Source organism: Gallinula chloropus, assembly GCF_964237585.1.
Source record: "Gallinula chloropus genome assembly, chromosome: 1".
Classification (NCBI taxonomy): domain Eukaryota; kingdom Metazoa; phylum Chordata; class Aves; order Gruiformes; family Rallidae; genus Gallinula; species Gallinula chloropus.
In genome coordinates, this window is record NC_140085.1 from 120556719 (window position 1) to 120700897 (window position 144179).

The 144179-nt window shown below is 43.6% G+C and overlaps 1 protein-coding gene across 1 annotated transcript; it reads left to right on the top strand.

Moving 5' to 3' along the window:
* Window positions 1-19567: 19567 nt before the first annotated feature.
* Window positions 19568-82595, top strand: EFHC2 (EF-hand domain containing 2; the record flags this gene model as incomplete). The annotated part of the gene is made up of 15 exons (XM_084280018.1): window positions 19568-19609; window positions 28451-28639; window positions 32842-32992; window positions 40717-40940; window positions 43322-43573; window positions 45130-45240; window positions 45566-45704; window positions 54265-54430; window positions 55419-55561; window positions 60629-60825; window positions 65696-65829; window positions 70988-71185; window positions 71779-71871; window positions 79960-80065; window positions 82490-82595. The coding sequence occupies 15 exons, from the start codon at window positions 19568-19570 to the stop codon at window positions 82583-82585; spliced, it is 2241 nt and encodes a 746-aa protein (XP_084136144.1). The 3' UTR covers window positions 82586-82595.
* Window positions 82596-144179: the final 61584 nt, after the last annotated feature.

Sequence of the window (144179 nt, forward strand, 5' to 3'; positions counted from 1 at the left end):
TGTTTCTTAATAGGGACTCCTACACTGTTTTAAAAATAGTAAACTGGAGCAAGGTGAGTATCACAAAGCCTGATGTGGAAAGGTACGCTGATAGAAAATAAGGAATAGAATATGTGATGAAGGCTGATGTCACCAATCAAAGAGGAAGAGGAGGGGAAAAACCCAACCAACCTACCCCACAAAATAACAGAAGATGCAAAGGGAAAAGGGAGCACTGAGAGAGATGGAGTGGAAAGTTGGTGACAGATGAGGTTGATAAGGCAAAGGGCCTAAAGGAATTCCGCGCCCCAGTAATCACAGAGGCAGCAGAAGGCAGTATCCCAGGAACTGGGATTTGTTTTCTTGGGGGAAGGGAGGAAAATGTCAGAAAGGTTTTACTCTCGCACTGGAGTGGATAACAAAGCAATTAGTGCTATTAAAAGTTCTCAGAGCACCCAGGCTGGAGGGATAAATCACATCCCAGGATTGCAAAGGGAGAGGGAGATGGTGGAAAGCTCTTGCGGAGCAGTTGTGTGAACGCACCGGAGAGGGAAATACTGAGGACTGGGGAGTGTTTAATGGAGCTTTGGCATCTGCAGGTCTGTAAGCTTGACTTGGCTTCTGCAGGAGAGAGTCTGGGTGCCAGTGAGTTGTGGCTGTGTTTTTGGAAGGGGCAATATGAAGGGGTCATTAAAAATACGTCTGTTTTATATACATGCTGTGGGAGAAAGTATGTATAATACAAGTGGTTTGGAGTCTGCTGCACAAAAGATTTATGCAGATAATCTCCATTAATAGGATTTCTCAGTGCAAATCCTTTCTTGTCAATAGGAAAAGAGTTCTTGGCAATGTTATGCTCATGATTTACCTTTCCAAAGGATTTCTGATATTTCTACAGTTTCAAGTGTTGTTTTTCCCTACATTAATATACATTATAGAGGAGGTAACTGCTAACCTTTCACAAAGCTCTATAAATATATGAACTACACAGTTTATCATCCACGGGTTGAATAAGAAGGGAGAAGAATACGAATTCTCCCCGTGCCGTGTCTCCACACACCTTCCCTCGTCTGGTCTCCACACCTTTTCATTGCTTGATCTATTTTAGATAGGAACGTGACTCCTTTAGAAAATAGTCTATCTGCTGCCAATAAAAACAAAAATGGAGAAACCAGGCAGACTTCTCCATTTGGTACTGCAGCTTGGTTAAAGCCTGGGTTGACCAGGAGAGCAAGGTCCTGTCACCTGCATTCATCCCCAGGGACCAGGATGATGGGGGCACCAGGACAGCATCAGAAGGGGGGCCCATGGGTGGGCATCAGGATAAGTGAGGCGTGTGGCTAAGCAGAGCTAGACCATAGCTCATATGAGGGGTGGGATGAGGGTCCCCAACAGGCAGTAGCTCCCCAAAGAGGCTGCCCGCAGCTCCATCTCCCACATCTCTCTTCCCAGTGCTGGCTCTGGGGTCAGGTGGGGGCTGCCCTCAGGGGCCTGACCATCAGCCTGCATCTCCAAAGATGAAGAGGAGCTGAAGGAATGAGACCGGGTAGGAAGAAGGTCACTAGCCCTGGAGAGTGTTTCATTTGCCTTCTCCCAGAGCTGCATGTTGTACCTTCCTTGGGAAGCACCAGGAGGATCTCTGCTTGAGGGCAAAAAAAGGAGATAAGGAAAGGGTCTGGAAAAGTTTGAACCTCTGAAGGGGAGCAGCCTCTGCAGAGAGCCATTGAATACACCTGTCTGTCTCCAGGAGGACGCATCTGCCAGAAGATGCCAGCTGAAGGATGACAAAGATGCTCTGCAGAGTGTTTCCACAGTGCCCAGCAACAGCAGCACTGTTCTGCCTGGGCTGGCTGAGCAGAACCAGTGAAGCAAGAGCTGTGGGAACAACACTCTGTGTGAGAATAATCATGGAAAAGTGAGAGGAGTGTTTAGGGACACGAAGGTACCACCCTTTGGGTCCTCCTCACCTACAGTAACCACCCTGACCAGTACACTTAGGTAGCACCTGCCATGAAAGGATTCTCATCCAGGGCTTGTGCAGGCTCAAATCTTAAACAGATGCCCACGGGGCACAGTCATCACTGCAGGGTGGCTGACAGACCCTCATTAGATATCTGCACTTCCCGTGTGGTTCAGGCACATGCTGGGGGCCAGGAGACCTCATGGGACCATTGAGCAGCTGCACTGCAGAGGCGAAACTGCTGCCAAGACCAACCTTGCCAGGATGCCTGGAGGCATGTCTGCCCAGGGCTGGGACCTTGGGCAGTCCCTGTGTCCTGCTCCCATCTGAGGTGGAGCTCCCCTCCTCCTCAGCTCCCTATGGACGCCAGCTCATCCTCCCATACAGCTTGTGCTCTTCCTGGCAGATGCTGTGTGGGTTTGGATGTCCAAGCTCATCTTTGGCTGAATTGAAATAAAGGCAAAGATGAGTTCAAGGCCAGGTTGGATGGGGCCCTGGGCAGCCTTGTGTAGGTCCAGGCCTGGAGGTTGGCGGCCCTGCCTGTGGCAGGGGGGTTGGAGCTCTATGATCTTTGGGGTCCCTTCCAACCCATGTCATTCTATGATTCTGTGAGTTCAGCTGGAATTAGTCTGCTGTGAGACGGAAAATCTGGTAGTGACCCAGCGGGTGCGTGTGCTGAGGCAGGGGCCGTGTCCTCAGGTTTTGTGCTTTGGTCCAGCAAGCATGATGCACGTGTGTCCTTGCTTCACCTCAAGGTGTCCACATGAATACCTGCTTTTCCACACTGCACCGCTCAGACAGGACACAGCCACACAGCCAGAGCCCTGGTGCTGCTGCTGCAGCATCTCTCCAGGTGTGGAACAGATCCCCTGGGGATGGGAGGGAATTCTAGGGCTGAAAGCAGGCTCACAGGCCTTGACTACAAGGGGTGATGTGCATTTCAAAAAGCCGGTTATGCCCGTGAAGTGAGAGGTGACACCAACGGTGGGGCCCAACCATCCCCTCTTTTCTGACCAGCCCCCACACAGCCTCACTTTTTAATGCTTTTTTAATTATTTTTTTTGTTTTTAAAAGCTCTGATACCTTTCCCTGCAGGTGTTTTCCCTCTTGAATTCTTGAGTTCTACAATAAGCCTGTCTCAGCATTATGAGCTCTGGCTGTAACTTTACCTCTCTTATCTACGTGCTCCCTTTAGAATCACAGAATCATAGAATGGCCTGGGTTGGAAGGGACCCCAAGGATCATAGAGCTCCAACCCCCCTGCCACAGGCAGGGACACCAACCTCCAGGCCTGGATCTACACGAGGTTGCCCAGGGCCCCATCCAACCTGGCCTTGAACACCTCCAGGGTCGGGGCATCCACCACCTCTCTGGGCAGCCTGTTCCAGCACCTCACCACTCTCTCTGTAAAGAACTTCCCCCTAATATCTAATCTAAACCTTCCTTCCTTTAGCTTTAGTCCATTCCCCCTTGTCCTGCCATTATCTACCGTTTTAAAAAGTTGATTCCCTTCCAGTTTGTAAGCTCCCTTCAGGTACTGGAAGGCTGCAATGAGGTCCCCCCCACAGCCTTCTCTTCTCCAGGCTGAACAGCCTTTCTCGTGGCTCTGTCTCAGCAGCCTGACCGAAGGTCCTGCAGCTGCACCTTACCAGCATTGGCCTGGTGTCCCCCATGCACAGGCAGCTGAGCTCCCAGGGGGACGTTGCAGAGACAGGGAGGTACAACCCAGTGCTGTCCCTGGGTATTTCAGGAAAGGCAACCAAGCCTGCCCAACCGTGCTTTACTCCTGAGGTGACGGAACATACGGGCATTGCTTCGATTCCTATTGACTTGGGGGTGACAAAGCAGTGACCACTGTGGTTACCCATCACTGCTACTCCTCTTTACCACCATGTCACACCACCGAGGAGGTACGTAGCATGCGGAACTGCTGTCTTCTGAGTGAAACGTGAGCCGGGGTATTCCCACAAATGGCTAAAAGCGGCGCCCTTTCTGTGCAATAGGCATTATTCTCAACCTGGGCTTTGAGCTCCTTCCAGCCTGCTCAGCGCCAGGAGACACGCAGTCTTGTTTGCTCCCTGCTTCTTCCTCAAACTGATCCCCTTCAAGATAACGAGCAGTGATGGACTTGATCTCCCCGGCTCCATAACCTAAACTGGAATGGTAGCCTGAGACACCCACAGGTTTTGCTTTGCTTCCCAAAAGGCTGTCAGCGCTTCTCACGGATGAATGGCAGGAGCGCCAACTGATTCTGGATTTCAGACAGGTTTCCTGTTCCTTGGAGAACAGGTTTCATTTCTCAGAAAAGGGAAATTGAAGAGTCTCTTCCTGAAGGAAGGAAGGGATGTGGACACACGCAGCCCAAGGGTCCCACCAGGAGCCAAAGGTGCGCAGCTGAAGTGGCAGCATCAGTCCTGCGTGGCTGAGAAAACGCTCCCGAGTGATTTCTAAAATCAGTGTATTTTTATTTTATTTTTTTTATTTTTATTATTATCTGCACTGCTTTTCTTAATCTCCAGCTGTGGAAGAAGTGGGAAGTCTATTGTGTTGCTGGCTGGATTACCTAATAAAGGTTTTCTTGGCTCAGCAGCTAGTCACTCAGGCCACTGCAAGTTCAATAGGGATCAGGGGCATCAGTCAGTTGAATTCTCCAAACATTTTTGTTGGAACAAAATTGCCAGCCTTTCTTTCACTGGACGGATTTACAGATTACACATGACACTGATAAATAAGAGTATCAGTTTAATGTCTGACAGGTCACCTCTCAGAGGACTAAAACCTGCGTTTGCAGAGGGATAGAGATGGTTATCAAATGATCGTTCCTGTCTCTTTCTTTTATGAAAACTGCCTATTTTGTGGCCAAGTGGTACAAAAGCAAAAATAATTTGGAAGAGTTATCTTGAGGCCAAAACCAAGTTCTCGGAAAATCTGTTTCCCAGTCTTCCAGTATGTATAAGGTTGTTATAAAGAGGATTATGATCAACTGCTCATCATGTCCGTCAGAATAGGGACAAAAAGAAATCAGCTTAAACTGAAGTAAAGAAGATTTAGGCTAGGCAATAAAGAAAACTTCCTAATGACGGCAGTCGTGCAGCACTGGAGGACATAACCTGGGGATGCTTTGTTCAGCCTTTCAAAGGGAACACTACAGAAGGATCCAGCACTGATGGCTCAGAATTGCTCATCCCTGTCTCAGTGCATGAGGTGGCAAGGGTTGGGAGGGTGTCTCTCCCATCTGCAAATTTCTGTGACTTTGGGATGTGCTAATCTAACGCAGCGAGAGGCTTCTCGGGTAGCTCAGTGCTGCTGAGAGATTCATAGAGGCACAATTTTGCCCTCTTAAGCATCCTAAAATTTCACCTGATGGACTTCTTTGGTAAAAAGTGCCATCCTTGAGTTCATGCAATTATCTGCCCCAGATCCTGTAGATCTGGGTGCCACTTCACCTCTGGTGGGGCAACACAGCAGGCAGGACTCGGGTGCCTGAAGCAGGGGGTCCAGTGTCCTTGGGACACCTCAGGATATCCAAGCCATCCATACGGGGTTTTGCATTACCACTGCTGGCTGATAGATGATTGGGAGCTGTAGGGTGTTTCACATGGGATGGGGGTCCCTCTGCTCACAACCCTGAGAGATCCAGCTTGTCTCTACAGCTGGGAGTCTCACCCTCACCTTTAAACAGCTCCTGTTTGAAAACGTGGAACCAGCTCTCAGCCTGCCTTCTTCCCAAGTGCAAAACTGCTGAGCCTGAAATGTTGGTTTGTTCTTTGGTTGGGTTTTCTTAAAAGGTCTTGGGTTGTTTTTCCAAATACCATCCTAGTTACTCAAACCTCCTGTAAATAATCTGCAGCAAAATAGAGCAAATGTTGTACCCCGATGAGTGTCTCGTGTGAGAAACAAGTCATGGCCAGAATCAACATGCTACACATCAAATGATGCCCCTTCCCTTCCCCAGGACCTTCAGTTGATATGATGTAATTGGAAAGGAACATACTTTCTGTATGTTTTTCTTTCTCTTGCTGGCAGCTTGGCCTAGCAAAAAATCTTCATGCATAAAACTACCAGTGCCACCACAGCAATCTTCACCGAGACTGAACAAGCACTGAAAATGCAGAAAATTGCGGTCAGTGGTAGCACAGGACAAAATGTGACCTGCTTTTCTTGATAATGGGCTGACTTCATGCTACGTGCAACTTGTCACTTGATGTGCAGGCTGTGAAGCTGTGATTAGACAACCGCCCCTCACCTTCACATTCTCACCTAAGAGAGAAACTTGACCAAAAAAAAAGGAAAATGTGATTGCAAAGCTATATAAATTATCAGAGGGATCCCAGGTTCTGTTAGTTCCTGATTTTATTTAGAATGGTATTTTTTTAACTGCCTAATTTCAGTTTGATGGGTCCCTTTGAGAATTAAGCAGGTCATGCAGCTAAACTAAGCAAGTGCTTGTCTTCTTTACGAACTGCTTCTGAGTCATGTTTGTACTCAAAGGGAAGTGTCACGCATTAATTGAGTCTCACTGGTTTAATTTCCTATTGACAAGTGAATAGTTCTGGTTCTTAAAATATTATGCAACAGAAAAAAGAAACCCTCTCAATAATACCCTGGTGACAGCCTTCCCAGGTACATGTTTTGTTTTTTTCCTTTCCAGATCTGCACAAACTGCAAATGCAGTTGGATATTGCATCATTGTGTTTCAGTGGATGTGATTATGGTTCATTGTATTAATCTGATTATACTGAAATTTGGTTCTTATTTACAGCTAAATTAACTTTGCTTATTTAATCCAGCTGCGTGTCTCACAATAAAATCGCTCTCCATTTCAGGAAATCTGGTTTGGCTCCAAAGCACAATTCACAACAACTGCTCATCTGCCGGGTGAGGTATCTGGAAGAAAAGCGGTGTGGATGCAGTTTAAGGGTCAGCTGTCCCAGTTGTTTGCAGATGCAGAAGAGATCACAGGCCTCTCCATCGCTCCACAGGGAACAGGAAAGTGGGAGTGCTTACTTTCCAGCTTATAAAGATGACAGAGCAATCAGCCTCTCCTCTCACTGGTTTTTAGATGATGCTAGGGTGGAGGAATCATAGAATGGCACGGGTTGGAAGGGACTCCAAGGATCATAGAGCTTCAACCCCCCTGCCACAGGCAGGGCCACCAACCTCCAGGCCTGGATCTACACAAGGCTGCCCAGGGCCCCATCCAACCTGGCCTTGAACAGCTCCAGGGACGGGGCATCCACTGCCTCTCTGGGCAGCCTGTTGAGGAGTCCTGATGGAGGAGGAGGGGAGTTAAAGGGGGATTGTGGCTGGGATCTCCTATGAATAGTTGTTGACCCACCACTCTAGCTGGGTAGCACAAACCATGCCAGGACCCTCGAGTGTCACTTACATACTTGCTTCTTTTTGGGGGACTCACAGCACAGGAAATTATGATCAGAGGGCTGTAGCACCTCTCCTATGGAGACCAAATATGTGAAAGCGGAAAAAACATATCAGGCTAAATTTAAGCTTTATAACTTCAGTATCTTTGGTAAAACACACAAATGTGCTTCTCTTTCTGTGTTATGTGCCACATTGTGGGGCACATTTTGCAGGTCATCTGTGGAGGTAAGCTCCTTATGTCACAGAGTTGTGCTATTGAGTATATAGTGGAACTGCTTTTGCAAAAATAACAGAACTGATTATTGGCAGAAATGCCTTTGTTTAGGGATATGACTCATTTACTTCACAGTAGCAATGAGAGTCTTGATGCCATTTAGGAATACATAACATTAATAGCAAATCGACTGTTTTTTCACAGCTAGTTTTCCTTGACCAGCAGATCATCAAAACTGAATCCATACCTAAGATACTGCACATTTATGAAGTGTTTTGCTTCGCAGAGAACACATATTTGAATTTGCTGATCTGTATGAATTGTGTTCTTTTAAATTACACAAAATTGTCCTGTATCTGGGCTGATCATTGTAGCTCTGGAGGTCCCTTCCAACCCCTACAATTCTGTGAGTTTGTATAGGTCTTAGAATGATGGCCTCTCTCCCCTCTTCGTCATACCAGATAGGCATGTAGTGATAGTACACTACAGAGACTGCATCCTCGCTCAGAAAAATAGTCCTTCTAGTCCAGAACCTATACTGCCTTCTAGATGAGATGGGGTCCTCCAAATAACCCTCTATATACCCATCATTAAAGCCTATACTGCTGTGCAGAGGGATTATGATCACAAATACATAAGAAGCTTTAATCCTGGCACCTCCTATCTTCGTAACTGAAATGTTTCTTCAGTCTTATTTTTAGACCCTGTATGAATATTAATGCGCCAAGGAGTTGTATAACACGACGAGCGGTGTTCGCAGTGCCTCTTTGTGATCTGTAAACATTTGAAGGTGACACAAAGTTATTTAGGTTTGGGTGAGCCAATGGAGAGAAAAGAATTCCCAGAAGTTCTGTCCAGCCTGAGCATGTGGGCAGCAGGATGATAAAGCTGTGGGTGCTCATTAATGCGTCCCACTGATGGAGCAGCCTGGAGCACTCTGCACGGGGCTTGGTCCCAAGTCACAGGCCACAAAGTCAGGAAAAGACTGGGACATCCACCTGGACTCTGGGTGTAAATCAGTAAATCACAAACCAGATGTCAGGGTCCACAAGGAACAGGATGGAAAATACACACATTATTAAAACAATACAGTGCCATTAAGGCTTAGTGATTCACCTGGAAGACTGCATTTGGTTCCAGTCAGCCTAATGCTCTCCACAGACCTACTCAGAAGAGCTAATTTAGCTTAAGGAGCTTACTCTCCCTAAGATCCCTCTGCAGACAAGACTGAGCTTTGGGCCCTCTCCGAGGAGGCTTTTCAAGCCTCGGAGTAGGTTACTGTTCTCCACCATCCTTAAGAATAACCTGTTTTTCTCTATTAAAATGGATGCAAATGTCAGCCCTTTCCCTATCAAGGCACACAGAAAAGTAAGGCAGCATTAATGAAGATTGTTAGGGAAGTTTGGGAAAAAAAAAAATCAAATTAAGATTGAAGAAGCTGATTTACATAGGAAGCAATCAGAACACGAATTCTCACATTCTCCCTTCTTCCACCAACGAGCAGTTTGTTCCCTGGTTACCCACTCACACAGCTTCTGCATTTCTCCCTGAGGCGTCTGGCCCAGCTACCCCTGGAGACAAAACATCCCACCCACTGGATCCCTTCAGCCATTTCCCAGTGAGTATACAGCTGCTGGTGGCGCAGAAGGAAAAGAGGCCAGAGGGACAGGCCTGGACGTGCCCCTCAGAGCAAACCGTGACCTGGATTGGCCTCGAGTGAAAGGCCCTCGCCTTTCTAGTGGGGTTCCTACCAGGTCGTTACTGCAGATAGACATTCACATGTGGGTGAAAAACAGCGCTGAAAGAGACTCCACAAACTCATTTATAAATCCCGGGGTGCATCAGCTGTGCCTAAGCCATACCTTACAGCAGTCTATATCTAACCTGTTGTTACAAGCACTGGAAGATGAGGACGTTCTGCTCAGTGGGGGCATGACAGTCTTCTTTGCCATCGTCACCACTACATAATTCTGTTGTCTGGAAACTTCTGGATTGCTCTTTGTCTTGTTTTATCCACTATGGCCATTTTAACACAGATGAAGGTACCCCAGAGAGGTATTTTGAACACTGGACTTTCTTACACGCAGCATCTTTCCCTGCATTTAGTGCTCGCCTTAACGGCATCGGCCCGAGCATCCAGGGTGCAGAAGCACAGCGAGATGCTGTCAGTACTGTGAAGGTTGGCTCCCTCTTTCCCACAAGGCTTTTTTGGGTCTCCTCCTTAGCCTCACCTTTCCCTGCCATTCGGCTCAGAAGCACAGGGCGCTCAAAGCGAAGCAGCAAATGGCCCCACCAGCCTCCAAGTGCTCCCTGCATCCTTCTCTCCTTACCATAAGTCCTTATATTCTGAAAAAAAGAAAAGAAAAGAAGGAAAGAAAGAAAAGGCCACAACTGCTCCCAGCTGCAAGAGCGCTACAAGAGCACGCCCACCACTCACGTGGCTCTCTCCCAGCTCCTTTCAGCTTGGGTGCTCCCTGCATTTTACAGCCATTGCAGGCCCTGCAGGCTTCAGCCCAGGCAGTCACACCAGCCCTGGCAGCAGCAACCAGAGGGGAATCTCACATTTTGCCTCTGTTTCAAAGTCCCCTCCGAGTGTATCTGTGGTAGGCACACGTGCACGTGCACGCACCCCTGTGTGTGGCCCATGCGGTTTCTCTCATACCTACGATGCCAGTTTGTCATAAAAGGAAATTTGGTGGGTTTGGAAAAAGGCAAATTATATCCAGCTGCATCTCATTTCCAAAATTCATGGAGTTATAAAGCGACTGATTATTTGTTTTAGTCTTTCCTCAGGAGTTACAGGGATGGTGACTATTTCCAGTTCCCCAGCTCCACAATTCTCTGCCCCTCCTTTTAAGGGAAGCACTACGCTTGTCCTCTTCTAGTCTTCTTCAAAAAAGTCCCAAAGCTCTCTGAGCTTCTCAGCATCATCTGCCAATTTTCCTGCCTGTAGAGTAATTATTTCCTTGGTTTCCTTTTTTGTTACTATAAAAATATACCCTTAAAATACCTTATTAGTATAAGCAAAGAATAGAAGTATTTTATTTTGTGCCATAGGCTTACTGATTTTGTCTCCGTATGCTCACGCTGAGGTGTTTTTTTTTTAACATTCATTTTTAGATATTTGACCTAGTTTCTATGTTCTGCACACTCCCTTCTTGTACTTGATATCATTGAAGAGCTTGTGATTTCACAGATATCTCTTTCTGCATTTTCTATCCTTTCTACACACTGGGATATTTTATGATTCTGCTCCTACTGCCTTTTATTTATTTTTAATTTATTTATTTCTTTAAATGAACCATTAACTCTGTCTGGAGCTCTTTTCTTCCACAGATTTAATTCCCAGCAGAATTTACCTGCTAATATCCTCTGTTTTCATTAACATCTGCTGTCTTCAAGTCCTGTGCCCTCAGTTCATTCCTTGAGGCTTACAGAACCTGTAAGTATCTCACCAACTTTGTCCTCACCCTTCACACTTGTTGGCTGTCCCTCTCCCGTGGCAGCAGCAGGCTCAGGATTGCCACCTGGGAAGCTGCTTTCTGTACTGCCGAATGACAAAATGCCAGTGACACACTCGCTGAGCAGGCTATGCCCTAGTTTATCATGTTCTTCCTAACTGGTGGAGTAGTTTAAGATATCCCCCCACCCCCCAAACCAATAAGCCCTGTGTTTTGGGTTTTTTTTAATGATTCTGCTAGCTGCTCACAGAAGAGCATCATCTACCCCCTTTCTTAGGGAGGAAAAAGGACAACCATAATGGATATGGGTTTTGTACTGTATTATTTCCTGCTGCTATTTAGAGATCAGATCCACTCCACACTTCTTGCCTGGGAAGCAATGAACGCATCTGCTTTTCCCTCGCCAGTTCACATTTCTCCAGTTCAGTGCTTTCCACTTCTTCCTCGTGAACGCAGCCTCGTGTAGACTCTGTGGAGCATCCTAACAGGAGGGGAGGGCAGAGCTCAGGCAGTTGCTGAACCTTCCCCGCTTGTGAGATGTGACAGTCGCACAGAGAAGCATCTCTTTACAGGCAAGACCTCTAAAGATTACTTCACCTTCCCAGAAAGTCATGTAAATTAAGCAGTAAGAGTTTGCCCAACCCAGCAGCCATGATTTGCCTATCAGGAATGCTTTGTTCCCCACTGCTTTAATAGGCAGCTTTTCTTCTTCAACATAAACAGTTTAAAATTTGGTGCTGAGACCACGCTGGATCACTAAGCTTAGTCTGATTTGATCTTGTCATCGTCATTATGAGCCGGCCCTACAGTCTGAAACAGAAACATCACAGCCAAATTAAATACCAATAAAAATACGTGCAAATACAAAGATTAACTCATTCCAACTTGACTTTTCACTGCACAGTCCTGTCCTCCTCATCCACATGAAAATTATTCAGCCGCAAAAGGCCCTTGAGCATTACATGACATTTACAGCATCTCCGAGTGTTTCTTGTTTATTTCTCATAAATTTCCTTTGGTAATAACTTAGTCACTCAGCAACACTCTACAGTACACACATACATTACATGATTATCTCATATTTTATACAACACATGTTAAAGTAATTAATTTTCCCAGGCAAATGTCATGCCATTTAGTTCATTGTTAGGAGCCAAATATTTGTGCAACCATTTGTTACAAATATATGCATAACCAGAGAACACTTCAGCTCTGTGGTATTTATTAAGTGTAATTTAAAGGGACACTGTCGAGGCTGTTCCAGGCTCAACTTTCACATTAGTTTTTGTTCCACTTGAAATTCCCTCAAGGATTCAACCTCAACTCATTTATTCGTTAACTACCCTTGCTGCAGCATTTAGCACACAAAAATAAGTACGGTGTCACTGTGGTGTGGAACGTGCCAGCGACCAGCTAATGTCATGCCCTGACATGATGGAAAGGTTTCATCTCTCATTTAAACCTTCTTTATCCTTTTCATTGACCAAGATCTGGACTTTAAGGGAGAACCACAGCAAAGAAGAATAGTCACTTCCTTCATAGAAAGAACTGAGTGTAATCAGAAGTTCAACCAAACTTCAAGTTAAGATATTTCTTTCTGTGCTAACACGTTACCTCCAAACAAACAGACAGAACCCCACCAGGACGGAGGCTCTAATTCCAACAGATGGGAGACGGGTTAGCCATACAGCCTCAGGACCAGTTGTCTTAAAAAATACATTTAAGGGCATGAAAATATCTCTGACAGATAGTGAGGCCTGCTTCTCCCATCTTCTAAATTAGGCCTTACCCATACTGCTTACACACCGATACCTAAGGAACCCGCTTTGGCAGGGGGGTGGGACTTGATGATCTCTGGAGTTCCCCTCCAACCCCTAAAATCCTGTGAAAGCCCTTCAAAGCATGTGTAGAGAATGGAAGAGCAGCAGCGGAGCTGTGCAGTAAGAAGCTGCTGCAAAGCTTGACAGGCTGGGCCAGACGGCTCCACTCAAGCTAATGCCCCAATAAATCCTATTCCCCACAGACCGCCTATTCTTCAGCACCTCAGATCCAGAGGTTTGGGAAGGGGGACCCAACACTCTTCTTACTTATTTGGCCCTTCTATGAGAAAAGCAGCAGCGAAGAAAAGAAGCAGAACCAAAAGTGGTACCAGTGTAAATAAGAAGGGGTAGGAGGAAGCGCAAACCCAAGAAAGCAGAGAGAGGAGGGAGAAACATTGGGAAGGTGCAGCAGAGTGAAAGCAGGGATGAGAGTGACTGGAAGAGCCCAGCACCTTGGTGAGACTTCTTTTAAGTTCTTGTGAACAGTGACTTTTATTCAAGGAAGATGCACTCAGACTGGAACAGGCAGAGAGAAAAGCAGACGCGGGTGTTCAAAAGAAAGATGAGCTATCACGTAGAAGGAGTGCCAAAAAGTCTGGTTCACTATGCTTGGCAAAAAGCTGAAAGGGGATGCGATCACTATCTGCCATTACATAAGGAGCAGGCAGGGAATGGCAAGAAAGTGACACATTATTCGAAGGACAATGCCAAAACAAGGATGAAAAGGATACGTTTCCCATGAATGCCTCTAGGCTGAAAGTTAGAACACAGCCCCGATCAGCAAAGGGATTAAGTTTGGGGTAAACCTCAACTCCTAACTTAGTCATAATTGACTGATTTCAGTCAGTTTCGAGAAGCTGGTATCGACCAAGACTTTTGATCCATACCGATGACCTCACTGTCATTAAGACAGAGCATGACTAATTAAAGAAGCAATTTCTGGTGCGGTGCCTGCAATTGCCAATGTCTTGGTTTCTGCAATGGAGGGGATTACTGACACTCCCGTTCTGCTATTAGTCTGGCAGACTTCACCAGTTTTGAGACCACTGCTGGGAAACCCAAAATGTACTTGCTGCTTTGATATCTTGCATCGCCTTAATTTTTTCTATGGATGATGCGCTATCATATTTGAAGCAGAATGGATGAGTTCTCAAAGCAGCTTTGATCTGTCCTAGATCCTCAAAGCAGCCTGCAAGGATAGCTTGAAAGCTTTTTTATTTAAAATAAGTGGCATTTCCTCCCTTCTCATTTTAATTGAAATAGATGCCGAATGCAGGGCAAATTGTGTTGTGAGCTTGATTGCGGAAAGCAAGGGTACTTCTAAACCAGCCTTGATCAATAGCAGTTTCTGGCAATTGACTGGAATCTATCTATCTATTTATTGTCATGGGAATTTAAAAAAATTGTTGGGGTTTTGTTTTGTTTTGTTTTTTTGTTGTTTTATCCATCAGCTGAAAAGATGAAGCTGGAAAATGGAGGATGAGAGGAGAGGGAAGCGAGGGAGGAATTGATCAGTCATGCAGCCTCAACCGATGGCATATCCTCGAGGCAACTTGCAAGACTTGGAGAAATGCCGGCAGAATTTTCCTAGGCAGAAGGAAGCAGACTGGTAAGTCTGGCTGAACAGAGACAGGGCTGGGGTTTTGGAGTGTCTTGCCGTGCCTCGTTGACTGGATGGGAGAGCTTTGACAATGGGCATGAAGATTCAGGCTGCAGGCAAGTTACACCACTGATGGAAAGGAAGAAAGATGTGTACTGACACTTTCTGCTGAGCAAAACCCCTTGCTTTGGTCATCAGGGCAGCATGACAGCAAAGAGAGGGAAGTCAGGATGTGTTTGTGTGGGATGTCCCACTCACATCCCAAACAGGTCGGGAGTAAAGGAAGGAAAACCAAATACAGTCAGGAGGGAAACAGCTGCCTCCCTTCTTTACTGTGGCCATGAGCACGACCCCACTGTTCTGCAGTGTCTGACACTCTGACACTGCCATTAGGTGTCTGGATGCTGCAACTGAGGTGATAGCGGTATCTCCCTGGCTTTTATGGGGCTGCGTGAGGGTGGCTGCCCAAGGGGGGGCTGCCTTTTTTTGGCTGCTCCTCTTAGAGAGTTGCCATGCTTCCCTGTCACAGGAGCTTCGTGTTCCCAGGTGGGACTTGTCTTTGCTCTGAAATAGATGTTACCTGGAGGGAGGAATGCACGCTTTACTCTTGGTGCAGGTGACGGTGTAGCTTGGAGGCCTCAACTGCATTTTGGGGAATGGCTATGCTGCTGCCAAGTGCTGTATTTGTGCTTTCCTCTGGCCCCTTTATTAGGTGAGTTACTTTTTGAGTTCTCCCTACTCTTCCCAACAACCACTGCACGATGTATTAAATGCATGTCTAAGGTTTAATTGCAAAAAAAAATCTGCATTTTGCTTCTGAATTACATTAGAGGCTTTTCTGTCAGGTTCGTTTTACTAGTGTGCCTGCATCTCAAATCAGCCCTTGTAAAGGAGGGTGAAGAGGAACTGAACAGCTACTGCAGATCTCACTGAATATATGCAGCGGGGAGCAGCTCAAAGGTGTCTACCAGGCCCAGAATATTTCTTTTTCGGGTACTTTCAGAAGTGTAGGGGACTTAGGAAAGCAACCCCTCATATTCTCCCCAACTTCAATGGCAGGGAAGTCAGGCTGGTAGCAAACACTGCTGAAACGCTCACACCTCATGTAAAAGAGCTGGGTATCAGATGAGTAGGAACTTCAAAACACGTTAAAACAGGCAGGGCAAAGCGAAACACCCACTGAGCCCGTTCTGTGAGACAGCAAACTTATTCCATCAAATTTCCAGAGGCTGATGAATTTGTGAGATGGTGCAATGGGGTGGGGGCAGAAGGGGAGGAAAACCAGCCACCTGCGTGGCCTCTAGCACACAGGGCGGTGGCACCAACAGGGGGTACTACAGCTCCCACCCTTCTCCCTGCCCAACAGCTGGCTTCCCCAGAGGGAACGGCAGATCTGAGAGAGGTGACTCATGTGCACACGTGCCATATTCGGACATGCTGAATTGGAGCAATTAGCTGTGGAAAGGTCATTCCCGCTAAGGAAACCTTCCAGTGTGACCAGGCTGTAGGAGGACACTTTTCTGTCCTCCTACACCCCACAGCATCACCAGGAGAAGAAGGTTATGGGCCACGAGCTGTGGAAATTCACAGTTAATAACTTGCCTTCTTGGGGCAGTGGGCAGCCACAGCGATAACGTGCCAAGTGCCCATGAAGTACATGGCCAGAACAGACCTGCAGCTGCAAAAATGCCCAGTGTTCCCTGTGTGGGTTCCCTGGAGCACTCCATAGCTGCAGCCAAAAATGACAGTCTGAGCATTTTCTGGCCACTGAAGAAGTATCTTCATATGCTACATATCCATTGACCAGTGAAAACAAAAGGAACGATGTACTAAAAGACATGTGGAAACGTAAGGAATTGATATTCCTAAAGGATCTTCATCAGTGGGATCAGTTGATCCACACTGCACCACCATGAACAGCCACATCAGGATTTGCTCTTTCTCCCTGCCATGCGAGCTACAGGTTGAGCTCTGGCTCCTCACATGAATGTATGTGCAATTCACTCCTCTAATCTTATCACCTATATGATTTTTTAGTACCTAATTAAGTGTATGTCAGAGTTTAGTTATGTTCAGGTCTTACTGTGCTTGTGTGATGATCTGCACAGGGCAGTAATTCCCTTCAAACTAGGCAGCCTGGCAACAATCTAAGTTTGGATAGCCCGGTATTTTGACAGCCTGTAAAACCAGTCCCAGAAAGAGGACGAAGTAGCTTGTATGATGGAAGCAGAGACATGTTTTTAGAGTGAAGTGATACTAAACCATGCTGCTTTAGGTCGAACTTTCCTGGTCTCCTTTCCAAACTTTGCTATTCTAAACTGACACAACTTGGTCTTCCACTCAGACAAATGGTCTAACAAGAGCCTGGAGTCAACAGCATTTGGTCAGAATGAAAAACAGTGTTTTCTTTAAAATCAAGCCTTTTCTGGAAAGTTTTGGGTTGTTCAGGCAATTACAATTTGAATACCCTTACTGATTTCAAGTTTGCTGGTAAAGCCAAACCCAGTAAAAAGGGACTAGAATCTTCTTTTACAAGAGAATAATGTTTTCCATGTTTTCCCAGCTTTAGTTTCCATCCCGCTTTCTTCCTCCTTTGAACTGTACAACTAATGCACTTGCTTACATTCACCACTATTATCTGTAGAGCACCGTCAGAATACACAGTCAATTTACTACTGCCAACTGCTTGCCTTTGTTGTCATTAACAATCTTCATTTGATAAAAAGCTTTTATCAAAAATGGTTTTCCTATAGTACTTTTATTTTTCCCAGAAAAGGCATTAAAATTAATTTGTTTTCACTCGGTCTGTATTCGTGAGTGAATACAGCAAGGAACAAAAAAGATAAACATGTGAGAGAAACCCCAAAGAGAGGGTAATGTAGGAAGAAAGAATTATGTTCTAAGGGGATGCTCCTTTGGTTTTTTTTTTTTTCCACTTTTGAAGGGACTAAATGATTGAACAGTGGTAGAAAACATCACATTGTGACCGTGCCTTTGGCATAGAAGGAAGATGCTCCACTTCTGCACAGCTCCCTGTGGCTTCTTTACTGGGTGAGGCAAAAGGTAATTCTACACAGAAAGACTTGACCTGAAGGTCAGGGATGATTCATGGGATTTTCTGGAAATGCACTGGACTCTTTACTGATGCTGTGCACTTCACTAACCTGCCTAAAGAAATGCTGCTGTTCCCCTTGTATGTTTTCAACATACGGTGTGACCGTACTGCCTGAAGCCTTGGAGGAACAGATTATTATTGATGTCAGGAGAGTATTAAGGCATTTCAGCTGCCTCACTAGGTAATGAACCACAAGAACTAAACAGGAGATACCAATTCTGGAGGAAAACATGAAGTGAAAAGAGACACTAATTCTTCATTTTTATGTGTTTGACAACGGTTACTAACCCAAATGAGAAGTTGTGCTGTTGGGTGCAAGGGGCCTATGGGGAATCTGTGTGAAGCGGCCGCTATGCTGGCTCAGTAATTTCAGCGTTGCACGCCCAGCAACGAGCCTTTCAGAATTTCCACAGCCTGTCTTCCTTCCCTCCTTCCTTCCTTGAGGCCTCCCTCTCTTCCCCCATTTCAAACTTTTGGCAAAAAAAAAAAAAGGCTTTTCACTGCAGTGACAGCTTTGGAAATGAGAACATCTTGGCCAAACAGCACTCCTGATGGTGCGCGCTGCGCAAGGGCTCCTTGGGAGCCGTACGGGGAGCACCTCCCAGGCTCATTCCCACTGAACACATCCCCCGAGCTGTTGCAGAAGCCTCTGTTTCAGGGAGGGGAGATGTTATGGGAATTTCATGGGCTTGTGCATCACAGAGGATGAAACGGGGCAGGGGAGATCCACTCCACCGATGAGAATAAGGACATTTAGCAGTGCAGCTTCCCCGAGACGGCGCGATGGTTGATCAGAATTGAAATGTTTGGATGTTGCTTATTTTATCCATAAACTTTTTTAAAATATTTTGTTCCTGTAAGAAAACAGTTCCAATTAAAGAATATATTCAGGAACAGCTTTATGTAAAATGGAGGAACATAAAGTAGCACGGTTGCTGTTCTCTGGAATAGGCTTTGGAGGCGATCAGGAATGCATCCTCCCTTATTAACAAGGAAAATGTTACTTCCATTAAAGAAAGAAACAACCCTCTTCCCCCCACCCCAAGCCATCCGTGAGAAACTCTCGGTGTATTCTCTGTTTGGTATTTAAATTCGAGGGTAATACCACCCACTGCAAGAAACGAACGCGATTTAAATGACGGTTCCTTTCATTTTCAATTAAAATGCGTTTTTAAATGTTTGCCTTCCCGAGACGAAATGCAAATGCAGGTGCGGTAACGCAGCACTGGGAAACCCGAGAGTGGAAACCCACTGACCTACTTCCACCACCCCCCTAGACCAACACGCAACCCCCCCCCAATCCCATAACCCCCCCAAAAAAACAACCAAAGATGTAAAATCACCATCCCACGACCCCCTCCCCAACCCCCCTTCCCCGAGCCCGCCTCGGCCCCGAAGCGAAACGTGCTGCGTGGAAGCCGCAAAGGGAAAAGCCACGAGAAATTAATCGGCGCAGGAAATGGCCGATGAGGTGGGGTGGGGTCTGCCCCGCCCCTCCCCCCTCCTCCCTCCCCCCCCCCCCCCCGCGGAGCCGTGCGGGGCGGCTGCGGGGCGCAGCCCTGCGCGGGCAGAGGTTACCGCGCCCGGGCCGGCGGGAGGCAGGGCTGGGCGGCACACACGGAGCTTCGGCTCCGACCCAAACGCTGAGATTTGCGGAGGAGCCGACAAGGAACTCGGGAGAATTAAAACCAAACAGACTCGGTGTTTACTTCTCCTTCGGCCCCCAAGGCCGCGAACCCCGACCCGCGTCCGGGCCCGTCCCCCCTCCCGCCACACCTCCCGCACCCCGCGGGGCTGGGGCTCCTCAGGGCCAAGCCCAGGGCCAGGCGCCGCCCGGGCGAGCCGCAGCGGCGGGGGAACAGGCGGCGAGGCCGCACGGAGCGGGGAGGCGCGGGGCCGCCCCTCCCTCCCGGCCTGTACGCCGCAGGGTTCCGCGCGGCTCCGCCGCTCTTCGCCCCGCCCCCGCGACGTCACCGCCCGGTCTCCCGGCAACGACGCCCCCAGCGCCGTGGGGCTCTGTGCAGACCGGGGCAGTTATGGAGCTGCCGCTCCTGCCCGGGGTCTCCCGCGACCGGAACGTGAGTGACAGCGAAGGGGTCGCCCCTCCTCCTCCTTCTCGTCTCCCCTGCCCCGGTGCCGCAGCTGCCGCGGGAGCGGCGCCGGCGTCGGTTGGCCCGACCGCCCCCTTCAGGCCAGGCCGGGGTCGGCGCGGCCGCCGCAAGGCAGCGCTCCGCCGGCCTGAGCGGGGGCCGAGGCGGAGTGAGACGCGCTTTGGCTGTCGGCGGGGCCGGCCGGAAGGGGTGAGGCGCGGGTGCTCCCTGCGGAGTCGCCCCCGGGGGTGGCGAGTAAGCGCCGGTGGCACGGCAAGGCCAGGCCGCCCCCCCCCACACACCCACATCCGGCAGGTGGAAAGCGAGGTGCGGTTAGGTGCGCACACCTCCTCCGGTTTCACCTCGGGAGAGGGGACGCTTGGCAGCTGGGCTGGGCCTGAGGGGTCTGGAAGCTGCCGTGGGACAGCGTGAGCTGCCGTCGCATCTCTTAACAAAGCCAAATGGGGAGAGGCAGGTGCCCCGCAAGTAAAGCAGAGCCTTTGCAGAGGTGGTGGGGTAGCGCCAAGGAGGCTAACGTGGGTTTCCAGAGTTGCCAGTGCCTCTGACTGCCGATGGCAGCCTGTGAACCCATAAGATGGTATTTTTATTGTGTGCTACCGTAGTGAGCAAAAGAGAAGGCCGCCGTCGCTTCCAACTTGCTCTTCAAGGGTAGCAAGGCATTTGCTAAATACGGTCCGTACTGTGAAATGGTGCAGGGGGTAAGGGAGGAGCAGGGCATGGCACTGTGGCTGGTGCCTTCAGGAAGCAGGTGAAACAGTGTAAACATTCTTAATAATAAGTAGCTGGTGGGAATCTGGCACTTTCACACTGCGAACACGTTGTGGCTGTTAGAGCCCTTGTTTTTGCTGCCTGATTGCTGGGGTGCTTTGCGGGCCCCTGAGTCTGGCCCACCCCAGGAGAGAGAGTGTAGAAGGTGATAACTGCATCTCTGCACACCCTGGAGATGCACTTGTAGTTCCCAACGGGCATTCATCTACTCTTCCATCTCTGGTATGCTTCTCTTGTTTTGAGCAGCCTCAGGAGCTTGCACTAAACCAAGGGGTCTCTTGATATACCTACTTCCCTTGCCTTTAAAGAATGTCGCACACCACAGGCTGAAGTACATATAGTGTGTACATTGTTATGAGAACTAAATGCATGGAAACCAAGTCACAGTTGTGAAAAGGCAGCATTGTAAACACACGGTTACACCATTGTAAACCCATGGTTATACCATTGTTAGGGCTTCAGATTGCTCTTCTTGTACAGTCCATGAGATTGAGGAGTTAATACTGATAACTCAGCCTTCTTGGAAAGCATTTCTGATCTCTGCATAGTTGTTGGCTATTAGATTTAATTTTTATTTTCATATATTTCCACAAACTAGAGGCCAAGGAGAGCATATTTAAATGGAAAAAACCCAAAGTGTCACTGCTGTAGGCAGATTGAAAAGGAAGGAAGGATTTTCACTTGTTAGTACTCTGCGCATCAGTGCCTCTTATTGCTCAGAAACAACAGGAACGAAGCATCCCCTGAAGAAAGATGAGCAAGGCACAGAGGATTGCTGTTCCTGCCAGCCCTTGGTTTGTAATTACGGGTATTAATTCCCCTCTTATCACTAATGCTGCAATCTTCTCTGCCCCCAGTGCTTCCTCTGGCCTCATATATAGGCCCATGAAAGGCAGTGGAAGAGGAGTACGTATGCGTTTTGCCTACCTTGGATGTGTCCTGAAAACCAGAGCTTTAAGGTAGTTAGGGGCACGGAGTCTAACTTCAGGGCAGCAGGGACTGTGTCAGCAAATGGGACGTAAGGAATCTTTACACAGCACTTAAGTGCCTGGAACTAAGAGCCACTGGCTCGTAGTGTTACCCCTCTGTTATGATTATTACTACTTCTACCAGGAACACTCACTTCCTCTCCAGCCAGGTGCAGAGACACTTCATCTCCACCCAGGAGCACAGGCAGTGAGGCCCAGCAGCTCGCAGCCACCCACAGGGTTGCCAGCTCTGTGAAGGGCAGCGGCTGCTGGCTGGATTCTACTGTTTTACCCCTCACTTGTAACGAACTGGTGCCTGATTTAGCAGCTTCCCTGTCAGCAAGGTTGATGCTGCAGTCCTGAGTAGCTGGGACAAAATCTTGCTGACTGGGCATCACAGCTAGTGAGACTGGAGGGAAACACAGGGAGGTGACAGGCACTTGTGAAGCTGCTGGAGTGTTTTGTATGGTAACATAAGGTAATGTTTCCTTTGTGCCAAATGAAGAGCAGAGATGAAAGGGACAGGTGTAGCAGGAGCAGTGCCATGTTTGATGTTTGGTTGCATGAGTGGCAGCTAGCAGAAGGCGTCAGGAGCATAAAATATTTACTGTCAACAAAGACAGTAAAAGGAGCCAGCCCTATTTTAAAAAATATTTTTAAAATCAAAATTACAGTAGTCTGCGTACAAACATCAAATAAAACTCCTTCAGCTCCTTTAAAACTCCTGTTCCTTGAACACAAATCCAAAGATAAGCTGCTCCCCAGCAGTGCCAGTCAAGTTCACATGTGGGTGATCAAGAGTTCAAATGATAGAGCAGGCTGGTATTTTGAGCAGATTAGCCCATCTCCTGCCCACTTGCAAGGGCCCCATCTTTCAGGAGGGTGGTGGTGGGGGAGGTGGGGGTGGAAATAGGAGGCTGCCTCATGGGCAGAAGTCACCCCTTTCCCTTTTGCAGAGGCTGGAGAGGCCAGAGTCTGTGCTGGGAGTGCTGCTGCCCCTCAGCAAGGCTGGTGCTCCTCTGTCCTGACAGCCTTAGAGAAGTGCCCTTGTCTGGTGGCAGTGGCAGGTACTCACACACCCTTTGCCACCCTGTTGCATCGAAGAGTTTACTCATTTCTTTATTTTCACAAACAGTAACTCATGGGTTACCTGTTGGAAAATTTTGCTACCTGTTGCACACCTTTGAAAAGAGTAAATCCTCATTTATTTTCTTTTGCTCCTGGCACTGATGCCAAAGTTGAAGACCTGAGGGGAGACCTGGGTACTGCAGCTTCTGTCTGCAGGGCCCAACTGATGATTGAAGTGGTGAGAGTTTCAGCTTTGTCTGCTCAACTTATATGAGTGTCACCTATTTTTCAAGGCAGAAAATCATGGCTCTTGATTACCATACTTAATTCTGCATGTGGTGGAAATGTAGCATATAATAAGTTTACCCTGTTACTGCAGGAAAAAGTTTGGGCATTCAGAGTCTGGACTGTGTTAGGGATGACACTGGTTGCAGTGCAACAGCGTCATTACTTCCTTTGTTGCTGTAACTGCTTTACCTCCCATCCTCCAAGGCAACCGTCCCTTCTGATAACAGATTGATGTCATTACCTTAGGTCAGCAGCTCCTGGAGAGGACAACATATTCATATGGGTCAGACACACCAGGTACTAGCTGACTGGTGTATTTTCTTGCCTGAGGTTCGAAATCCCCCTCAGAGAGAGAATTCTGCCCAACAATTCTACATGGTGTTTCTCAGAGAATTGGACAATGAGTTCATAGCTCTCAGGGGTGAAATACATCCTTGAGAATATCAGTTTCTGTTGCAAACTTCAGTGGTGCAACAGAAATTCCACATGTTCCTTTATTGCAGGAGCTTGGAATTGCCCTCAGCTGTGCTACTGTTGCTTTCTCTGTGTTTCCTGCTTGAGTATTTTCTGCTGCTCTGTAATCATTGGTGCCAAAATGGGACATTAATTTTTCTTGACAGAGCAATTACAACCTCTTTATAAGTAAGCCTGCCTGCTGTGCCTTCTACTTTCCTTGTCCTTCTTTCCTGAGCCCTTTATACTACCTCCCTGCCCCACTCCCCCAGATCTCTCTCTCTTCACAGCCCCCAAACAGAAATCTTCCTGTAGCTGCCAATCAGGGTTGCATTTTGGACTCTTCTCTTTATAACCATTTGTTGTCTTCTCTCAGGCTGTACCAGCTCAGGCAATTAAGAGCAAGCTAATAGAATCCCGGAATGGTTTGGGTTGGAAGGGACCTTTAAAGGTCATCCAGGTTCAACTAGGTCAGGTTGCTCAGACCCCTGTCCAACCTGACCTTGAATATTTCCAGGGATGGGGCACCTACAGTCCCTCTGGACAGCTTGTTCCAGTGTCTCACCACCCTCACTGTAAAAAAAATTTCTTATATCTGGTCTGAATCTACCCTCTTTTAGTTTAAAACTGTTACCCCTTGTTCTGTTGTGAAAGACCCTGATAAAATATCTTTCCCCATCTTTCTTATAAACCCCCCTTAGGTATGAGAAGGATGCAGTAAGGTGTCCCCAGAGCCTTCTCCTCTCCAGGCTGAATGAGCCCAACTCTCTCAGCCTGTCTTTGTAGGAGAGGTGCTCCAGCCCCCTGATCATCTTTGTGATCCTCCTCTGGACTCGATCCAACAGGTCCATGCCTTTCTTGTGCTGATCCAGGTTGTTGCTGTCAATGCACCTTATTCTGGGATGTGTTAGAGGGGCACCACACTTTCTGGGGACAATGTCTAAGGTAATCCTCTTTTTACCATACCGCTTTACCTCTGGACACACTGAAACCTCTGCAGCAAGCTGGGGAGGAAAAAAGATTTGAAAATCACTAGCTGAAACCTGGCTTTTCACTAAGCAGTGAGAGCTAACTTTGTGAGAGATGCTACTTACAAGCATTGTGGGAACTTCTGCTGTTTGTCTCATCTCAGGAGGTGACCTGTGCTTTCTACAGGGCAGGAGGTCACATGAATTTGGCCGGCACAGCATTCAGCATTTCCATTTATTTCTGTTGCTTAGCTGAAGCAACCAGCAGCCTGCACAGGCAGCCTAGAATCGTTCAGAATCGCCACAATCCATTCTGAAATGGGATTTGAGCAGGACCTCCACAGTGTGGCTGCTGTTCTCGAGGTGGGAATTACAAATGGATACAGGGAAGAGAAACAGGCTGCTACCAACAGCTTCTACCATAAGTCCCCGTGGGACTTGGTTAAAAGCATGTATCTCCTGAGACAGTGTGTGTCACAGGGTTCCCTCATCACTCCAGCTGCTGTGGTGAGAGATTTCCAGTTGTGTTTGGTTTGGCTGAAACGTGCAGCTCCCTGATGAGTTTGCTGTGACTGCACCAGAGTATTAATGGAGAGAGCACAAGGCAGTTCCCCAGGGGCTGCGGTGGCTGAGTGTGCAAAGCCAGTAGCTGCAGTCAGAGAATCCTGACCTTTGCATTAGTCACTATTGAATGTATCCTCAATATTTATTTCAGGCTCATTGCACAGAAAAAGGCCAGCTTTGTTCAGCAGATCTACAGCCTGCTCAGTTTAGCTGCATTAGCACAGCAGACACAGTAAAGCTCTTTCCCTGCACTCTCACCGATTCCTTTTAGAAGTCATTTAATATTATTGGGGAGGTAACATGATGTTCCATCACTATTTTGGGCTGGATGTGGTCTGAGCTCATCAGCTGAAGTTTTCCAAATGTCTTTTTCTCTTTTGTGAACTCCAATTACAATTACACTTTTTCTTAAACTTTCTCTTTATTTCATTTGTTTATTTGCTGCTGTTCTGTTTTTTTTTAAGAAAGAACTGTGCAGACCTTTAGAGGAGATTATTTGCATATGGGTTTGGGTGTTTTTCGTGGAGAAGGACCTTGTAAGTAATTCTATGATTAGGAATCTAAAGGAGTTTTTCTGTTGAACCCTAAAAAGTCCCAAGAATGCCACAAAAGATTCTTAACAGCATTGCAGCTATTGGGCTGTGTATTTTTCATATCAAATTGTGAACAGTGTTTCGATTTCACCCCTAAATTTTGGAAAATTTCCAGCAGGAACAAACCTGGATTACTTTGATAAACACTTTACCACACCATAGCTGGCCAAAACCCAGAAGCAGATGAACAACAAATGCTTCAAGAAGAAGCTTTGAGGACATGAAAAGCTTTCCTTTGCTCAGGAAAACTGCCACCCTTGCTGTGCTTTGATAACTCTGCCTCTCTCCCTAACTTGTGCTTTGGTAATAGGGGGAAAATAATTAAATACTTGCTGTGCTACAAAGTGGATCTGTTCTATAGCACCTTCAGTAAAAATCAGATGTTTCTGCCTAGAAATTTCCCTTTTAAAACTCAGCTTGACTGCAGTTATTCCACATTTGAACTGATAAATGCAGAAAGCCGCCTCGCATTCTGACTTCTCTCTTTTATCAGCTTACTGATGAACCACATCATTAAAAAGGGAAAGATAAGACAGGGCAGCTCAGTAGTGCCAGAAGGAGAGGGAGAAAACCTTCCCAAGTGCAGATGTCTTATAAAGTGGGTGCCAGACCCCATCAGTGCTTGCCTGTTCCAGAGTCCTGTACGAGGAGGGCACCTGCATTCGCTTCTTCAGGGAAGGGTGGGATGACCACATGAAGATCTGCTCCCAACACCTAAATATCTGTGCTTACCCTGTGCATTAAAGCACGAAATTTTACATCACAGCTCCAAAAAGTGTGCTGATATGAAGTATTTTATTTTGGGCATTATTCCTGCAAATGTGCAGCTCTTTAAAAGTTTTGTTCAATTCCTGGCTTGACCAATGCTGTGTGGAGGAGGGGCCATGGGCTAGCTAGCTGCCACACAGATACTGCTTTTGGTTGATTTTCTCTTTTATTCAGTGACTTTGGGGTATGGTTTAGCATAGGACAGGAACGGTTGGACTTGATGATCTTAAAGGTCTTTTCCAACCTTGTGATTCTGTGATTCTGTGACCCTTGCTTGTGAGTTGTAAACATATGGTTCAGGAGTACTTCTTAATTTTTGTTTGTGTTATCCTTTATATTATGATACTTGCCATGTGCCCTTTTATTCACATCTTTTAAACATCTTTGGGGAAGTGCTTCCGTACTCCCAGTTGTTACTGTCCCCAGTTATCCCAAAATGGTGCTGGATAGCCCAGCTGTTGTTAACCTAAGCAAGGTATGGCCACTGGTTAACAGTATTAAAAAGAATGGTTTTATAAAAGAGAGCAATTTATTTATAAAAATAGCAATTTATTATTTTTCATACCATTGTCCTTGCAAAAGGACACAAGTGGTACTCAAAAGGATTTCAAGCAAAGATTAAGCTAAGGTAGGGATTGAGCTGTTCCTGTCAAGGGCAGCTCTCTGTCCTGTGTCATTGGATTTAGGGCACCGCGAGGCAGGTGAACAGTTCAGACTGTAATTTTCAGCGTGCAGTAGTTTGTATTTATGAGCACTGAATATTATGAACTATGAGGTTAGTTAGCTGCCTTTCAAATTCCTCACTCTCCTTCATATTGCCAGAATGGAATAGCTACTTGGTTATTCTTTCAGGTTTTGCTGCTTTACTCTCTCACTAGTTCCCAGAACTGCTGTGTCAAGTGTGTTATATTATCTTGGAGCACTTGAATGTTGCTGTGATGAAAAAGAATGATTTGGTTTTTTGTCTTGGTTTTTTTGGCTATTTTTTGTTTCCTGATAGTAACCTAGAGTTGTCTACACCTTTTGGGGAACACTGGTTTAAATATATATGTGATAACTAGCATTGCTGGGTCCACCAGATGAAAGGCAATTTTGTCCCTCTGCTACTTTACCAATAGACTTGCTCCAGTGCCACTATGAAAATTTTGCTGCCCACCCTTTTCCTCTACCCAGGGCCTTTTCTGTGCTCATCCGTAACATCAGTTCCTTCAGCCTCATCTTCTCTCATGTCCACCCAGTCCCAGGCTGCGGGAGGGTAGGGCTGTGGTACTCTCTGTCTCTCCTTCTTAGTTGTGCCGGGGTGCAATTACCAAGCAGCCCTTCCCTGCCTGCCCAGACACAATGTTTCGAGGATTTGAGAGGGCGAGGAAGGGAGGAATAGCAGAGCAAGAGCGAGAGGAGCTAATGAGTCAGAACTGATGCTCATGGGAGGAAGGGTTGGTGGAGCTTTCTGTCGGCTTTTCCTATTTCCCTGTCTTCTCGTCTGAGACCGATGTCTGGGGTCATTAGGGGTTTGCTGCCCCAGCACTGCTCACACCGACTGCCTCTATGCAAGGGAACCGGCCAGCGAGGCAGGCAGCTCATTAGGAGGGACATTTTCACAGGCAGGACTGATATTCATGTGAGGCCAGAGGCTTTTCTGCATCGCTTCAAGACTGGCTCCAGCTCCAGCCAAGAAACGGGAGTAGGCAAGATGGGTTTCTTTGCAGTTGGTTGTGCTTATTTTTTTAAGCACTCCATCCTTAATTGCCTGAAAAATTGGTAATAATATAAAGAAATCACTACAGAGACCTTTTTTTTTTTTTTTGGAATAAACCCAGATGGAATGAATATTCTGTCTTGATTCAGACCCAGCCTCCCAAAATTCAACTGTATTCACCAGTCCGGGGCTGTTTATTTCGCACTCGGGGATGCAAGCGCAAATAAGATCTTCGACATATGTAATGAGAGCAGGTTGTTCTCTGGGTACTCTTGAACTATTTCCATTTGTCCTTTGGAGATCTGTGGAAAAGGCTTTTCCCCTCTACCTTTTGCAACAGTTCTTGTGGGTACTTGCTTCTTTCTACCACATGCCTTAATCCTTGATGCAGGGAAGGAGAGGGGGAAAACGATGGGTATCATCTTGTCTCTCATCTGGGGGTAAATTGCTGGAATATTTTTCCATTTTGGAAAAGACTGGCAGATTGACCACTGAAATAATGTCATTTCACTTTCAGCATTCCAGTTGTTACAGGTTTTTAGAGTCTGTATCAAAAGTAATTATAAACTTTTCCATGATTAATCCCCCTTGCCTAGACAGCTAACTCTTACAGATTTAAGAACAAACACGGGGATTTTATTTTTTCTCTTTTTCTTCCAATCTTTTGACAGATAGGGAAAGAAAATTTCCACAAGTCACAGCACTGGGGCTACTGCAATAATGTTGCTATGCTGGTTGGAGAAGATAAACCTGGAATAGGAGGTGAACCATTACCTGGTCAGAAGCTGAAACCTAAATACAGTGTGTTTCCTGAAGAGATGGGAAATGGGGCTCCTGCTTGGGTAGCGTTTGACAAACAGGTATGCAGAAATCTGTATGCTTTTTATGAATAGCTCCAATATGACAAAGATGGTATGAAGATGAAATTCGGTCAGTCAAATACTTCAGAGGATCATTTCGTGCATGCAAAAAAAAAGCTCCTAGATAGACAAAAAGAGTGGTAACATCTATTTTTCCATCATATCGGTATACCAGACAATGAGTATAAAGATATGTCATGCTGTACAGCAACACAGAAAAATACTTCTGTACTAGGGTACATCTCTTATGGAACATAATGAAAATAAGGGAGTGGTTATTGTATTTTTTTAAGTGAAAATGGTGACAATACAGGAATTTTTTGTCAACCTGGTAAGAATGAATGTAAGGTAGGCCTCAGTCCAGGAGAAGATGTGGGTGGGTACTCAGAAACCATTAGCCATAGTTGAGTGCTTTAGGCTCAGAATTCACTTACGCCATCATGTTTGCTTTCTCAAAGTCTTGTTGACTTTAGTGTGATCTGTTCATGTGTAATATAGGTAGACTGTGTACACTATAGACACAGGAATTTAAAATTAATATTTATTTTTATTTTGTAAGAGTGTAGTGACACCTTTAAAGCTAGAGGGTTATCCAATAGCTGTAATCCATGATGATAGGAATTCTGTAGCACACTGTCATTACTTTCTATGTTTAAATTTACATTAAATTCTACTTAACGATGTTTTATTTCTAAAGCAAAAAGCCTACAATTGGAGAAGAAAAATGATTCAGAAAAAGAAATCATTCAGCAGATCGCAGAAATGTTGCATGACTAAATGATTATGGTATTTAAATGTTGGGAAGAATGGCTAATCTCATAATTTTTGCTCTAAAAGAAAAGCCATGCAGGTAATTACAGTGCAATTAGGCATTCGTCTCTTTGGCAGACCAGAACTACTACAAGAAAATGTAAGGCTTGAACAGGTACACGTGACTTGGGTTAGCATCAGAAGTCCTTAGGACTACTCACATAGCTTTTAGCAACGTGCTCGAGTAGAAATTGGTCTAATGAGCCAAAGCGTTAATGCTTCAGCCAGTCCTGCACTTGCTTTACCTGCACCCCTGTTTGAGGGAGGAGGTGTGCATTGGTTCAAGCCTGGGGCTGCGCCTAAGAGAGCAGCACTTGGACCCGAGTTTATGCCACAAAGGGGTTAGGCGGGACTCAGGGAGGGGAGGAAGGGGGGCGACCTGCTACTGCACGTGGCTGTTGAGACGAACTAGCTGGCCTCTCTACTTCCCTTCTGTAATCAATGTGTTCCTCCACAGGGCAATCCAGGGCCGGAGTTTACAGGTTGAGAATGGGCCTCTGGAGGGCCCCCGTGGTTGTTAATCGCAGGCAGTTAAAAGGGTACTACCCAACTAATTTAGCTTCCCCAGTTAAGAGCCTGGAATGCAGCTCCAGTGCTGGCCGTTTATGAGTCAGCAAAACTGAGCGAAATGGAAAAAGGTTTCTGTAGGTGTTTATCTTTAAAAAGATAAACGTGGTCTGCTTTCTCACCATTCTCTTTGGTTTCTAACTTTCAGCAGTACTGAATCAGCATGGGGGAAGGACAGGGATAAAACCTCACTATTAAGTGGGTTAAGAAAGACTTTTTGCAGTTTCATATGCCTAATAGGAAGCAGGTGTAATTTGATTTCTTCTGTGATTAAGTACACACACGAGGCTGACTGGGCTTGAAACAATGTTTATAATTTGACTAGCACAGGTTCCAGGGAAACCTTGTGCCAGCTTTACAAAATGCCACAGAGTTTCTTCAGTGTTTGTTGCATGTAGTTTTTGTATGTAACATTTAATTTTTTTTAAGAGTGGGATGGAAACTGTGCTCACTGCAATGTACTACAGATCAGACCTGAGTTAGGAAGTGTAACATTTCAAGTACTTTTAAAATTAACTTAGCTTTAAAATGAAAAGTCATCTTTTTTGTTCCTTCCCCACCTCACCCTTCCACAATCATCTGTTTTAATCTGAAAAGTTGTATATGTTTCATACACTAGTGTGTTGATAAGAGTATAAAGAGAATAAAGTTTAAGTGCAAAGGAACTTGCACAAACTCCTTGAATGGAGTAAAGCAGGACAGAGGCGTATGTTCAGTGACAGAAATAAGTACAGTGTATTTAGGACCTGATTGTGCTTGGAGATCTATGCAAAAAGACAGTTTCACCTGGTGGGACTAGCAGAATAGAGAGAAGAAGGTAGAGCACCTAAGAAAGTTTCCAATGGTTGCATGGCTTAGCAGCAGCTGGGCAAAGAATGAAGTTCAGGCCCTTGTCAGCTGAACCCCAGGATGTTTAGACTGGTATATAGTGGTTCCACTTTTAAGTCTCCTGGAGTATTCAAGAGGTTTACACAGGGCTCCTGGTCCTTCCAGAATAGTAGCTGGATGCCAGGAAGGATAACTTGGTCATCAAAAATAACATTATACACCAAGGTTTAGACAAATGGAAGGAAGAAGAGATGTTAAAGGATAATAGGGTTGTTGTATGTCAGATGTTTTAACCAGTGTTTCTGTGTTTGATACGTGAAAGAGTAAAATCCACAGTTAAAAATTGCATGTGGCCAGAATGAATTTTGACCTATTTTGTTTGTGGGTTGTTCAGAAGCTTGCATGTTGTACTGCTTAAACAAACCAAAACTGGTAGTGTCAAGATATTTTTGTGTGAAGATTTAATGCCGTCAGGTTTAACAGGTAACAATTATGTCATTTGATTAGAATTCAAGTTTTATTTCTCTAATGGTGGCAGGTCACAGCGCAGGAGACAGGAGGCCAAATATGTATGTGTCATATTGTTTGATGCATGCTGAAAAACAGTGAGATCTTAGCCTTTGAAATACTCTGTGGAAACAGAGTTTTTCTCATCTTGCAGTTACGCTGCCTGAGAGAAGGAAGAGTGGCCCACTGAGCAGTTTGGCTAGGATATAGGACGGCTGTTCTTGTGTGTTCCTGAGCAAGCCGCTAGCTCTGTCTCCTCAGATGTAGAAAAAGGGGTTGTGCTTGTCTGTCAGGGTGTTTTAAAATCTCTGTCATTAGTATTTGTGTAAGTACTTTGAAGGTTCTCAAGGAAACGTGCTGAAGGAACATACTGTTAACCCGTTGGTTCAGTGAGGATCTTGGCTAGCTCACTTGATTTCAAGCATTTTCAAGCCATAGTCTGCCAGATGCTCATTGAAACACAGGGAACAGCTAAGCTGTACTTTTTCCAAAGCATCAGTTTTTCTATCAGTCAAAAATAAGGGCAATTGAATATTACATAGAATAATTACAAAAATATGAAGTATGGAATAGCACTGGTTTGACCCAAATCTGTTGGGGCAACAAGATGGAAACCTTTTTTTAATTATTGCCTCCTTGCACATACTTATCACAGCAAGCTTCCTGGTAGAACCTATATTATTAAGTAGATACTTCTTGCACAATTCCCTTAAAATTAGCTCTTGGTGATTAAACCCCACAAATGCTACCAAGAAGTGCAAATTTGTGTATTGCCTTGGTGAGGAATCTCCAGACATAAAGGCCACTGTCTTAGACCACTGAGCACCTCACCTCCAAGGGCTTTTTTTCTTGCATTATTGCTACTGCAGGAGACCATGAAGTGTATTTGGTATACTCTCAGAGATGTCCCTCTGATTTCTCAGAGATTTCTTACTGACTTGCAGAACCAGCTAAGTTTTGAAATGCCAGTGTTGCATAGCTCTAAATGACTCCTGAAAAACCTTCTTCCTTTCTGGCAGTCTTCAGTACCATTCATTAGACAGCTTGTTGGATCTGCCTAAAAAGAACTCTCCTTTCCACTTACTGCGATGGTAAAGCCGTTACTGTCATAATGTACTTTATTTTCCAGCAATTCATTGAAAAGAAGTCTAAAATTTGCTTCAGGACCTAGGTAGCTCATTGTGCTATCAAAAGTGCTTTGTTCAGAAGATTTTCCAAGCAGCCTGCTGGTAGTTTCGTATTTGATTTATTTCTTTCCTTTAGAATTCCATCTCTGCTTAGATGTTGTGATAATAAAAAATGCCGAGCAAAGAATTTTAAATTTATGTGATTTAATGTGGATTTCTATTCTTACATTTCTGAGAAATAAATCTACCTCCTGAAACCCATACATTTAGTTACTTGTAATATATACAAGTTTATTTTATTGACATATTTTGCAAAAGCATTGAAGAATTTGCTGCTTTATATATATTTATTGTTTTTAATAGGTATTGTCTTTTGATGCCTATTTTGAGGAAGAAGTGCCTGACAAAAATCAAGAGTTATATAGAGTCAGACATTGTAAAATATACTTCTACCTTGAAGATGATACAATTCAAGTGATTGAACCCGAGGTGAAAAACAGTGGCATAACTCAAGGTACCTATTTTTAATAGCACTCTTTTTTTTTTCCTTTTTTTTTCTCTCTTTTTTTCTCTTTTATGTCTTTCTTCAGTACAGTCTCGGTCCATCCTAACGGATACATAACGTGACTTCTTATAGATAAAATGGGCTGTGAGCATCTATAATTGCCTTTTCTTGTTACGGATCATAATGTGAACTTTTTTGCTGTCTTAGTTTCTGAAGATGAAGGTTTTGTAAGGCAGAATCCCCTCTGCACTCACGTGTACAGTTTTGCTCTAATATAGCTGTTTGAAACCATATGATAGTGGGTCTGTTGTCAGTGTCATGTCACTTCTGCAAAACCAGTTTGTGTTCTAGATCTCCATTCCTGAGCCTGGTTCCTCCAGTCTTGGCACTGTCAGTAAGCTCTCTAGCTGGAGTTCGTTAACCACTGCGGTACCTCTGCTGTTGTTGGAGGAAAGCACCTTCTGTGCCTCTGGCTGTTGGTTATAATTGAAATACCCTTAGCACAGTAATTTTTCCTTGACACTCCTAAGTTAAGAAGCTGCCTCGCACCAGTGTCACATCACTGAACCTGGGCCAGCCTGAGGACTCTGGCAGGAGGGTTTGCTGAGCTGATTTACTGGAGTATTAATGGACTTGGTTTACATTAAGAAAATGTGATCTGGCGGTCAACATCCTGTTGCAGGAGGGGAGCACAGCTGCTGCTTTTTGGTGTTTATGGGTCACTGCCAGAACGAAAAGAGTTTTCAAGGGATGTAGTCCAGATAAGCAGAAAGTCTTGGGATGAGTATCTTGGGATGACTGCGCCTCCACATCCCCAGAGGTATTTTGTACATTCTGGTGGATCTTAGCACAGCAGTTAAAAAAAAAAAAAGCTAACCATTTAACTACTGTATTTTTTTCCATGATGAGCAAATGTTATTAATGTCTCTGTTTACAAAGTAGGGGTAATATTTAAAGGTGTTAAGTGCATCCTTACTGTTAAACCTGGGATAAAATAACCTGGGAATCTTTTCTTAAACCAGTACATCAGGCCCTGCTCTCTCTCTGGAGTAGTACTTGCCATAAATCTTGTTGGGTCTTCAGCAGAAACTGATTTTGAATTCACAGGAGCCTCATCCTACTCCTACCTGGGCAAGTGCATTTTCAAGAACCATGTTTGTGGGATCTCTTCTGGGAACTTAGAAGTTACCCTCTCCCTGCACTCATGTGTGTGAGGCAAATCATCAGATTTAGGTTTTCCTTGACTTGTGTGGGATGTGGGAGTGGTTGTTTCTGGATTTTGTGGCTTAGAAGAGAGGACAAAGGAAGTACAGTTAACCTGTAAGGCAGAGGCGATATCTTTAAGAGAGAAGGTTGAAGCCATGTTTATTAGAGCAGGATAAATTAAATTCAAAGCTGATTCCTTTGAATCTAGCCATAGGAAGAGTAATTTTCATTGTCTTCGTAGTATGGATTGTGCAGGCTTCCCCTTCAGGCCTAATGTTCCTGGCAGTCCAGTCATGATCCTGTGGTGACAGGAAGGCTACAATTTCCCCTTATTTCCTTGGTAGTAACTTATGTTAATGGTTGTTGGAGTCATGTTTGAGACTGGATCTTGATGTAACTGAATAGTGTTAAAGAGCAACAAGAATTCTCTCAGTCTTCCATGCCCTCATATTTTGAGGGCCTCTATGGCTTTGTACGAGTACTTAATGTGGGATAAATGAGTATACACTATGTGTTAAAAAGAAATGGTCTGGTGTCTTGAAAGTGCATTGAATTTATTTGCTGCTGGTACCTGGGGTGGTAAGGAAGTTCTGTATATTAATTATGTTTAGGAAGAGATACTGTAGATTGAAGGGCCCAAGGACTATTTGGGACGTGTTTAGGCTTCACAGTTGGTTAGGTCTATACTGGGCCCATATCTGGGGCCTATACTTTATCACAAACATCTACATAAATATTCTTATTATCCTGTGTTGTAAAGGAAAAAAGGTGGTGGAGATGCCTATGGGATGACTCTCTACCCACATGCACTTGGGCATTAACCTCATCCTCCGTAACTGCAGAACAACCACAAACTTGTTACGAGGATACTAAATAGTTGCTGTTGAATACATGCAAAGGAAGTGTTTCTTAAAAAGAAAACCCAGACCATTAGCTGCTAGTCATATTCCATGGCCAATTAAACATTGGCCGGTTGCCATTTTATTATAATTTTATATATATATATCTCCTACATTATTCAAATTCTCTGTCCTGACTGGGAATTTGTAATCCAGAGAACAACATAAGCACAACTGTCTATGTTGTGAAGCTGGTAAACTGAAGCACAAAGGAATTAAAATCTTGCATGTGATCATGCATCCTTTTGTTAGAAGATGAGGAACTGAAGTGACTGAACTGAACTGAAGTTCAGGATCTTAACCATCATGCTGTCTTCTGCATGTCTGCTGAAATACAACATTTCAGTTAATTAAAATGCCAGGCGTTTATAGAGGAGAGTTCAACTGTGGGACAGCTTGGGTTGTTGAAAGGCAAACTGTGAGGACGTGGGCATAGAAAGAAGTGTGGGAACATCAGGAGCAGGATAGGCTCAGCCTGTGTGGACAATCAGAGAGTTGCAGTGGCAGGAAAGGGGTTGTGTAAAGGAGGAACAGCAAAAAACAGTGATGGAAAAAGAGGAGTTGAAGGCAGAAGGTCATGGGAACCTTAACTTGGATGTTTACCCTGATGGAAAAGATATAAAGGAGGTGGCTGAAATGGTGGTTCTCAGGAGTCTTCTTGAAAAGTAGATATAGCAGTGGTGGGGTAGATCAAAGGCAGATGGTGGGGTAGATCAAAGGTACATCTTAGTTTGGCTGGTTAATTAACGCCTGGAGGCCATAGGATTACCAGTGCTTGTGCCATAAGCCACAACTGAGAGCTTGACGGTCTGAATGGATGTCCTTGGGCATGGTGGGATCAGAGAAATGAAGTAGTTTCCCACTGTATTCTCTACTGTGGGCACTACTTGTGGCTTTGGAGGAAAAAAAAAAAACTTGGAGAGTTTTATGGACTGCAGGGAGATTTGGTGAAGGAACAGTGTCAAAGAAGTTAGAAGAGTTTCTAACTTGGATTGTAATTTTACAAAATTAAAACAAATTGTCTATGTAAAAAGAAAAAAAAGAATTGCCAGAAAATGTTCTTTTACCATTGATCAAAATTTTTGGAGTGACGCAGTGAATGATCTGTGGGAAATGTATTTCAGTGACTTTAAAATAGTGCATGATAGAACTGGTTGCTGTACTCCTGCTGTACCTGAATTTGACAGATAAGTTTGCTACCAAATACTGGAGATTTAAGCTTCATTTGTGTCCTGGTTTTGGAAACTGCCTTGCTGTAGTTTGAACTTTCAAAAATCTATGTAAACAGGGAAATTCAAGGCAAAACACAAAGGAATGCAGAGGCCAACCTGAGCTTGAGAAACCAGTATCAAAGCAAAAAATACCAGGACAATCACAGTGCACAAAGACTAACTAAACATAAGGGAGGACAGAGTGAAGAGAAAGACAGTAAACACAGCCACATAACAAACTCCACTGTGTTCTTCCAGGGCCAGAATGCTAATTATTCTTCCCATATAAAAAGAGATTCTCCCATAGAGAGTCAGGCTAGATATGGCAGTGCAAGTGTTTTGTAGATCTAATTCCCAGTTAACAGGACTGTGGCTGGCTGATACTGTCTTATCAAAAGGTCATTTATGTCCCATGGGGTTGAGTGTAGCTTCCAGTGCAATTGAGGCCCTGCAAGCCAGAGCAGAGTGGAGGAGCTGGCTGGTTTCCCCAAGGTCAGCCAGCTGAAAAAGAGAGTGGAGCTGCCTGCTGGCTGGGTTCCCAAGGCCGGCTGGCTGAAGAGGAAAGTACAAGCAGGAAAGTGAAGTTGCAGTCAGATCCTCCAATATAACAGATTATCTCAGAGTGTAAGACCTCCCTCGAGGCTTTGAAATGATTGTGGTTTTGCTATACTTAATGGTGGCCAAATTATGACCTTGTTATGTTCTGAGATGGGTGAATAAGTGAATGTAAGAAGCCTCCTTGTTTATTGAGGTGAACTCTCTGTGTTGCAGGGACAGCAGTGGTTGCTTCTCCTCTGTTCTGTGCAATCAGTCAAAGAGTATACAAACTCCAGGTATTGCCTATTGCTCTCCTCTCTCTAATGCACTCTTGAGTTGTGCTGAGGAGTCAGAAAACTGTGCTGAGGAAATCTTTGAAATTTTATGTAGTAGCAGTGGCCAAATCATTTGCTTCCCACCTCCATGAGCTGCCTCCATAGCCAAAAAGCGTTCACTACTATTAAGGACTCCTTAAGTTGCTGCTGTAGTTTCCAAATAATCAGAAGCCATGAAAGAAAAGAAGATATGCTACAAATTACAGTGGGGCAACTTGATGCCACCACCATTGGTAGAGAAGAACAGTACCCCAACTCCCATTACAAGAGCATAGTAGAGGAGACCTTTAGGAGACCAGGTGCTAAAAAAAGATAATACCTGGTGGTACAGTAGGATAGCCTGCTCAATAAACTTACAAAAGACAGCAGAAAATCAAGAATAGCCATCCACCCCGAGCAACCTCAGTGTTGCACATGCCCAGTTCCTCCTTTAACAACTTGTAAGAAATTTCTAGAAGTAGAAATGTAAGTATATTTCAGAAGAAAGGACAATTTAAAAAATTGCTGCGACCTAACATCAGTTGATCAGGTTTTATTAAATTTAAAAATCGATATAAAATGTATCCTCTGCATGTGTTGATCAGGCACACTGATACCTAATAAAAGCAGATATTATCTTTACATGGCATTTTCCATTAGGAAAGAAATTCTTATCCCTCAGAACAAAATAGGCATGTGTATACTTTGGAAAGGGATATGAAAAGCTAGCTGATGGCTTATTCACCAGTTCTGAGGTGAATATACCCTCAGTAAACAGCATGTATTAGAAAATTTTCAACCATTGTGTTTTCACTAAGATGGTGATTCGACAGGATTTACATTGACTGTTCTGATTTAGCACATTATCTGTTGATTTTTGTAGGAGTGACCCAAGGATTAGTCAAAATCAGGTAACATTTTAAAGTATGTGGTTTTGTTAATGATAGCATGATGCAGTTTTAAGCCATGTCCAAACGTGCTAATTCCTGTATTTTCTAACGAATATTTCCACAAGGATACGTCTTTAATATATGCATAAGTACATTTAAGAAGACAAAGGTTTAAATTTATTTGACAGTCACAGGTCAGTAAGTAGAATGTCAGATTTGGTACATGTGAAACATCAGGATGCAAATGCGTCTTAAATAATTATTTTAATGGGAACGTAAAGTAAATCTGCTTTGCTGCTTTATTCCCCTGAAAAATTAAGGGTATGTTTTCATTGTAGGAGTTAGAATTTAACAAACAACTCTGATAATGTAGTAATGGAAAGTATTTCATACAGATTAGTCCCTGGGGAAATAAAGCAAACAATAAAGAATTTGCATGGACTAACTCAGAAATAAGGCTCTTCAAACACCAAACAAAACCACACAGTGATATCTTTCTCCCTCCTCCTCTGCCTCTCTTCATCCCCTCTCTCCCCAGGCCCCCCTCCACCCCCGCCTACCCCCAAAACAAAATAGCAGTGCTGGAAAATCATCAAACAGGACTCAGTGGGAAACACTACCAGATGCACAGCTGAAGGGCACTGGGAAGTGATCCAGTTCTGTAGCGAGAGATAATGATATAGACCTTTTAGATAATTGTGTCTAATAAACTATCATTGTAGTAGTAGGTTAGTACTGGAACTATTTTTAGTCTTGGATTTTTTTGTGTGTTTACTGTAGTTGTCTTAAAGTTGAACCTTTTATGATTACTGTAATTTTAAAGTGTTGGGAACCTATGGTGGTATGGAATTATTATAATAGTATGTGATGGTGGTTCCTGTCTGGTCTTAGCCAGTAGGCATCCGCATTACAAAGTTGGTGTTACAGAGGTATCTGGGCTGACAAGCACAGCAAAGAGCTTGAGGTTGAAGACTGGACCCTCCTTTTATTCTCTGCAGAGTATTTTCACGCAACTATGTTGAGGTATTAATGTGGTGAAACTTTCCCTGTTGTCCTTTTTATTCTGTCATAGTGTTGAAAAAAGGACTTTAGTCCCAGCTATGCTGATCAGCTGTTCTTTGTGAACTCTAACTTCACTTGGAATAAATCATGGCTTGTCATACCTGCAGCTGCACACCTTTCTTTAATCTATGTGTTATACACTTGTTTAATCTAATGATGCTGTAACTTATAAGTTGCTTCCTAATTACTTGTAGTATCACAAAACCATTGAGGTTGGGAGGAATATCTTAATATTGTCTAGTTCACCTCCCCAGCTCCAAACAGGATCAGCTAGAGCCAGATACCCAGGGCCATCTCTAGTTGCCTTCTAAATATTATCAAGAATGGAAACTTCACAAGCTTTTTGGGCAGCCTGTTCCAGTGTTAGATCACCCTCCCAGTAAAAAAGTATTTTCTTGTGTTCAGATGGAATTTTCTACTTTTTCATTTGTGGTCATTGCTCATGTCCTGTCAGTGGGCACAACGGAGGAGAGCCTGGCTCCATCTTCTTCATTCCCTCCCATCAGATATTTACAAACATTGATAAGTTTCCTCCCTGAGACATCTCTGTTCACGGCTGAGCAGGCCCAGCTCTCTCAGCCTTTCCTCACAGCAGAGATGCTCCAGTCTCTTCATCCTTGGCAGTGAGTCCTTTTGAAGCATTTCTCAATTCATCAGTGTGTTTGTGAGTTTTCAGCTGATCCACCAATAGCAGATTCCTTCTCTTTTAACGTGGTATATGTAAACACAGTGCTCTAAGGATAATGGTACTTGTGTTCAAAGAAAATGATCAATATGAAAATTTAAGTGTGTACTTAATTTAACAAAGTTAAAGAATCTCTTTTTTCTTCTCCTCTCCCCTCTCCACTTTCTTGTTCTTTTGGATAGTGTTCCTGTTAGACTATGGGTTGAGTTTCTGGGTCTGTATTTTTGAGGTGGATTCTTTACTGCAGCCCAGCAATCAGGCCATCTCACTGCTGTCATCTCTACTTTCAGGGTGCTCCTTAAGGAAGGTCAGTTGAATGTGCCTGCCTCCATGCTTGACAGGTCACACTTTTTTCCTTGCTAGGGCAGGTTTTTTCTCTAACCTTAGTTACATATGGCCTTCCCAGAGATACACAGGGCACTGCAGAACATACAGAGAAATCTGGTCCCTCCCATGCACCCCCACCAAATGCTTTTTGCACAAGTTTTTGTGTGGGTTATTGTTCTCTTTAAAAGAAAAAGTAATGATACTGATGAGTACTGGAGACTGCTGTTGCTTTTCAGAAAAAATGAAAGACACATCTCTCCTTAATGATGCCAGTGTCTTTGCTATCCTCTTTAAAAAAAATCTAACCTGTTACTTTTGCACCAACAAATGTGATTTTTTTCCAGTGGTTTCCTGTTTTCTCCAGAAGGGGGTCATTTTCTGTATTATAACTTGAGGTTCTAGTGGATGATCAGTGTAAAATATCAGTAAAAAGGACCCTCTCACTCAATAGTTCTTTTGCTGAATGAAGGATAGTTTTGTTTGTCCCACGTGGCTCCATCTGTTTTGGTTGTATTAGCATAGAAAATTAGCAAGTCTGTGAAGTGATCCTTAGAGCAAAGGACAGTTAGTCACTCTGTGAATTTGTTCTTACTCTTTCACAGGAACTATTGTACGACGGCATCGGATTCCACTCCCACCACCTCATGAAGATCAGTTCTATACTATAGATCATTTCAATATCAACATAGAAATAATCCTGTATGGCCGAAGATACAAGATTATAGACTGTGACCCCTTTACAAGGTATTTCCTGAGGAAGATGGGCGTTAGGTTAAACAGTCCTGCAGATCCGCCGGATGACCCGTACACCACAGAGCGGCAAAAGGTCAGAGGAGGCAGCAACAGTGAAAGCTTGATTTTTATACAAGTGCCACTCTTATTAGAAGTATGTATTGTATAAAATGTGTTCCTAATAGCAATAGAAAGTGTGCAGATGTAGCTATTTCAACATGACGAGTTGCAAGAGAAAACGTGCTTTTAGAAATTCAGTTACATGGCTCATTGTACTAACATAGTGAAGTCCCAAATGTAGCTGATTTTTTCCTGATGTGTTCATACACCCTTTGAAACAGAACAAAATTAACTGGTAAAAATTCTATTTTAAATAAAAAAGAAAAAAAAGGACATACTATATGTTCTACTTATTATTTTTCTTAAACTAATGATAATAAATACTTTAAAATTGTTTAAATTAATATCTAATTGGAATTGTGGCTCAAGCACATCCATGGTTTCCTGCAGGCTTGCTCACTTGGTCTATTCATGTCATCTTTCATCTCTGCCCCGTGTGTTACTAACAGCTCTTTGCATGAGTAAAGAAAATTCTGCTGCCACAAAGAACCCAGCACTCTGCAGTTTTGAGACTTGTGAGATTTTATTTGAATGCAGTTCCCTCTTTTATGAGTACATGGGAACACACACACCACTCCTCCAAAAAAATCTTACTTGCAGTTCTTAGATGCCACATGGATTCCTCTCTGCAGGATTTGGGGTCCTTTCCATGGGAATGGGAGTGGGAGTGATGTTTTCTGTAGGGGATAACAAGTTTCTTTCCCTTCTGTTTATTAATATGAGTGCAGATGGCACTGCATTTTTCTCCTGACCTGACTGTTAGGACTGTTGGCCCACAATATGCAGCCTGTTGTGACAGATCCAGCCACATACTCTGAAAGCAACAAATACTACTCTTGCATTCAATTTAATTCTCCTATTGAGAAAACTGCTGCAGCTCTCAGCAGCAAAAATGGAAGGTAATTATGACTGAGATGTGCAGAACCATATCCATGTCTTTGAGGCACTCTCAGGCTGATGTCTTGGTTTCATTTCATTCATGTTTTCAGGATTTTTGCAGTCCCCCAGTGAAAAGTGGTATTTGTAATAGGTCTCCTTTTTCTGCATAGTGGTGACTCGAGCCGGCCATGGGTTGCTTTTCCCTTACTCAGGCCTTGTAGGTAACAAATGTATATTAACACATGCTGAGTTGTCTTGATATTGGCAGACTGTCAGCATTACATATGGTACTTCATAATATTATATTTACTTTTTTTTTTGGTAAAAACATGCAAGTATTATACTCCCCAAGGGAGTGGTCACAGCACCGAGCTTGGCTGAGTTCAAGAAGCGTCTGGATGATGCCCTCAATCACATGCTCTGAGTTGGCTGGCCCTGTGTGGAGCCAGGAGTTGGACTCAATGAGCCTTACGGGTACCTTCCAACTCTGGATATCCCGTGATTAGGCATATGTTTACCTAAAGAGAATGGAGAGGAAAAAAAGAGGTTTGAGAAATAAACCATTTAAAGACCAAAAATTACTGTAATAACAGTTCTGAAATTACTGAAATAACAGTTCAGGTTACATTGTCTCATTGATGTCTGCCACCATTCTTCTTTGGAAAGCAATAGATTAGGACTGTCTTGGCCCTTTAACCCACTTTGGACATGATGGATTTTGACTTCATGCTCATGACCCAGTTCAGGTCACCATTTATATATGTGACTGTAACTGACAGTATGTAAATGCAGTCCTCAGATTGCATCATCATCCGGGGATCCAATTTAATGCAGTATTACTGGGTTTTCAGCAGCCATGACTGTGGATAGCATCCTGTCATAGATCATATCGGATGGAATGGATCTTTAGCTGGAGATTTGATATTCCTTTTCAAACCTATAGGTGTATATTGAGAGAACATATGTACCCAGTGCCTGCCAACTGTATGAAATGAATCAAAAGTTAATTAACTATGTTTTGTAGCTAAAAGGAAAAAAAGAAAACACCAAAGGGAAAAGGAAGAATTAATTCTTTGTAGCACATCATTTATAAGAATAATTTTAAAGGAAGTAAATCAGGAAGGGTGATGCTATTTGGAGTTGTAGACATACGATTACCATGGGCAATTTCTTGAAAATGTGAGCTGTACTATAAATAATTTAACGATTTTCTAAGCTGCAGGACCTCATTGGAAGAAAAACAAGGATCAAAACCAATACAAAACCTTTTTCATTTATTTTCTCAGGGCACAGCAACCCTGTAAATAGTTCTCTGGAAATGGCATAAAAAGTGTTTCATGAATTGTAATTGTGTGGTGTTACTTGAAAATCCTAAAAACACATTCTAAGATTAGATGCTACCCTGCAGTTAGGTATCCTGATTTTAAGAGCAACTAATCAAAAAGGTGTTTCTCTTAATTTCTCCTTTATCTGCAGGTTCTGGATAGTATGAAGCCGTTGCGCCCTTATGAGCGCCTCGACACTTCGAAGCAGTTTTTTGAGCTCGATGGACAGGTTTTGCGTTTCTTCGGTGTGTGGAACGACCCAGAATCCGTGTTCCATGAGCCACGAGAGCTTGTGCTGCGCTATTACCTGTCCGATGATACTATTGACATAAAAGAAATTATACCAGTAAACTCGGGCCGGGATGCAATTCCACTTTTCCTCAGAAGAGAGAAGCTTCCAAAGGTGAGGAATGAAAATTTCAGCTTATTTCAAATTCTTCCACTAATTGAGAAATATTAAATGCCTTGTTCCGAAAATCATGTATTAGGATCTTAATGTTATGTAGAAAGTGTTATCAGAGTATTAATCATAATGGCATGATTTAGGTTTTGCACACATTCACATAATAAATTAGTAAGTGCTGGAAAAAAATAAGTTTAGGCTTGTCATACTTAAATTAAAAGGAGAAAGAAGTTAGGCAGAAAGATATCCTGTGATTTCCTTTCTCCCTTATTATTTTATTGAGGTAAATGTATTAACAAAGCTCTGCAGTAATGGAAGTCCAGAACATAAATTAGTATTGATAGATAAACTAATATGTAACAGAGGTGAAATCAAATTTGATCAATATGACTTTTATTTTGAACCCTTCGAAAAGTCCAGTTTTATTGTTCTGTAACACTACTACTTTGTAGCAAGTTTGAGTGATTTCTTAAAATATAGTTTCTAGGTTTGGGACCGTATGCAAAGCTACTTAAAATTCATAGAAATCCACCAATAAGCTTTGTCAGGCATTAATCAGGTGCTTATTTGAGAAGGCTTCTCTCAGAGAAACCTTCAAGGGGGTTGAGTCCTCTGTAGCCTATTATGATTATAAAATTAATAGCTGAATACACTTCTGTACCACTCCAGACAGATTCTGATGACAGAAGTAATGGTCAACCCACAGATGGAGTAAAACACTGGGGAATCTGTTCTCTCCTTTCCTTCTCATATTGGCAATCTTTGTGATGCCATAAAGATTTCATAGTAAAAACCTAACAGCAAAATATTGCACTTTTCTAACTTTGTGCATCTTGTGTTCTGAGATGCTGATTTAGCAGTGGCTCTGTGCACTTTGAAGTGCATATTGCAGTTTTAAGGATTGGCGTCTTCCTCTGAGTTCAGTGGAAATTTTGAGGAAGACAGCAGAGGAGATCAGTCAAAAGTTCGGCTGTCAGGGAAGGTGGTATGACAAAATAACCCACTTTGGTTACTCTGCATCATCAGTTTGTTCATAGTTTAAAAAAATGTAATGTGCTTGCATATTATGTTTGATATTACTGGGAGAAATTGCTATTGCAATTTCAAAACTTAAAATAGAAACAGTTTTGCCCGTGGAATCATGCTGACTTGAATCCCCTGTATTAATGCAGTATCTGGCACAGTAAGACCAACCCTGGGTGGTTCTTCTGCATGTCTCTGTAATTATTACAAATGAAAACAATAGCCTCTAGAGCAGATGTTGACAAGGATATGTTACTTTGGATGAGCTAACCTTTGCTTTCTGTTTGCTTCCAAGAAAAAGGAGACTTTATTCCTGGCTTCTGAATGCTTCTTCTGGCGTACAAACTGGCTTTTGACATATACGCTGGCTTTTAGGTTCCGTTGTGTAACCTTACCTTAGAATTTACTAAAAATTTTCCCAAGAAATAAAACATGTAGCAGTCAGCCTGTAAAAAACCTGCTAGTTCTAAGGTAACTGAGTTATCTTTCTTCAGTTAAATGCATTTCTGAAGGGTTGGTTTCTTTTCTTCCAGAATGCTCCCACTGGGATGTATCAGCCGGGCACAATCACCAGCCGCACGGTTCTCAACGTGTTGGGAAAGTTAGTTGGAAACAAAGGCCACTACATTCTGGACAATCGTAAGGTCAGATGTTACTGAATGCATCCAGCTGTTGAGTGTCTCTATAGTAGGTTTTGTAATTTCTGTGTTATCTTCTACAACAAAACCAGGTATTGATAAAATTGTGTTGCCACTGGAGAACAGCTCAAATGAAAACTACTAAGATTTACTGTACGTAAATTCTGCATTTGTGAATGTGAGGTAGCTTAGCATGGGGTGCAAAATACATGCAAATGGACTCTGAAGGCTGTATTTTAAATCACACACAGTAAAATACCTAGATTTTAAGAAAAGTTCTGGGATTCTGAGATTTATAGAGCTGCTGTGTGAATGTTCCCTCTTTTATTAGACAGGAGCAGTGCATCAGGAATTTTACAAAGACGGTGACCTGAAAATAGGGGCAGAAATTAATGTTTGGGGAAGGAAGATAACACTCTGTGATTGTGATGAATTCACTAAAGAATATTACAGGACAAAGTATGGAATTGGTAAGTAATGATAATTATCCTTTCCTTGTGAGCCTTTTTATACTTCTGAGTTTGACAGAGCTGTCTTTGAATTTTATTACTGACAAAACGTGTTCATTAAAACCTTTAGCAACAGCAATCTGTTGTAGGCTGTTAGCAGCAAAGCAGTAATTTTGCAGGTGATCCAGAAGGGCTTTCTTATACGTTACTCCCTTGAAAATTATTACGCAACGTACCTGTTCTGTTCTTAACTACCTCTATTTTAAAGCTAGGATGACAAAATAGTCACGTGGATAGACTGCCAAATCTTCCTCTCTCCTTCCCCCTCCCATTCCAATAGCCGTGTTTGCAGTCAGAAAATTATAAAGAGCATGTAGTGAGTGGGCAAGTAGAATGAGCTCAATTATTCCCCATTATACTATGCTTCATTTTATACGGATGTCAGAATCCTCACATAATAAGATTTCCTGACACAACATTAGTAGTCTATCACATTATTGGTTTTTACAATGCAGTTTCACATATTCTGGACCATTAGAGTATGTATCCTGTGAAGTTTCAGCACTGAATTCTAGAAACATTTAGCAACTGTGTCCATAATGGAAAAGCATTTTGGAAATGTATAACAATAGGGGCTTTCGTTTATCTGCCTCTGAATTCCCTCAGTCAGACTTGCTAATGGTTCTATTATGGACATCTTCCTGCAAAAACAGCTCAGTTAATTTCTGGCAGTTTATTCATTCAGTAAATACAGCTCAGTGTCTGGCTGTTCAGAGGTGGTTAGAAGAATCCTGCTATGGCCTTTCTCTGCCATTATGAAACCAAATACCCGGGTAAACTATTTCTTTCGGCTCGACTTGTGACCAGATAGAGTGTAGTGTTTGGATCAAAGCTTGTCTGTTGTATTGGGGGAATTAAATGACGTAGCACTGTCATTGCAACACTAAATTTCTTAATTGGCAAAACACGTCTCATTAGGAAGATTTTTTTTTTAATAATAGCTTGGCATGTCTGTACCAAAATAAATCTTTTCTTATACTAGCCAGTGTGTGGGGAAGCCGCATTCGGTAACCATAGTATTAGCTACAATAATTGTGAGTCTAATTCCAGGGATGCAAAACAGGGGGTTCTTCCCTGAGAATTTTTTCAGCCAAGAATGCTGCCGCTATTTGGCAGCAGTATCCTCTGTCTGAGCAAAATATCCTGGAACAGTGAATGGGGATTTCTTACTCACGGCAGGCAATAAATGAAATGCAGCTGACCATCCTCTATCAACCACGCAGTGCAACCAAGTGTTACAAAAACACAAAGACTCTTCCCCTCACGTAGTGCTGGCTCAGTAATTACTGGTTATGTCTCTGGCTGTTAAAGTTAGGTGGTTTGCAAGTTAGGAGAAGTCAGAAGTTGCTGATGTGCAGAATTCTAGAAAATTGGGACCACAGGTGATCTAGTTCATTCCCACTGTTCTGAGACAGGATAGTGTGTATATATATATGTGTGTGTGGGTTGTCACTGACTGATGTTTGTATAGCTTTTTATCAGCGTCCTTCAGTAGGGGAGAATTCTTTGCCTCCTGAGGTATCTTGTCCTAACATCCTAGTTAGAAATGCTGCTTAATAGCTACTCTGAAACTGGTTTGTTTGAACTGAGAGAGTAACTTTTTTGTCTTTCCTTTGTTGGACAATGAGAACTGCTCAGTATCTGCTTTTTATAACAACCTTGTACATATTTTAACACTATTCCAATACACCATCTTATCGCCCTACCCACCTCCCAGGCCATCTGCTGTTAAGGGAAACATTTCAGTCTTTTCCCATGCTCTATTTTTCCATATCTGTGATAATTTTCCTGTTTTCTTCTCAGTGCTCTCTCCAGTTTCTCTGCCTCCTTAACACAGAGCACACAAAGATATGCTCTGGCTGAGACCTTTGGGAAACCAGAAAGTGTTTTGCACATACCTTTAAGAACACATGATGGCAGACACTCTGGCTAACACGAAAAAACATCCATCTTGATGCAGCCTGTCTTGTTCACAGAAAATACACACCTCCTTAGAGCTGAGAGATTCTCACAATTTGTTGTGACATTCCTTCCTGCTTTCCCCTTAGGGACTGAAAAAATGTAGGTATGACTTCTCAACTAGAAGGGACTAGGAGTAGAATCAGTGTAGATTTTGGCTTAGACACAGGTTTTGAGAGAGAAAGGGTGAGGGTTCACCTTTTATTCTTAGTGAGTTACAAATTTTCTTTGTGTCTGGTGGATGCATAAGGTACTCTCAGTGGGCTCAGTCCCACAAAGTGCCCGGCATTCTGCTCCCATCCAATTAAGTGCTGAAACGTGCTTAATTGCAGTTTGAGTCCAGGGAGACCATTTACTTGAGTAAGAGTAAGCAAGTGGATAAATTAGTTCTTACATCCAGGCACAGTGCTCAGCACCTCACGGCATCAATCCAGCTGTTTGTTACTGTGTTTTCACATTACTCGCCCTCAATTTATGCTCTTCTGCCAAAGCCCTTAAAGAGGCCGACATTTGTTTTTGACTGCAGTCTCAGCACAAGTGGCTTGCTGGTGGAATTTGCCCTGTAGGAGAATTAAGGGCATTTTAGATTTCTCTTGAAGTGCATGATTATGATATCTGATATATTTCCAATGCTGGTGTTGCCTGTTTTACTCTTTATACTGTTTGTGAAAACCAAAGGAGAGCTTTTCCATGAGTAAACAATAGCTAATGCTATTAGCTTTCAATAGAAAGCTAATGACATTACTGTAATCTAACAGTGCTATGAATGCAAGAGTAAATGCCTTAATGTGTGATATTATCTGTCCACACTTGCTAATGCAGCCTTGGAGGAGGAAAAAAATACTCTTGAGCCATGTAGGTGTTGTGGTCACCCAGCTGAAACATGAAATACACTGATGTGCAGTGGCGGCAGGGGGGAGCTGATACTTGTTCTTCTTACTAAACACAGTATCTCAGCACAGAGATGAGTATGAAGTGTGGAGCTGAGTATAAAGTGTTCTCTTTTAAATAGCAGACTGTTCCTGAAGGAACAAATGCAGTAAAATCTGGTTTCCCATTGTTTTTTACTCAATGTCCCGGCACCTCCCAAGCCTGCCTGCTACGCCTTTTCGCAGTACCCTGCAATCTCTCTCCTGTCCTCTCCTCGCCCTCCCACCCCCTCATTTCTCAGGCTCCCTCTCTGACCTGCTGCCCGGGCAGAGCAGCGTGCGGGGTGATGGGCTGGCCAGTACATGTGTGCTTTTGGCCAGGCAGCTGCTGCTGGATAACAGCTGACTCCTGCCTTTTCCCTCAGTGGGGGCATTAAAGCCTGCTGCCAATTTTCACTACTCGTCGGAGATCAGAGTCTCTCTGGCGTCTAACCGCTCCACTACATGTGGTGGAGACTCAGTAGCAGCCTCTAAATATACTTTGTGCACTTACAGTTGCCTTTTTTTTCCTCAGGTAACTGGAATAATCAAGAAGTTAAGTCACTGTAAAAGGAATTTTTCTTTGAATTGAAATAAACACTGCTGTGGTTTAGCTGCATAAATGGTTCTGTGAGCACTAGATTTCTGTAATCCTTCATGTAAAAGGTGTGAAGGTGGTGGTTTTGCCTTCTTATTTTACTTCTTGCCTAAATTGCAAAACAGACTCTCACAAAAAACAGGTCTCAGCTGTTTGTTCTACGTCTTCTCTTATGTATAGAGAACACCACGTTAACAATGTCATCCCTCCAGGTTATCGTCACCTCTTAAACTGTCCAAAGCTAGTGGGATTTCTCACTCCTGTTCTTGCCTGTGATGCTGAGAGGTGTCTGTCCTTCCTCTGACCATAGAATTTCATGCCTACCCGCTGTATACTGATATTCAGTATGGCTATCACTCAAATCCAAAATATGTAGCACTTGACTCTTCCTTGAAATAGGGTTTTATCTGACATGAGGGTTTTCCCATAGTTCTTCAGCTGAGGGCAGAAGGTAATTTTACAATGTATGCCAAAATCTTACAGTGGATATTGAAACTGAAAGCAGACAAGCTCATTCAAGCTGGTTTAATGCTGCTTCTGTGGCAACAAATTCTTCCTGAGGAATTCAGTTTTTCTTACTAAGAAGGCTACTCTATCTTCAAACTGTTTATATGCTGAAGATGCAGCTGGAGGTGTTTTGTGTCACCTGTTCCCAGTGCTTGTTCAAATCTCACTCAGCTTTTGATGTTGTGAGAAAAACTTAGCAGTATGTGATACATGTTTGATAGACTGGGTGAAATAAAGCCCCTAGTGCCAGCCTATCTCCCGCTGGGCATCAGTTGAGACAATAACAAGGGGTGAAACTGTCCAAGGGGAAAATATCTGAGCTGTTCTTTCTGGAAGTAGAAATTTGTAATGCTGGATTTCATTTTACCCTCTCCCCACGGTAAATTCACACTGAAAATGTTACAGCCTGGAAGAAAAGAGCATTGATTTCTTTTCCAGACTGGACAGAGGTAATTTTCTTAAGAAACAAGGCTAACCTTGGAAGGAGTATGTTTTCTGGGGAAATGCAACTTGTCCGTATGATTCTACTACCCTAATGGCGTGTGGCAGAGCAGAGACGAAATGATTTCTGAGCTTGGGTATGGCTGTTAGTCTACTGCACCGAGGGGTCTGTTCAGAAGTTGTAGAAATGAGTTTTTAACTAATTTGGCAAAGTGTATTTCTCCATGGCAATTTCTTTCTGAATTTCCTCGTTCACAGGAGAGAATCTGAATTCATAATCCTGTAAAATCCTGGAAACTGTAGGTGGCACGAGGTGGCTGGACTCCTGCATTGCTCTCTTCAGTGTATCTCAATGAAGTGAGGTCATTTGATGTGGGGGAAAGGATGGGAACCAAAGCACTGAGCTTCTCATCAAATTTTGTTTACCCCAAGCTTGGGTTATGAGGGATTTAGTGTGCTCTCTGGGGCTAACACAATATTCCTCTTACTTTGGAGCTTCCTTTTAGCTTTTAAACCTAACCTTCATCCCTATGTGCTGAGGTGCACACGAAGGGACGTGCTTTAGGATCTCTTAATCAGGGCCTGGCGGGTGAGTGTCAGTGAGCAGACGCTGCGGCACTGCGTGTAAGCCCTCGAGCTTGTCCTCCGCGCCCGGCGGCCCAGCGGAACCCCCGGCTCCCCCAACCTCCTGCCGGGCAGCGCGTTGCTTGCGGGCCGCGCAAAAAGAAGGAAGCTTGTTTCTGCTAAAATACGCGGTTACGAGCCACCGGCTTTTGCGGGAGAGAAACATTAGCGCAGATTAACTCCACAGTAACAATTAGCGTTGGGGTTTACAAACCGCCCGCAACGAGAAGCGCCCGGGTTCGGGCCTGAGCGCCGGGCGGGCGGGCGGCGAGCGAGCGGGGCCGGCCCTGCCGCGGGGGCACCAGGTGGCGCTGTGGGAGCGCGGGAACCGCCCGCTCCCCGCGGCGGGAGCGGCGCGCGGCTCCTTCAGTCACACCTGGGAGGGACGGGTGGTGTCTCTCTCTGTGTGTTGGGGGGAGAGGGGTCGTTCTGTCTCCACAAGGCCCCGGTTTGCACGCTCCCCCTTCCCTGCAAGAAGAATTGCACCCGTCAGTTGCATAGCACGGGACACCGAAAATGTCTGGAGAGGCATTTTTATCGCGGGTGGTACCGAGGATGCAGTATTTTTGGCTGCACTTGCTCTCTCATCCTGAAGATTGCTTGGGAAGTTCTAATCAGCCTTATTTTGGGTGCAGGCTTGGCTTTTTATTTCTGAATCACAGGAAAGGCACAGGTAGTTTTTACGGAGGACAATGCTGGTGTGGTTTTACAGGCCCCTCCCGTGCCTGATTCAGGCAGAGGTGTTAGTTCTGTAAGTCAGACCATATTCTTTTAAGAGGTAAAGGCCAAGGCACACTTCATTGTTTCTTTAAGTTAAAGAAAAACTTGGACATCTGAATGCCTTCTATATTTTTCCACTTCATACTGCTGTTAGGAGAGTCCAATTTCGAGAGAATATGTTGCCTTGATCTTTGCATATAACCATGTTTAAAACATTTTAATCACAAAACAATTCAGAAAATGTTCCAAGTGACAGCAGTTTTGTCATTTCCCTCTATCTGCACTGAAACCTGTGGTACGAGTCTAGGTTATTCATCTCTCCTTGGTTCTGGGTAGAAGAGTTGAGTTTTAAAGAAAAAAGACCTTTATTTCATGGAGTCCACTTCTATACACTGGACATTTAACCAGTTTGCCTCATGTGTTTGTCTTTCATTTCCTAGCCTAGTGCATTGGGTTGAGTCTGGAGGCCAGGTACCCACCAAAACTGCCCTATCACTTCCCTCTTTAACTGGAAAGGAGAGAGAAAATACAACAAAAGGCTCGTGGGTGAGAGACACTCACTAATTACAATCACAGGCAAAACAGTCTTGACTTAGAAAAATTAATTTAATACCAAGGAAAACAGAGTAGTGTAATGAGATATAAAATAAGATCTTTAAACAGCTCTCCCTACCCCTCCATTCTTCCTCGGCTGAAGGTCCTGCCAGGAGACTGCTCCAGCGCAGGCTTCCCATGGGGTCACAGTATCCTTTGGGTGCATCCACCTGCTCCAGCATGGGGTCCTTCATGGGCTGCAGGGGAGTATCTGCTCCTTCTTCACTGATACTGGTGTCTGCAGAGCTGCCCCTCTCACATCTCTCACTCCTCTCTGGCTGTAAAAAATGCTCATGGTTTTGGGTTTTTCCCCCCCCTTTCTTAACTATGCTATCCCAGAGGCGCTAGCACCACTGCTGATGGACTCAGCCTTGGCCAGCTGCAGGTCCATCTATGAGCAATCTGGCATTGGCTGTTGGACATAGGGGAAGCTTCTAGCAACTTATTGCAGAAGGCTTCCCTGTAGCCACCCACCTCTAAAACCTTGCCATGCAAACCCAGTACACCAAGCCAGCTCTCCATTCTTCAGGGCAGCATTTCCAGCCCACCCAGATGCAGAGGTGATGTGGCATCATGCAGGCAGTGCTGCACCAGTTGAACTGCAGTTCGCTCTGACCTTATTGCACCTGTATCAGTGTGGGAGGGGCCTTGCAGGTTGGTGGGGAGAAGCAAACTGGACTTGGGACCACAGCAAAGAGGGCTAGCCATAGCCTGTCCAAAAATCAAGGACAGTGACTATCCCCCTCTGCTCAGCACTTGTTAGACTTCATTGAGGTACTGTGTCCCCTTTCAGATCTGCCAGGGGAGGAGAGACATGGGAAGGCCAGTGCAAGTTCAGGGGAGGCCCCAGGATGGTAATGGCTGAGGAGTGCTTTGGGGAGCAGGCCTTGCTCAGCCTAGGAAGTGGTCCAAGTGCCTGCATGCACCCCACCAACCCTCAGGGAGGTTGATGAGACCAAGCAGCCTGATTCTTCACAGGGATACACAGTGGGAGGACACACAAGGGGAAACAAGAGGCTGAGTTGAATATCAGGAAAAACTTTCCTCCCTGTGGCAGGCTGCTAGGGCAGGCTTTGCAGTGTCCATCCTGGGAGGTGTCAAGCCCCAGCTGGACACAGCCCTGGGCAGCCTGGTCTGGCCTGGGGATCACCCTATCCTGAGCAGCAGACCATGCTAGAGACCTTCTGAGGTCCTGACCAACCTGAATTATCCCTTGTTCCTGTGATTAATGTCTTCATTTGCCTTGCGCATGCGTGTTGACTTTCTCCCATATACAAGTTGCTCTTTTCTTCTCACCTTTTCCATTTTCCATTGGCCTTACTTAACTAGCAGACTGTATTACTCTGTTAAAGTTTTATGTGAAACCCAGTGGCAGCTGGAGGCTGTGCTTCAGCAAAAGAGCAGTGCGGGGAAGCAACAAGGGCCCAAAGGGTACAGCAAGATTTTCACCAAGAGAGCAGTAAGGAGGGACCATAGGGCAGCAGAGCTTTTGGGAGCAACCCCTATGGCACGTTAGCACAGGTCCCTGAACAGACATGTCTCTGCTGAGTCCAGGGAGCTCCTGCTGTATAGCTGGGAGAGTCAGGACCATCGAGCGCTGCAATGAAAGACAGGAGGCTGGGGAAAATGGGTAAAAACAAGCTTCTGAAACTCTGGATAAAGTGAGATATGGACTGAAGCTATTGGCTTCAATGTACCACATTCCTCTCATATATGTATGATTTAAATAATGAATAAAATTGTATTTATTTTTGTGTTTATTTTCCTCTAGCGAAAAACAGAGGGCAGGAAACTCATAAGCCAAGTATTTACTTAATCATGTTGTCTCAAAGGATAAAACTGAAAAATTAATTTAGAATTGTTATTTTATTATTTTATCCCATTTTGAAACTATATTTGTCTTTCCCTTTGCCTGTGTATCTTAATGATATTTGTCAAATATTTTAAGATTATAGATGAAATCCTGAAATGTCTAAAGAAACAATAAATTCACTGCTGGCTTCTATGGAGTCTTTTTCTAGCATGTAACAGTAGGAGGGATCCTGGCTTGACTTTAATCACTGCTCTGTTACAGAAATAGGCTAATAAGTATTCATATTGAAAGTTTAAATCCTTAGTAAAATGCCTTCATCAGAACAGTAATAAGTAAGTCTTGCTGTCTTTGTTGTAGAGGATTTCACCCCAGTTCAATATAAGGCTCCACCACCTCCAAAACCAGAAAAAATATTTCCTCCTTATAATGGATTTGGTTCTGAAGAGGATTCTCTGTGCTCTTGTATGGGTCTGCTTCTCAAGCCTCCCCAGAAAGATTTCAAGAAATTCATGGAGAAAGACAGGTATTTCAGTGAAAAATAATTTCAACGTTTTTAAAGTGTGTCTTTTTGTGAAGGAGATAAATGTTAAGTAGGGATGTAACTTTCTTGGGCAAAATATGCAGCGCATCAGACTTTTAGGAGACAGGTGCATGAGGACTGGTTTAGTAACATGGTGCTCCATTTTTCTCCACACTCAGCAAAATTTCTCTTTTGAGAAGGCAAATATTCTGACCCTCCCTTCTCCTACCACCTTCCCTTCTGCTGTTTTCAATGAGAGTTTGATGGAAGTCAAAATTAGCCCAGAATTGTATATGCTTCAACAGTCCAACACTGATTTGTTCTTCTGTTTGACTTTCTGGCATTCACTTTCTTTTGGTCTACTGAATTTCATGCAATTAAAGCATTAACCCTTCATTTTTCCATGATGAAATGGTCTGTCTGCCAGTGGTTACTGAAGTGCAAGGGGAAAGCAAATCTACATGCTAGAGATTCACCTGCAGAACCTCCATAAAAGAAGAAAGCTATTAGAAAAAGACTTGGGAATGTGTTGGTAGTGGTACTGAAAATAAGTCACTTAACAAATACCCAACTGTAAGATCATTTGTTGGATTTGATTTTGTGGGCATAATCCTAATATGTATTACTATTCAGAATTTGATTTGAAAATATACATACCTAAATGTGGTTTTCCTTTATAAATTTTCTGGAAAGAAACTTGGAGCTTGATTTGCAGCTGAATTTGAATGCAAATTCATTCCAGACCTGTGGCAGAGAAGTAATTTTCCCCTGAAAATTATTCCTTTCTATCTGGCTGACTCTAGCTGGTTCTGTTAATTTAAGCTGAAAATGGTTTTTGACAAAGTAAGGAATCTTATGCTATTTCCCTTCCTGGTCCAGGAATAACACAATTAATGTATGTTACAAAACTCAGGAGAATGCATCTTTCACTGATGAAAACTTGTCTCATGCTTTGTTTTTTATTTTCTTACCTCTTCTTTTGCTTTTTTAGAAGTGGCATGGAAAGTAACATACTGAGCTTTGTTGCAAAACTCATCTCAGATAATCCTGTTGACAAGGACCGGAAATTCATTATTTCCTACTTCCTGAGTGATGACACCATCTCAGTTTTTGAACATGCAGAACGAAACACAGGTGAGATGTAGTAAAGTCTTGCAGTCAGTCCCAGTTGCCTTGCTCATTTGATTAGAGTTTACAGTAAACATTTTGGCCAGACTCAGCACTAGCAGAAGCAGGGATGTGGGTTTTCAAATGCGGTGGGAATTACATCAGCAGGTCTACTGCATTATCTTGCATAGCTTTATGTCATAGCAATTTATAATCTTCATCACTCAGGATAACACTGCTCATTGCATGACAGTACTTCACCATATCCTTTGGGAACTGGAAGTTTAATGCACTAGGATTTTTATTACATTTTAATTTACAAATCTGGCCTTTAAACATTTGCTTTTGTTGTGGATAAAATAACAGGAACTGTATTGTAACTGATGATAAATAGGGACAGGAAATGTCAGGCACCAAGAGCGAAGGAGTAAAACCTTTGCTTTGCAAGGCTGTGTTATGGTGTTACAATGGCTGTGTAGCATCCGTTGTGTAGAAGCAGCTCATGAAAGCAGAACAGCTGTGGTATTTTTTCACGTACTTCTTCACGTGGTGCTGAGTGTATGAAGAGTGAAGATGGCCCTGTGCTAGTGCCTGCATGTGTGTGTTGGTGTGTAATACCGAACTGGATTTCAAGAGCCAGCCCACCAGTGTTTGTGACGAATGATTTGTTACTTCTCAGTCGCTTGATCAGATTTATCCTATTGCTGGAGTGTGGTCCCCCAGTGCTGTGACCTTTTCACTACTGTTGTCTATTGTAGGTTGCCTCCAACTGAGGATAAGAAAGGTTTTGTGATTTTCAAGCATCTTCTTATTTCCTTGGTGTGCCTTGCATATGGGTGGAAGGACACAACAGTGGGAAGGATGTCAAGGAGCAATTCTGTAACTCAGAGAGATAGGGAAACCTTGGCTAAGCATGTCCCTGGGGAAGAAATTAAAGCATTTCTGTGAAGGCCACAAAACATCTGCATCAACAGTTTCAGAACAGTTAACATCCAGAAATGCTCTGGCACCTCACAACATGTGCAGTCAAAAGACTGACTCTTAAAAGCCTCTGTCAGCCCCTGATAAAACCATCGAGAGGAAAAATAATGGGAAAATCACATTCTCTCAAAGCCAGGGGAAAAGAGCCCTAGCAGGTTTCCATGGTGGCCAAGTTAGGCTCTTGTGGAACCTCTTGACCACCTCTTTTGATACTGTGTGAATTGCCCTATGTCAGGCTCTTGGCACAGAGCACCTTAGTGTGGCATTTCAGGTATGCCCAGCAACGGTGACCAGTAATAACGATGTGCCCAGTACTAACCTGTTTGGTACCCCCAGCTCACTGTCTGGAGCAAACACCATCCTAGCGAGGAGTGTTCACTCCCCTCTGATTCAGGCTCTGGTGCCAGCAGTTGAGTTTCTGAGGTCCAGTTACTCAGCTTACAGTTAAGGACTAAGAGTTCTTGCAACCTTAGACTTAAGCCTTTACTGAAAATAGCTTCTGATGTCAATCCTTCTCAGAGCTATGATGAATACCACATCTATAAAAAACAAAGGTGTGCTGAATACCTGTATCATTTTGTATTCCCAGAGAACTCTTTCTGTGCCAGCGGTGCTACTAAGTCATTTTCAGTGCCCTGCACATGAATAGGTTTTTGGGAAGGTCTGAGCCTTTTCAATGCAAAGACCTTCTAATGGCATCTCTGCTTGTATCCAACTACAGAACAAATGCCCCAGCTAAAATACAAGCAGCTCCTTGAGAAAAGGTTTGAAAATGTGTAGCCTGCCAAGGTCCATGAGCATTCCCTTTTAGCCTTGCTCCACTGCAACATCAAGATTTAGCACCTCTTATGGCAGCAGTGTCCTGTCATTGTTGTTTTAGTAGTTTCCTGCCATTCAGTGGCCTAGAATTTATGCAACTTCTTTTATGACAGCTAAAAATATGTACACTGATGTGTATAATTATTATGTAATGCTACTGTGAGGCTCAAGAGCAACTCAATTCTCCACTAGCGAATGATGTGTTTGGCATTCTGTATGTCTGGAGACATGAAGGATGCTAAGGGTGCAGCCACAGAGTTGTGTTAAATAAGTCTGGGGAGCAGTTTGAATCTTGGACCTGAAATGTAAGTATTGCCTGCTTGGTCATTCCTGGTTCTCCTTTGCACCATTCCAAGTAGACAAGGCCCCAGAGGGCCTGGAGACCCTCCTGAAGGACGCTGAACTCCAGGAAACTCCCCTTTAAGGCATTAAAGACAAGGCCAAACCAGGTTTGGCTTGCTCCACTCTTATCATTCATCTAGCACTATCCCACTCAAAATTTTTTTCACACTCAAACATTCAGGTCCTTCTGTCACAACCAGAGGCTGTGGTATGTGCCCCCAGTTTTATGCTGTAAAACACTGCTCTGTTGGACTGCAGCACAGCCCTCGCATGCCTTCAAACAGTTGGAGCACACAAAAATAATAGCTGTGCTTTAAGACCCCAGATGTATCACATATCACCAGAGCAGAGCCAGAGCCACACACTGTGCAGTGCAGATGTGGTCAGTTGGTCAAGCTCCCAACAGCATAGGTGCCAGGCCAGTGATTGCTCCCTGTCTTCCTTTTACTTGGGAATGAGAATATATTCTGGGGTTGCAGCCGGGAGCCCACGGAACAGCACTAGTCAAACAAAATGTAAAGCAACAAGTGGGCAAGCTTGCACACCAGCAATAACAAAGGCTTTAAGATGTGTATGAAAGGCACGTAAAAATCCATCTGTAAATGGATTTTTAACTTTCCTGGGATGTTAAAGTGGATGGAGTAGCTGAGTTCCAGATGTAGTAGAAAGGTGAAGAATGTGGCTAAGAATTGGCCATTGGAGAGTTTAGTGAGAACAGCCTTGAAGAGACAGGATAAGAAGTAGGGATGGGAAGGTGGGGGGAGAAGAGGGAGGTGAGGTAGATTTGGAAAGAGGCCTGGGGCTAGAGGAGGTGGTTTGTTCCCTCTTTCCTTCTTTTCTTTCTCCTACTCTTCTCTCTTTCACTTTCCCTCATTTCAGTCATAACTGAAGGAAAGATGAACATGTTTCTTCAAGGTTGAGAATGAGAAGGCTTTGCAGAGGTCAGTTACAAGCAGCTAGAAAAAAAGGAGTAAGGCACGCAGAATGGGAATGAGAGGGACCTTTGCTTGTGAGAAGTGGATGGGGTGAGGGAAGAGTAAGGTTGAGCACATCTTAGAGAGGGGATGAGTTAAACCAGTAAATGGGTTCCAAAATAACAACTTGACAATCCCTTTTGTTCACAAGTTCACAGAGTTATTTTTGCCTTTTTATTTGTATTAATTGATACATCTTAGCAAGTAAAAATCCAAATCTCAGATCTGAGAGATACAAATCTCAGTCCTAAGATGGAAGTAATTGCTCTCACTTTTCTCAGTCCAGCAACCTGAAGGTTGCTGAGAAGTACTTAACACTAACAGTAACACTGTGAAACTGTATTTGAAATGCACAGGGCTGGACATCTTGAAGCACTTGTTGAGATGGGGGTCAAAGCATGAGAACTTTGGCTCCCCATGTAGAAGATCAGAACTTTTTTACTCAGTGTAAGACCAAGCCAACAGCTGTACAAACACCTGCAAAGTCTGATCTGATACTAATGGAAATGAGTCTTTGGTTATGGTGTTTATTTTGTGCTTTGAGCCTGGCTCTTGTAGATTTCCATCAAAATTTCTCATCAGGTTTCAGTGTAAAATCTGAGCTAATGAGATACTTTTGGTTGTTTTTCTTTATACCACATGAAATGTACTAACTCCTAGCATTTAAAAAACGATCCTGGGCCAGAGATATTAAGGGAAGTTTCTAATCCAAGTGCACAATTGCAGGGAAGTACAGAGACAAGAATGAAATTCCAATCTTAGAGAGACTAGTTCTGTTTAAATGTTACAAACAGTTGCCAGCATTATATAACCTAAAATTTTCATATTTGTTTTAATAGCTAGGTGAAAAAGAATGCCTTAAGATCAGAGTTACTTTAGTGATTTGACCTGACCATTATCATTGTGTATTTCTTGTCTTTTCCTTTTATGGTGCTAGTAAAGCAATTAAGACAGACATCTGATCCAAGCTCTGGATTAACAAGCAGTTTGAGTTTCACATTTCACTTATGATTTTGACTATAAAGGGCATTTTATTACACTGTTCATCAGTCTTTTATTGGACTTCCATCACTACCTAATATGTAAGACATCATTAAATGTTTCTAGAGTATGCTTTCTGCCTTTTAGCTCAGGAGCTCATGTACAAATGGGAAACGAAACCCAGGCACTCCAGAGTTGTTGTAGGGCATATACCCTGATGAAACTAAACACGTGGCAGAATGTTTTCTAGAAAGCTTAGTACATGCAAGGTAGGCTTGTGGTGCACCAGAAGATATTACTGGAGAGCAAACTGTTCCTTTTGGTATGTTACATACCCTTAAGTACTGTGTGCAGTTTCCAGGGGCACAAATAAAATCATTATAATGTGCAGAGAAATAATGTGACATACCCAGCTTGTAGAGGAAATTACAGACTGCAATTAAATGGCACTGGCAGAACAGTGTATGGAAGGCAGTGTCATGTCACTCCTACTTTTTTTTTAACATTCAAAAGCCCTTAAGAACAAGTTAGAATTACAGTGCATCGGAATTCGTGCTCTTCATAGGATTGTGCTATCCTAAGTCTTGCTTTTTTTTCTTTTCTCCTTTTTTTTCCTGCTTTAACAGTTCAAGGATAATTGCCTGCATCTTGCGTTTCTCAAGGGTCAGTCCCAAGGCTGGCAGCCGGGTTATGGGAACGATTTGAAGAGGCACATTTCTGTCCCATTTTAAAGAAAAGAAAAAAAGGGAAGGTGTTTGGCAGGCATTCAAATGAGACATGTCACAGAATATGCACAATGTAACTGTTGCTGTGGTCACTGGCAGAGACAGTTCTTTTAGAGAGGGAGAGTATTTACCAGACAAGAAGCTCAAGGATGAAATCTATTTAATTACAAAACAGCTGTTTTGGGGTGTCTTTTGGGTTTCCTTTTTCTACTTTTTTTTTTCTTTTCTCTAAGTGAACCCACAATTAATTATTTACAATTCTATTCTCATAGGGATACTTGGTGGGAAGTTCTTGGGAAGAGGTCGCATTAAGAAGCCCGGGCAGGAGCTCTTTAAGAGTGAACCATCTGAATACTTCCAGGCACAGAATCTGTTTGTTGGAGCCAGACTTTGTTTCCATGGTCACAACTTTCTTTTGGTGGATGCTGATGAGTACACGTTCAACTACATGGAGAAGCATGCAAATGAGGTGAAGCAGACTCTTGTTATTTTCTATTATCTTTAAGGACTGTATCTTATCTGTATATTTTTCAGAATTATTTATACCTAGTCTGTTCACCCAAAGCTCACAGCCCAGTGCTATTTTTCTGGCAATGGATTTAGAACATGCTATCTAGGGAGTGCATGAAAGTCTGGTCACTCTTTACTGTCCATTTTCCTGTTACTTTATCAGCACCAACTCTTACCGTATTAGGGGTTTCTAGAAGGTATATCCCAGCTTATTCATTCTTGAGACTGGTTATGGACCTCTTGGCCCTGAATTGATCTAACCCTTGTTGAACGTACAGACACTGTCTACTTCCACAGCATTCTGTGGCAACAAGTGGAAAAGTTCATTCCCTGCTATATAAAACATTATATGACAATAGAAGCAAGTATCTTGTATTTGTTTTAAACCAACTTTGCACTAGTTTCACTACCACTTCTAGTGTTCTGGGGCTTGGTGAAGACCCTCATTCACTTTATGCACTGCCTTCGTCTTGTAAATCTCACACATTCTTCCCTCTCAGCCTAATCCTATCCAGTTGAGTCTCATCCTTTTTACTCTTTCCTTGCAAGGCAACCGTGAGATGTGGAGGCTGGAACAGTGCACGGTACTCAGGATGTAGGCACATCCAATTTAGGGTCTTACTGATGAGGATGTTTCATTCCCTGATTTCACTTTTTGGGTTTGTATCTATTTATCTGCCAAAATATATGGTTAGAGGGCTGGAGCACCTCCCCTAGGAAGAGAGGCTGAAGGAGCTTGTTCAGCCTGGAGAAGAGAAGGCTGTGGGGGGACCTCATTGCAGCCTTCCAGTACCTGAAGGGAGCATACAAACAGGAGGGGAATCAACTTTATAAAAGGACAGGCAATGGCAGGACAAAGGGGAACGGATTAAAGCTAAAGGAAGGAAGGTTTAAATTAGCTACTAGGGGGAAGTTCTTTACAGAGAGAGTGGTGAGGTGCTGGAACAGGCTGCCCAGAGAGGTGGTGGCTGCCCCGTCCCTGGAAGTGTTCAAGGCCAGGTTGGAGTGGGCTCTGGGCAACCTTGTGTAGATCCAGGCCTGGAGGTTGGTGGCCCTGCCTGTGGCAGGGGGGGTGGAACTATATGGCCCTTGGGGTCCCTTCCAACCCAGACCATTCTATGATTCTAAGATTAGACATTCATATCCCCATCAGTAATTCAAGCTTGTAGTTTGTACTGTTTCAGTGTCTTTTGGTGTTTCCTTCAGAGCGGAGAGCAACAATAAACAGCTGGGGTGCTTCTGCTGTGTGCTACTAGTCGTAACACAAACGGCTGGTAAAGAAACCCGCATTTGCCAAAGCCAGAAACATACCCAGCAGGAGGAGATTGATTGTCCCATAGCAATTGTTGCAGAGGTCAAAAAAGATAGGATACAGAGATGGAGAACCACAGAATAGTCACAGAGCATTTTGTGGGATTTTATGTTGGTTTGGTAAGGAATGCATTTTACTGGCTTTTGGGGTTTTTTTACAATAAAGTCTGTGCTGCAATACTTGAGTAAATGTGCCCTGGTGGACTTGGAAACTCCTGTTCTGTGCAGCTTTAAGCCAGGCCCTCTGAGACGTGTTGTGAGAAGGCATCAGCTCTGCAGCCAGGGCAGTTCTGCACCCCGGTCCCCCTTCTGGATTGCTTGTCACAGGGTGCTCTTGTACGTCAGCCTGTGGACAAGGCTGTGCTGTGAGGGCCCTGGGGGGAGCATGTATGTTTTGTGGTTCATGGTGGGGTGGCAGCATGAATCATGCCTTTGGGAGCCCTTCCCCAGAGCTACCCTTTTGCCTTGACTTCTAAGGAGTACCCTAAGGAAAATAACAGCAAGGGGCTATCAAGGTACAATATACTGTCCTCTCCCCTTTTGTCCAGAACTGTTGTGGCTGGAGAAGGGAGAAAGAAGGTTCCCTGTCTGCTGGCTCACCCAAGTGAGGGAACCTGCGGGACTCCCAAGACGCCAGCAGCCCCGGTGCAGCCTTGGGGACTGTGAGTCTCGACGCCGCGGTGCTGCTGAGGCAGCGGCAGATGCAACCTGACCCTGCGCTGCCTCTGGGCCGCACGTGCTGTTCTCACTCAGATGCAAATAGCAGAACGGTGTGATTTCTGTGTCCATTAACGTGGAGTTAGCACCACCTGCCTTCCCCGGGAATAATGAGGAAGGTCTGCAAAATGCTTGTTGGTGTAAAAACGCTACGACTGCTAAATGCTTTAAGCAGTAAAATGCAAACCTATATACATTATGGTTTTCTTAGTGCTGGACTGTTTCTGCTCCTGGTAGAATAAAACCCAAAGCTGTTCTCCAAAATGCAGAGCACATCATTAGATTGTGAATGTTCTTTGGAATCGCTGTTTGTGTTGATTATCTTGGATCGAGCAGATGAGTTCTTAGTTTTACAGACCGAATGACTGTGTACTATCAAAATAAAATCTGCAAAATGGGAAGAAACGACACTAGAAATATTTCAGTAAAGTGAATTTTGAAATGTTCTTTGTGGAGTTAAGATTTCAAAACAGCTGGTAGAAGAAAAGGTTTGTTCTCCCAATGATGGATGTTTTATTCACATCCTTTCAATAGAGCTCCAGAAGTAAGGACACCTCTCATTTGCCTCAGTTCATCAGGGAATTACATACTCAAATTACTAGAACTTCAGCAATCATTAAAGAAGAGCAGAGATAGAAGATGGTTTAAAGAAGGGAAAACAATTTTAAGATGACTACTTGTCAGTTGTTTCTAAAATAAGAACATAAATAATTTTTCTTCTGAATAGACAGAGGTTTCCTTTCAGCAGAACACATTGGTATGGTTTTTGATAATTGGTGAAAGAAATGGAATATTTTTCTTCTGGAAAATGCTATTTGGACCACATTTCTATAGGCATATATTAATTTAGATGAAATTTTGATTTGGTAATCACAGTGCAGGTTAGATTTTCTTATTGTTGAAACATTTGCTTGACACCATATGATATATTTGGAAAGTTTTAATTTTCTGTTTCAAAATTGTATGTATTATATTGGTTTTGAGTTATGGGGAGAGAAAAATGATTGGCTTGTAATTTTAATTGCCACCTGTACTGAAAGTAACTTTAAGGATCTAATTCTCAAAACTTTTCAACACCGTTAGCTTCTTTTTACCATTTGAGGAGAAAAATATATTTAGGATGAGAAAAATTGCTTGCAAAGCAGCACAGTCCAGGACAATATTGTCCAGGCTTGAGGAGGACTCTTTCAAGCAAGGCATCACTAAGCCTCCTTGGAAATGAATTTGTCATCTCTGAAACAGTCTCAATGTTCAACCTTCATAGTCTTCTGCAGCACAAACATGGAGGTTGATTTTACTTCCATTGAATACAACGTAATAAACTCTGGCTTAGGCAAGACAATCAAGCCAAACTAGATAGTGACTAGAGCATGTCAGCAGTTACGTGAGAAGCAGGGAAAGCAGTTAGCTATTGCCATGCTGCTCAGAGACTCGATGTCTATGTAGGTGTTTGGAATATGTGGTTAGAAAAGAAGATGTAAAAAATAACTGTTTTGATAATGTATAGAAGGCAGGTTTTTAAATAGACGGAACACTTTGTCCATCTTTAAATAGTCTGCTGATTGATTGCTCCTGCCCAGTCTTTCTCAGTCTCTGTTCCTTGCTTTTTCAAACAAGCTGTGTGTTTATGACACAGTAACAGCTTGGGGAGAGGACTGAGAAAGTTGCTGTCTCTAAAACATTTTGGTTGCTGGTCCAGCTGCTCCACACCACTGCCTTGTGTAGTGCTGCATGCCAGGGTTGCACCTGGACCAGTTTTGGCATATGCAGCAACAGTTTTCTCTAAACCTGTGCATGTTACCTGCAACCACTGATGTATTTATTAAACTTGGATCCTGTTATACTGGTCTGTCAGTGTCATAGGGACTTTAAGTACCCTTTTTTATTCCTTTGGACTGATACAATGCTGTAGACAAACTTCAGCATCATTTAGAATGAGGCCCAATCTTTCTTGTTATTAGGTCCTTAATACCAGTCACACCAAATTTCAAATACCTGCTAATTAAAATAACATTGCTTACTGGAAGAAATGGGAGAAAATGATGTTCAGATAAGATAGGTAGAGCACGACAGATGTAAAGGCATATCAGATACTCAACCCCTATTTAATGACTAAACACGTAGATGTTTTATGTTAAAAATGGGTTTTGCAAATATTTAGTAGAGCTGTAGCACAACAACCGGAATGAAGGGAGGAAGCTTAAGTGCTCTAGTTCTGTTTATGTAAATTTACTTTTATTTTAATGGCCTATATTTAGAAGAAATAAACATTCTTCTAACATGACAGGAAAAATTGGTTCCTAACAAATTTCCAGCCTAATTCTGAGTACGTAGAACATCATACTCAGTATAATATGAATGAGAGTATCTGCTGAACAGTTCATCTGAGACAATGGTGAAAAGATTTAGCTTTAACATGGTGACTTTTATTATTTGAGAACTGAGATGCACCAACATAAAGTGAGGAACAAGCTCTTAGTGCTGTGCTTCAAATGTTTCTGCTCCTGCTTTAACAATTCAATGTTTGAAGCAAAAGTGGATGTTCTTCCATGTAGCTGGAATAAACTATCTGAGAGTGCATGATGATGGGTTTTGTTTAACTTTTTATGTTCTCAGCAGGCAGCATTTTTTTTTCAGTAGCAAGCTTCCCTCCAGACTTTACATGGTGCTGATTTATGCATTCAAAATGGATAAGCTAATAATACTTAGCAGTTCAGCATTGCCCTGCATCTCGACAACTCTTTGCTGGTGCGTGCACAGTGCCTTTCTCTCTCATCTATGTCTTGCTGTTCTTTGTTAAGTTCCCCGTGGCTGATGTTGGTGCCATCCTCCAGAGGCTGAGAGAGAGAGCTGAGCCTCGCTCACGAGAAATCAGACAGGTGTTCGCAGCCACAGACCCTGAGCACACCAAGCTGATTGACTACGACCGTTTCAGGTAAGACAGTGGATTTTGGTTTTTAACATTTAATGAAGGCACATTCCCCCCAAATACAGAGATCATGGCAGTTCCTCAGCCCTTTCTGCAGGTGCTGGCTGACAAATGGCATGTATTTGTTTTGCATTTACTCGTAGACGGTGTGTGAGAAGGAAAGTGAATCCATGCCCCACAAAAAAAAAAGATAAATGTGATAGTTTCAAGTAAGCTGAAAAGCACAACTAAAATCTGTCTGCTTTTTATGGAGCACAGGGTGTTGTGGAGAAGAATGAATCAGCAGTAATGTATGCACTGAAAGATAAAGAAAAGGCTATCCCAAGAGTCAAACAAATTAGTTAGTAGTTTTGAAATCCAGCAAGAAATGTTTGAGTTGCCTCCTGAAAGTAGTGTTACTTGAGTTTTGAATCACTGATAAAGAAGAGAGGCTTCATTGAACCAAGGTGTATTGATATCATAGGAGGCGATGCTAAGCATCTTTAGAAAAGAACTGTAAAGGAGTAGTGAGAGCCATAATTCCTGCTTAGATAGCAACTTCAGCGTTGATAGAGGGAGCAAAAATCTGGATTGTGGCAATGCTCCAGATATGGCAATAGGCAGCTGTATAGATACGTGAAAGAGGAAATCATGCTCAAATGCTGGCTGATTTTATCCCACGGCCAGAATACTTGAGCATATGAACTGTGTTGGGTACTGGTAAAGGTAATGATGTGTAACAGAGGAGGAGATTTTTACCTGGAAGCATTTGGTTTTCTCACTGGTAATGTGTATTTAGGAACTGTCATAATAACTAAAACATTTAAGTAGATGCATATTGTGTGGAATGTCATCCCTATAGGAATGTTTATCAAGGCAGAAATTAATTCTGAAATATCTCAGAATAGATATAGGTCAGCAAAAGGTTCTTCCAGCAATTCAAAGTGAAAGTAGTGAGAAAAGAAAACAAGCTGGTATTCAGAAATGAAAAATAAGGGAGTAAAAGGTAGAGAGGCCACAGGTTTTTTGCAGCTTTTGATCAAAAATAATTCTAGACTGGGATACTTGACTCAAAAGATTTGACTCAAGATTTTGGATTCTTATTTTCATCAAGAAGGAAAATGTTATTACTAGGGGAATAAGGAGAGAAAATTGAGTTAATGTATGTCTGGAGAAACTTTATAGTACTTGAAAAAGGGTTTTAATTTATATGCACAAGAACTGTTTAAAATAAAATTATTGTGGTTTTAATTCAAATTGTGAAATAATCATCTGCAAAAATTTATGTTGTCTTACATGGACTAGGAGCAGGTAGAAGTTTCAGACCATTTTCATGATGAAACTGATGGAGCACACTTCTCAGAGGAATGATTGTGCTTTGCACCACCAGGGAAAAATTTTTATTTTATCAAGGAGAGACTCAGTTGAGTGTAAATCTGATCACAGTCGCATTCTGTGCAGCTCTGAACAGCCCGGCCGTTCAATTCAGGGTAGTTTCAATTCAGGGTAGTGCTCTCCCGCGGCGTTGTCCTGGTTTTTGCACTTGTAATTCATGGAATCGCAGATTGGTTTGGTTTGGAAGGGATCTCAAGCCCCCGCTGGTTCCAAGCCCCCTTCCATGAGCAGGAACACCCTTCACTAGACGAGGTTGCCCAAAGCCCCATTCAACCTGACCTTAAACACTTGCAGGGAGGGGGCAGCCACAGCTTCTCTGTACATCTTGTTCCAGTACCTCACCACCCTCACAGTAAATAATTCTGTGCAGCTCTGAACAGCCCGGCCGGTCGAATCGCGGCAGTGCTCTTCTGTGGCATGGAGTGCGCCATGTCTAGTTACGTGGTATTGAGGCACTTGGTTCCAGCAACAAAAATGCAGTGGCCCTCTCCACGAGCGGGAGAGGAAGCAAGGGAACCATCCCAATACATGTCTCCTTGGCCTCAGTGCTCACTGGGGCCAGTCTGAGCACCTACTAATGCCCTACATCCCTCCTGCAGCCAGACCGCTGCGGGGCTAAAGAGAAGCTTTCATACTGCCTCTCAGGAACATTTAGCGTCTCTGCTTTATAGTGATAGCAGATTTTGTTTCTGTTCTTTCACATTATGTCCAGTAACCTAAAGCCTCTCTTCTTTTTATTATCTGTGCATCTTATTTATAAGGAAAAACATTTTTAATGACAAAGATGAGACACTTCTTTGCATCTCTGAAGCCAAAGATATTTTCTGGTGAACAGAATATATGTTTTTCTTTCAGTTTTGTATATTCTTGTCTCCATTGCTGTAAATTTTTAATCTGTCATGGCATTTCATCATTATAACTAACTAAAATTTATTATTTTTAGTACAGGCAATTATCTGTGTGACAGCTTCAACCAGCATGATAATCCTCTTATCTTAAATACAGCTAAAGCTTTACCGTGTTCTGAATTTGGCTGTTCGGATTTCTTCCTTTCTACCTATTTAGTTTTATATGAGCTGCATTTAAAAGTACACCTAGGAGTCCGATGTAGTGAAACAGAATTGTAATTGCCTGTTTTACTTTAACTACTTTCAGAAACCAAATCTACAGCACACCATCCAGGAAAGAAATACATGGTATACTCAGTAGCTGTCCCCTAAGCTCATTAAAACTACTGAAAGCTTTGTTAAAGAAGAGAAGGGAAAAAACCCACCCTAAAACTTAGATGTCTGTGCATCACATGTTCCTATCCTGACTGCTTTTTCTCATAAACTACTGGCAAGACAGTTCACTGTTAGATACAAAGAACCATGTGGGTTTAACCAAGATGCCTATCTTCAATTCAGCTTGAGAAACAGCTACTTTAAGCAGTTAATTATTATTTCTTCTTTCTCTACCAATTTCAGATTGTAATCTGTCCTTTTCTTCTAGAACAAAAAAAAGTAAGCTAAAGGATAACTAAACTGGGGGAACAATTGTTGAAGCTTGTTTCTTTTTGTCTGGAAGAGTTTAGATGAAATTCTGTTTGCAAATCTTGGGTGTCACTAGCCATCACTAGAATATTCCTTAATTGTCAAATGAGACAATAGTTTTATCTGGGGGTTTTTGGTGCCTTAATTGTCACTGACTGGCTTGAGAAAATACAAGACTTTTAAAATCTGGTCACTGGAAAAGTTTGTGCCATGTGTGGAAATTGAGTCTGTGGAAATACTCGGATGGGTGATGTTATCTACGTACTTTCAGCTTTGACAGCCCAAGCATTTAGAGTGCCAGGTTTCTCAGGCAGGATTGTCCTCTTTTCCATGTTCACAGTAGTAGTATTGCAGGCTCCAGGAAAGAGGCTCTAGTTTTGACTGGATCTCACAATGCTGTTACAATATAAATAATAATATTAAGTAAGTTGAATAATAATAATACTGACAAGATAATGCCAATATTGATAGATGGACCCAGTTTTGGCCATTGAGTTTGCATAATCTCAAATGAGGTCAACAACTTGTCTTCTCCTTCTAGTTGTCTCCTGCTGCCGCAAATAAAGGATCTTGCTGATTTATTTAATATGAAAAATGCATCAGTTTAATCAAAGTAGACACTGCAGTGTTCAGCATCTTTTTTTGAATACTGCAATGGTACTCTGTGAAGAGATAATCTTCATTTAAACAGGACTGCACAGGCCTCTGAGAGCAAGCACATAAAAAATTAGGTGTGTTGATAAGACTTTGCAGTTGGGAATGGTACTAAGTTACTGTGCTTTCAGTTGACACCTGGACATTAAGAGGCCCATTATCAGATTCATTCAAGAATGTAACTATTTTCAAGCCACCAGTATGAGCCCTGCATCAGAACTTTGTACATCTCTAGAAATGTATTCTATTTGTTTTCAAAGATCAGTATATAATCACAGTGATGCATTACCCTCAAGGGTACCACAAGGTACATCTCTGTTTGCATCAGCAGTTACAGTGAAGTTTGGTCTTAGTGAGGTTTATCAAGCAGTGTAAAAGCTCAGGTTACATACATTTCAGACCAGTTTTTCTCCATGAGAGCAGGAAATCTCCTAGGTTTCCTTGCATACCTCCCTACTAGTTCTCTTCCTCCCTTATGTTGTGCCAACATCCAGGACATACAAAGAACTGTGTAATCATTGAAGGCAGCAAAACCCCTACTACAAAGACTATATTGGCTTTAAAATTACTCCTTCTTCTCCCCTCCACCAGCAATATAAAGCAGAGGGAGATTGTACTGAACTCTAATTAAAGTCCTGTTTCTTACGCTCCAAAGCCCATGTCCATTTGCTGATATGCTACAAGCACCTTCAGGAGCTTACCCAAAAATCACTCCAGCTCTGTCACCAGCAACAAATTCTTGACAAGAATGACTGGTCATTTCATGCCAGCACTGGCCCATCAGATGTATCTCAGGAACATTTCTTATTCCTGGGATTGGGCTGATTTGTCTGAACATCACAGGCAGTCTTGGGAGAGCGGATCAGACTCCTTCCTACATGGGATCTGACTCTGCTGACAGTGTCCAAGCATAAACTGGTATTGCTACTGTCTCCTGTCTCCCATTCTTGCCAGGAGGGCTTGTGATTACAAGCTGTGTCTAATTTCACTCTTGACCAAGTTTTATTTTCTTTCCCCCAGCTTTCCTCCAAAAGCAACCCAACAGGGCCAGGTTTCACAATGCTTTGTGAAGTGTTTCTTGACACTTGTTTAAAACTTTATTCTCTGTTGGGATCTTCTGGCCCACTTCTCCTCTGCCATTTCTAATTCTCTATGCAGCTGTTGCTGTGCATGCTTTTTGTTTACAGATAATCATGTGCTGCAGAGTACAAAATATAATTAGGAATAAACCAGGGTAATACCTTGTTAATTCAGTATCTTGTTGGATAAATGCAGTAACAAAATTAATCTCTACTAACATTCCGTGACAGTACGGCATCTCCGGTAAAAGGCTTCAGTCATGATTAGTGTGTACTTTGTATGTACAGCCAGCTACTGAGGGAATGTACACATCCTGCAAAAACTTAAGAGTACAGGTAATTCCCATTATACCTCCCTGAACAGAACTGGATTTCCTTTTGAAGTGGATACATTCTTCAAAGTTCTAAATGCAGTGTTTTATAATGAGTGCACTTTAACCCTTTTTTCCCCTGAAATTTTGTGACTATTAACTGCTTTTAACTCCTTTACTTAAAACGAATGTAAACTGTTGTTTTTGTGAACAGAAACTTGATAGTCAGTATGACTGATGGAGCATTTTCAGAACATGAAATTATGACTATCGGGCGCCACTACCGTGTAAGAGATGAGTATGAAATAGACCTCCACTTCCTCCTCGCAGTAGCTCAAGAACAACTGAAGAAAAACAACTTTGATGATTTTGGGCGACTGTCTGCAGTGTTTGTATACAAGGACCGTGAAAAGTGAGTTTCCTCTATTTACCCTGAGCTGTTACTTGGGAAGCTCTGCTTGTAAACCTACCTACTTTTTGTTTGTTGCTGAGCAAAGGATATATTGTGGCCAGAGAATATTATTTGTAATGTTAAGCATCTCTCAGAGCTTGGTGGTAGACAAGAAAAGAATAACCTTTTTGTCTCTTTTTCATTTGTTTGTGGACTTTTTATTATTGCTGCTGTACTGAACATTCTGTGACATCATCAGATGTCTGTTCACAGGCAGAGCTCAGTATTTTAAACAAAAGAAGAAAAATAAAGATTTAAGGGGGAAAAAAGAAAGGAAGGATTTGTAGCTGATTCTTTATATGACTCATTTGCCCTTTTTTGTTCTCTGATGTCACAGACGAAGAATTACAAAGAATCACTAAGGACCTCAGCGTGGGGTAGACAGGGCACTGTGTGCACTTCATGTTTCTCAGCTTTGTAATAGCAAAATTTCATAAAACCTTGGGGTTTTACCCCAGTGTTCCTCACATATTTTCTTGTTCACAGCAACATCCACTTGAGGTAAATCTGGAAAATGCCTAATGTATGCTTCTCCCCCTCTCTCTGTGGTGTAGGTGCGGAGTGCTGCCCCATGAGATGTGCAGAACTGTCTGCAAGTCCTTTAAGCTGCCCCTGGCTGATGACAATCTGCAATCTTTGCTGACGGCGTAAGTTAAGGGCAGATAGTGTGACCTGTGTGCACGGGTGCAAATCAGTGCTAAATATCTACTGCAGACACAGTTCTTTAGGATTTGTCATTTATGTAATATGAACCATTTCATGGTACTGACTTTGTCCCTATACACATGCAGACTTCCTATTTATAGAAAATTTATAATCAACTCAGGTGCATCCAACTTAGAAATGTCATTCTGTCTAGCATGGTAGATCATTTGGGTTTTACCAAAATTCTATGGAATTATTCTTGTGGGAATCAGCTACTCATCTTTATCAATGAGATTCATTTCTATTTTGAATTACCTATTCCTGTGTGTATGTAATGTGTGGTGGTTTGATCCTGCCTGGAGGCCAGGTGCCCACCAAAGCCATTCTATCACTCTCCCCTCAGCTGGACAGGGGAGAAAATAAATAATGAAAGGCTCTTGGGTTGAGATAAGGACAGGGAAAAACCATTCAACAATTACCTTCACAAGCAAAACAGACTCATCAAGGAATAAAATTAATCAAATTTACTACCCAATGAAAACAGAGTAGGATAATGAGAAATAAAACCAAATAAAACCAAACCTCCCCCCACTGCTCTGTTCTTCCTAGGCTCAATTTTATTCCTGATTTCTGTATCTCCTCCCCCTGAGCAGTACAGGGGGCACAGTCTCCTTCAGGTGTCTCCACCTGCTCCACCATGGGGTCCCACACAGGCTGCAAGTGGGATGTCTACTCCTCATCTTCCATGGGCTGCAGGGGGACAACCTGCTTCACCGTGGTCTTCTCCACAGGCTGCAGGAGAATCTTTCTCTCCAGTGCCTGGAGCACCTCCTCCCCCCAACCCTGCTTCTTCACTGACCTTGGTGCCTGCACAGTTTCTTACACCTTCTCACTCCCTTCTCTGGGAGCAAAAAGCAGCTGCTTGTGGGTTTTTTTCCTCTTAGATATGTTATCACAGAGGCGCTGTGACCGTCACTGATGGGCTCGGCCTTGGTCAGTGGTGGGTCCAGCCTTGAGCCCAGCTGGTGTTTACTCTCTTGGGCCTAGGGGAAGCTTCCAGCTGCTTCTTGCAGAAGCCACCCCTGCACGCCCCTCTCCCTTTCCCCCCAAAACCCTGACACACAAACCCATAAGAGTAAGGTAAAACCAATAATCTTATGAAAGCACATTATGTAAGCTTTATGAAACATACCAGGACAAATACAGTGAAATGTTCTTGAATCAAGCAGACGGCATCAGTAGTATAAATAAAAGTGGTTTGCTACCCCTATTAATCTCACCTGAAATATATTGTAGCTTTTAAAAAGGAAAAGGAGTGTTGACATGGTTTTGGTATTTTTCCATAGCACGTTTAATTGTTTTGAGACAAATAGCTTGGCTGGTGGTATTCATGGGAACAGAAGTGAAAAGAACCAGTATTCAGTGCCCTTGTATTAAAAGCCAATGTTCAGAGTAACCTGGGGTGTTTTGAACACTCGTGTCATGTCGAGTTTGGTTTTCATGGCTGGATTTTCTGGTAAGAGATTTAAATCCCTGCTCATTGGTCTCTTCTTTCCCGCTGGGAAATTCTTAAATGTTTTGTCTGTGCCTTCATACCATGTAAAAGGCAAGAGCAGATCTTGTCTTCTGTCGTGTTTAGATGCTTTCAGATAGATGTGCTTCTGGAAGTCAGGAGGAATTGCAAGCTAAGGAACTGGTTTTATTAAACAATTAAAAGACTCTTTCAGGCAGAAATGTGGAATCCATTTTAGCAAAGCATCTTCCTACTGCCAGCAAGGCTTCTTATTTAAATCAATATCAACAAGACTGCTTTAAGAAGCCTAAGGGACTATTTTTCACAAAGTTCTGGTTTCCAGACCAAAAACTTCCTGAATAGCTCCTTGCAGTAGCCAAATAGACAACTTCTGCCATTTGTTTGCTGCTCATCACTTCTGACTGTTATGTTACAAGCATTAGTCCTCAGAAGCACGTCTAAATTTTAGCACTAATCTAAAACTCATTGTGAAGAACTCCCACTAAGCTGCCCAACACAAATGGTGTTGGAGGATAATTGACATCCTGTACTAGTCAAGGGATTCTCACAGTTTCCACTTCATAAGGGCTGAAATTGAATAGATGCAGAGACAAGGGACTGGAGGGTTTCCTTTATGTACTAACTCAATGCTGATGTAAACCAGACAAGCCTGACACATCATAGGCTCCAGAGACGTGCTTATTGCTTGTGAATTTATACCAGGGAAAGCTTGTGTGAGATAAACGTCTTCTGGTCTGAAGAGCCTCAATGTAGGCAGTTAAAGACAAAAAGCCCAGTACACTGTAATAAAAATTAGAGATAAGCTTAGAAGACAAGGAGGAGACTAGGAGTTGGATTTAACCCAGACTTATTTAGGCAAGTACCCGTAGCAGCTGAATTAAGATTCAGCCACTGTAGGTTCCTTCTGTAGGTTATAGAGAAGGAGAGAGCTATAGAATCATAGAATGGCATGGGTTGGAAGGGACCCCAAGGATCATAGAGCTCCAACCCCCCTGCCACAGGCTATCTCCTCAGCTTGTATAAAAGCTGGTTTTCTAAATCACCATCCATTTCCCTTTGTTTCTAAAGGGGCTGTAGCCTGCCTGTATTGCAGGTTTCTGTATAAGAAAGGTAAATGGTGTGAAACTGGGCCTCAGAAATCAGCCTGAGAAGTACTTTATATGATGGAGTGCTGTGTGCAATGCCAGTTCTAAGTTACGCTATCAGCTGCTTCGAAAGATAGCAGTTTGTGTGGTGAGTCACTGCTCTGCAGATAAGATGGAAGACTGTTAGATTCTTAATCAGGTGTGCAGTTAGCACTGCCTGGTAATTTTATTGTTTCAGGAGGGTGCAGAGCCAGGGAAAGGTTGGGTTTTTTTTTTAAAAAATGTTTATTTAATAGGAGTTAATTCCAGTAAGCTGGAAATCAAAGAGTAGACTTGCTGTATGAGATTTAGGCTTTTCCTTTCCTCCCTTTCCTCCTGGTTTTTGTACTTTTCTTCAAGACTGAAGAATCATTAAACAGGCAGATTTATTGCTAATGAAGAACAGTCTTACTCCTGGGGAGTATGCAGTTCAGTGTGACCAAAGTTTGTCAACAATACTCTTTCCTGGGTTTTTTGGTATTTTTTTGTGGGGGTTATTTGGATGAGGAAGCATCTAGTTTTGTGTCCGTTGGTGTTTCTGAAGCAAGTGGTGATGGCATTCCTACTGTGTGTATCTGTATTTATGAAGAAAGCAAGCAGTACAGTAAAAGTTGTTGGATGGATTCCCACCAAATCAGTATATAGAGCTAATGTACTAGCTGGACCCTGTTCAGCTATAAAATGATGCTAGACGATGTGATCAGATAATAGCTGAAGACTGCAGCTATGTGTTTATTCAGCTTTGCTATCTGAGATTAGGTGCCAAAGACTTTCTGTAGGACTTAATGGTTCTATGTTTCTGTTTTGAAAGGTAATATTCTTAAAGTATTTGTTATTTATATTCATAAATTAAACTGCAATGATCTGTCATTTGTTAAAAGCATGGGATGGGACTAGAAGTTACTGTCTAATTCTGTGGTCACCTCCAGATGACCCAAGACTTTGTTTATTGTACCCAAAGACCATTCAGTTTCCACAGAGTGCAGGGAGAATTAGCACAAATACTGTGAGGTTTCATAAGTCCCTTTCAAGTTGTCTGTCTAGAGTAAATTCATATATTTAATTGTGGAATGGTGGAATAGTAGGATTTAGGTACCCAGCAGTGTGTCAGTTTCTCCAGTTTTCCTAAGCTGGCTTATTAAGAAGTATTTCCTTTCTCCATCAGCGTGGTCTCACTTAGTTTTTTAATAACAGCACAATACAGACTTTTAATCACAATGTATTAAGCAATGCAGATGGTACACAATTATTTCCTTCAGAAAACTGCAGTAGTCATTCTCAGCATTTCTTTAAATTTATGCAGGCATAATGAACTATTACAGTTTGTTTAATAAATAAATATTGCTAAAGTGCTTAAGTAATAAATTAAGGTTGGGGTTTTTTTCTGTTATTTTTATTTACTGCAATGCTAAATGCATGCTAAGAAGGATTAAAAAAGATGCAGTCCTTCCCCAGAGGGCATTTAAATAACTGGCAGATAAGGAAAGAAAAATGGAGGGAAGAAAGAATGGATGACAAATTTACAAGTATTACATGTTGATTGTTGGGTATTAGTTTAGCTGTTAAGCATATGCCCCTATTTTATAAAATAAGTCCTTTAATTTCAGTTAAAAGTGTCCATATAGTTCTTCATCTCTCCACAGTACTGGTCTGTTGGACTCTGGAGGGAGGCTTGTGGTTTTGAAGAAGTTAATCCCTAGTGTCTCAGGTAGCAGTGCCTGATGGCAGTGGGCCTCCTACATGGTTCTTAAGCCACTAATGAGATAAGCCAGGCCACTCGTGCTTTCTCAGCTTTCCCCTGGTTTGTGGCTGGGTAATCAATATTTGTTCAGGGCTGACCTGTTTCTTTCCAGGAGCAGACACTCTTTTCCTGATACAGCAAGTGTCCTGCTAGCAGGAACGAGATTGGAAGTGGCCACAGGATTGTTCTCCTGCACTTTGTACTCTGCTCATTCGCTTTGCTGCCTGCAACTCCCTGTGCCATTTGGAATGGAAATACTCTCTAGCATTAACATTTGCATCTTTTAAAAGAAATTCTGACTGTTATTCAGTCTGCTGAGGAGCTGGTGGTTCAATCTATAGATGTTCCAGACGTGAATAACTGTATACACAAGATGGTAGAGCCATTACTTAATTCACACTGACAAGCTGCACAGACTTGTCTGTACTTGTGGTTTTAAATCTTTTCCTAAGAGCATTTTGTAGCAATTTAGGTGTATATCTGTGTTGCACAGAGACTGTCAAACAGGCTGGAGGATCCCAACCTTTTCTTTAAGCAGCATGATGCTTCTCCTCTATTATTATCAGATTATCTTCTTATTAAATGCTATTCAGAACCAATAAATTAAAAAAAAAAAAAAAACAAACCCTCTGCATGTACATTAACCTTTGACATAAATTTTTGGGTTACAGATTTCTTGATGGAAAAGAAAAAATAATTTTAAGTAGCCTTTACCCACCAAAGCATCCTCAGGAACAGTCATAATGGTGGTTTAACTGTATTTTTCATGTATCTGGAGTATTTCATTATGAACATATTTTTAGAAGCAGAAATGTCCAATTATTTCTGTAATGTCAGAGAAATAAAAAAAGCTCTCAAACTATGTTAGGGAGGGAGGGGTGAGTTTCATAGTCTAAACTCACATGCATCAGTGAAGTCATAGGGCAAAACTGAAGAGAAGTATGGTTTCAAGAGATCTTTGTTGCATCTTCTTGATAAGACAAACCTAATTTCCTTTCCTGAAGAGCACTGTCAGTTTCAGTCATATTAACTCCAGGCACCGAAATGTAGAACATCTCTGTCCTAATAACACACACACTGATAACATCTCCTCTGTCCATCTGGATACTCTGTGCCAAATTGCAAGTGTGTGCATTTAGTAGATTGATACAATAACTCCCAGCAGGAAAGAGATCTAAAGAGCAGAATTTTTTTTTTTTTTCTTTCTGGATTATTCTAGAGTAAGAATTTAAGCTGCTTTCTCTAGCTGTATAAAGATGAGATTTAAGAATCCCATTTCCTTTGCCTGTGTTAAAATCTTCGGTTATAGTTCACTTCATGCCCATGTTGTCATCTCAGTTTGGTAGTGCTGTCACATCAAAGGGCTTTTCTTCTTGTTAATGCTTGTTGGAAGCAGAAGCAATGATTTTCTTCACTTCATTGCCTCGACACGAAGTTTAAGTAGTTATATGCCTTCACTTGTTCTTCATTTAAAAATCCTGCTTCTACAGCTCTGCATCTTGGCAGTAGACTTGATCATTTGACTTCTCACACCAAGCAAAAGATAAATACATAAATAGTAAAAGAGAAAAAGTTGTTATGATAGTTCTGAATTTCAAAATCTTTGTTCCATGGGTTGTTTTGGGGTTTTTTTTCCCCCCAGAGGTATTTGCTTTTTTCTTGTCTTGTTACTCCTAATGCAGAAATCCTTTCTTTTCCCAATGGCCACCTGCAAAAATCCTGAGATAAACAAGGACCTCCTAGAAACGGGGATGCTAAACTTCTTGTACATCAGATATATTCCCCAAAAGTAAGTCTTGAAGAGAATGTTAACATGCGTGTGAGCTATTATAAAGAAGGAAGCTTTCACAGAAGGGTCATGGCAATGTTTCAGGCTCCATTTTGATAGAAGTAACAGTAGCATTCTTCTCTGACTTTGCTTTCATCTTCAGTGTAACTCACTGTACTTAACATTCCAGTTTATCACTATCATCTCTGTTTATGGCTCTCAGTATATTTTATTATTATCTCTCCTGCTGACTATTAAATGAAAGGTGGGGGGGAAGGAAGGGGAAAGAGGAGGATGAGTTGCAGTTTATTGCAGTTTATTTTTGTCACTAGATTTATTTCTCCTCTTCTCCGGTATTGTTTTCCCAGACTGTGTTGTAATTTCTCCCTTTAAGCACCTTCATGCTCAATTTTTGCCCTCAGCAGTGGTTGAAGGGTTTTGAAGACCCTGTTTTGTTCAGTGCTATTTCTTTAAGAACAAGGTAAATTTATATTCTAAAAGCCTTTTCTCCTGGCGATGGTCTTAACTCCTGTGCAGTGGTATTTGTCTCTCCATCTTACAGGACAGAACTGTTTAACCTGATGTTTCCCACCAAGGTCTTGAGTCTTGCTGGCTTAGTTGTATGTCTCTCCATGGACCCCAGTGAAGCACAAACACTTCCAGGATGTGCTTATATGCCTAAACCAGCTCCCTTTGATACATAGGTAGTGTTAGGTGGAGAGATGTCATTCACAAGAGCTGCTTGTACAGTATTTATAGCAGAGCAGCTAAGCTGTTCATTTCAGAAATGATTTGCATGGTAGCTTGTGCACGCAGATATCTTCCAAGCATTTGACTTGTTCCACTGAAGTTAACAGTTATTTCCAAGTGCCTTAATCACCTATGTTTTTTGCTGAATTGGGGACTTTTAATCTGAAGCTGCTTCATCCAAATGGGTGGCAGAAAGATGATGTGGCTCAGCAGCCTGATCCCACGGGGTTTATTTGTTCAGGGTAATGAATATAGAAATTTGAGGGTGGGAGATAGGGTCTTCCACATGTACTTGTAGACTTGGCTGGCAGCGTATATATCTTCACTCAGTCAGGGGACCCTCATAACTGACACAAGTACATGTTTATTGCATAGAAATAAAGAGCAATGCCATAGAACAGCTGCCAGATTACAAGGGTTGTGCTTTTTCTATCTGGGTATTATTTCACAGGTTAGAGAGCTGTGTGTTTGTGAATTGTAAACTGATCCTTTGAAGGATTGCATATTTCCAGGAAATAATTGTAGAAGCCAGATAAAGCAGGTGAGTTGTGTTATAGCACAGCTCTCTTGTATCATTCTACCTGTCCAACTATCATTCTATCTACCAAGCTGTTGAATGGTCCACAGTACAAGCCTTATGAGGAGCATCTGAGGGGAGTGGGGTTGTTTAGACTGGGGAAAAGGAGGCTGAGAGGAGACCTTGTCGATCTCTACAGCTACCTGAAAGGGTATTGTGAGGTGAGTGTTGGTCTACTCTCCCAAGTAACAAGTGACAGACCAAGAGGAAATAGCCTCAAGTTGTGCCAGGGGAGGTTTAGATTGGGTTAGGAAAAAATTTCATCACCAAAAGGGTTGTCGATCACTGGAACAGGCTGCCCAGGGAAATGGTTGGGTCACCATCCCTGGAAGTTTTTAAAAGACATGTAGTTGCGGCACTTAGGGACATGGTTGTACTTGTCAGTGTTAGGTTAGTGGTTGGACTCAACCATCTTACTGGTCTTTTCCAACCAGTTTGGTAGTGTTTTTTGTTAGTCCTAACAGTGTTACAAGAGTAATAAAGGAGTGAAAAAATACTATCCAAAAGGTAATGCATTAGTATGTTGTAGATAACATGATACAACTTTATTTAAAATTTCCTTTACTCTTGTGTCATCTTATGGATGTTCTGCTTAGGTTTGAAGATGGCAATAAACAAGTGGAATATAAAAAGTTTGTGGATGGGCTGAACTGGAAAGACAATCAGATCCCTGCTTTCTGGACAATGAAGGTTCCTCTCAAGGTAAAACCTGTGTGTCTGAGCAAAGGAAGAGTACAGTACATTGATCAAATTTGTCCAACTTTAATATGAATGCTTTATCCAATGGAGACCACAACAGTTTTCATCTTTGTGTATTTGTGCCTGTTTTCTTCCAGTAATTTATTTTTTCTAGGAGGTTGAGAACGAAGTAGAGAAGTCAAACAGGGGTGAGGAGCCCTGTAACACCCCTGTGCCACATCTCTCTGACATTTTTCTAGAAGGAAAAAAAAAGAGAAGGGGAAGCAGGTGTATTTGTCTATGAACAATGGGTGTGAATACCACTTCACCCACAAATATCATTGTCACATGTCAAGCAATCTGTTCACTTGCTGAGATAGGCAGGAAATACTTTAAACTCCACTGACACTGCAGAAAATAGCCATGTATTTTTTATAACTCCACAGAAACTCAGACATAATACCCCACATCACTGGTAGGTGTACAGCAAGAACAGTATTGATGGATCAATTCTGTATATCCCCACCAGCCTGCTACTCAGGGTAAATAAAAATGTGGTATCAACAAACTGCAGAGATTAATCTGCTCTTGCCATCTTGTGCTGAATGGAACATTTTAAAATAGATGGTGCATAAGGCAATTATGCTGATTTTAAAAAGCTTGGTGATGGATAAAACCCAGGCCCTTCTGCCAACGTGTAGTTTTGCTGTTCTGGCCTAGCCAACGTGTTGCTGCGCTTGCACAGAATGTGTTTGATGGTATTCAGGCCATTTAGAAACACATCATTCCTTTAAATTCAAGTGCAAATGTGACATAGTTCAAACCAATATTCCTCAAGTACTGTGCTATTAATCCAACTCCTGTCTCCTACTTAGCTTGCCAGCTCTTTCTTCTGTAGCATCTCAAACCGTTGTTGGTGTCTAACGAGGGCTCAGTGCTGCTGGTTTACTCTGCTTTCCATGGTGGTGTATTTTTCACTTTGTCATGGACAGATAAAATCAAAGCCCTTCTGTGTGTTTTAGACAGCAGTCCCCATGGTTCAGCGTGTGCTGAACCCAGTTTTGTTCAACGAGCATGCGTTGCTTTTACAGAAGAATTCTCTGCTTAAGTCATAGCTCAGTATTTAAACAGTGACTGCTCTCAGGAGATCGTGTCAGGATAAGTGGCCTCAGGAGCCTCAGTACTACAGAAACAAAAAGAAGGTCAGAGCTTGTGCCCAGTGGATTTTTGCCTTGCAGATGGTGCTCAGATCTGTACCAAAAAGCAAGAAGAGGCACAGATATACTTGCTGTTGAATGTGTTGGGCCACTTTTTTCCCCTCACAGGGTGGCTTATCTAACCATTGATCATGACCTGATTTCTAGTAGGTGAGAAAAGGAGGTGGCTCCTAGAAGTGCGTAGGTGGGGTGCAAGGGGTGGTGAAACCAGCCCTCATGATTTGAGGGTGTGGAGGAAAAGGCGCTTGTGAAGCAGCCAGGAAGGTGAAGCAGGAATTTGTACGGAAATGTATGTTCTGATCAGCATAAGAGATGGGGTTTTGTTTGGGTATGCAGAAGGTGCTGTCTTGGTTTGGAGGACAGCCAGTGAGTGGGCTTCCTGGGAATGGCTTGATGCCTTAATGCCCCAGTTGAGAACCATACGTGGGGTTGTGGAAGGAAAGTTACAGCTGAAATCAAAAGAGCATCAACAGACATTATAATCAGTCATCATCATACTGGGATAATCACCTCATCACCTCCAAAGCCTGGCTGCAACTGTCATACTGACATACATTTTTAATGAACTGCACCCAAATTGGTGCCAGTATAGTTTATTCAGTTTTATTGACTTTATTATTTTGTTAGTTAGCTGCAGTAGATAGGCTATCCTTGGAACAGTACAATACTATTTTAAGGAAGAGATCCATATGAAATGGAATAATAGAAAAAATGGGGGATTGAAATCTTGATTGACTCAGAATCCAATTGCCATTATTCTGTTCATGACTTACCACGAATTAACAGCAATATTTTGGGATTATGGTACCTGCATTTGCCAGATAGAATGCAGCAACAGAGTTGTGCTTGTTCAGCTGACTTTTTTTCTTCTTTACCTCATTATTTTGTATGATTTTTGGTGTTGAGGCATAGATGACTTACAACACTTTCAAATCTAAATATTAAAGATTTATTTATCAAAGATAAATTTAAATCAAAGAAAACACATCATTATTTAATTTGAAAACATCTGCAAAAGGGGTAATGATCTAAAGTATTTTTAATAAAATATTCTGCAAGATTGATAAAAAAGTGCATGTAGTAATCTTTTAAGAGGATGTGCTATATAAGGGTCCTCTTTTCCACAGGTTTGTGAAATGAAACATTGTATTCAATCTTATGTTGACCAGCTTTTAGTTACTCTTATTTTCAATATTATATTCTAAAATATTCTCTGGGTTACTGATTTCAGAATGAAGATGGCAGGAGTGGACAAACACCCTCCTTTCCTGCAAGAGGGATCAAATATTTAACTTTTCTGGATGATCTGCTTGGCAAGGAAGAATGATCTGACCTCTGCAAAGCTCTGCTACTGGATTAGTGTTTCAGGTGCAAGCCTTACTTAGATACTGAAAACATTCATTGTAATAAAAAATAAAATCAGATATAGATTTTATTGCTTTTAATTTCTTATTCCAACATAGAGGTATACTTGTGTGGTTTTGTAACTCCTTCTAAATCAACAGTGCTCTTTCATGCTTACACAAGCATAATTAAACTGTGTCCTCCAATTTCTGAGTCTGGTTATATGAAGAATTTGCAAGTATTGAGAAATCTTTGAGTCAAACAGAGCAAAATCCTGGCTTTGTTCTGCAAACGAAAAAGGTTGTTGGATGACCTCTTAAAATACTAGCTCAGACTATATTAGCACAATAAGGTACCTCTGTTCAGAACTCCTCTCTTGCTCTTTAGCTTTCATCTGTGATTTTGCTGTATCCCTGGTGGTGATGCTTAAGTACTGTTTGTGTCAAAGTTTGTTAATTTATGGAGGAAATACTAGCAAGGTTTTAGCACAGTATAAAGTTGCACTGGGATCAGAGCTAACTATAGCCTTCCAGTGCAGAAGTTCATATTCTTCAGGTATGTCACGGAAGCTACAGGTTCTGGATTTTGTGTTTCAGATGTGACTCAGATTAGTAGCCACCCAACTCTGCTTGGGTGAGGCATGTATGAAGAGAAAGTGTTTCAGTCAAATGTTAGTGTGCAGATTTCTTATGGTAGTACTGCACTTGCCCTTTAATTGTTGCCTTTCTCTTTGCTCAAAGTCATGATGACTGAGTGAAGTGCCTGTTAGAATTTTTGTATCTTTTTAAGCCTACGCCACCTCAAAGCCCTGATTAGATCTGAATTTGCTGCATGCTTTTGTGAGTAACACAATTACCCTAGTTTAAAGAATGGAAGAGCTGATGTTAAGGGGGATGCTGACTCATCCACAGCAATTCCCCAGGGGAAGGGAACGAGGTGTCAGCCAGCGCACCTCTGCCTCTAGCTGTGGAACTCATACATTCAATAGACTGAGAACCCCGTGCTTTTTGTAATCTGGTTACAATTCAGGGAGGAAGTGTTTGGTTTAAAGGGATGAGAATTCAATGTATCTAAATCCCCAAACTGAGGGGAGACAGTAATTCAAAGAATAACTTAGTTCAGGAAATCTGTATTTTTTTGGAAACTTGGAGATCCCTTGTAGAATGACAAATCCATTTAAAAATACCATGCTGCACTTTTGCATGATAATGTAGATGAAGATTCTAATTGTACATCTTCTCTCTAGCCCCCTTAGCTCCTGAGGAGGAATTCTTTCCTCTCCATGTGGCAAAATATGGAGCTTTTGGAAGCTTTATACCATTTTTTTTTTTTTAGCAAAATGGGACTTGAGGCAAGGTATGTGTGTTGCTGCCACTTAGGAAGATGTTTGCAATAAAATGGCTAAGTGATGGTTTATGTCCAGGGGGTCAAAAGGAAACCTGTGAAAACTTGTTAAGTTGCTCCAAGCTGTAGAAAAGACCATGTACTGCTTTTCGGTACAAAAGAGGAAAACATTTTCTTACATGACAAGAAAAATGTCTGGCCACAGGGACAAATTAATAATAACTCACATTTGAAGCCAGTTTGACGAAAGCTGAAGATTTTAAAAACATGCCACGAAGCCTGGGCTTGGCACTTTAAATGAATGCAATTGCCCTTGTAAATTTGTAATATTCACCAGACTCCAGAATCATCTGTTTTGGTTGTGGAAATCTTGTAGAGCTGAGGGCTTCCAAGAAAGATTGAACATTTAGAACTTCCCGAGTCGCGTTCAGAGAAATTCTGCCCTGCTGAGAAGGACCTGGGTGTCATGGTGGATGAGAAACTTCACATGAGCCAGCAGTGTGCTCTTGCAGCTCGCAAGGCCAATGGTATCCTGGGCTCCATCAGAAGAGGGGTGGCCAGCAGGGACAGGGAGGTGATTGTCCCTCTCTACTCTGCCCTGGTGAGGCCCCATCTGGAGTACTCTGTCCAGATCTGGGGTCCCCAGTACAAGAAGGATGTGGAACTGTTGGAGAGGGTTCAGAGGAGGGCCACAAAGATGATCAGAGGGCTGGAGCACCTCACCTACAAGGAGAGGCTGAGGGAGCTGGGCTTGTTCGGCCTGGAGAAGTTCTCTGCGGGGGGACCTCATTGCAGCCTTCCAGTCCCTGAAGGGAGCATACAAACAGGAGGGGAATCAACTTTTTAAAAGGGTAGATAGTGGCAAGACAAGGGGGAATGGATTAAAGCTAAAGGAAGGAAGGTTTAAATTAGATATTAGGAGGAAGTTCTTTACAGAGAGAGTGGTGAGGTGCTGGAACAGGCTGCCCAGAGAGGCGGTGGCTGCTCCGTCCCTGGAGGTGTTCAAGGCCAGGTTGGATGGGGCCCTGGGCAACCTTGTGTAGATCCAGGCTTGGAGGTTGGTGGCCCTGCCTGTGGCAGGGGAGTTGGAACTGTATGATCCTTGGAGTCCCTTTCATCCCAGACCATTCTATGATTCTATGAAATTCACTTTAATTTGTTTTCCTTCATGTATGCAGGACAAATAGGAGCCTCTATTCAGAGAGAATATCGCTGCTCTCTGTAAAAACATTATGGTAAGGTGAGGAAAATACACTGTTTCAGTTAAGAACAAAACCAAATGCATTTGAGTTGTCACAAATAAATTTAAACTGGACAATGAAAGGTGCTTCCTCACTTACACAGCAACAAGTCTCAATCAGCCTTCCAAGGCTGCTCCGTTTTAAAGTTGAGATTGGGCATCTGATGACAGTAATTTTGGGATGTTTGTTAATACCCTTCTGAATTACTATTCTCACTTTCTCCTCTTTTCCCATGCATCTTGCATAACCTTGACGGGCACAATAGGCTCTCCTAGGAGCAGGACAGACAGGCCCTGAAAAATATTTTCAGAGCTTTTCAGTGTGCTCACACAACATGTCATATGCTGTGGCCTGATGTTGTTGCAAACCCTTTTCACTGGGTTTTCCTTTTCACAAGCAGCAGCGCTTCCAGAAGGGGAAGCCAATGAGCGTCCAATAACACCCTTTGTACAATGTGACTTACAGCATATGCTGCCCAGAATATTTCAACCTCTCCTCTAATCCCGCCACCAGCTTCTTCTCCCTTTTCACATTGCTGATGAGGAGCCGGAATGAAGACAATACCCCGAGATTATGTTTCAAGATGGCAGGAGGCCACAGCTCTAAAGCATGCGTCGCATAAAGAGGAAGGCAGCCCTCGCAGTTGCCATTAATCTCAGCTCTCGATCTCTGTAGGGGAGCCAAAGATATCTTCTTTCCACGAGTGTCTGTGCTGTCCAGGGCAGGAGCGAGGAGGTTCACATTTCAGAGCCGGCCCTCCCTCTCACTGCTGGGGCCTGCTGCATGTTCGGCGCTAATTTTTATTTCCTCGACTTGGCATTTGAGAGTAAGAGGCTCCAGGTTCTCTGGAAGAGCTGCTGCCGGATGCGAATGGCGGGCTGCAACTGGCAGAGAGGAACGGTCCTCACAGGTGGGTGGTGCGCTGCCCAGCCTGCGGCCTCACCTCAGTGTCTGCTCCTGGCCGGGTCAGAGGGCCTGCTCTGGTTGCCAGCAGCTAGGCCCGTCTCGGACGTGGCAGCCACAAGCAGCCTCACGAGGCAATATTTTCCTGTGCCCTGCCCACCACGCAGGCATCTACTGTATTTCTCTAGACAGAGCTGTCATAATGTCAGACAGATGTTCATCTACATGAATGAAAAGAATTTGAAGTCCTCCTTCTGCGTTCTTCCCTCATGTGCTGATGTGAGTTGATCCTTCTCCATGTCAGGAAAGCTCTTCACAGAAAAAGTTTGGGCTCAGTTGGCTCTTATGTCTGCTCTCTCTGTCTTGTCCTTTTAGCCCAGGAGACACTTGTGCCTCCCAAAGATGAACTTTCTGTGGCAAAGACTGCAGGGATCCTAATTCCACAAAAACTAAAGTATTGGAAGTTTTCAGTCACTTGACAGCACCCCGAGAGCAGCAGTCCCTGTGTTGCTAATTGTAATTCGCTTGCCTGCTCGACCCTTCCGTGTGTTCCTGTGGTTTGAGATGTGGAACTAATCTTTACAAGAATTTTCCAGCTTTCCACATCTTGTAGCCATACACAGGTCATTCAGTGACGTGGAGGGAGGCATTAGTTCTTTAAGCAGTAGTGGCCTGTACCCTCAGTAACTTACCCCTTGCATGTTTGCTCACAGGATTTCTTCCTCTTTGAGGTGGCTTAGCCAGACAGCCTCAGCACAATGAGAAGGACAAAACAACAACATGCTTGTGAAGAATATCAGGAGAAAAAAAATACCACAGCCAGATTTTAAAATTTAGTATTACTAGGTTTTAGAGGGTAGTGTCAGTAACATTTGAGAGAAAACTGTCTTGAAATAAAACTTTTTTAAGGTACTGTTTGCTGAGGATGGTGACTCAGACTCAGTTGGAAGCAGCACTCATGTTTTAGACAATCCTCAAACAGACCAGACAGGGGAGTAGAGGGAAGCCTGTGTCCCTAAAATGTAAAGTTTAAAACCAGTAAGGGAGCAGAACTAAGACAAGGAAGGAAGTTAATACATATATAATAATATATTAAGGTTATAGACTGATTAGATAAACTTTCTCTGCACAGTTGGGCATTTCTGAATCACCTGGAAGTCTCTTCTGGTATGTTTTACAAACAAGCAAGCTAGCTATCCTCATCTGCCTTTCACCTGGCCATCTGTCCTCTTTGCTCTCCTCTTTCGTCAGGCTAGTTTCATACTAAGAACTAGGAACAAAGAGAAGTGAAGGAGCTGATTCACAGTCTTCTCCAAAATCTGATGCATATCCCTGGCAAGCAGCATGGTGGGATGATCTGCAACAGCAAAATTTCATTGTGTCACCAAATGGTACTTGCGGGGGGGCTCCCACTTTCAAAGCCAAATCTGTCAGAAGAACGGCATTGTCTTGAAAGGCAAGAGGAAGACCCTTCACTGAGCTGCTGTGGTGCAGGTGGGACACAGCCTCCACTAGGTTAGCTTGAGGTTTATAGGTGAGACACATGTTCCTCGCCATCACATGTCTACGATGCAGGTGTCCTGAGTGTGCACCTGCACTAGCTCTCTGGAGCTCTTACTTGCTGATGGAAGGGAGATGGGCATCTCTAGGGGGTGACTGGCTTACAGGAGTATCTGCAGGAGTCCCGATAATGCTGACGCCCACACCCTGCCCTTCCTGCTGCGCTGACTGTAAAAGGATTTTTAAAAAACAGCAGCTAAATGCAGTTGCTTGCATCACTGTTGAGTGAGATGAATCCCGCCCTCAGGGTCCTTCAGCATCACTAGAGGAGCATCACAGTCAAACACGGTGACCGCTTAGAGGATCCCTCCCTACTGCAGATTGCAGCTGCACTGCAGTGAGTATGGTACGTGTAGGAAGGGCTGAGCTTCAGGCAGCTGTGGGCAGTCTGGGTGAGCTGGGCAGACTTGATAGAGAAGACTGTGAGTCCATGCTCCATGCTGGCCATGCCTGTCATTCCTCTCGTGGGGTATTCTGAGCTTAGGGTGAGCAGAGACTCAGGACCATGCTTAGCAGGAAGTCTTGGGTGTCCTCAATGACCTTGTCTCAGGGTCTGGCCAGTTGGTGTTGGTCAAATTCCAGCTAGGTAAACAGGAAAACTTGGGTTGATCTAAATGGGACTAGGATTTCCCTTGTTAGAGTTCTCAGAGTATCTGATCTAGCAAAGCATTTAAGGGTATGCATAAGGCCATCCCTTTCACACAAAGCCACTCGAGGGTGAGCAGAAGGCTTGCTAAAAACCCATCCAATGAAGCAATGAAGAATTCCTAATTTGAGGCATTTAGGAATTAAATCACCGTAATAAAAAAAAACCCCACCATACAAGAAGGTAGCAGTGGAAGGAGGTAATGCAGAATTGTCTGGACATGTTTATACACACTATATATTGTGTGTTGTTATTGTAGTTCTTCTGCAATACAAGCTAGCAATTAGCAATTAAATTCCCATTATGGGATCATGTCGGTAATTGAGATAAACTGTAAGTGTGTTACTGTTTTAAACCTTTCTTTTAACTAACCCAAATACTGTAGTACTTATATAATTTAGAGATAATATCCCCATTAGAAGAGTTTATGACTCAATAAACAGCTCCCACAAGTTCATAAAAGCCAAAACCATAAACACCAGGACTATTAATGCAATAGAAATTCTGTGCCTCCCTCTTTTCTTGGTGGTCTAGAAAGAGCAAAGGGAAATGCTATCTTAGAAAAAAAACATTTATTCTGGCCATATAAATACAAATGAATTGTCTTAAAACCCATCTGGAAATTTCCTCTCCTCCCCATGTCCCAGGTGGTCTGGCAACTGCGACGCATTCTGCTTTTGTCTGCAGGCAAGAGCAAGAGCTCCCATTTGAAATGATTTGCACGAAAGGATTGTGTGTACAAGTGCTGGTGGTATCCTCAGCCCGCCTCTCCCTTCTGGACAGATGGGAACAATGTCTTCTCTGGAGTTGGGTTTCAGTGTACTTTTTATTGTCTTTATTTTTTTTCCCTGGGTTTTTTTGTTGGTTTTTTTTTTAAAAAGAAAAAGCCTCAATGAAGTGCCCAGACTTGGACAGTTTTAGAACCTCTCTGCTGCTGGTGTTTTTTCCCTGTTTTGACAGCTAAATGAATTTTAGGGAAGAGTGGAGGTTAATAGAAGCCGAGCTTTTGTGGCTCAAGCCTCTTTCCATTTGGAGCTGAAGGAGGTGGTTAATTAAGCCATTTACAACAAAAAATGAACCCTTCCCTTCGTCTGAAAGAGCTTTATTTCACAGTGTGGTAGGGCACTGTTCTGCTGAGCAATGAACTACTTCTATCTGGTGACTTTGTGGCTGAGGGACGTTTACTTCCTGTGCTGTTAAAATCGTAGTGTTGTGAGTTCATCAACATACATGAAGCCTTCGTCATCGCCAGCCAGCTGGGCTCAAGGGGATGTGAAAAGCTGGAGGGACGTGAGAGAGGGACCGCTCTTGCCCTCCCTCTCCCACCAGTAGGTAACTCATCTTGGGATGGAACACATGGTTTTAATTTCTTTTGCAGTTGCGTCAGGTCTTCTGTTTTTGCCACTCTTGTGTGAGAGTTTGTTTCCAGAGTAAGCAGCTCAAGTGGCTGTTGGGATCGGTGTCTATCGCCGCGCCGCTGCTGGAATCTTGACCTTTACGCCTACGAGGGAGTTTGGCCTTTAGGACCCCAGGAAAGCTCATTTTGTGCAAAAGGCAGAAACTCAAACATTTTGTTCTGTGGACATGTGGTAAGCAGTGAGCAAATATGGTCTCTTGTGGGCTTCATGCCCTTTGCGTTTCACTGGCCTTCCCAGCTTATCCTGAAGTTTTAGGTTTCCCTGGTATCAAACAGGGACCTGACTGCACTTGAACTGCCCCAGAGTTGTGCTGAACTGCCCCTCCCCGACCAGCCCCTTTTATGGGTCATGATGTCAGGTTCTGGGAGTGGTGTAGAAAACAGTCCTGGCCACCTTGGCTCACCTGTGATGGCTGCTTGGAGAAGTTAACTCTAGCTTGGCCAGAACCAGTACACACATAATGAAGAAAACCCAAGACCCAAAGCAAGTAAAATATTCAATTTTTTTTTTTTTTTTTTGAGCAAGACTCAGCCATGCAGCAAAATTCCTTTTAGGAAGCGAACAGTCACAAAGGACCTGAAGTGTCACTGCTGAGGTGCCCACAGTTTCACCACTGATGTCTGTGGGAGCAGGGTTTGGCTTTACTTTATGGGAAAGGGTTGTTGCTTTGCTGTTTTCCTACCCTCACACACAAAATTGTCCACTCACCTCAGAGTAGTCCATGTGCTTCAGCTGAAGTTCTAGGAAGGATCAGAAGGATCTAGGAGCCAGGTTCTAGGAATGGATCAGATGCCAGCAGATACCAGGCCAAAATTCAGTATGGCAGGTAGGCAGGTATGAGATTTTGTGAGAGACTCTGTACTGGACTCCATCACCAAACCAGCAGTAATTTCCTACAGGCTCCAGAGGAGGTAAAGGCCTGAGCCATAACCTGGCCAAGAACTTCTCTAGTTCCAATCTGTTCTATGAAAGCCCAACAAAAGAGCAGAGTGACACGGAGAGCATCGATGCGTATAAGCCTGGAACACCGGTCATGTGATCATGCAATTAACACAAGAGTAGCGGGTGGCTTTTCCAAGACTCATTTATCAGGGAACAAAGAAAGTTGTGGGCCCAAGGAGCGTCGTGCATACCTTTTCCATCACATGCAATTTGACTACGAGCCAACCACTTTATTCCATAAACGTGACAGCCTAAGTGAGCCTGCTTTGAGCTCTCCCTGCTAAGCAGCCTGGCGGTATGGCAGCGATCTTCCCTTGAGGCAAGACGCTCCTCAGGGTTGCTTGTCGAGGCAAAGAGATGTTTTGTCAGCGTCAGCTCTTCAGTAAGTGACCAGTATTGCTCATAACCTACTGTTATGGTAACTTTGATTTGTGTCTTGGTAACTTTGACTCTGCTTTGGTAGCTTTGAATCATTGCTCAAATGGTTGTGTAGTGCAGTAATAGGGTGAACCCATTGCCACCAGACTTTGTTAGCTTCACTTATGCAACATACATATTTCCATAAAACCATTTTTTCTGATACCCTTGACAGTAGATCTTTAGGTAATCTACAGACCCTGCCCAATTGTGACAGGGTCACACCACCTTCTCTGCGGCCGCAGCCTTAGCAGCTCTGGCTCCTGGCACCCGGTGGGACGGAAAGCCAGGAGGAGCCATATGCTGGCTCCTAGCAAGCTGGGAGGCTGGATCAAAGCCTGGTGCAGACAGGAAAGATGGATGGTGACTCCAGTGCCAGGTCCAGCCCATAGGTAGGGAGGTTTGTAAATAATGTTAGCAAGACAGGACAAGGATGGGAAAAGGAGTAATTCCTAGGTATGAGATAACGTTCCTGATGCCATAGAGTATGTTGTTGAGGATCTGAGATTCTGCATTACAGAAAAATGTATGTAATATTGTCTGCCTGATCTGCTACAGTCCTGTGTCAACAGAGGGGATTGATGGAATAACAAAGAAATTTCCATAAGAAGCTTCTAAGAAGAGAATTAATGACTTCTCATTATCCCGAAGTACGCTTTAATCATGTGGGTGGGCTGTTACATGAATTATAAAGAAGAAAACTGGACTTCTCAGGATTTGACTCTATCATATGCAGTTATGAAATGCTCCAAACCCTCCTGAGAAATTCCTGGTGATTTAGGTGGAGCAAAGGCAGGATCAGGCCCTTCTCTCCAGTTAAAAACTTGGTATTTGAAGTATGAAGGTAACTGCAGGTCTTGTGGGTTGCTCCAAGTCCCTGTGTATAGCTAAGGAGGCAATGGGGGATTGTTTTCCCAAAGCAGGCCCAGAAATGGCAGGATTGTCTCTTCACCAAGGAGAGGTTTCAGTTTTTCAATCATTCTTTTCCCTCCTGGATTGCTCCCCTCAGTTGCACAAACCTACCACTTTCCCTAAGTAAGAACCTAAGCTCCCTTTCTCATGGGTCAGGGCGATTGCACAGGCTTCCTCCTGCTTCATTGGTGAGGCTTTCAGTTACTTTTGGATACTCTGAGACTATTTAGCCCGGCCCTACAAAGCCCCTGGCTGAGCTTATCCCACTGACAGCGTGTGGAGAGCTACAGAAAGAATGCATGGAGTGAATATTAGCACCCGACAGGCAGGAGAGAGAACTGCACAACTAGTGTGTAGATGTTGAGGAACCCTCATGTTCTTTTTATAAAAACGTCCCATTGGTGGCATTTGAGGCATCTCTGCCTCAGTGTGCCAAAGGCCCAGGAGGAAAACTGTAAATCACAGTGTGAGATACAGTGTTTTGGATTTAATATTGCTAATACTAAATTGAATTTGGATTGAATTTGGATTTGGTATTTCTAATTAGCTGAGCAGGCATCAGCAAAGGAAAGTAATAGGTTGGCCATCTCAGGGGAGTATTTTAAGAGTGTTTTCAGGACCAAAAAGTAGAACCTGAGTTTTTGGAACAGCTTGTTTCCAGCACAGGCCAGTGGAAATCATTCTCAGAGTGATTACAGTATAATGTTGCTTTTATCTCAGGAGTACAACTGATATATAATGTTCCAGTGCAAATAGATTTTACAGCATCATGTCATAGCAGCCTTTCATCTGTGTGCCTAAATATTCAAACCAGAATAACATCCCTGAGGGAAATGGTTACTGTCCTTCTGGAAGATAATAGTGCAGGATTCAGCATAAAAGTTCGGCCTCATGCAGCAGACTGGACTGGACCATTCTATGATTCTATGATTCTATGATTCTATGATTCTATGACTGCATCAGTTAGAATAGTAATGGGACTGCTGCCTTTTGCCTTCCCCTGTTTGCATAGAATCATAGAATGGCATGGGCTGGAAGGGACCCCAAGGGTCATATAGTTCCACCCCCCCGCCACAGGCAGGGACACCAACCTCCAGGCCTGGATCTACACAAGGCTGCCTAGGGCCCCATCCAACCTGGCCTTGAACACCTCCAGGGACGGAGCATCCACCACCTCTCTGGGCAGCCTGTTCCAGCACCTCACCACTCTCTCTGTAAAGAACTTCCCCTAATATCTAATCTAAACCTTCCCTCCTTTAGCTTTAATCCATTCCTCCTTGTCCTGTCGTTAACTACCCTTTTAAAAAGTTGATTCCCCTCCTGTTTGTATGGTCCCTTCAGGTACTGGAAGGCTGCAATGAGGTCCCCCCGCAACCTTCTCTTGTCCAGGCTGAACAAGCCCAGCTCCCTCAGCATCATATCTGCTCTGAGTAATAAGGTGGAGAGAAAATATGGACCTCTTAGTCTGCCAGGAAAGAAAGGGTGGGTTGCATGAGGGCATGTTGTTTCCAGGATTCAAGCCACATTAGGAGCACTGGGCAAGAAGGACTGGGAAAGGCTTGCTGCACAAAGAGGGTTATGGGGAGATGAGTAAGTCTTGCTCTGCCCCCTGGGAACTCATGGCCTTTGTTTCAGGAAAGCCAGTGTGTGTCAGATGTCTGAGAGCAAATCATTAAATGACCTGGATTATTCTAGTGTTGTAGAGAGAAGAAGTAGGAAGGGAGGAGAATGAGATAATCAACTTTTTTTTTTTTCCTTTTAACAATACTGACATTAAGCTCTTTTTTTACTTTATTTTATTTTCAGGGCCAGCACCCAAGGGTGCTATGCTCTGCGAACCTCTGTCCATGGCTGTGGCTGTCCCTTCTCCAGAGTGGTCTTCCACATACGGTGAAAGCCAGCCTTATTAAAGATAATTCAAGGCCAGGCTTGACAAAGTTCCAAACAACCTGATCTAGTGCTGTCCCTGCTTAAGGCTGGACTAGATGGCCTTTAAAGGTCCCTTCCAACCTTATGCATTCTATGGTTCTGTGATTAGGAGTTGGGCATGGGCTGGTGTGACCAAGGAAGGCTGTGTCTCTGCCAGCCTGCACTTGCCATTTCAGTGGTAAAGATTTCAACCTGTATTTTTTCAATTTAAAGTGTGATGCTGTAGTGTTGGGCTGGTGGGAACACTGTTGCACACAGTTGTTAGGGAAACATCTTCAAGTTCATTTTCCTTTGAGCTTTGTCATTTAACTCACAGTGTAGCTGTAATTGTTCTTTTAAAAGTGGGATGTGTGAACCAAGAAGGGGTGCCAGTCACTGGCGTTAAGAGCTGGTATTGACCAAGCGCCCTGACTTGAATCTCACCAAGGGTCTTAGGGTCAGTAGAGAAGGTCCTGTAGGTACTGGAGCGGGTTGGGAAGCAAGGCACCTTCAATAATGTGTTGAGAAACCCCTTCAACTGCACCTGCAGCAATGACTCAAGTTCAAGCTTATATGCTTGAGATGTTTTGATAGACTCTGTATTTACATTGGAGTAAACTTTTCTGATGTCAGTGATGCCCCTTGTTTTGTTAATGAGTCTGCTAACAGTTTATTGGTAGGCTCTGTAATGGAAAAAAATACAACAGGAGTTGTTTACACAATACTCAAAACCGATCAGAAAACTCTCTTCTAAGGAGGAAGGCAAAAGACAAGACTTGTTCTATTATTCAGCCTTGAACATCCTTAAAATCATCCTCCATCAGCATGCCACAGAGGCAGTGGTGGAAGCCGGTAAACACCAACATTTGTGGAAGAAGTGGCCTCTCAAAACAAGTGCATCTCCCAAGCATTTGTTTGTCTAAACTCCCCCTTGAAGAGATGATCAGGCACAAAATCACTCACCCCTCTGTAGGGCCCAAGCTGAGGACTAATTTTCTAATGGACAATTCTAGGAGTAGAGTAAAGCAGATTTTAGAAAAACAGTTGCATCTCTGTCATCATCTCTCTGTAATGCCTGTATGTCAGCAAAGTTGTGTGCAGAACCTCGTCGTCTCCTTGCACAGTCACAGCAGCAGTTGGCTTGTGACCCAGCGATAATCTCCTTGAAGTAGATCAGACAAAAGTTGGGAAGGGTTCCAGAGAACTGGGGTGCAGCGACACACCCAAGACTAGCATGGCTGACCTGGGGCAAAATCCTGACCCCTTGAATCCCTAAATAGCACCTTCTCCAGTGGGCTTCATTTTTCCCTTTCTCTTTTTGTGTCTACAGCCCAAGTAACATTTCCAGAGGATGGATGCTCTCACCCAGAACTTGACAGCTGAACGAGGATGGGGTCTTGCATGGGTTTTGTCTTTTCTGGGGTCCCACAACCCTGCTCTGGTTGATGGTTTGATGACAAAGAGAGGGGGACACAGGAGAGATCCCTGCAGCTGCTGGGGCTGTACAGGAGGGTATCCACCCTCTCTCATCCAGGATCTGCTTCTGGCAGGCTTCACCGCTTCTCCTGCTCTGTGGTCCTTGGTCTCCTTCACAGCCACAGAATGCCAAGCGTAGGGAGGACTTTTTGGAGCGAGATGGGATCCTGAGCGTCGGAAGAGAAGAAGAACGATCCCACACCAGCTCCCACATCCCCATCCACCCGCTTTGACAGAAAGTTGGGTCAGTGCTGTTTTTGTTTCTGCTTCTTCCTCCCTTGCCAAAGAAATCACTGTGACTAACTCCTCATCATATGTGTTCCGCAGTGTTTCTGGGATCAGGTCCTTCTCATGAAAACAAAAATAATCCCTCTTGCCTCCCCTCCCAGCTATCCCTTAACATACGTAAGTGTTCAAGGAAGCCAGGAATGTATTTTAATTCAGATCATTATTAATAAGTTCAGGAGCTGTGAGTTTCCCCCTCTTCATTCAAAATGAATTATGTTTTGGAGAAAAATATATCCATCTTACAAAGTTTTCATCCGAAGGGACACCTCTTAATTAAATTAACCAGTGAAAAGGAAATACTTGTAATAAGGGTGCAAGATAAATATTTGCACCGTGCACATTCTAATTTATCACAGCCTTAAAAGAGTCCATAAGGTTTGTTTTTCTTCACTGAAATGTGACGCATTCAGATATCATTCTCATTTATAAATTAGTGTATGCCACATGGGATAACCCCTTATGGGTTAAGGGTATTGGCCTGTGAGTGATATACTGCAGCTGAGAGAGCTGCGAAGTGAAGATGAGTAGTCCTGAAACGCAAGCCCTAAATTTAACGTTACCCAGAGGCAAACACAGCCCTGAACTGACTCGAGGGTGGAGGCAAGCTTGCACAGCCCTGATGTATTATCACGTGGGAATGCACAGTGCGGCAGTGCTGTTAATTTTGGGGGTGAGAGGTGAAAGCACCCACAGTCCCCCCATCAATCTGCATTTGTTTTCCTAGGTGGTACCCTGATGATACCCATGGAAGCCCTGGAAAGGTGAAATATTTAAGCGTGAGCCTATCTTTAGAGCACCAGCTAGGTTGCATTAATTTCACAGACACTGCTTTTGTATTTATAATTATGCTCATGATTAAATGCTCGATGCCTTCCCTGCTCTAAGCAGCTAATACCTCTTTGGGGTTTTTTTAGTGCTTTTTGAAATAAAACACAATTCCTGTACACATACCTTTGTTTATGCATTCACCTTCTCTCACGTCCCGTCTCAGCCTGGAGAAAAGAAGGCTTAGGGGGGACCTAATTAGTGTTTATAAATATCTTAGACTTGGGATGCAGGGGGAATTGGCCAGCCCGTTTTCAGTGGTCTGTAGGGACAGGACTAGGGGCAATGGCTGTAAGCTGGAGCATAGGAAGTTCCGCACCAACATGCGGAAGAACTTTTTCACAGTAAGGGTGACAGAGTCCTGGGACAGGCTGCCCAGGGAGGTGGTTGAGTCTCCTTCTCTGGAGATATTCAAGTCTTGTCTGGATGCCTATCTGTGTAATGTGAGATAGGGAGCCTGCTTTGGCAGGGGGGTTGGACCCGATGATCTCTTGAGGTCCCTTCCAACCCCTAAGATTCTGTGATTCTGTGATTCTGTGAATGCTCGTGCGGTGCTAGGCACACACCTGTACCAACACACATTCAGGTCTATAAGGCAGATAAATTAAATACAGACTTGCACGTTTCACCCTATATTATATATCTGACTGCATTTTAAAAGTATGCAAATTTCCACTTCGTAAAACCGGGGGTAATCATGCTGGAGGGGAAGATGCTAAAACGTGAACCGATATACACAGTTATTCCAGGAAAGGAGTGTGCACAGGGGAAGCTCTACCAATATAGCTGAAATTATAGAGGCAAAATAATGCTAGTGCATTTACCCAGTGTCAGAGGGCTCTAATTATTTGTGAACTTGGCTAGCAGCATTAATTGCAGATGCCAAACGATGTGGCAGTGACGGGATGTTCAGGTGATGCCTTGTGCTACATTGCGCTTGACCCTCAACGTGAGCAGGACTGTGAATACAGAAATGGAGTTTATGGGGGAAGAAGCTGCCGATGCATTTTGCTGTGCAGAAGCTAGCTCAACGCTTTATTCAAGGAGCAAGGGCAGCTTTCCAAATACTTCAGTTGTGGGCACACTTTGGCTCGGTTTGTGGAAGAAGTTACGCTTTTAACAGGGAAACTAGAAAAGATAATTGAGCTTGTCTACAGGGAATATTTTTTGTCCTTCTGATCGTTCCTAAAACCTCACATCTGAACATTTGATTCCAGATATGATAACTATAGCTAGAAGTGATTCAAGAATGAACCCAAGAACTGCAAACTGACCTGCTGAACTTCTATATTGAGCAAGGTGATGAAAATGCTATTGCAGATTAGAATTGATGGTCCTGGACAGGTCCCATGTGCATGAGAGAGATGGTGAAAGGAAAGAAGCCTTGCTTCTGAGGGGGAAAGGCAGGCACTGGGAATCTATTGGCAACCTTTGCAGAAGTCAGTGAGTATGTGTCTAAGCAAAGCATCACAGATAAAGCGTATCCAGCTTTCCAAAAATGGTACTTTGCCCCAGGCACATTGGAAAGCCAAGCTGTGGAGGGTAACAGGCCAAAGTCCTCTTGTGAAGTTGCTCTAGCCTAAGAAACTAGGCGTATGTGGTACAATCAGGTGTATTGATCAGCGATCTATAAGAAGCAATAAACAGTGGGTTAACTTTGTTTGCAGATGATGCAGAACTCCTCAGAAGTGCCAACAGCCAATGGAATGACTGGGAGATAAAATGCCAAGAGAGAGTGTTGGTAAGAGCAAAGTGATGAAACAGAGAGGAAGTAACAAAATGACCAGCACTTATCCAACAGTTGGGTCTCAGCAAGCAGCTGCCATTTATAAAGGATTTTGGAATAATGATGGAAAATTCTCTGATAGTCTGCTATGCAGCAGTGGAGGAAAAAATAAGCAAATGAAGTATTAGATACCACCAGGAAAGGAAGTCGTCATTTGAATTTTAAGTCCAAACCATGCCACACTTCAAGCCCAGTCTAAAATGGATACAGGAGAGCCAGAGACACAGAGAAAGACAAGAATGAGGAGAGCCAGCAGTGTGCCCAGGCAGACAGGAGGGCCAGCTGTAACTGGGGTGAACCAAGCACGGCATTGTCAGCTGGTCCAGGGAGGTGATTGTCACAATCCACACTGCGCTGGTGCAGCCTCACGCGTAGTAAGTGCAGTTTTGGGCGCCACAGTACAAGAGTGACATAAAACTATTGGAATGTCCAGAGGAGGGCAACAAGGATGGTGAGGGCTCTGGAGGGGAAGTCTTATGAGGAGGGGCAGAAGTCCCTTGGTTTGTACAGCCTGGAGAAAAGGAGGCTGAGGGGAGACCTCATTGTGGTCTATGGCTTCCTGACAAGAGGGAAAGAAGGGGCTGGCATTGATTTCATCTCCTTGGTGGCCAGTGATAGAACCCAAGGGAGTGGTATGAAGCTGTGACAGGGGAGGTTCAGGGTGGATATTAGGAAGAGGTTCTTTACTGAAAGGGTGGTTAGGCACTGGAACAGGATCCCCACAGAAAGGGTCACAGCACCGAGCTTGGCTGAGTTCCAGAAGTTTCTGGACAATGCCCTCAGGCACATGCTCTGACTCGGCTGTCCCTGTGTGGAGCCAGGAGTTGGACTCGATGACCCTTATGGTTCCCTTCCAACTCAGGAGATTTTATGGTTCCATGAATCTATGGCCAAGCTTGACCAAGCACGAGAGGAGTGATGAAACAGCTCATGAGAAAAGGCCTATTGAGGGAAAGAGCCCATTTAGTGTTTCTCGTAATGTAAGAAATAAGAGTCTTCCAAGGACATTATCAGGTTTAAAAAGGGGGCAAGGAGCTATTAATTTCATATGTAGTGTAGCTGCCTCGTGCCTGTGTCTTTGCCACAGGAAGCTGCAAAGGGCAAGAGGGTAGAGGGGGTAAAAAGGGGATCAGACGAATTCAGAGAGGACAGGGTCATTGGCAACTGTCAAATGTGCAGCTGCAGCTCCGGGTCAGGAAGCCCTGTGACCACCAAGCGCCAGGGACGGACACCAGGAAGGATCCTTGGGCACTGGTCCTGCTTCCTCTGTGCTTTGTGCTGAGCATCTGCTACTGGCTGCCATCAGAGGCAGGATGTGGGGTTGGACTGACCCTTGGTCCAACCTCGCAGAGCAGTTCTTGTGTTCCCCCGTCTCACCGAGAAGTACAGATGTGCTGTTGCTGACATCTAAATAAAATAAAATAAAATAATCTAACTCTAAATAAACTCAATGTTCTCCTTGAACTAAAAACAAACCCAAACCAAAACAACACCAACACCACCACCAACAAAAACCCAAATAAAACCAAGATAATGTTTATACTGGGAAACGTGCATTTTTTTCTTCCTGGATAATTCAAAAACAGCTGTAGGGGTTTTAGTCAGACTCCCCCCTTCCAAAGTTCACTTTTAGGTTGAGACAAATGCTTTCAGTGCCAAAGAAGACATTTGAAGAAGGCTGCAAAGGAGATAAAACAGAGTTAAGATGCAAATTGTGTTTCGCTGCAACCTTAACAAGCAATCTCACGATTTACAGTAATTTTGCTAACATTTGCTTATCTTCAAGGAGAGAATGGGTCTGGCTTAGCGGAAGCTGTGTTTTACCAAGAGGATAAACAATGGTCTTTCTGACTAATCAGGATTTCCCAATGTTGTCTCATGAAGATTTCAGGAAAAGATCTCCTCAGAACGATGTTCTTGATACGAGGGTTGAAAGATTTGAAGGAGAGCATTAGACCTGATAGCGCTGAGCAGCTGCTGGGATGGGCCCTGTGCATGTCACAGAGCCTAAGGAAATCTGGAATTAATCTTGGTGGCAGGCGCAGTGGGGGATTTTGCCTCCAGTAAAGGAAGGATTGCCCAACACTTCCCATTATAAGCTCTTGCTTATGCTTTCTCATAACATTGGCAAACTTTAGCTCTTCAGGCTAGAATTAGGCGTATCAGATATCTTTCCTTAGCTTGTGAGGTTGGGAAAATGTCAATGCACTAGGAACTCCTGAGGAGGACAAGGGAAAGCAGACACAAATGGGGGTTCACGACCCACCTGCAACCTGATTCCCAGAAAGGTCACCAAGTCCCTCTGAAGTTGTGGCAAAGACTTGAAACCTGGCAACAGAACTGGCGTCAGGAAAGTGTGTTTTCTTGCTGTTGCCATAAAAAGTAGCTGACAGTTAGTTATGTGACACTCCCATTTTTACATGCTTGGAGATGAGCAGGGATGCTGCTAATGCATCAGCAGTACTGGGAATGCTCCCATCCCATTATACGATTCCTGCTCGGTGGGCACTGTCCTAGAGAAGAGAGGAGAAATTGCCCTGGTGAGTATGTTTTGGTGAGTAGGATGAACCTGGCATTCTCAGTTTGGCTCTTTGTCTTTCAGGTGGCTAGAAGATGATTTTATAAGAGCCATCAGTGGTGTGACTTCAGACCCTGCTGTGTTACGGAGTGTTGGATCTGAGTGTGCAACCTTGGCAAGGCCGGACTTCAAGAACAAGGTCCCAGAACTTCAGGAAGTCCCAGCACTCTCTTGCCTTCCAAGTGGGGTCAACCTGGTGCTCCAGCGGTAATGTCAGAGGCAAGAATGTGTTTGCAGCCATGGTTCTCCCCTCTGAAGGGGAGATGAGAAATGACTGAGGGTGATAAGTACCAAAAAAGTTGTTGACGTGCGTTCAGGACGCTGGGAAGGAACATAGGAAATTTGTGTTTCCTGTTCTGCCAGAGGCACATTTGATGAAACTACCATAATATATATGTGCAGAAGGTTTGAATGAAGGGTCATTATATGTTAAATTAACTATATTGCAAGAGGTTTAAAGAAAACAAGAACAGGAGAAACTCTTCAATCCATGAGAGGATTTGTATGATGCCTCAGAAAAATAGATCTTGTTAGCAGGAGGCCTATCATTCTTGTGGGGTCATTGGAAGAGACCCAGGGCCTTTTGCACTCTGCATGTGCAGTGTAAAACAGCTTTGCATTTGCTTGATCTTTTTCATTATATTATACAACCTTGAGGAAAGAAAAGCAAGCATCGAGTTTGTGATTTATGGCTTGATATTTACTTGCCATATCCGGGTGCGAGACCTAGTCCAAGAAACAAAAAGAGACTGTGAGCCCAGAACAAAAGCTACAGGCTTAAGGACTAAATGTATTTTTCTTGGAGCACTGTCACCACTAGCTTTACTTGGAAAGTCGACCGCCTGCTCACCCTGTGAGGGTTTCCAAGCTCATGTGCTTCCACGTTGAAGTCTCTCTCTCTCTCTTTCTATCTCTCTCAACGCTCTTTGCACTTGGCTCGTGGACCTTAACCCTCATCCTCACTGCTCCTTGTGGAGGAGATTCCTGCACCCTGTGGCTGGGCTGAGAAAACTCCTTTTTAATAAATTAACACAGTATGATGGGATGCGGGAGCATCTGGCGCTCCCAGTTCTGATTTATTTCTGCAGCAACACACAAAACATTGAGTGATAAATTATTGAAAGTCAATGGGTCCTTGGAGAACAGGGCCATGATAAATAGTGAGCAGTTGGCATCCCACATAACCGTGTGTCCCAGAGGACTACCTAGGGAGACGGTCAGGGTAAAGGAAAGGCCGAAGCCTTTGAAGGATACAGCTGTTAGGAATGTCTTCTTTTCAATAAGAGATTACTTTGATTTTTAATGCCTTATTTTAGCAGTGGGAAATGGGATTAGTAGTCGGTTGGGAATAAATAGTAACCACTAAACTGACTTTCACCTGCAGTCCAGTCTGATATAGGATGACAATGAAGCTGAATATTGATTTACCCTAAATGAATTTTTCATTAAGGATACCGGGGGCTCCCTTAAAAGATGTTGCAGATATAAAAGCTGTCGTCCAAGGCAGGGAAAATCATAGGCTGTGCCTTGCCAGTAAAGAAGCCACAGTGTGCTTGTTTGGTATGGAAATCAGAATTATTTTGGGGTCAGTGTTTAAAGATACTGGAACAAAAGCCAAATGGTGTAAACACTTCCCGATTGCCCTGATTACGTAGGGTTTTCACAGGGAGCAGTGGAGAAGCCACTGAGAAATACTTTTTCCTAATGATTCCAGAGCTTGTGGTCATGGGGAAAAAATCTCCAGGGGAGGAGATGTGGTGCCTGGGATCACCACAGGGGAGATGCTGGCTGGGGTGCTGGGTGGCCCTAGGGCAGTTAATCATTCACATCAGGATATTTCAGTGCCCATGTAAAATGCTCCTCTTTGCCTCTTGTTCTTCCTAACTCCCTTGATTTCTAACCTCTCTCCAGTGGTGATGTTGGCCAGGTTGTCCACACTGCTTCACCTCCTTTCTTCTCCATCCTTGCTGTGGGCCTGTGGTTAAAGCCCCATCAAAGAGGCCAGGGCCTGAAGGGAAGTTAGAGGCTGCATTACTTCCAACAGCCTCAGGTTTCCGAATGCTCCCAGCAATGCTGACTCTGCCTCCTGAGCTGGGAGACACTATCCGGGTGCAGCAGGAACCTACTCTGCTCAAGTGGGACTTTAGTCTTTCTGTAATTAAACCAGTGGTTCTCATTAGTGCACTGCATGAAAGGAAATCACAGCACAGGCAGGTCATTTGAAGTACCTTGCGTAGAACAAATTCACCACTGATGATACCAACAGTGTCCTTAAAGCATGAAAACAAAACATTTTTTCTTTAATGGAGCTTTTTTTTCCCTCTGCTTCTAATATGAACATGGGCTTATTATCACCGTTTCCACTTGTATATTCCATATGTGACTCCAAATCAAATCCTGAGTTATTTAATCTCTTTCCTGGAAGGGTCAGTTGAACGTATCAAAATCAGCCTGACTTACATCTGCTTTGCAGATCATCACTGGCATACTTTAAAAATTGTTATATGTCTATAATGATGCCTTTCCCCTCCCCCAGCGCTCCAGTAATGTCAAGATTTATTGGATCTGAAGGTCCAGTTGTGACCTTGGCTCTCACTCACTAAATCTGAACCTCTGGGGTCTATAAATCTTTGTGCGCTGTTCAATTTATAGAAGCAAACATCTGCTTATCATACAATATTTAAGTTGCAGGTGTATTCCACCAGTAAAATAAACACGAGTCCATGATTGCCTAGGCTATAGGACATTAGACAGATGTTGAAGAGATGGTTTTGCTTGTTGGGAGAGCCCTCAGCAGGAGGACTCACCATTGGCACAGCTGCTGGATGGTGAGGTGGCCGTCAGGGCTCAGCATCACCAGGAAATAAAGGTGGCATAGCTTTTACCCCAAAACTCAGCCTAGTCATCTGGCCATGTGGAGAGCAATATCTGGCTAAGATGCACACAAATCATGTAAAGGAAAAAAAATAATCTCGTGTTCCTGCCTCTCTTATGCCTGGTGGGAAAGGCATCAGCCCACATAAGGATGGTCAGCTTTCTGCACAACCTGAGGATTGAGAGGCAGAGCGGTGACTCTGTTTCTTCATTCACATGATAAAAAATATGGTGCACAGGAGAAAACCATCCCAGAGCATACACAGACAGGGAGAGACCTATGAACACCTGAATATGTAGGGAAAGAGTAGAGACTCCTGCTCCTCAGCGTGAGGAAAGCATTACTAATCACAAATCATCGCAGAGAAAACAAAAGGGGCAGAAAGTATCCACTCTGAGTCAGAGGGAGGGAAAAAAGAGATGACCAAGAAAATCCTGTCAGAGAGTCAGTGATGGCTGAGCTGTGGAACAGAAAGGCAGCACAAAACCAAGATGACTTTGTACAACCCAAAGAAGATGACCAAGACAGAATTTTTGACAAGAACTGAGGCAGTCAGGGGGATGGCAGTTTCATAAAAAAAAGCAGGAGGAGATAAAATGAATTACTAAAATGATTGAAAATCTTCCTGTTTTGGAAAGAAAAAGTTGAGCTTTAAATACTTCTTATATTTTAAGGCTATCTTACACCAAAGCTTCTGAGCCCAAGCAAGCATCCTGTTGGGACCTTATCCTCTGCCCTCTCTCCTTGCCCCCTGGAAAGGAAACATGCTCATGAGGGGCCAGCTGGCAGCTGTGATGTGCCCAGGACTTTCTTGTTCACGTGGCCTGATGCCCTGAAGACATAAAGAAGGCTGATATAGCCATTTGGGACAGCAGGATCACTCCACTCAGCTCCTCTGCCCCCCCCATTGCTCAGGGCTGGTCACACCATACACAGAAGTACCCCTCAAAGTGCCTGAAGAATAACTGAGCTCAGAGCTGTGGTGAGCATGCACAGAGGCTGAGACAGCTTTTTTGTTTGCCCCCATTCTCATGGCTGGCAGGGGCAGAGTTTTTCTTCTGACTTTGCCCAGGAGCTTTGCCAGGGCTTTGGCTGGGCACTACATCAAGTATCAGGTATAAGCAGGTAGCAAAAGGGCCTTTTGGCATAAGGCATTAAAAAAAGCCTATTTACATTTTTAAAAGTGCTTATGCTTCCTTTTCAGGATAAAGAACCTCTCTGCAAGAAGCCCAGCTCCCACGCTGGAGCACGGGGCTTTCTCCCCCCCAGAAAGCAGCTGTCCAGGGAGGGAACTGGCTTCAGTGGAGACAGTAACACAGTACAGCGTGGTGCTGGGCTGAGAAGCTGGCTGGGGTCTCAGCCATGTAGCTGTGTCAGCAATGGGCTGACCCCCAGCTAGGTAGATGTGCTTGGCAAGTGGAGAAAGAAGGACTGATACTGGAATATTCCCAAGGAAGAAACCTGGGAACCCATTCTGCCCAGGCACGTGGCTGGTCACTGTGCTGCTCCCTCGATGCTCGGGGGTGCAAGGCCCTGGGGCACCCTGGGGCAGCCTGCAACACTGCTGGGGCTACTTTGTACAGCACAGCCCTGAAAACACGAATGCACGAACTGGAAGGGTTGGGCAAGGCATGAAGAGCTGCAGTGGCACGGGATGTGTTTTACTTTGCTTTATTCCTGCATGTGGCTGCAGAGAGCAGAGCCCTGCAGCTGGCCATGGTCTCATCAACCTGTTGCAATCATTTTGGAGGGTGCCCAGCTCAGGTCATTACGTTGCCCCTGAAGGAGGGCAGGAGGGCATCTAGTTAACGTAACAAAGCACCCAAAGGAAAAAAAAAAAGGTGAAATATTTTAGCTCTACTTCTATCAAAACATCTATTAATATATTTCAAGACTTTCTATAGTTGTTTTCTCCTCCCTTCAGGCTAGCCTAACCCCAGCCATAATTTAGCATGAGGCATGAATATCTTCACTTATTTTACCCATAAAAAAAAGAAAATTGGGAATTTGTTCAGACTGCCAGGAATCTGGAATTTGTTGATGAATGGACATTTGGCTGAACATAGTGAATTCCCAGCTAATTGAAAGCAGATAACGAAAGTAATGCATTTACCTTGAAAAACATAATTTTCTTAATAAATAATTGAAATGGCAATCTTCTGACAGATGAAATAAGTAAAAAATACTAAATAAATTCAGGATTAATTCCTGTCCTATATATTATAGCATACTTAACAGTCATACCTTATGAGGAGATTAAAAACTATAAATCTTTTTTTCTCAGCACAGCCCCAGCCAGTACTTTGGTAGAAAGTGCAAGGGCCGCCCTGTTCAGGGGAATGTGGTTTCACTCATCATCGCCCCATGTTACTGTCTCTAGGTATCATACCTAGGAAGAAGAATGCAGAAGCCAGGGGAAGAAACCAACTTCTGAAAAGCACAAGGGGTAGCCAGCATGATCACAAACAACTGAGTTAGTTAGCATCTTTGTAGGTGTTCGCTCTTTCATCACCTTCCTCTCCACGAGTGTGGGCCAGCAAACCTGCTTAATGTTGCACTAGTAAAGAACTGTGGCTACTTATATTAAATTGCAGTCAATGGGCAATGATTTTCAGCTGAACAGAGGTAATGGCTGAAAACCTGTTAGCTTGAAGCACTTGCAGATGATCTGAGCACACCCTCCATTTTAAGGATAAAATAGCAAAGGATCCAAACAAAAGCACACGGGTCCAAATATCCTTGTCCGAGTAGGGCTATGACTTGGAAACCCTTCTGGATCTAGAAGCAGGTTCCTCCCATCTTTATGCAACAGGACAAAATTAAGCTGCAGATCTGAGCTCCACCAGAGCGTGGAGTTTTCAAAATGCAAAGGTGGAATTTATTTTTTTTTAATAACTTTAGTTTGGCAGCAATAATTTGTTGTGGGACTGTGGTTTGAGTGGAACAAAATGTTCGCAAAGACACACGAAACCTGACAATTTTAAATCTATTAAACTGCAAAACTTGGCCATATTAATTGGAAGTGTTATTAATCTGGTTTAAGTTTGGAATTACTTTTCAATGAACATGCAGCAGGTTATGGTTTTGGGAAAAAGCCATGGAAAACTTGGTAATTTCACAGATTTTTAGTGGGAAAAGGGGGAAGACCATGAAGAATTTGCTTGAGTTGTGATTCAAGACACTGGAATTGGTCAACCTGACAGGCTGCAAGGTCATGTGAAATAAAAGAACAATGTCTCTAAATGGAAACTTTCCCACCAAGTACAGCAGAGCTGCTCACAGAGGTGCTTCCTGTTGGATCAGCTCTTTAGCTAACAAGCAGCAAGAGATCCATCCAGCTTCCTTCATAAAACCACTGGGCAAAGAAGTTATATGAGGCCACAAAAGGAGCTGAGGAGTATGAAGAAATGGGATAAATTGCTCTAAACCTCTAACTACCTTCCTCCTAAGTGTTCACTAATTTGCAAGGTCTGAAGTCCTATTAGCATGGGGAAATTGCCATAAGCTTAAGACAGAGTTAAAAGAACAACTGCTGAAAAGCTTGGCAGTGACTAAACATAGTGGCTGCACTGGATAAAACATGTTTTGTCTTTCTGTAAGCACATCTAACAGGTAAAGCAAACAGCAACTTTGGGAGAGTTTGAACACACTGTTGTTTTTAGAAAGGTTCTTCTAAGTTGTATCAGTGGTGAGACAGCCTGCTGGTCAAACTCACTGAAAGACTGTTTTCTCAGATTTTTAAAGGTTGGAATAGACCTGAGGGTCTTATAGATAGATCTTCATTGTAACATAACCTGTGGGACCCACCTGGGTTTTCTTCCTGCGTGAAATTTCCGATTTTCAATGTTTTACAGTAGCTTTTTTCCCCAGAAAATTTTCCAAGCCTTATAATAAAAGTGATCAATAATGAGGAGCCTGTTCATGAGTAACTCCAGCAGTTAATTATCCTCCCCTCTGTAAACAGTGACTTATTCTTGTAAAAATGAATGTAACTTCAGCATCAAACCATGAGATTCGTTAAATGTTTTCCAATAATTGAGGGAAACCATTTTTGTGAAAGCTCTGCCATCTGTGTAGCTAAAACTCATTAGTATCAAGTCATCCTTGAGCCTTCCTTTGGTTGTGTCACATAAATTGAGCTCTTGAGTCTCTCAGAAAGAATAAGGCATGCTGTCACCATTGTGAAACACAAAGGATACCTTGCATCTTCATGGACCCTGCTTTGCACAGCCAAAGGCTGTCTTGGCTTCTCTGGACACTGAGCTTATGTTCGTCTGACTTTCTACCAGGATCTTGAAATGTCTTCAAAATCACAGATCTCCTTATTTGGTAAGCTTGATGAAGCTCTGAGCAACTTGGTCCAGTAAAAGGTGTCCCTGCTTACGGCAAGGGGGCTGGACTAGATGACCTTTAAAGGACCCTTCCAACCTACACATTCTACGATTCTGTGATTCTAATTTTGGCCTCTTTTCCTGTCCCTTACTTGTGCTGGGTCGCAGTTAGGGAGCAAACTGGATTCATCTCTCACATCAGCTGTTACATCTTCACTATTCACCAGTCCCTCCCAGTCTTTGTCTTGTTTACTAACTACATCAGCAAGGAATGCTTGTTAAAGAGTGAAGGGCCAAGAACCCAGGTCATGAGATTGGCTGATTTTCCAAAGACAGGAGTTTCTTAGGACCTATTGGTTGGTAAGATAGTCCAACAGTCTTGTTTACATTAGCACTATTACCTCAAACAATTAAACATTTACATCCTCCAGCATTAGAAAATTATCTGAATAGGGTCTGGTTTTAATAAGTTTGTGATAATTTGAATTTATTTTTCCTTTTACCCATTTAATTCTTAATAGAATCCCCAAATAACCATTGTATTATTTTGTTCAGATTGTTGCCAGGCTGACAGGGCTATATTTATTCATGTCATCTTAGTCGCTCTCTTTAAGTGCTGGCACAACATTATCTTTCCTTACATCTCTAACTTCTCCAATGTTCCAAGACTTATTCAAAATCAGCAGCAGGGGTTCAGTGAACATCTTTGCCTCTTGGATACAAATTATTCAGAAACTGCCAATTAAAAATTTCTATGTTTAGAAATTATTGTTATAAAAGAAAGGGTTGTTTTTCTTACATAATGTGCAATGCATCATCTGGATTTTTGCTGAATATGTGGTAAATATCTACTCAACTTTTTTACTTCTTTGGGTCTATTATTTGGGGTTTTACCATGTGCATTTAGAAGCATTGTAGCACCTTTGTGATGAATCCATTTGTAGCTAATATACTTTTAAAACTCCTGCTGAGTGTAGATTCATACTTATGTTCTTTCCTTACTGTACTGTTGTAATTTACAGGCTGCAATTCATATTCATTACCATCAATTTGCTCTTTTTTTTATTAGTGACTTCACTGGAAAGTCTTTAGTACAACTTCTCAACTTACTAGACATCAGAGGACCCATCACAGATAAAGCCCTTGTGAATAACCAGCAATACGAAGTTTTGTCCAAGCTCAAGCCTTATCAGACACCAACAGTTACTTAGTGGTGAAAGACAGTCCTCACAAACCAGGATTCATTCATCTTAGTCATTGTGAATCTCCTGTTATTAAACAGTTGTCAATCCTCCACACTTCTCTGTTTAAATTCTTCGTTGTGAAAACTGAAAATATCAGATATTCAGATGCCAGGCTTGTCAAAATACCCAGTCCTGGCTGGGGTTATGTGATGATGATGATGCCAACAAACGTGATCCATCCATGGTGACTTGTACCTGTGCGGCCAGAACTTTGCACTGTCTGATCAGCTAGTAACCTACAAAGATATGAATCTATCACACAGTATGTAGCACACCAGATTTTACATGCTACAAGCTTTACAACACATGTATTTAAGGTACATTATGTCTTCTGTATGGCTGGACACACCATAAATGTGTTAGTAGATGCAATAGGCAGTCTCTCACTTGCATTACACAGGCTGCAGCACCCATGACAGTGCAGATTTTTTTCCCATTGAGTTAAATTCACCCTTCCCTGTTGGCTGTGGAGTTGATGTTAGTTGTACTCATCTCAGACACCATTTCTGAGGACAGTAATCTATAATGATATGAGAACATATGTTCCTGACTTGCTAAAAACTTGAAGGCAGGCCAAAATCCTTTTCACATACAGTGCAATTCCTCCTTAGCTTTTGCTCAGCCGATACTCCTGAAATATGCAATAAGGATTGATTTAAACATTCCAGCCATGGGAACCTTCCCGCCGGATTTCAGTGATAGCAACCAGGTCAAGCTTGTACTTCTAAGGGAGCAAAAATTTTTCCCAATTTGCTACACAAACAATTGCAGAATTTCTTCTCCTGGTACAGAAACATGTTTTCCCTGAACTTTTTGGTTTTGTACTATTGTAATGGTTGCATCTCCTCTTGCTCGTCACCCCTGTGCTCCATCACGGGACCTTCCTTCTCAGTAAGGTCCGTTTCTTCCTGAAACAGAGGTTCCCCAGCCTGCTGCAGCCCCTGCACTGGAGAGCAGAGCCAGCTGAACCACAATCTAATGATAGCTGCTCTTGGCATTTTAAAATGGCCAGAGGTAATTTTGCTTATGAAATTAAGCTTCTCACTGTTTCTCACGTAGCACAGGAGACAGCTTGTCTCAGTGCAGATTGAGTTATTATAATGAAGCAATCATCCTTTTACTGCCAATCTACCCTTAGTCTGACGGGGTTGTGCCAAGTGATAAAAAAAGACAATAGCAAATGAAACATAGATATTGGCTGTTTCCCTCCAAAACATCCCCTCAGGTCTTTTTGGAGGCATGGAAAGAGAGTCTAGGTTAGGCAAATGTTCTGTGGTAATTAGGATGAAGATAAAGAAGTGAAATATGAGGTCATTCTCCTTGGAACGCCTAATTAATTGATTACATTTATTAGGATACTTTGGTTGGTTTTCATATTGATTTAACAGAAATGTGTCACTTCTTGAAATTCCTGGATTTAATTTCTTGTTCGTACTCAGTTGTGGGGGAAAAGCACAGAAAGAATAAGTTAACTCAAAGCAAACTGGTCATCTATTGGCAAAGGCTTATCCTGCCGGGTTGGTTTTCTCTGTGTGTGTGCTCGATGTTAATGCTGAGGCTCTGGCCAGCCATCCCAGCAATCATACCCCAAAATGAAACCAAGTTGTACTTGGGGCTGATGGCTTGCTCTGACCACAGAGGTGGAGTCTACCTGAAGCAGGGGTTGCATAAACCCAGGGCAGGATTCGTCTCACCTGGCTTTAGGAAGCTGCAAAGTATCTGTCTGCAATTTGGCAACGTACTCAGACTGCTTTTGTCATCAGTGGAGAAGAGCAGGTTCATTCAAGGCCTCAGTCTTCCCATCCTAAAGTTGGTGTCCACATGGGTATCCAGACACCCTTCAGTTTTAATTAATCCCCTTTACTCATTCTCAGCAGCCCTTCACTCTGCAGGCAGCACTGGTCCCCACAGCAGGACCGCCCAAGGAGTGGACTCCTGCCCAAGCTGGATGAGGCTGGCAGAGTGTGGGTCTAATCCAAACCATCATTTTCCACGGAATGTATGGCGATTTGATCCATTCTTTTAGCTTTCAGAGTCTGAGAGAGAACAATGCAATTCTTGCATCTCTTCCCGTCCAACTGTCCTGCCAGACTCTTCAGCCATTTGGGAAGGTATCATACTTGCAAATCCCTTTACTACTTTGACTTTGGCATTCTCATTAGAGCCCCTGGCTGTACATCTGAACTATTACCCCAGCTCGGTTTACCTTCTTGTAAACTTTGCTGATATGTGAAGTGTTTGATAGGTCCTGGGTAAAGCAAATTGTCCTATTAAAGAGTCTTGTAAACCCTGGAGATTAACCCCAATGTTTATGGAGAGTTATAGATGCTAATTCTTGCATACTTATCATTCCAGAGCATGGCCTGGTAGCAAACATTCTTGCTACCCCACAGCATTTACGTCAATGGGATTTGCCCATGCTCTGATTCCTTAGGACAGAGAACAGAAATGGTGGGAAAGTGAGGAATAGGGGCATTTACCATCCTGGACTACATTAGCTGCTCATAAAATCTTATAGCTATCACATAGCAGGAGACCTCAGATGGGAAATAGAAGAAGGACCTTCCCCAGAGGACAGTTTTGGGTAAGAACGCATTGGTAAGAGGTGGTGGTGTCCCATTGTAAAATAATTTTCTCTTTAGTTTTTGTTAATGTTCCTGTGATGGATTACATCTGTGTATGATGTCCTCTGCTGCCTGTCCTACCAAACACACTGTGCTGGCAGCAGCAACCCTACAAACCTTCAGTCGCTTCACTAGTTGTAGACATCTTTCTGAACCTGCCCTGCACCAACCAGTTTCTTCTCTTCTGGATTTGGCAGGTTTTCTACATCTACAAGCTTCTGTCTGGTGGTAAAATAGTAGACAAAAAAGTGATGAACTCAACTGTTTGGCATATGTGGGTGTAACTGTAGGACAATATGTTCTGTGTGTTCATATAAATATGCACACGTGTTGGTTCAGTGCGTTGATGTGTGTGGATGTGCATGTGTTCGTACATGAGTGTACACACATGAACGCACAGTTTGGTGCATATTTATACAACTAAAATAAATCTGACCGAATTCAAGTTGCCTGAGCTGGCACCTAGTTATTTTACCCCTGCCTTTCTTGATATCTTAACTGCCTTTGTAGATCTTCATAAAGCTATTCCTACCAACTTTTTGGTGGTACGCAAGGCATGCTTTGGGTGATACTGCTTTAGGAGGCAACAGATATATTATGACACTCAATGGAGCCACAGTTAGCTCAAGAATTTTAACTTTATTGACAGCTGGAAGGAGATGATGAGGATGGAGTGGTAGCAGAGCTCTCACCAACAGTTTCAGGAACAGCCATTGGCCAGAGAGGCTGTGAGGGGTACCTGTAAGGACCTCCTTTCCTGATGTCGATTATTCCTGTCTTCAGGACAAAAGGTCTTCATAGTTTGTTTTTGGTTTGGCCTAATGTGGTAAATAAACACATACCATCAATAAATCAACTGGCTTTATTGTCTTCCTAATTTGAGAGTCTTCTGGATTTGAAATTTTGGCTGACCACAGTGATTAAGATGAGTGAGGTAGACGGAAATTAGTCATCCTCACATTAGGCAACTCAAACCCAATTATTCTGATGGAGAAGAATTCTTGGAAGCTTGAACAAAGAGAAGGAGTGCTCTATATAATTGGGAAAACAAGAGGCAATAATAGGGCAATTAAAGGAAAGCAGATCATACAGTCCTTTTTGGTTAGCCTGCTGCTTGACAAAGCCACACTAATGATTTGTGAACAGGAATCAATCTGATGAATTCAATCTCTTTTTTTTTCCTTTTAAATGTACCTCTGAGAGATCTCATTATTTTTAGTTAATTCATTAATCAACATACTTTCTTGATAACTTTTGAAAAACTATTTCTTATTCTTTTCAACTAGAGCAGGTCACAATGAGTAATAGATATTTATGGTGCTTAGGTTACATGTTTGGCCATTTAGCATGTTTCTGCCATCTGCCTAAGGAAGAGCATCCTCAAGAATCAGGTTTCTAGTAGCTATATCTCATACACAGTTGTATCTATGACATGGCATAAAGGAAGGTATGCTCTCACCTGTGTCAGAAGTTTTTATGTGCAATGTAGATGGAAAGAAAAGACATGCTCCGTTGGGTTTTGGAGCATCTGGAGCTCCTTGTGGCAGTTTAATATTGGGAAGCTCCTTCCCTTAGTTGCCTTTCTATGGCCACCCTCAATAAGCAGGTATGACTAACAGGTGTGCGAAAGAACTCCTGCCTCCATGATGACCTATCTTCACATCCTTAGCACGTGACTATGTTCCCAAATTAAAAACCTGAAATGGTGCCCTTGTGAAGAGCCACAGGTATCCAGCTTCAGGTGGTGCTGAGCACACACATTTTACACCAAGTACCATGCAGCTTGTATATTTTTTTCCCCCATGTTTAGTCCAGTTGGAAATACTCACCAACTACCTTATGATTACCTAACGCTTCTGAAGGCAAGATCTGACCCACCTTGCTAAGAATAAATAAATGACAAGCAAACAAACAAATTAATAAATAACAAAATGGCACACAGGGTTCACTTCTTTGTATTTACAACTGCATAAAGTGATTCTTTGGGCACTAGTGAGAAGACTTGTTTCCTAGCTGTGCCAGCTAGGAGGTACAGCCTCAGGCTGGGCTGCTTGTAACTCCTGGGAGAGAACATGTGTGCACGTGGTGTTTCAGACCCTGTGCATAGCACAGCCTGTGAGCAGCAGTGCAAAAGCTAACAGTCTCTTCTATCAGCCTGCCTTGGTTGTGCTTTGTAATAATGACATTGTTCTGTGAAATGTTACTGATAGTGGCTGAATTTCACCTCTTCACATCTCATTTAGGAAACTTGCCTCATGTAGGAGCAGCTTCTGTGTCAAGCTGACCCACATGCTTGCACCCAGAGCACAGGTTACAGCGAAAACAAAGGCGTAACACCAGCAAGAAGCTAAAGGCAGTTTTGCCTTTGGATGACTAAGAAATCTGAGTTTGTTATCTCAAATAGCTAAAACGCAGGGAGCCAAAATTACTTCATCTTGGAGCAGTGCAGAGTTGGATGAAGACAGCTCCTCCACAGAGGGAGAAGAGGAAAATCCCCCCTTCCCAATCCTTTATTAATTTCATGCCTGACATAGGATGTCTGATAGCCTTAAATAACAAATCCATTCACTGCATTTACACATGGAAGCTGTCTGCAGTGGCTGATCTTGCTGTAGGGTGTGGACCTGGGTGCTGTGTGCATTTCCCCTGGCTGTGTAGCGTCCTTCTGAGCACCACAGTTTGAAACATGGGGCTTATGAAAACAGCAGCCAGGCATGGGCTAAGTGTACTGCACCCTGCCAAAGTAGAGAGTCTTGTCCAGAGAAAAGAGAAAGCCTATATAACTGGTAAAGGGTTCAGTGACAGAAGGCTGGCAAGTTTCTCTCATATTCTGGGAGCTGTAGTGGCTTCTTGGGGTTGGTCTCCCCAGTGTTTTTTCTCTCAGTGGAGTTAATTTAGACATTGTTTTCCAAAAAAAATGTTATGCCCTGTATGCTCTGCTTAAACAGGAATTTCTTCCATGGTCACAGAAGGTCTTTGTGAGAGTATGGGTGGCTGCAGGAGAATCTGCATTGTCACTCCTTGCAAAGGGAGTGGAAAAGCCTCCAGACTGCCTTGTGGAGCTTCCTCTGGAAAGGCCTTGGTGGCGAGGAGAGGTGGTGAGCAGCAGGTGGGGCTTTCATCATAATGCTGAGAGCCTGAAACTACAGGATTTCCCAGTCACTAACAAATGTACCTTCACTGGATCTGGTCTGTTTCATCCTCAGTGAAGCAAACAGAAGATGTTGTTGGTTGGGTCTAGAAAGAAGACTGATTGGGAAGAAACCAGATATAAGGGCTTGCAATCTAAAGCAACACACAGCTATTGAGTTTGGTCCAGGTGAATGATTGCTTGATTGTGCCGTTCCTGGAAAACCTGTGGTTTGAGTGGCAGTGCAAGGGGTGTGTCATAAAGTCTTGGGAGATGCTGGGTTCTCATTAACCATAGGCTCTCCCAGGGCAAGAAGGAGGAATGCCGGCTGCATGGCAAAGGGTGGCAGATGACACGGACCGCAAGGATGCTGGTTGTCCCACTGTTTGCCTGGTGGTGTGAAATCCAGATGGCATTCCTGTTGGAAGTTGAGGTTCTTTGTGGAAGCCAAGGCTGCAGCATCACCAAGCAAATAACAAGCTGCCTCAAATGAATGAAACTTGGTGAACTGAATGATATCAGTAAAAGAATTATGTTGCTGGGAAACATGTCACCACAGTGCCTTTCTGCTTGTGAAGGCATTGAGGTTACAGCCCACAATGATGACCACAGACGCAGCAACCAGTAGCTCATTGTTTGCAAGGAAGACTCTGCGTTAATTGTTTGTTGTCCCAAGTAACTGCTTGTTGCAATTAGCCTGTGACTGATTGTTAAAAAATCTGTTGCCTGTAAAGTAGACTCTTTCTTTGTCCCATACTGAGTTTGTGGTGTGAGGCTTTAGCTGCCTCAGCAGAGGATGGGAGGCTGCTGGTAGGTTGGCTTGACTTTAACATTGACACCAGCTCCAGCCTGCCTGGCCTTTGGTTAGTGTTGAACGAACCAACTGTGGTGTAACTGGGGCCGCTCACAGCTTCAGCTCTGCATGGGGACTTCTTCGGACAAGGGGAGGCCAACTTGTCTGGTCTGACCCCGGAATGGTGTTTCCTGCTTGGATGAGCACAGCAGAAGGAAGACGCAGAACATGGGAAAGTGGTGAGAACCTCCCTTGATGAGCCAATTACTCATACTTTCCCCCTCTGATTGTGTCAGGTGCCTCTTTCAAAAACCTTAACTCACACTGTTAGGAGTTTAATTTTAGGCTGATGCCTCCCACATATGGCTTTTATACTGTGGGAAGCCTTCAGACATATCACACTTAATCTGTTTATCCTTACTCATTTTCTTGCCATGCTTGATATTTGTTTTTAATCAAGAACAACTTTTCTGTCTCATGTGTTCATCCAGCTAAATGATAATGTGCAGTCCTGGTCCAAGAAGTGACTCTGTGCTTGCTGCGTCAGTTCAAAGCTGGGCTTGTGGGGTTGGATGGCAATGTGGCTTTTTCTTCTGCCTCCCTTGAGCAGCCAGCACAATTCTGGGGAAGTAAAATGAACAATATATTATATTTCTTGCCTCGTTAAAAGAAATACCAGATGAATTCCCTTTCGGTAGCCAGCTGTGTAGCACTTTGAGGATACCTGTAGGACTTTTCCTAGGAGAGCAGTTAGTAAGGACAGAAAGATTCCTGTTTGAGTGAGGTTGTCCATCCTACTCAGAAAAGATGCAGCAAGAGAAAGCTTGGCCCTTCAGCAGGCAGCAAGAACTTTGCTGCAGACTTTTGTGAAACCTGGATTAAACTCATCTACTTTTAACACAAATTAGGCAAATTTTGCACCCAATACATCTGACATTTTCCACTGAATTCACTGAGTAGCTGGAAGGGGTTCTTGGATCTGAAAGACAGTAAACTCAGAGCCACAACCATGCTCCGTGGCTGAGCCTATGCTCTCATACAGCAGTTGATGTTGCCAAGGCAGAAGTACTTGGAAGACAAATGCAAACATTTTAGTTCTGTAAACCTTGCTGTCAAACTGGAGGAAGAACTGGATTAAAAGGAAATACACTCCCGCTTCCCTTCCAGTCATTAAGCAGTGACGGAGAGAAAGGAAAATGCTTATCCACAACACGCAGCCATGCAGTATGAGTTTGCAGGGTGCTAAAGCAAATAACTTCTATGAAAACAGCTTTGTAAAAAGATTTTTAAAAAAAGATGTATGTGGATTTTTCTGTTCAGCCATCACATTTTAATCTGCTCCTTGATTTCTGTTGGCTATTTCAGGGAATGTGAGGTGTGTTTGGGAACTTTCCATGTCAGAGTTGCCATTTAGGAGACTTTATCATTGTTTTTCAGCACTTGTTTTTATCTGTTAGTGAAAGAGTTGAGTGGATGAATCTAGGTTCCTAGCAGAGCTGCCCAGGTGGGATGGACATCTTGTACACGCAGCCTCCTCACAGACGCTGCCAGATACTGGTGCTTTCAAACCACTTATCTTTGACTTTTCTTTTTTGTGTAGAAAAAACACTGCAGAAAGTACATGCCCTGGAAGGCTGAGACACAACCATGCCTAATTTTTCATTTACACCCCCCTCTTGCAGAAACCATCCTTCAAGCTTCTTTATTTAACATCTTCCCTGTTCTGGTTTATAAGGGGCATTTTTCTGTGGTGCATCCTGCATCAATGATCATCTGTTCCTTCTCAGCTCCTCATCAGTTCTGACACAGGTGACTGAGAGGGTCTGCACCACAGAGCTGTGACGTCATACTGCCAGTGCACAGGGGTAGGACAAGAGGAGGACAGGGCACCATGAGCTGCTGTTTCCCTCAGCCATAGATGTGAAGAGAAGCTTTAGCAGATTGGTGTCTAACTCCTAGGTGAGCAAAGGCCTGGCCAGGTGCTTAGAAACGTCTTGGGGCCTAAAGCCTCAGTGCAGCCTCAGTTCTCATGTGGCTGCTGGGGCTGATGAAATAAAAAAAATTACCTCAGTTTCTCTTTCCTGGAAGAAAAGGACACGTAGTCACAGGTCAGCTGGGAAAGCGGTGACATCACAAAAACCAGAGAGTGATCATGGGGCAGCTGGAAGAGAAAAGATGCTTAGTCAGGTGGTTTGTTCTTCTCTGGGCCAGAATTTCTCTCCTGCTGGAGAAGTATCCCAGCATTAATTCAGTGTGCTTCCTGTCATGGTGACAGACTGGTTTTGTTTTGACTTCTGTCAGCACCCACATAACTCAATGACTACTTCATACAAGTAACCACTAAGGACTCAAACTGTCTAATGTTCCACAGGCAGGTGTAAGAAAAGACAAATAAAAAGTAAAAAAACCTCAGTAAAACTTCTGGAACAAGGATGACATTTGAAAAAAATTATTTTTGTATTTCAGACAGAAACAAAACCCACATCTTTAAACTTTGATCTTCTTATACATCATTATCTAAAGTGACTATAATGCTAGGTTAAAATAAAATATCCTTCTTAAGTCCTCTCTAAGTTACTCTTACCCGCATTTTAGTCAGATACTGAAGAAGCAAAACAAAGCAAAGCAGCTTTTCAGTCTCATAAATCAAAAAGCTTTTCCCATCATACTAAAGCTTCGTGCCAGAATTTATTTTACAGATAAATGTACACATATGCTCTGCCTGAAACGCCCCCAATTGCTAGAAAACACAGAGAGGCTTTGAAGGATTAAAACAGAGCATGGGACCTACGAATAGAGCTTGGCTAATAAGGGATTTTTCTCAGTTCATTGGAAGTACTGAAAGAATTAAACCACAATTTGTTTCAGGTTGCCCCAAAATGAGAATATTCGAAGTGTTTTGGATGAACAGAAGAATGAAAAAAATAATTTGTGACTTAAAAAATTGTCTTGTTGTGCCTGAAATCAAAGATTATGAGCATTTAAGTGAAGCTGGAACCCTGTTTTGAGACCCAAAAGCATAGCATTTCATCTTAGAAATATGAAAATTCAATTGTTTTTTCACTTAGGGTCTTTTAAGGTCTTTTTTTGCTGACCAGTCAAACAAGACAATGTTGGACATAAATTAGAACTGATTTTTGTCAATCTGTGTCAGAATTTTCCCCGAAAAAAAATTATAGCCATAAATGCTATCCATCTGTCCAGCCAGAAACCATGATGTTACCTGCTTCTAATTTGTATAATATGTGTGATTAACTAATGACATGAAACTGTTAGGAAATTATCACGAACTCTTGGTCTTACAGGAGATCTCCAGTCTTTCATCCTCTTAGGGTAAAACTGTAACAAAAAAAAAGAAGACATCGATCTCCACTACATCTTTGAGGCAAGGCTTTTCTCTGACATGTCAGCCCCATCTCCCACATAGCTACGTGGGCCATGGAATCTTCTAAAAATGCTGCCTGTAGATCCCAAGTGAACAAGATCTTGAATGTTGTAATCATGTAATATTTTTAAGGGAGGGAAATCTTTCATGACTCAGTGGGCTCTTACCTAAAATACATTTTGCAACAACTTTTGCCATCCAATCCTGAGGTTTTGCAGAAAGCTATTGAAAATGCATAGTGCATGTTATTTTACATAATAATTTTTTATGTGCATCACATTTTCTAAGTCATTTGCTCTGCAGCATACGTTGACCTTAGTTACATTTCCTTTTTGCCTTTTAATTTGCAGCGTATACGGTTGTTGAAGAGCCAGTGCTTTTCTGTGACAGCCGTGAATTTGGAAGCCAACATGAGAATAGAAGACTCATAAATGGGGAATGAATATAACTGTCAACTTCATATTTATTTCTAGCATATTAATGCACATCATGGGGTGAGATCCTCAGTTGCTGAATACTGGGGCCCTCCGTGCTTCTTCTGTATGGGGCACTGTGGAGTCCGCTGGTTGTAACACAACAACAAAGCAAACCCACCAACCCTGGAGCAACTGCATTGTTTCATAACCCAGAACATGAACACAGCGGTGCCGCTGGGACAGTCCAAGCAGCTGTGCAGACTCACGACCCCCGGGGAGTTCGACGTGTCACCTCAGTCAGTGGAGATAAGGACTTTGTGAGAGTCAGTTAATTAGGATAACTGAGATGCTTGTCTGTTTTCTCTTTTGATCTCTGTCATTCATTGATACGTGTGCTCGAGCTGGAGGCTGTTCCTTTGACTAGGAAGCCCACAGTGCTTTTTGTTTCTTCTGGTTGCCCCACAGGACTAACTCCCTGGACACAGCAGAGGAGGATTTTCAGAGAGTAACTCAGATTTTTTTTCTGCGCTGGAGATTGTGCACAGCCCTGGGGAGCAAACACAGAGGAGGGCATGGAAAAGCAGCAGACACTAAAAGCGCTGTCACATGCTTCCTTTCCATTCTCAGAAACCCTGGTTGTATACTCTACTTTTTGTCTATGAGGAAGAAGTCATGGGGGTGAGGGCAAGGGGGAGGGTGCCTGTCAGTTCACCGAGGAAATTACTGATTTCTGCCTTTCTCCACATAGGAAAGAGAACCCTAGAAGGGAATCCAAAGGGATGTACTGTCCCAGAAGGATGTGCTATCGATAAAATACGATGCTTTGCACAGCTTAAGAAGTGTAGCAGGCATGCATTAAATCATATCCATTGATGGGAAAGACATTTCTGCCCTGGGTAGGATCATGCCTTTGGTCCTGCAGATTTACTGCTTGGCTGTGGGGGGGCTCAGGGAAAGTCCTGAGTATTCTGGTATGAGCTGTGCTGTGGAGGTGGGGAAGGCTTACACCTGCCTTGGGGCTGGAACACTGTTGGAGGGCAGCGTAACTCTCTGACATGATCCACTTCTGGACTATGGAGGGCAGCAATTCAGAAATTGAGTCTGGAAACAGAAAGTTGATGAAAAACCCAGAAACCAATTTAAAATAAATAAAAAATCCTTTCCAGTTCCAGAGAAGTCTAGCTTCCTGCTGGAGCTCAGATCCTGTTATTTGCTTGGATTGTGCTGCAGGAGCCACTGAAATGCCAGCAGCCTGATGTGGCTGGCACATTACCAGATGAACAAGTTGCAGTGACCTTCTGGCCAGCAGTAGGGCAGAGAGCGCAGATGCAGAGGGTACCACTGACAGAGGGGCACGACCTTACCCCTATCTGGATAAGATCTTGCTGTTTCACAGTAACCACTACAGTATAGAATTGTTCAAGTTATGATTTTGTCATGTCATGTCCCAATCTTCACGTTGGCTGAGGAAGAATGTACTTGACAATGTGATGTGTGAAAACTAGTGGCCTTTTTCCCCATGGGACCTGAGACTGTCACCAGGACACAGCCCTGGTGGGCTTCCTATGGCACTGCAGTCAGTGTCTATGCTGAAGATCTCTGAGGGTAGGACCCCTCACTACTCAGGGTGTTTGGAGTCTTGAATTCCTTATCGAAAACCTCTCCCCACAAGAAGAATAAGGGGAAAGACAAGGCAGTGTTGATCAGCTTGAGGGTAGGATGGCTCTACAGAGAGATCTGGACAGGCTGCTTTGAAGGGTTGAGACCAACTGTATGAAGTTTCACAAGGCCAAGTGCCAGGTCATGCACTTGGGTCATAACAACCCTGTGCAACACTACAGGCTTGGGGGAGGGTGACTGGAAAGCTGCCAGGTGGAAAAGCACCTGGGGGGTGTTGGTCAACATCTGGCTGAATATGAGCCAGCAGTGTGCCCAGGTGGTCAAGGCAGCCAACTGCATCCTGGCTTGTATCAGACATAGTGTGGCCAGCAGGACTAGGTAAAGCTTAGATTGGATGGTTTAGTGGTGGACTTGGAAGTGCTAAGATAGCGGTTGAACTTGATGATCTTAAAGGTCTTTTCCAACTGAAACAATTCTGATTCTAAATGTATGGGTGAGAGAAGACTGAAGGACAGTATAAAAGCAGCAAAGCTTGTAAAGTTTGAGTGTGCAAGTAAGAAAATCACTGGACATATTTATCTGTACAGCATGGCACCCAGCTAAACTGTGACACCATGCACTTCTTATCATGAGCAACAAAATAAACAAACTTCATGGTTGCTTCTACAGTTTTTCAAAAAAGACCCAGGCAGAGAACCATGTCATGTGAAGCACAGTGAAAGTAAATGGGATTTTGGTTTTCCAAAGGCAAGTAAACATGTTTTCAGCAACTGCCAGAGACACATATGACCTCCCTCTAGCTGTCCCACTCCAAAACAAGTGGTACTTTGCAGGGACAACCCCAACCAGTGATGCTGGGGGAAGGTAGCTCATCCTCACCCTTCAGACTGGCGCCTGGTTGTATAAACAAAGAACTGAACGACAGCAATATTCCCAGGCTCAACCTTTCTCAGCTGTTTTGTTCTTTTTATGGAGCTAACTCATCCACAGATGTCCTTTGCTCCACAGGCAGAAATTATTTGCTGCTGTCTTTTTTTTCAGTAGAGTATGCTTGCTCCACACTCACCCAGCCCCCTTGGGGTGCCATGTGGCAGGCAGACTGACAGCTGGGTCCCGTTCTTCCCATCCTGACTGCCCAAAGCTCATCACGGCACCCTCAGGGGCTCAGCATTGCCTGAGAAAGTCATATGTAGAAATGTAGGGCATGTGACTCTGCCCTCTTTGCTCCTTTCACCAGCAATGTCAGCTCAAAGCAGGGGTTTCATGGAAGCTGGTAGCTCTGGTGGGTTAGGATCTTGGTCAAGAAGAGGGTGGGACTGTGAAGCCATACACAGGGAGAGTGAGTGAGGGACCTGGGATGTCAGTGGGACCATTCCCTGCTATGAAGCAAGCCCAAGAGTTTTTGTATCGCCCCTGGCGGCCTGGTCATTCCCAAGCACTTTGGATCAGCTCCCCACTTCTGTGCCTGAAGTCTCTCAGAGATCTCCAGCATAGCCACCCCATGCCAGCAAGTCTGTGAATTTCAGCATTTAATATTGTCCTGAGTATTATTTACAGTGGAATGCTTCTTCTAGCCTAAAAGAATGATTCCTTCATCTTTTACCCATAAATCATGTGTTTCAGTCCCTTGCAGCTCCTCTCTCTCCTCTTTCCTATGTGGTCCCATCTGCCTGCATCCTCTGCAGAGCCTGGTGCCAAGCTCTGGGCATGGGGCTGCTTCTCAGGGCTCCTCAGTGTGGAGCAGAGCAGAGTAATTGTTTTCAGCACTTGCTGGCACATCCCAGAATGACATTTTTCTCCAACAGTATCACATTGTTGATTCATGCTCGCTCCCTGCTTCGCTCTGACCTCCGGACTGGTTTGCACAGCAGCCCAGTCCATCTCACCAGCTTGTCCTTGTTCCTGGCACCAGAGTTATCCTCCCTGAATGCTGCCCTCTGCATCTGTCTTGCTGAGTTTCACCCTAATGATTTCAGATTTATTTTATTTTATGTTATTTTATTTTATTAGGGCTGCTTTCAATTCTAGTTTTGTCTGTGAAGTGCTGGTCAGGCCACTCCAGCCTCATGCTGTTGAAAATCTCATTGAAGCCAAGATACACCGTACCTACAGCATACCCCCTACCCAACATCTCCATGACCCTGACAGAGAAGGAAATTCAGTTGGTTTGATACAGCTTGCTCTTGACAGATCCACATCAGCTCTTTTTCCTTCACTTGTTATTCTCTGAGACTCACAGACTGATTGTCTCATAATTTGGCTGCATATTTTTCAGGATGTCAAACTTTGGTTGACTGCTCTATCATTCCCTAGGTGGCCTTTCCCTTCCTTTCTAAAGCCAGGTACCATGCTTTTCCTTCAGTTAGTGAATCCCATGTCTCCAAATCCACTCACATCTGGCTTATGGGGAGCACTGCACTCTTCCTGGCCACCAGCAGTATGCTGGTACATGGCCAGTCCTCTAGGTAGACCTACACACACATCAAAAGCAGCATGACCAGCAGGTCAAGAGGTGATTTTGTGATTCCACACAGATCTCCTGAGACCTCACCTGAAGTTCTGTGTCCAGCTTCGGGGTCCCCAGTGCAAGAAAGACATGGAGCTGTTAGAGTGAGGGCCATGAAGATTATTAGAGGGCTAGAGCACCTCTCCTGTGAAGACAGGCCGAGGGAGTTGGGCTTGTTCAGCCTGGAGAAAAGAAGGCTCCAGAGAGACCTTATTGCAGCCTTCCAGTACCTGAAGGGCCCTACAGGAAAGATGGGGAGGGACTGTTTACAAAGGCAGGGAGTGATGGATTAGGTTAGACATTAGGAAGAAATCCTTCCCTGTAAGAGAAGCTGTGGCTGCCCCCTCCCAGGCAGTGTTCAAGGCCAGGTTGGATGGGGCTTTGGGCAACCTGGGCTGGTGGAAGCTGTCCCTGCCCATGGTAGGGGAGTGGAACTAGATGGGCTTTGAGGTCTCTTCCAATCCAAACTGTTCTAAGATTCTATGACTGTACAATTCTATGATTCCTGGACAGCTTTCAATGAGCCATGTGTTCCCAAAAATCAGTTTGTTGCTTTCTAACAGAGTCCAGAAGTGTTGTCATAGGAAGAAAGGCTGCTGCAAATAAGTCAAGTCCAAGTCTGCTGTGTAATTCTGGGAGCTTAATTTGTCCCACAAGAGGTGGATCTCTGTACATGGGTCTGGGAGCAATGCCTGAGCTGACCAAAACAGAAATGCTGTCTTATGCTGTGATTTTGGAAAGCATCACAGGGACTAAAAAAGTAAAATACATAGTGCAACATCCTGGAGTTCACCTCTTCTAAAACATCTTCTGGTGGAGTTCTGCCCTGTTCCCTTGAGATTCACTGCTAAGTTTTCTGAATTTGGGAATGATGTAATTTCCTTGATCTTAGTCTGGTCCCCCAGCCACCTAATCCTGTGCTACTTGCACCTACCCACATGACTCAAATCCCCGCGCGATACCTTTTACAGGCGCCTTCTTTAAAGATAAACATATGTTATAATAATAGTAAAATAACACATTACTCTCGCAGGCCTCCACACTCGTTAACACTCATCTGGATCTGTGCAACCTCGTTTTTATGTCTATAATTTTATTTCCATAAATTTTAAATCCTTACCTAGGCTGTGGGATTTAATCACAGGTAACTAATGCCTCTCTTTATGAATCTCACTGTTGGTGCACTTAACTGTAGCGCAGAGTACAAAGCACAAGAGAAAATTTCTTCCCTGGGAACCATATGTTAAAAGAATAAAGCTCTGACTTAATGCCACAGCCTTGCAGAGTAGCACAGTCAACAAACCACCATTAGATCATGGGATAAATATCGACAAGTTCCAGAGTATTGTTTAAGCCTGTTGCTATAGCAATTTGACATTTTGTTCTATCAAGTACTTAAGAAAGGGGATGAAATGCATGTTGGTATTTAATTCTTCCCAAATTTTGCTGTGTTGGCAAGATTCAAACCAGAATCATCTGCTTTTTAGAGAGAAGTGGAGCATGGGCACCTCTAGGCCAAATTACTCTGCATGGGCTTCTACCCTGGTAATGATTTTTTCATTGTAATGGAGAAGAACAGCCTTTACCTTGCTCGCTGAGCCGATGCTTTAAGGTTCACAGCTCCAAACCAGAAGACACTGCCTGTTTTTGGAGACACATAACTTTATAATTTCATGTGAAGGGTAAGTGTTTTAATGGGTAGTTGCAGAAGGGCAGGGGGCTGTGTAGGGAGCCTTCCTGAGCAATGAACGCTGAGGCTCTTAAGCACAGCGCAGGAAGGCGTGTATCGTCATCCATAATGCATGGACGAGCGTGGAGCAGCCTTTCAGCAGCGTGAAACTTGGTGTGAGTGCATGAGGGAACAGCAAAGACAAAGGTCAGGAACCTGGGCAAGCCTGAGGGCACTAGACTAATTGTAGGATGAGACAAAGGATGAAGCATCGACTGTTACCCAAGTTATTCCTTCATAGCTGTAGCAACTGTGGGAGGCTCCTGTCCCCTGGCAGGGCCCAACAAACTGACCAGCAATACTTTTTCCTTGTTTTCTATGTTTCCTTCTGTACCCTTAGTAAACCACAGTGAGACCTTCTGAGGCTGCGTCAATCCCCTCTTGCCTGAAGAAAGTTGCTACAAAGGGTCTGTAACTTGAGAAAAAGTTTCTTTTTAATTTTCTGTGAAGTAGGCAATTTTCTTTTGCCCTTCTGTTTCTTACTGTTACCTTTATAACCCAAGAGAGGTGTCCTGCTAGGTAATTTTGTAGGATTTTACTGTTACTCTTCCTTAATATAAAGCTGCAGTTTAACTCTTAGCATTTTGTTACACCAAGGCTCTGGAAGGGAAAGGAAAGTGCTTTTCAGTTTGTGGTACACACATTGTGCTGATCTGTAAGGCAGCAGACGGGTGGTCTGTGGATGGATGAAAGAAGTAAGAAAATCAAAGCATGCCCATACACATCTGAGAAACAAACAAACTTGGCTGGGCTGGCGGGGGCAGGGGGAAATGGGGATGGGATGACCGACTTAAAAATTCACATCTGAGGTTTAGCATCAATTGCATTTAGCCACAGAGGGAAAACCAAATTGGCAGCACTACACAAGCTGGCTCTTGAATTTTTTTTCGAGGCAATGCATAGCTTTTGGAAGAAGGAATGATATAAAGCACTGTTGGGCAGCGTTGCCCGTGCTGTTTTGTAAGAGTTGTGGAGAACTCCAACACCACCATGTGAAATTTGGTAAGTGCCTTTGTTTAAATGTCTGGGGATTGTACAATTGCTGTTTTGTCTTTGATTTGGCACCATACTGCTAATTATTAACTAGATGGCTGTCTGCTCTGAACTTACTGTGGAAAGGCTTATGATGGCAAAGCCTGATGAAAGTTGGCTTCATCAGCTCAGGTGAGCCAGGATTGGCACCTGCCTGGGCACTCGGACTGTCCGCATGACTTTCTGCAAGAGCAACCCTGGAAGGGTTAAATCTCCCCATCACACCCCTGGGTCCAGACCTTCTCCAAGGAGCAGCCTTTACCCCATCTCAGTGCTCAGAAACAGGGAGGCTGGCGCCCTGCCCACAGCTTGTTTGTCAGAAACTGAGATCCTTTCTTTTCTGAGTGTGTGGCCGAAGAGCAGCGAGCTTGCCCGGCCTGGCCTGACAATGTCCTGCAATGTCCTGGGGCTGAAAATGTTTCTCACGGCTCTGCTGACTTGCTGCTGGTGTGGTGACAGCTCTCAAGATCCACTGGGTGACATCCTTTTTTTTCTTTTTTCTTTTTCCCTTCTCCTTCTTCTTTTCTTTTATTCCACCTTGCAGCCCTGGCAGGTACAAATCTACTCACGCCTCATTAAGCAAGGTTTTTTGCAAGGAAGGGTTTTGGTTCCCTCCTCTGCACTCACCTTGACATGGATTGCCCAGGAGTGAAGCCAGCCTGGTGGAAAGAGTGAAAGGAAAGAGGCGCAAACACTCTGCTCTTGCCCTCTGCCACTGCCACGGACACCTCTGCGGGCTGCCTCCCTACCTGAATTTCATGCAAGGCAGGTAAAGAGAAATTCTAAAGGTCTTAATTGCACCTGCAGCTCATTTGGAAAGTGCCACCTTGCAAGTGCAACTGAAAGGTTCAGAATTTATTTATTTTTTTTTAAATATTCTCTTCTGAAGGGCCATTGCTTGGGCTGGTGGCAAAGTTGCCAGCTGAGTGATGGGACCAACAAATGCTTTTGCACACCCATTATGTGTCATATTTGCAGAGGTCCCCACATAGCACTCATCTGGATCCTGACATACAGAGGTCACAAATAATCAAAAGGTGACAATCTAGTTATTTTTGCATGAGTAGATTGTCCAGGTGATAGTGAACTGCAGCTGCCAGTTTGTGTCTCCTCATCTCCTTTTTCCATGGGAGACAATGACAGGTAACTTTGTTCAGTGTTGCTTACACTGTCCTGCCCCAAGCACTGTCAAACATCTCCTGTGCAAGAAGCATCTGGGGAGCCTTCTCATGGCTACATGCTGTGATGTCTGAATCTGTTGATTCACCTACATGATGCAGCTGCCCAGAAGCTTTCAATGGCTGCTGAGGAGCTGTCTCTGAACCCCTCTCAGAAATGCCGAAGGTGTGCAACCTATCCATAGGCTTTTTTAAGAGCTGCCTGTGATATTCACAGTAATGTGCACTTTCCTGGCCAAAGCCTCTGTTGGCATAAACCAGGACACTGTCAAGGACACAGTTAACCAAACCCAGCTGTGCAAGTGGAAAGCCTTATACCACTGAGGACAGTTATGATCTTTGCTCTCACCCAGAAAAAGTTGGATGGAGTTTAAATCTACCTTTTCTACTGGCTGCTGCTGTCCCCTTCAAGTTTAAAGCTTGTCTGTGTGCTCCTGGCTGTGAGGGAAAATCTGTTAGGGGTAAAACCAGCTGCTTGGTGGTTTCTGCTGACAAGACTGAAGAGGAAGACCCCTCAATTTGGAGCCACAACTCCCTTGCAGCATGCCAAAATGGGGTGGCAAGGAAGCCATGTTGCAGGTCTCCATCTCTCTAAGTGCAAGAACCCATCTCTTCCCTTAAGACCAACAGGCGTTTTCTCAGATGCAGAAGCCCAAGAAGTGTCATAGCTGCAAGGTTTGGGTGGGCAAGGAGGAAGAATGTGATCCACTAATAATCAGCATTCCTGGGCTCACTAAAGGTCACAGGTTGAACTCTGGTACAGCACTTTTCTGCAGATGCCACTGGCAGTATCAGTGAGAATTAATGGAAAATTTGGACCAGACTGTGAAGCAGTAGCTTGGAAGTGAAGCAAAAATTACTTGGAAAAGCAATATTTGATGAAGCTCTGTTACTATGACTGGGGAGAAAATATGCTCAAAGAAAATATGAATGAAATGTCTAAGAGGACAGTTCACCTAAGTCTCACAGAAAAAATATTTGGACACCCTTAGTTCATTAGCACACCCAAGGAAGTCTTGTAGGAGCTATTATTCTTCAGACATGACCTCTTCATCTTAGCATTACCTCGTTACAATGCAAGGACAGTCTCTGAACTGCCTTTGTAGGGAACTGTAACTTTATATACGGTATTTCTGAGTTTAGGGAGGACAAATATAACATTTATCTAAAGAAAAGGCTCTTGAAAAGTGAAGGGCGACCCTGTAAAACTGAGTTTCTCTCTGGTAACTAGGAGCAGTTGGCAGGTCTACACTTTAGACAGGTTTAGAGGCAGGGATGCATTTGCAAACATGAAAATAGATATTAAACCAGCTAACATTCATTTTACTTAATCCTTGGTAAAGACACTCTCCTGCAAGTAACTGGAGCACCTTGTCTCACACACATTTCAGGAAAGCAGGTTCTGCAGCCAAGGCTGCACCGAAGGGGCACACGGCCTCGGCTACGGGGGGTTGCCATGCTCCTGATGCAAGCTCAGGGTCGTGGCTGGCATGTTGAGTGGGCAGAGCCAAGTGTTTCACAGGAAGCATCAACACAGAGATGGGCATGGTGGGGAGAGCTACCTGCACCATGGGTGCCATGAGGCACCACCAGTACCCTTGGAAGAGGGTAGAGCTTCCGTATGAACCAAGGTGAGGGAGCAGGAACTTTGCCTCAGCTGAGTCACAGTTTGCTTTCCATCCCAAAATGTTTTGGCAGGATGTCTATCCACTTCTATCAGATTTAAGTGTATCTTCCACTCCTCGATGGATGCAGGCCTGTGGTCGCAAGAAGCACCTGAGCTCTGGTTCTCATGGCCCAAGGAAGCATGGCTCACATGTGGCATGTTCTTCCCATAGCAGCCCTGAATACCCTGTTGTGGGCTGGAGGGTTCAAGTGCATGCAAGGTTAGTGCAATGACACATGTTTCATCAGGCTTGTGGGCAGACGTGGTATCTTTCATCAGACTATCTGACATTCAAAAAAACCCCAAGCATGAAGGTTGGTGGACACACTGGTCTTTCCTCAGGACGCAGAAAGCAGCAGCAACATCTTCCAGACAAAACACAGGTTAGAGACAATAACTGTTCAACTCAGTTGTACTATCTGACCAGTCAACTTGGGAGAAAAAGGTCAGTTACAGCCTGTGGGGTCAAGATAGGGTTTTTAGCAAGGGAAAGGTGACAAAATGTTTATTCCTTCAGAGCAAACCAGGGGGAAACAGGTCGGCAGGTAGCCCATGTGGAACAGGCATCCTTCAGCTAGACAGAAGGAAAATCAAAGTATGCCTTAAATACATGGACTTTATTGAGTCCATAAGGGTTTTTTTACTCTAGTAGAGTTAAGCCTTTTCCTTTTCAGGGTTGTCTTTTGGAGTTGTATCAGAAGTCACCCTTCAGGACAACCCTCTGTGAGGTCAGAGGGAGTTTAGTGACAAATATTGACTATGTGGTAACTGGTGCTAAGGTCCTTTATGAATTGTCCAAGAGAGTTCACTCCAGCAGATAAGTGTTGTCCAGCACTTAGTTGGACATATTGTCCCTAAGTCCTGTAGTGTATGGGTAGTAGTGAGACAGTGAGACACTGAAGGCTCCCTGGCTTGTGGTGGGGCTGCTCAGATGTCATCGTGGCAAGGGCTGCAGGCAGATTGTTTTCTGCTTGTTGCTGTTCATTTGCCATGGGGAGATTATTTTTTGCTTCTGATTATGAGCTTGTTGAGGGTGGGGGGGGTTTAAAATTTAGGAGTTAGATGCTGGGGGAAATATCTTTCAAAACATATGATCTTCTAATGCTGGCTGGGGTTGCTTGCTGATTTTCCATGTGGATCCCATTAGGCTTTTGCATGTGAAAACCCAAGGGTAGAGTCAGTCCATCGGTTTGGGGGTTTTTTTTTTGCATTGAAGTAAGCTTCTGGTTGTTTATTCACTGTAAAGTAATAGCATTTATTTTATTTTATTTTATTTTATTTTATTTTATTTTATTTTATTTTATTTTATTTTATTTTATTTTATTTTTTTGATGAACAAAACCCAGTCCTACACCAACAGAGCAAGTGCCACCATTGCTCTCCTCCAAGTGACTGGTGATCCCTGCGAATCTGGTCTAAGGAACAGCATTGTAATATGTTTTAAATGGTTGCAAGCGTGGTGGAGATACATGTGTTGATCTGTAGGCATGCTTGTGCATGGAAGATTTAGTATGTCACTTCTCTAATGATCATGCCCATGAAGCTGGTAGAGGTGTAAGAATATTTCAAAGACAGCTTGATGGCATTGCTGATTACTGAATTTGCGATGGGAATTGAAAACAAAGCACAGGCTTCCAATCCAGATGGTGAACATGTGATTTCTGAATGTTGCTTAAATCATAGGCTTGGTGAAGTAGCTATTTAAAGAGAAAAACACTCTGTGAAGTTAAGTTATAAAGAAGTTTGTGTATTTTGGGGTAAACCAGGCCTGAATTTATTGAGAAACAATAGCTGGTGGTGTCAGGGATGAAGTGGGTGAGTTTGCTTGTATGTTCGCATTGGGAATTCGTGGCTACATTTTATTTTGTAGGTTCTTAAGAGAGGCTGCAGCACTCTCACTGGGGATGTTGCTGTGCCAGCGCTGCTTGGCTGTGGTATGGTGCTAATTTGGGGTGCTTCATGTTACCTAGCTCATGGAAAAAATCCTCAGCTTTCTGCGTGAGAAGGGATTGTTTCTCTGCCTTGCGACAGTCCTTCAGGGAAGTTGGAAGCAGAAGATACAGCGAAGATGGGGTGGCTTTTTTTTTAATGTGAGGTTGGCTCAGGAGAGCAAAAGCAGTGAATTCAGAGTTGTTGTCTCAGTGCAACCTTTGTGCGCCGCAGGGCTTCCCAAATTCTGCAGCCAGGCAGCTGACCGGCCTCCGCCGGCAGCCAGGCTCCGGCCGCCAGCGCTACGTGTGCGCGCATGCAAAGAGCGGCCTGTTCGGCCTGCTGCCTGACCCCCCGCATCTCCCCCTTTCTTACATCCTCCCCTGGAGAAAGAAGCTGCTGCGCGGCTGAGGAGCTGCGCAGGCAGGGAGTCCGGGGGATATGCTGGAATTCTCAGCCGCGTTATCCTGACTCGGGAAACTGTTTGTCCTCCTTCAGTACCGCAGGCAGCCAGCCTGAAAAGAAGTCCTTCTCCTGTGCTACAGGCCAGCCATGTTCACAAAGGTCTCTTTGTTACGCCCGTGTCTGTTGCATTGTTCCTCTCGAGCGAACGGAACTCCCCTGCCAAAGCCCCGGCGCACTTGGCTCGGAAAGTGCCAGGCGGGTAACACAGGGTCCGAATCCTTGCTTGTTCCTCTTGTCCTGCCTCCTGCATCCTCCTGCCCCACAGCTTTCCTCTCCCTGCTGCTGTGTTGGGTGGGGGAAGTGCAGGCGAGATGTGGTGGGGCATCCTTCTTGCAGACTATGTTTTTCACATCATCAGGTGGGCACAGGTCCTGCTCTTCAGACAGGTTTGGGCAGGTTTCCCTAGTGACAGAGCTAGCATCTGGCCTCTGAGCAGATGATGGTGAACAGGCTTCCAGAAATGGCACTGGCTGCACAGCCTATAGGGAATTGAAGCCCTAAGCTCTTCGCTGTGCAGGAAGGTTTCTAACACGTGCTGGGTTCACTGGGAGGCTCCTCCTGCTTCCTCACTGCAGCCGTAGCAGCAACTTGGAGAACAGCAAGATACACTTAAAATTCGACCCTCTGAAAAGGAGAGCAGTTACAGACCCAGAGAAGGAAGCATTGGAACTATGCTCCTTGGTGTGTGTACAAACCCATGCTGCTGTGAACCTGGGAGCATCTGACAGCTTTTTAGCTTTTTGCACTCATGGGGCAAGGGACACACTGTGATCCCAGCACAGTCAAAGGCTGTACCTTGAGTTCCTGTTGCTGGAGGCTTTACCTGAGTTGCCATGCAATATTTTTAATACTGTCTTTTTTGATAGTAAAATTCCCCTGCATGTATTCACTACTGCTCTTTTTTTTTTATTCACTACTACCTTAGAGGAAAATCAGGAGAGTTTTCCAACCAGTATTTCTGTTCATGCTGACTTGTATTTCCTAACAGGGGGCTTAATCAGGAAGTAACAAAGATAGGGAACTGTAAAGACCCTTTCCTTCTCTCTGGCTCCGCATCTCAGTTCTGAAAGGTGCCTCTAAGGCATCCATCTGCTCCTGGCAAACACCAGCCAAACACCTGCGAGCCAGATGTAAACAGCTGCATGGTAGGTGTCATTTGTGATCCAGCCTTAATACAAACCATGCTTAGGAATGGTTACAAATGGCTCCATAAAAAAGACAAAATGCATAGCACAGGTAAGTAAAACCTCATCTCTTATTTCATCTTTCCTTTTATCTTATTTGCTTTCATATACAGAGTATGGGGGACGCTTTTGTGTGGCGGGACGCGTAGCAGTTGAGTTTCGTTAATCTGGCCTCAGTGTCGCTTGAGTAAGCACTCAAGTCATGTGCTCAGCCTAAATGTTTGTTGAACTGCTCACTTGAGTAGGGATACTTGGGTGCTACTACTTACCGTCACTAACTCTAGTGGCCAGCCTGGCAGGCCAGCTAGCTAGCTCTTTGGTATTTAACTTGGTGCATGTAAAATTACCTAATCCGAGAGGTTCTGATAGCAAACCCCTTTAAATACTGCAGTCCCTAGGCAGCACAGACTTTGCAAGGGCATTGTCCCACAGCAAAGTACATTCTGAAGACTCCTCTGGGTGAGGGTAATCTGCCTTTTGCCTCTGAGACATCCATCAGTACTGCAGGCTACAGTTGCCTTTGTTCACCCCTCCAGGCTGGCATTTCACAATTTGCTTCCCATTACATTTTCCATTTTAGAGTACTTTGGACTGACATCAGAAGCCCTCCCCCCCTCCCTTTTATTTTGGTTTATTTTTATTTTAAACGTGCAACTTCTTGCCTTGTCCAAAGGCTGCTGTTAGCAACTGTAGGGAATGCACTGACTGTTTTCCAATAGTCTGTGTGTCTTTGTTGGCAACTTCAACAAATATATTGAATTTCAATCTGGATCATGATCTTTTATAATCTCACATTTTATAATCTCACATTCCAGGCAGTTGCAGTTTGATTCTCCTGTCATTGTGAGCCATTCGTATTTTTAGCAGGCTGCTGAATAGTTCATGCTGTGTCAGATCATGCTGGTTTCTCTGTAGTAGTTGCATTATAAGCCTCCAAGGAAACATATTCTGTAAAACAGGTTTGGCTCAGACTGGATGTTAAATCAAGGTTATAAAAAAGCCTGTACTTTCTTTTCTTCATTTTCTTTCTTTCCTTCCATTCCTGCCCTTCCTTGTCCTTCTTTCCTTCTTTCCTTCCTGCCTGTCTGCCTCCTGCCTTTCTCTTCTTTCTGCCTTCCTCCCTCCATCTATCCCTGCCTCTCTCCTGTCTCTCCCTCCATCTACATCTGACATGGATCTGATTTCATTTGCCATATAGTGTGGGAACCCTCAGGAAAAAGAAAGCCTTGAGGTTGTTCTCACCCACCATCAAGCAAGGTTGCTGAAATGCACTTGGAGCCACAAGAAGCTGGATCAAAAGGTAAATGACAAATAAAGGCAACGTTAAGACGCTGCTTTTGCAAGCAGCAGTCTCAATGTGGAAACCTTTAGAAAGTGGAGTACCTTTAAGTAGACTTTCAGTGTTTCTCCAATCACAGCTCAATAAAGCACTACAGGCTTGATACTTACAGTCAATTGCTTCATGTTTACTTTATAAAACAAACAGCAGCCATTAACTGGTATCATTACAAAGTTTTAAGGGGCGAATAAAATACCAATCTAGAGATAACAACCACATGTCTCTCAGGTAGGTTTGCACATGCATGGAGACCTGTAGCAACTGTTCCATACAGAAGGGAAGTGGGGCTGGGGATTATGTCAATGCTCCCTTAAATCAGGACATCAGTTAGCTGCAGTGGTCTACTGTACAGGTGCACATTCCCTGCCATCTCCTCGATGTGGTTCCCATGATATCACTTTGGTGACAGGTCCTGAAGAGGTGGGGGGCAGGCTGGAGTTGAGTGTCAGCTGGTACGATTGCACGTAAACATGATTTACTTAATCTTCAAATGTCAAAAGAAAATGTAGAAATTTCGGGCTCGGCTGGCAATACCAGTCGTAGGTGGGACACTTGAGAGTTAGAGATTCAGTAAATACAAGCATTTTTTGCCTTGTTTGCTCTTACTACCTCCCCACCCTTTTCCCACCAAACACTTTACTCTCCAACCCAGCAGGCAGTTGAATCATTTTTGTTCCTGTTCCAGGAAGTTCCAACAACGAATTTCAAACCCTAACAGAAAGCAAGAAATGGGGCTCAGGAAATATACCAGCTTGGAGTTTTTTTCTTGAGTGTGCATTTGCAGAACAGTATTTGGATAACTTACTTTATAAGAAATGCAAGATGACATTTAAACATGTTTACTGCCTGGGCAAATTCCTAAGATGAAAAAATCACTTTGGCATCCTTTGAAATCTTCACATTAAGGCTGGGGTTCACTATTGAGGGGAGAAAAAAATTAAATGGAAAAAAGCATTAGGTAGATTGTTTTCTCTCATTATAAAAAAGGGGCTGAAGCTTAGTCTTCATCTGGAAAGCAAACAAGAAAAAAGTAGACTTTTCAGGGTTGAATAGCCCTTGCTAACAGTTGCTGTCGCTGTACTTAAATCTAAATGAGAATGGTACCTGGCATTGCTCAGTGTGTACAGCCTCTACAGTTATGCCTTAAAGGAGAGGAAGGGAAAAGAAAAGAAAGAAGTTATGCCATCTCTGTATTTAATCTAGAGGCTTCAGCTTGCTTTGGGAAAAGGAGTGATACAGTAGTACAGATGGACTGAGTTAAAAAGAAGTCACGCAATGATTCCTGAACACTTTGAGCCTTGCACCTGCCTTCCCACATCTGCTGTTTCAAAATGGGAAGACCCCATGGTTCGCCAAGGGTTGTCACTTTTTTGGTCACTGGCTTTAGGTGTCCAGTGGCTGGATAGACAGTGCAGGCATCCCATGGACATGCTGGGAGGTGGTATAAGTCCTTTTCTCACCTCCCTTCCTGGGCTGTGGGACAAGTGGCCTCCTGAGAAAGTCCACTGCTGCCTAACACAAGTCAGAGCTGCTCCAACCACCTCCTTTTGTTTTCCTTTCTCACGTGTGGTTTCAGTTCCCAGAGGCCAAAATTGCTCCATCACTTTATGGGTGACAGTGCTCCACTGCATGTCTCTGGGGAAGGCACTAGGCACAAAGGCTGAAGCTGGGTGGTAAGTTTTGGGGGACCAATGCTCCCAACTCTCCCTGCCAGACCCCCACTTCTTCATATGGGTGAAGTGTGATGCCAGATGATGCTTCAGCCAGACCTTCCCACACAAGGGCTGAAGGGATTGTTCAGCCTGGTGCCTTTGCAGGAGTTGAAGAAAGAATGAAAACTTTCAAATGAGATTCACAAGCGTCCAGGGCATCAGGATCCTGCACTTCCACTCCTGGCTGTGTCTTACCTTTCAGTGTTGCAGCGTGCATGCAACACTGAAAACTCTTACCCAAGTAAGAGTTTGTCATTTATCAGGGACCTTCACCCCCTAACACTCGATACAAAGGCAAACAATTTGTGGGACATGGCAGGGATTACAAAGAATACATCAAATCATTGCAATTAATGTCTTTGTTTTGTGCCTGAAAAACAGTGCCCTGTGCAAGTGCTGTCTTTATGGAGGAGTGAAAGTGCAGGATCCTCATTTCCTGGGTGCCATGAGGGGCTGGATCTGGACCAACACAGCACAGTGACTGTGAAGCCATGCTGGGACCACCTCATCCCTGCCACTGCACCCCCAAAACCCAGTCCATTTCACCCCCTTCATCTGGCTCCAACCACTTTTTTTTAAAAAAATAGCTGCTGCTCATCTAGAAACTGCTAATAAACACCAGAAATGTGGTTTGCTTTTTGGATCCACTAACCAGTTGTATGGCAACTCTGGAGCCTCAGAAGCACTTGGACATGGTGATGTGCATTAGTGTGCATTAGAGCTTGATTCTCCAGATGATGCTCCTGCTTGGTCCTGGGAGTGTGGTGGAGTATTGCTGCTGCTGGGTTTCTACTAACTGAAGATTTGCAAATGAATTAGCTGTTGAATGGTGGGTTTTATATTTCTGGTCCTTTATATACACTAGAATCACCCAACAGTTTTATCAGATTTTCTGGCAGCATTATGTTGACTTGTTGACTACAGACAACCCTTTTATTTAAGGCTGTATAAAAGAAGTGACTGCACAGCTCCTGGGAGGAGTTGTTTATTTGAAAGAGAAACTATCTTATTAGCTCTCTGTCATAAATCAGATATATTTCTGCCTGCCACAAACCAGTTACAAATTTCTTTGCTTCTTGTTCTCTTCCGTGATGCTCCTATGTCAGACAAGATGGTAATGTGTATAAATTAAATTTCATATAGTATTCCAAACTTCATAGCAGGTGGTGGTTTGTCTTACTACACCACAGATGAAATACTTTGTGATCAAAGCATGTCTCCCCGCATAGGGTAATGCCAGCAAACACTCTCCTTCATGACAGGTGATAAATGATTTCAGCAATTTAACAAGGTGGCTGCCTTCACCTGGAAAATCAGAATTGGCAATGGTAATTAAAGAAACTGCTTATATGGAGACATCAATGCTTGAGTGTTATGAGCAGCAGGAGACTGCAGTGCTGAACAAAGATGTTACAAACTGGATAGATAGAGCTGGTCTCACAAGCTCTCTAGACAAGGCCAGTGAAATAAATGGATTTGATTTAGAACTACAGAGAAACTGAATGGTGATTTTGCTATTATTAAACTCAAGAAGAGATAATTCTTCTTTTCTAACAGTGTCATTTTCTCCAGGAAAGTACAGCATAAATGCAAATGAAATGTTCTGTGAAAATGTAACAGTCTCAGGAAAAAGCCCACAACTTAAATCCCCAGACAAACAAAATCAACAAACCATGATATTGCTTTTCTTTAGTACAAGGCTTGATTTTAATAATTTTGAAAAGTTTTTTTTCTGAAGAAGACAAACTATTTCATTTGGACTTCATCATTTGTTTCACTTCATTCAATAAATGCTCGTGTCACGCTGTGTCATGCTGTAACATATCTTCCTCCATCAATCATAGACCCCTAAGCATTACTGCACTACACTGGGAAGCATAGAAATTCATCTCTGACAGCAGCCAGCAGCAGATGCTGGTGGTGAGGCACAGCCAAGCTTGTGAAGAGGACTGTTCCTGGGAGCAGCCTCATTGTTCAGAGCCCTCCGTGGCCAGGGCTGGTGTGCATGCTGCCCTGCTGTGGTGGCAAGGTAGGTGTTAGGCACCGAAACAACACGACTGCACCATCGCATTCGCTGGATTTGTTAGATCAGTAAGTACTGAAAATAGCAAATTAGATACTATCAGAATGTAACTGGAAGTGTGAATTTAGTGCTGGTGTAAATTTAGTAGTTTCACTGGTGGAATCAGTACAAGCCCTCATATTTTGCAGACTAGGGCTACAGCCTTGGTACTTTACTTCCCAGAGTGGTCTTTTGAAATTGAAGGTGTGATCTTAGCTGGATAAACACTCCAGTTCTGTCATTGCAAATAGATGTTCCAGACTGGTAGAAGATTACAACCCCAACCTAACCTTACAGAGGCTGTAGCTACTCAGGGTCTCAGTGGGAGAACCTGGTCTCTTCACCCTGGCCGACAGTTCAAACTGCTGTCTGCAGGGCTGAGCAGCACCTTTGGCAATCACAGTCTGCACTCTGTGTGGTGGCACACAGAGTGGCTTTCTCCTTCATTCTTGGAGACATTAAAAGGAAACTTGCACATAATGCACAAAAATATTGAACTCCAGGTATGGGATTCACTCATCCTTTGCTTGGAGGTGTCTATGAGAACTTTAATTTTAAATTCATTCTCACAGCAGTGCAGGGTTGAGGATTCTTTAAAGGTTTCTTCCTCTTTCACAGAGTCTTTATTAAAATTTACACACCATGAGCACCAGCTCATGCTGGTGCTGTGTGTAGGTTCCCCATACTGGTCACCGTCCCAATAATACTTTGCATCCTTTCCTTGTGTGTTGGGATTGATGCATCAGCAGTGATTTCAGCCTCACCAGGATGTACCTGCAATCTCACTGTGCTATTACCCCTCCCAGGCAGGCAATTTCTGTTTCTTGGCATTGGTGGTCATTGTCAGCTTTGTGGCAGCCCTGGGAGGCTGAGCCATATGCCAAGCTCACATCTGCAGATTTTCTTCCCTTTAGACAAAAAGATGGTGTACGGAGACTGGGAAGGTTTATGCCAGAAAAAGGTGGCTTTTCTTGAGAGGTTTCTTTTCCTGAGAAACACTTCCCCTTTTTGATCACGGCCCAAATTGCAGTGAGGCAAGGGCATCTCTGGAACGAGGATGCTGAATGCACGCTCTGTTTCAACGCCGGCTCCAGCCCAAGACCACTGTCTGGTCTGACAGGTCAAGTGTGTGGTATCAGCTGTGCCCTAAAAACAATTCCCTCTGGGAGGAGAGGAAAACGTGCTCTGTTCCTCTGCTGACTTAATTTTCCTTACTTGTTTTGTAAGCGACATTTCCTCCTGCGGATGGATGCGGAGTCTCTCCAGGGCTGAATCTCTCCCAGTTATTCCCAGGGCAGTGTGCTCACAGCCCTCACCCCGGGCTGGGGGCAAGAGTCTCCAACAACCCCCCTGAAGCAAGGATGAGGAGGTTGAGGTGCTTTTGTGCTCTGTTCTGTAGCGTGCAGAGACCGTCATCTTCACACCCTGGAGCTCCTCAGTCTTTTGTGCTCTTATTTTGACTCCAGTGTACTCACCCTGGGGGTGAGATCAAGGAAGTGACATTTTAAAACTATTATGAACTCTTTCTTTTATTTGTACATGCCTCTATCTCCTTTGGCAGGGAATAGCCCTTCTGAGCTTTCTTTTCTTACCTTACGCTGCCTGTAGCTTTTCCTTCAGTGCTTGTAACCCTGTCAGACACCTTATCAGCTTGCACAGCTCTGTCCAGCCAAAAATTGATTATTGCCATTTGCCTACAGTCTGGTTGTTCTTTTATCTTCTGCCACAGCATCTTTGCTGGCTCCTGTGTCTAAATCCCTTCTCTCTAATGATGCTGTCACCATCCTCCTCACCCATGCTGTGCACCATAGTTTCATGTTGATTCTTTCTCAGACAACGTAATCTGTTGTGATTTTTGCATCTTTTCCCAAATGCTGGGGCTGGGCATAGATGTGCTTTGCCAAGGCACATGCACCGTATGTGGTCTTTCAGTTTGTCCCAGCACAGCAGACTCAGCTTGCCCTCCTATTTCAGGGCTCTTTCCTGAGGTGTCTCAGAGTCTCTGCTCATCCTTTCATCAGCCTCACTCTGTTCTGGTTCATCTCCTTTGCTTGGTAAATCCTAATTCCTTTCTCCAGCACTAACTCTGCTTCCTGCAGCAGCCTCCAGCTTCTGCCCCAGGCAGCAATTGCAAGGGAGGCTCTTGGCAGGGTCTGATCCTGAACTCCCGAAGCTGTAGCTTTAGCTCTGCCATGTGAGGGCAAACTGTCCTTTTGGTACTCTCTATTTGAAAACCTCTTCTTTATCTTTATACCTTTGAGATGAAGTACAGGACTCACATTACCACAATTGTTTCTTTGCCTGGAAGAACTACAAATTATTTGGAAACACCAAGGCATGTCTCTTCCTCCTGCATCGTCTGCCCTTTGCTGGCAATCTCCCTCACCCTTACTGTGCTCACTCTCAGTACACCACAGTTATAACCTTCTTCTGGAGTCCTTTCCAGCTCTGGTGTGTTTCAGCTCTGTCAGGTCTTTTGCTACCTCTGGTGTAACACAAAGAACGTTTTCTTAGTGTATTCTGCTCCCCAGGCCGTGCGCTGCTGTCCTTCCTACCCCGAAAGCCGCTCTGTGGTCTTGCTCATGCCCCCTCATGCTGGGGCCGAGGAGGATGGTGAACCCCTTGGCTTTCTGTGCCCTGAACACCCCCCTGCAGTCAGCGTGGGCCCGGGATCTTGGCCAGCGGTGGAGAGCAGCTGGCTTTTCTTATGCGATCCTAGGTCCCAAACAGCATCAGATGGGCCTGTAGAGCACCTCTTCTTGCAGAGAGGAATCCAAATCACTCCTTTCTAAAGGTAGTAATGAGGCAGGTGTTTAAAGTGCTTTTCTCATGTTCAAAGGTGCTTAAATTTATAACCTGATGAGTCTTTACTCTCTTTCTGTACCCGAGGTCTGTCTCTGATTTACACTTGCAGTTTGAGGCATATCAAAAAGATGTTCTTGCTTTTATTTAAAAACCCCCAACATACGAAATTGCCTAAGATGTCAAAGTTTAATTCACATCAAAATCCACAACAAGAACTATTTAATTCCTTTTTCTAAGCTTATAATATTGTGGGATAATTAAGTTCATATGTTCATTTGGAGTGAACAGACTGCAGCACTGTAAGGAAGTTCAATGTGCTTCACCTCTGCTGCAGAGACCAGACACCAAAGCATCCAGCTGTCAAGGACCAGGCAGCAGTGGCACAAAATTTGCACCTAGTGCAAGGTCACAGGTTGTACAAAAAGCCACAGGGCGCTGCCAGCTTCCATTAGGTGAGGATCCAGCCCCTGGGCTTTCTCCTACAGTCTGAGTTGTGGCAAGCTGCTTTCTGCAACTTTGACTTCTGCCAGCTTAGGCATATGTGGGCTTGAAGATGAGATCTGCATGCAGCTGTGTACAGAGATGCCCTTGGAGCTCTGCTTCTACCAACTGCTGGGGCTCCTGGAGTTCATCTGAGTTCAAAGGGACTTGTGTGTGCAAAACCATAGGTGAGCGTGGATTTCAGTGTAATCAGAAACCTGCCCACGGGGAGCAAAGGGCTTGTTTCTGTCCCTGTTTAGTAAGTGGGAGCTCTGTCTGGGGACATTTGCAAAGCTGGGATTTCAGTGAACTGGCCAAAATGACCATGTGTCTGAAGAGCTACCTGCAAAGAGGTATTAAAATTCATGGGGTTTGCAGCTGAGGGTGCAGTCTGAGCCTCTGACCATTCCACCATAATGACTTGTCCCAACAATAGCTTAAATGGTTTCCTAAACATTAACTTGAACTTGCTCAAGGGAATGGCCTTTCTTTGCTTATAATAATTTCACATGAAGTACAGCATGCACATTGGAGGGTAACTGGAGTTAATGTCAATTATGAATCACCAATTTCCTGCTCTAAATAGCATTTCTTCTCTGCAACTTCACATACGGCAAGCTGCCCTGCAGTTTTGACCCAAATAGCTTAGCAGAGATTGACTTTCATTTAATGTTTCCTTTTTAAACATGAGGTTTTGCACTGAGAGTGACCACACAAACCTGGGTGGTAGAAAAATTACTGGCTTTAATTTTTTTTATAGTAAATACCACGGAAAAATATCTCCTCCACTTTGCTTATTGCATTTTTGCTGCAAGAAAATCACATCATGTGGGTGTTGGCAGGAGAATGCAACAAAAATAAGGTTGCCATTATTAGTATCTGGCTGTATTTTTGCTGCTGTAAGTGAATTTGTGAGAAGTTTTTTGTCATTATGGAAATGTTATTCAAATCACAGTCCTAATCCAATATTATACGGAAGAAGCCAACAATCCCCTTCTTGATTAAGCAGAGATACTTGTGCCACCTCAGTGTTCCCTCTCTCTCACACAGACTGTCCAAGAGTTAAAGCTACAGTTTGACCCCTGACAACACACAAGCTACAAGGAAGCCCTCAGGATCTGACCCTTGCCCAGGGAAGCTACTTTAAGCCACATCTAGGAACATTAACCCACAGTTTGTGCTTGGGAAAAATTGCCAGTTACGCCACTGCATGCAGTTGAGGACTTTCTGGCAAACTCTGACCTCTTGAGGAACATGAAGGACAGGAACCAGCAGCAATGTTGATGTTTGTGGTTTGGGATGTGGGACGAGACACCAACTTTGACACCCAAGGTGCACCTTAGATCACCCACATGGGGAGGAAGAGGTGCAAATGCTGGAGAAGCATGGGAGAAATTGCCAGACATACAACTCACAAGCTGTATCCCAAGATCCCAAACTCCACACTGGAAACCCAGTGGAGGGGTCATGATTATAACCCCTTGCTACAGGAGAACTGGGTTAATGGAATCTGCTTTCAGATGTGGTTTGGGAATCCTGTAGGACAGATCTTTGATATTAGGATTAGCATTCACTGACTACAACTCCTCACAGCGAGACTCTTTCTTCTTCTGCTGGTGGGCCAGAAGAAATACAGGGCAAACTGCACACAGCACATCAAGTGTCATTCTCCCATACAAAAAGTTTCAACACAAAACTTTCCCTGCTGCCTTGGTGAAAAAGCAAGATGTTTAGCATTGACCTATGTGCAGCTATAGATATCTGGTATGTTATGTATCTACTGCATATGCTTATAATTTGCAACAATCTTATAGGTGGAATTCATATTCCCTAACCAAGGCATCCAACAGCTGGATGACTAAGCCTGAACTAGTCATTCTTGGCTCCCTTTGTTATTCGTAGAGATAAAGTGATACTGCCAAAAGGCAGTTCCACCTGGTCCTACCATCAGCAGGTACCTACTTGTGGTTTCCACTGGCAGTAAGAGAAGCTAAGCTGGGACTGAGATATCTGACTTCAGGAAGGGTGAATAAATCCCACAGGTGTCTGTAGAGCTGTCAACCATATTGCTGAGATTCAGAGAAACATGGTAGTTTTCCCCTCTCTCCATTAGATATAAAGAAGTAGTAAAGGAGACCAGAGATGTGCAGCCAGTCTCTCACCAGGTGATGGGGACAGGGATTATGGTGGCTGCAATCTTTTCTAGGAGAAAGATTCTCTGCCTTCTAGCAGTCTGATGATAGAAAAAAAGACATCTTCACTCTCTTATGTATTATTTTCTTGTAGGATTGAGTTGCCTTTTTGCCTGTCTGCCCTGAGACTCTCCCACTGGCATTTCAATCAGCTGTCCAATTTCAACCAATTTTAACAGCAAAGCAAAGATCTCCAAGAAAGCAAGGTTTCTAGACAAGTTCTTGGGTATGCAAGAAGCTGCAGTGCTTGGGCAGGAGTGTTGCATCCTATTTCTGTTCTGCAGAAGGAAACTGAAGCACCCATAGCTTGGCAGTGTAAGGAGGCAAGCAGCCACATCAAGCTGGATGATAAGCAGGTGCTTGATGTCTATGGAGGACATGCTGCCCTTGCTCAGCCAGCAGTCTTGTAAGGGCTTTAAAAGCTGTTGAAAATTTTGTGGAAGGAGCAAAGTCAAGGTGGGACATTGCATATCATCTAGAACTGCAGAGGTCTGGGAAATGAAGGTTATGTAGAGGCAAAACCTGAGTGGGTAGTCATGAGGGACATGGTCTTAAAAATGTGTGGGAATACAAGCTTCTTCACTTGTCCTACACAACCTGTTCATCATGGTTCTGTCCTGAGTGCAGAGGATCCTG